This window comes from Hyperolius riggenbachi, chromosome 4 (assembly GCF_040937935.1).
Source record: "Hyperolius riggenbachi isolate aHypRig1 chromosome 4, aHypRig1.pri, whole genome shotgun sequence".
NCBI classification, from domain to species: Eukaryota; Metazoa; Chordata; class Amphibia; order Anura; family Hyperoliidae; genus Hyperolius; species Hyperolius riggenbachi.
In genome coordinates, this window is record NC_090649.1 from 332,736,732 (window position 1) to 332,846,059 (window position 109,328).

At 44.3% G+C, this 109,328-nt stretch overlaps 1 protein-coding gene across 1 annotated transcript; it reads left to right on the forward strand.

Annotated features, from left to right (window-relative positions):
* Positions 1 to 19,119: 19,119 nt before the first annotated feature.
* Positions 19,120 to 85,404, forward strand: TBCE (tubulin folding cofactor E). Its single transcript, XM_068231833.1, is given in 18 exon segments — positions 19,120 to 19,364; positions 27,051 to 27,165; positions 28,285 to 28,369; positions 31,687 to 31,857; positions 40,147 to 40,235; positions 47,218 to 47,317; positions 51,191 to 51,293; positions 53,372 to 53,448; positions 58,591 to 58,686; positions 62,913 to 62,977; positions 63,071 to 63,135; positions 66,183 to 66,335; positions 68,350 to 68,455; positions 68,458 to 68,496; positions 72,877 to 72,945; positions 73,925 to 73,984; positions 75,453 to 75,544; positions 83,810 to 85,404. Coding segments are annotated over 17 exon segments (1,563 nt in total). The 5' UTR covers positions 19,120 to 19,364; positions 27,051 to 27,065; the 3' UTR covers positions 83,903 to 85,404.
* The last annotated feature ends 23,924 nt before the right edge of the window (positions 85,405 to 109,328 follow it).

Here is a 109,328-nt window from a genome sequence, read left to right on the forward strand (position 1 = left end):
GTAGTTGAGACCCAAAGTTATATGGCTCAATGTCCGTATGGTACCTTCAAGGGCAGCCACTGCGTATCCTCCCTCCGCTGCATACTGGTGAACTTTAACCTTAAATGCATATTTGCTCCCATAATTTAAAACTATAAGACAAGTTTTATTAAAATTTGATAGAACACAATTTTATAAGTTTTTGGATCGCATAGAGTAATTTTTAACTGACTTTCCTACGTATTACTGGTAGTTCTTTGTGCACTGAAGAATCTACCTTGCTGCCAGGAACCCCCATCACTTTCCATACATTCCACTATGCTTCCATGTAAAGCTCCACCCAACATGCTCTGTCACCAGAATGACTCATCAGGGGTGTGGTGACCATGTGCACCTCAGTGCATAGAGTGCCACCAGCAAAAAGAATAAGGGGGGGGGGGGAGCCTGCCCTTAATATCATGAGCGGTAATCCCGAGTCAGGCTCAGGACAGAAATCCACAGCTTAGAGTGGTAATCCCGAGCCTGAGTGAGTTATATGCAGGAGCTGATGCAGATCTCTCTGTGGTATGTTAATGTTTTAAGGGTCTAAAAGCTTGCAAAAAAAATTGTACGGCTTTTGAGCCTGAATCTGAAAATAATCATAACGCCAGGGAGGTTAAAACGCACGCACGTACACACACACACACACACACACACACACACACAACGCCCCCCCCCCCCCCCCCCCCCCCGGGTAAATGATTGATTGGGTGTGGTAAAGTTTTACACTGTCTTTGGTTTGTTTCTGGCTAAACAGTGGCTAACTTCTTTTGTCATGAATCTCTACCCAAACCATTTAGCCATGTGGAACAAACCTTTTATTCAGCCACTGGGAGATTTGGGCACAGGGTAAAGCTGATAAATGGCTTACCCTGCTTCTGCACAAGTCCTGGTGGCGTTTATTACTATTCCCCCTCCAGGCCACCATGGATAGTGGGGAAAGATATAATTCGGCTGCCAGCTGTAGTTTAAGTCACATCACCCATGATTACAGTCATCTGTGTGCAGGGATGGAGCATGGCTGGAGGACAGGAGAAAAATGATTTACTTGCACAGAATTGCTTCCTGCACTGATCTCTGCATGGGAGGAATGGATGGGGGGGGGGGGGGGGGGCAGGGATCACTAGGACACCAGGGAAAGATACATGGGTATGGGGGAAACCACTAGACTATGGGAAGGAGATCACTAGACTACCAAGGAAAGCTGCATGCAGATGGGGGATCACTAGACCACCAAGAAAAGCCATATGGGTATGAAGGGGAACAACTAGACTAACAGGGACTACTGTGAGTGGATGGAGGGGACCATTAAAGCAACTGGGAATGCTAGATGGGGAATGCCACTAGACCTCCAGGGAATACTGCAAAGGGGAGGGGCACTACGAGAACACCTGGAAAAACTGTAAGAAGCGCAGCATAGGGATCGCTATGTTTTTATGTTTTTGGATTAAAGTGGGTTCTCTGGCTAATTATCTTTGGGGACTCCCATTTATTGATGTGACATGCTGCCTGATTTATGTTTTAGGTGTGCGTGTCTAGCTATGTTGATTGGAGGTAACACTCAACCTATTAGCAGCATTTCTAAAAAAAAAAAAAAAAAAAACATAATTGGGTAGTTTGGTGCACACGCTGCACAATATATTTTTGGGGGGAATGTGCTGCATAATTGTGTGAGGGATATTTCTGCTTAAAGTGCATCTGAAGCAAAAATAAACTTACGACTTTGTATGTGTAGTACAGCTAAGAAACAGAACAATAGCTTAGAAACAAGTTATAGATGGTTTCCAGTAAAAGAAGAGTTAAGAAACTTTGGAGCACTTGTACATCAAAGAAACAGTGACAGAAAGCAATATGGTGATTACTGCAGAGAAGTTCAAAGGGTCATTAGCTCTGCAAACCACACTCTGTATTTTAAACTATAAAACAGAGCAAACTGCAAATATGACAATATGATGCAATGCAATAAATAAAGCTATATAGCTGAAAATAAAAAAAATGATACTCTTTTCTTTGCTACTAATGTTCTGTTCTTTATCTGTACTTACACATACAATTCATTATATTATAAGGGTTTTTTTTCGCTTCAGTGTCACTTTAAGTCTTAGAAGTGGTTACTGCAGAAAATATCTTGTCTCATATTGTATGTCTGTGTGGTATGTCGGGCATTTTTTTTTCTGCAAGAAGAGGTGGAACACTGCTAATAGGTTCATGTATATTTGATTACTACTGCAGTATCTCCTGGCCATGTCCACTTTGTGGTATGGCTGGGGCTAGCTTCAAATGTTGAAAGGTAGGCATTACCCAGTAAAATGTATAGAACACATGTTTAAAACCATATACTAAAAACTGCTTGTTATAGCACAAACTAGAGAAGAGGTGTGTCAGTTAGATATGGTACTTCAAGTGAACCAGAGATGAGGGGTATGGTGGCTGCCATATATATTTCCTTTTAAACAATACTAGTTGCCTGGCAGCCCTACTGATCTATTTGGCTGCAATAACAACAACAACAACAACAACAAATAACATTTGTAAAGCGCTTTTCTCCCGTGGGACTCAAAGCGCATAAGCATGGCTCCGACCATCGTGGTACAGAGGAAGAATTTTATAAATCTGGAAATGCCAGGCTAAACAGGTGGCTTTTCAGTCTGGATTTGAATAGCTCCAGGGATGGTGCTGTCTTTACTGGGTGTGGTAGGGAGTTCCAAAGAGTAGGGGCAGCATGACAGAAGGCTCTGTCTCCAGATTTTTTGAGGTGCACTCTGGGAGTGACCAAGTTTATAGAACTTGCTGATCTGAGGTTGTGAGAGGTGTGGTGCAGCTTCAGCAAGTCCTTCATGTATCCAGGGCCCAGATTGTGCAGGGATTTGAATGTCAGCAGTCCAATCTTGAAGAGTATTCTCCATTCTACTGGTAGCCAGTGCAGTGAGCGAAGGATCGGTGTAATGTGACAGTGGCGAGGCTGGTTTGTTAGCAATCTGGCAGCAGCATTCTGCACTAATTGCAGGCGACGCAGGTCCTTTTTGGGGAGGCCAGCATAAAGGGCATTGCAGTAGTCCAGCCGTGATGTGATGAAGGCGTGGACTAGGGTTTGAAGATCCTCTGGGGGAATCAGATGTTTAATCTTTGCAATGTTCTTCAGATGAAAGAAGGAAGATTTAACTACAGATGAAATTTGGTTTCTGAAACTCAATTCCCCATCGATTAGTGTCTGAAAACACCAGAAACAAGCATGCAGGTAATCTTGTCAGTTCTGACAATATTGTCAAACACCTGATCTGCATATGATTATTCAGTCTATGGCTAAAAATATTATAGACACAGGATCAGCAGGACAGCCAAGCAACTGGTATTGCTTAAAATGAAATAAATATGGCGGCCTCCATATCACTCTTACCTCGTGTTCACTTACAGATCCCTCACTGTCCTCCCCATCTGCTGTGCCCCTCTGAAAGCAGGCTACATGTGTGGTAGCACTCCTGTCGACAGGAGCATCCTGCACATGAACAGTTGCAAGTTTTCTGAACTGTGCATGTGCAGTACGCTCCTGGCCATGGCCACGCATGCAGGGCCGGCCCTAGACTTTTTGCCGCCTGAGGCAAATTTTTAAAAAATTGTCACCGCCGCCCCTCCCCCCCCCCCTCGGGGGGGGGGGGGGGGCGCTCTGGGGGGCCACCGAGCTGGAGGGGTAGCTGGCAGGAAGGGGGTATTGGGCCAGCGGCGGGGAGGGGGGTCGGACCCCCCCCTCCCTCGCCTGGGTCCCCCGTCCTCCGCTCCCCTCCAGCCTAAATAGAAGCAGCCGTATGTGTAAGAGGCACGGGCGGGGAGGACACTCACCTCTTCCCAGCGTGCGCTCCACTGACGTCACTTCCTGCAGCGTCCTGCAGGAAGTGATGTCAGTGGAGCGCACGCTGGAGCGAGGAGGAGGTGAGTGTCTCCCCGCCCGTGCCTCTTACACATACGGCTGCTTCTATTTAGGCTGGAGGGGAGCGGAGGACGGGGGACCCAGGCGAGGGAGGGGGGGTCCGACCCCCCTCCCCGCCGCTGGCCCAATACCCCCGTCCTGCCAGCTACCCCTCCAGCTCGGCGGGCCGGCTCCCCGCACCCACGGACGGGCGGGTGCCGCCCCTGGAAATTTGCCGCCTGAGGCAAAAGTTTCACCCCGCCTCATGAGCGGGCCGGCCCTGCACGCATGTGCAGTATCCTGCGACAGGGTCAGTCAGCCAGCCTGTGACAGGGTCAGTCAGCCAACATTTTTGTTGAAAATGTTGTCAGTTTTAAACCGCTTTAATTGCATATGGGCTGATGGGTCAAAGCCATATATTCCCTAACCAATCTATCAGAGGACCAGTGCACACCAAAAAATGCTAGCATATCCGCAAACGCTAGCCGGTTTTGAAGCGGTTTTTCAGAGCGATTCTAGACATGTTTTGAGCAATTTTCTAAACACGCCTAGCATTTTTTGGAGTGTTTTGGTGTAGCTTTTTTTTATATCTTGTTACAGTAAAGCTGTAACTGAACTGCTTCTGTAACAAAAACGCTTGGAAAATTGTTCTGATCTAGCGTTTTCAGAGCGATTTTCCACTTTCCTATACTTTACATTGAGGAAGAAATGCCTCAGAAATGCTGCAGGACCTGAGTTTGCATTTAGGAAAAAAACAAACTGCTTTGGTGTGCACCATCCCATTGCAATACATTAACTAAGCGGTTTTCAACCCACAAGCATTTTTAAAAACGCTCAGAACCGCTCTTGGTGTGCACCAGCCCACAGTGTGAGTCAAGAACTACTATTTAGGTGGTACTTTACCCCTAAAAATTGTTTTTTTTTACCCATGCAATCAAGATAGATGCTGGAGAGACTGCACCCAAAATGGCACCATACTGCATATATGGTGGAGTTGCCCTTTCATCAAAAGAGTATGGCAACAGAGCTGTAAAGGGAATCTGTAACAAATGTTTCTGCCTTATTTCTTGTATCCTATACAGGATCTTCTCAAAAAATTAGCATATTGTGATAAAGTTCATTATTTTCTGTAATGTACTGATAAACTTTAGACTTTCATATATATTTAGATTCATTACACACAACTGAAGTAGTTCAAAGCCTTTTATTGGTTTAATATTGATGATTTTGGCATACAGCTCATGAAAACCCCAAATTCCGATCTCAAAAAATTAGCCTATCATGAAAAGGTTCTCTAAATGAGCTATTAACCTAATCATCTGAATCAACTTATTAACTCTAAACACCTGAAAAAGATTCCTGAGGCTTTTAAAAACTCCCAGCCTGGTTCATTACACAAAACCGCAATCATGGGTAAGACTGCCGACCTGACTGCTGTCCAGAAGGCCATCATTGACACCCTCAAGCAAGAGGGTAAGACACAGAAAGACATTTCTGAACGGATAGGCTGTTCCCAGAGTGCTGTATCAAGGCACATCAGTGGGAAGTCTGTGGGAAGGAAAAAGTGTGGCAGAAAACGCTGCATAACGAGAAGAGGTGACTGGACCCTGAGGGAGATTGTGGAGAAGGACAGATTCCAGACCTTGGGGGACCTGCGAAAGCAGTGGACTGAGTCTGGAGTAGAAACATCCAGAGCCACCGTGTACAGGTGTGTGCAGGAAATGGGCTGCAGGTGCCACATTCCCCAGGTCAAGCCACTTTTGAACCAGAAACAGCGGCAGAAGCGCCTGACCTGGACTACAGAGAAGCAGCACTGGACTGTTGCTCAGTGGTCCAAAGTACTTTTTTCCAATGAAAGCAACATTTGCACGTCAATTCGGAAATCAAGGTGCCAGAGTCTGGAGGAAGACTGGGGAGAGGAAAATGCCTGAAGTCCAGTGTCAAGTACAGGTCAGGCACTTCTGCCGCTGTTTCTGGTTCAAAAGTGGCTTTACCTGGGGAATGCGGCACCTGTAGCCCATTTCCTGTACATGCCTGTACACGGTGGCTCTGGATGTTTCTACTCCAGACTCAGTCCACAGGTCCCCCAAGGTCTAGAATCGGTCCTTCTCCACAATCTTCCTCATGGTCCGGTCACCTCTTCTCGTTGTGCAGCGTTTTCTGCCACACTTTTTCCTTCCCACTGAGGTGCCTTGATACAGCACTCTGGGAACAGCCTATTCGTTCAGAAATGTCTTTCTGTGTCTTACCCTCTTGCTTGAGGGTGTCAATGATGGCCTTCTGGACAGCAGTCAGGTCGGCAGTCTTACCCATGATTGCGGTTTTGTGTAATGAACCAGGCTGGGAGTTTTTAAAAGCCTCAGGAATCTTTTGCAGGTGTTTAGAGTTAATTAGTTGATTCAGATGATTAGGTTAATAGCTCGTTTAGAGAACCTTTTCATGATATGCTAATTTTTTGAGATAGGAATTTGGGGTTTTCATGAGCTGTATGCCGAAATCATCACTATTAAAACAATAAAAGGCTTTGAACTACTTCAGTTGTGTGTAATGAATCTAAAATATATGAAAGTCTAAAGTCTATCAGTACAGTACAGAAAATAATGAACTTTATCACAATATGATATTTTTTTTTTTTAGAAGATCCTGTAAGTTCCTATACCTGTTCTAATGTGGTCTGGCTTACTGCAGTCTTTTCTAATTGCACTGTCTCTGTTCTATATCTAATCTTCTTTTCTTTGTCAAGCCTTGTTGAGCCAGGGAGGAATGTGTTGCCTCTTCTGTAATAGGGAGAAGTTACACACACCCCCTGCAGGCTCTGTGTGATTTGTTTACTACTCACGGATAGAGCTCTCTGAGGGGGATGGAAGCTGCCTGTCTCATGCGGAGAACTGTGAGAATCCCAGACTGGAGTGCAGATAATTCTCTATATAATAAAAACTTGTTGTATACTTTAAAGGGAACCTAAACTGAGAGGGATATGGATGTTTCCTTCTAAACAATACCAGTTGCCTGGCAGTCCTGCTGATCCCTTTGGCTGTGGTAGTGGCTGAATCACAGACCTGAAACAAGCATGTAGCTAATCCAGTCTGACTTCAGTCAGAGAATCTGATCTGTATGCTTGTTCAGGGGCTGTGGCTGAAATGATTAGAAATACAGGATCAGCAGGAGAGTCAGGCAACTGGTATTATTTTCAAAGGAAAAATCCATATCCTTCTCAGTTTAGGTTCCCTTCAACATGAGATATATACAAACATCACTTCCTGGTTAGCAGCCATGATTTTTGTTTGTAAACCCTGCCTAAAACCAGGATCGCGGCGGGGAGCTGTGGAAACGGCAAAGAGGGGCCCAGGAGAACATAATACAATGGTATGCTTTTTATTGTAAGAATTTGAGAGTACAGATGCTCTTTAATCTGATTAGTAAAATTATGGGCTCAAGGGTCAAATTAGATTCGGGATTAGCGGTTTTCAATATAAATCTGGATTTATTAACTCCACCTAATAGACACACAATCTGGTATTTTTGAACTTTAACTCTGCAACCTTGCCTCCTACAAACCCCAGAATTGAACGGTAGGGTGGGGACCCAAGTGGTTCCTGCAATATATATTTTACGACCAGAACTCAAAGTCTGGCCACTTTGCTTTCTGCCCAGACAATATGCGAAGTGGCCGGGCCACTGAGGCCAATTTGTGTAATGAGTGCATTCGACACAAGTTTCAAACACACTCACAAAGGAATTCTGGAATATCTTATCTCAGGGTGTCCAAACTTTTAGGCCAAGAGCCATATCGCTGTTCTTGAGTGGTAGGGTGCCGTAAAAGCCTAATTAAATACAAGTTTTGCTGTTTGCCATGAGCTACACTATGTCTGTGACATTTTGTCAAATAAAACATTTCCATGGGAAATAACGCATATACACAAGGTAGCAGTTAGCACAGTGGCAGCTGCTAATCAGTGGCTGTTGCTGGTAGTAGCTGCTAATCTAAAGGGCAAACAAAGGGGTAAGCAGAGTGATGACAAAAGGTTGCTCCTGCATGCGGCACCACAGCTACAGCCTGCATGCCGCATGGAATTAACAATTGTAGAGTGCTTTGGGGGCCAAAAGAAAAGGCTTGGCAGGCTGCATTTGGCCCTCAGGTCGGACTTTGGACATGTGGGCCTTACGTGGCACATGCACATGCATCACTTGCATATCCCCATCAGACAGAATGCCCCTCCCCCTCAAAACATGCACATTTTGGAAAGTATTACCTGTAAAGAAACCACCTCTGCAGAGGTTTTAGTATGTTCAGTACATGTACTGTAGGTTCCTGTATCCAGCAAGTACTCAAAGTCGTAGGGCATATAAGAAAGGTAAACTATTAATACTACTAATGAAGTATAATCAACTAACAATTGAAAAAAGAAATGTTTCATACTACACATACTTACCATGCTTTCCTCAGGAAACAAATATGCTTACAGAAGTAGTTTCCTCAGGAAACAAATAAATGGGAAACAGTTGGGGACATCAAACTTGGAGAAGGACTTAGAAGTACTCATCGACAAAAAGTTAAATAATAGTATTCAAGCCGCTGCAGCTAAAGCTAATAAAAAGCTAATACAATTTTGGGATGCATTAAAAGGGAAATAAAAACTCGAGATGCTAGCATAATATTGCCCCTGTTTAACTCTCTCGTAAGGCCACATCCGGAATATGGAATTCAGTTCTTGGCACCACATTACAGGAAAGATATTGCAGTTTTAGAGCAGGTGCAGAGACGAGCAACAAAATTGATACGTGGGATGGAAGGTCTCACTTACCAAGAAAGGTTAGATAAACTGGGTTTATTTAGTCTAGAGAAAAGACGCCTTAGAGGGGATCTAATTAACATGTATAAATACATCAGAGGGCAATATAAAAGCTTGTCGGATGAGCTTTTTGTCCCTAGGCCTTCTCAAAGGACTAGAGGACATGATCTGCGCATGGAGGAAAAACGTTTTAGCCATTTATTTAGGAAAGGGTTCTTTACAGTAAGAGTGATTAACATGTGGATTGCATTGTCACAGGAAGTAGTTATGGCAAGTTCTATACCTGCAGGGGGCTTAGATGCTTTCCTTGCGTTGAAAGACATCCATGGCTACAATTACTAGGTAATGCCCAGTGATGTTGATCCAGGGATTTTATTTGATTGCCATCTGGAGTCGGGAAGGAATTTTTTCCCTTTTGGGGATAATTGGACCATGCCTTGTACAGGTTTGTTGCCTTCCTCTGGATCAACAAGGATATGCGAGAGTGCATGCTGGTGTTGTACTTTGTTCTCTGGTTGAACTCGATGGAAGTATGTCTTTTTTCAACCCAAGTAACTATGTAACAAAGTCCTTTCCTCAGGAAACACCTGGTTTTTAGATGCCATTATTCCTATTAAAATACAGCAAAGGAACAATTGTATCAAATGTGAATTTACAAGGTAAAACCTATACTTCAGTAGGTAGGGGGAAGCCTGTGACTTCTCACTTCCTCCTTTAGACCACCACAGGACCCCATTGCCTTTGTCTATGAATGAGCGTTGCCACACTGCAGGTGCTGAACACTTTGCCACCTATGCAGTAGCATCAATTGTGTTCAGTGGAAAAAGTCTAGCCACATTGGCTTGTGGTACTGAGCTGCAAAGCATCTCAACAGTGTGGCCAGGTTTGTTCGGTCAGACAGGACTATGGCCGCATGCAACTACTGTATATCTTGGTTAAAAGGTTTGGGGAGTATAAACTCTTGGCACATCAAGATGGGGGATCCAGAGGCTTCCTTCTACTACGGTAAGTACCCATTTGGTCTAATTTTTTTAGATTCAAGTAAAATGTTGGGCCAGTTAAATTGAATCTGTAAGATAAAAAGGTACACCTATGGGGTACTTGCCTGGACCCTATCGAGGCTTCCTGTAACTATTGGTGCTAGCAAGATCAGAGTTCTGATTATCAGGTGATCTGCAGTATCACCTATAATGCAGATATATACCTGATTATATGTTGATCTGCAGAATCACCAATAATACAGATATACGATACAGATGCTAAGTGTACAAGTAAGTAGCACTATTTTATTGCACTGCGTGTAGTGATTGGTGCAACAGTATGTACTGACAGTTTTGGCAATACCTCACCAGAGGAGCTGGTGGGCACTGTAGTACAGCACCTCTCACCAGAGACGAGGGCTCCCTGGTGAGAGTAGAGTGGTCAGACAGACCGGTTTGGCGACAGACAGATTACAGTACAGAATCGACAGGCAAGAGCAGAACGGTATCCAGGCAGAGTTTGGCAGTTAGATCAGATGGGCAAATGTACAGAATCAGGAGACAGAGACAGCAGGTGTTTAACAGGCTGAGTTTGCAACAGGATCAGATAGGCTAAAGTACAGAATCACTAAGAGTAAGGTTGGTCAGAGCTAGCCAGAGTCATACACAGATTACGGAAAATTGAATACTTACCTAACGGTAATTTTCCTTTCCATGTGTGTCCATGGCAGCACGGTCGGGTTAAGTCCCGCCCACTTGACCCCCATAGGACCCTCCCTATAAATCTCTCCCTTCAGCTCCCCCCCTTTGTAATCTTGGACTCGGAATCACCGAATCTAGGGAGGGAGCCCCGTGCTGCCATGGACACACATGGAAAGGAAAATTACCGTTAGGTAAGTATTCAATTTTCCATATTCCATATGTGTCAATGGCAGCACGGTCGGGAGATAACTAGCAATAAATGACAGGGAGGGATAAGGTGCAATGCTGAACATAATTTTTTAATTAAACTTAGATAGCAGTTAATACAGTTGATCCAAACTGTAAAGTAGAATTGATCGCAGGGTCTACTCTATAGTGTTTCATAAATGTATTTAGGGATGTCCAGTTCGCAGCTTGACATATTTTCTCAGGGGATACTTTACAGAAAGCAGCCCAAGAAGCTGCCATACCCCTGGTTGAATGAGCAGTTACTTGTTGAGGGGGTGTTAAACCACTAAGTTTGTATGCCTCCTGAATAATTTTCATTAGCCAATTGGCTATAGTCCTTGATGAAGCTGGTTGACCGGACCTATAACCTGACGGTATGATAAACAGTCTGTCTGTCTTGCGTAAGTCCTTGGTTTTTTCTATGTAGATCTTCAGTGTGTTCCCAACATCTAATGGATGTGGTATAGGATTAGATTCATCGTATAGAGTTGGCAGAGTCCACTCCTGGTTGAAGTGGTAGACCGACGCCACCTTTGGTACGAAGTGCTGTACTGGTCTTAAGATTACTCTATCGGTATAAAATGTTAATGCAGGCTCTTGATAGCCCAATGCTTGTAGCTCTGAAATTCTCCTGGCAGATGCCATAGCTACTAGAAATATTGCTTTATGGGTTAATTGAATGAGTGAACAGTCCTTCAAGTTATTATAAGGCGGCTTTGATAGTGCTTCCAAAACCAAAGGAAGGTCCCATTTTGGAAAGAAGGTCTTAATAGGTGGTTTCTGTTTCATTACTCCTTTAAGAAATTGGATGACGAGTGGATGGAATGCCCATCTGTGGTCTGTCAAGGCCGATAAAGCTGTAATTTGGACTTTGAGTGTATGATATCCCAGTCCCTTGTCCAATCCAGTTTGAAGAAATTGTAATATGTCAGTGACAACTGGTTTGAGAGGATTAATGTTAAGTTGAGTAGAGAAGTCCTGGAACCTAGACTAAATTCTCTGGTATGATGCGTTTGTTGTTGGTTTTCTAGCTTTTAAGATGGTTTGAATCACTTCAGTTGAGCAACCTAGTACTTCCAATTTCCTCCTCTCAATCTCCATGCTGCCAAGTTTAGTTTGGCTGGGTTGGAGTGACAGACTGGACCCTGAGTTAGTAGGTCTGGTAGTGCTGGTAGAAGCAGAGGCTCTTGTTCCTTTAGTTGCCATAGAAGGGGAAACCACGGCCTCCTTGGCCAAAATGGTATCACCGCAATCAATACTACTGTTTCCTGAGAAAGTCTCTGGAGTAGCCGTTGAATTAATGGAAGTGGGGGAAACACATATGCTGTGTTGAAATCCCAGGGAGCGGTTAGCGCATCCACAGTTTCTGCAGTGGGCGTCTGCCATCTTGAGATGAATCTCTCGCATTTGTTGTTGAATCTCGTTGCCATTAAGTCTAGTTCCGGATTTCCCAATTTCCTGCAGATCCAGTGGAAGGTGCTGATGTTTAATGACCATTCGTTGTTGTCCAACCTTGACCTGCTTAGGTAGTCTGCCGTCACATTCTGCACTCCTGGTATGTGTATTGCAGATAGGCTCCTGAAATAATTCTCTGCTAAGTTGAATATTGGTGCCACCTCTTCCAGTAGTTTTTTCAATCTCGTGCCACCCTGTCTCTTTACATAGGCTACTGCTGTTAGATTGTCCATGCGTAGTATTACATCTTGACCCTGGAGCTGTTGTTTGAAGTGGTCGAGAGCTAGAAAGGCTGCCCTGATCTCCAGTATATTTGCTGGTATTCGTAGTGGGCCCTTTGACCATGTTCCTTGGATTGTCTGAGATTGTAGATGTGCCCCCCAGCCAATCTGGCTGGCGTCGGTGGTCAGTATGGTCTTCACCGGGGTCTGAATTTGTAACGGTCTTGTTAGATTTCTGTCGTCTAACCACCACAGTAAACTGTTTATCATTTGTTGGGTTATCAGTATTGGCTGGTTCCAATGATTTGTTTGCCATTGGTGGAGAAATCCGAACTGCCACTGCCTGGTGTGCCACTGTGCCCAGCGTACCATTGGGATGGTGGATGTTAGTGATCCCAATAGACTGAGACATTGTCTTGCTGATATCACGGGTTTCTTCAATATGTTCTGTATGAGTTCCCGGATCTGTACCTGTTTGTGTCGCGGCAGAGTGATGATATTGTATTCGGTCTGGAGACGTGCCCCTAGAAACACAATGTCTCTTGTTGGCTGCAACTGACTCTTGGAGAAATTTATTCTCCAGCCGAACCTCTCCAGCTCTGATAAAAGTATTTGTTTGTGTTGACATATTAATTGTTGATCTTGGTGTAGCAGTAACAGGTCGTCCAAATAATGGTGTAGTCTGAGACCCTTTATTCTGAGTGTTTCTATCATTGCAAGAAGGATCTTTGAAAACGTCCTGGGGGCCATGGATATCCCAAACGGCAAACATCGGAACTGAAGGTGTAGGTTGCCGATTGCAAAGCGGAGATATTTCTGGTAATTCGGATGGATCAGAATGTGCAGATATGCATCCTCCAGGTCGATGGAGATTGCCCAGTCTTTGATCAGTAGTACCTTCACTATGATTTGGAGTGTTTCCATCTTGAAATGCTCCGTCACAATGTACGAGTTGAGATTTCTGAGGTCCATAACTGGCCTTAGATCTCCAGTCTTTTTCTTTACAAAGAAGAGGGGTGAGTAGACACCTAACCCCCTCTCGTTGAGTGGTACTTCTGTTACTGCTTGTTTTGTAATCAGCTCCTTTACATATTTGTTCAGGATGTCTCTCTTTTCCATATTTACTGGTATGCTGGTTGGTATGAACATATCGGGTGGTAATTTCTTGAATGTCCACTGATGACCCAGGGATATTGTCTGCGTTACCCATCTGTCGCCGATCTCCCCCGTCCAGACATTGCCGAGGCCTGAAGTCTGCCACCTACCGGCAACATCTGGACGGACAGGCCATCAAAACGACTTCTGGGAGGCAGACGTCTGGCCTGTCTTCTTCTGCCTATTCAATTTTAGTAAAGAAGATTGTGAGCTCTGCCAGTTCTTTTTGAAATCTCGGGTAGGCCTGTAGGATACATTATTTCTATATCTTGATTGGTAGGAATTTCTTTGGAATGTAGGTCTTCTTGTCTTTCGATCCTGAGGGATTAGTCCCGATTTTCCACCGGTGACTCTGCGGATTGCAGTATCCATTTCTTCCCCAAACAGATTCGTTCCGTCATACGGAATCCTGCACCAGTCTTGTTTGGATGTGGCATCTGCAGACCAACTCTTAAGCCATAACGCTCTCTTTGCTATGACTGCGTGCAGCATCGATCGGGTCGAACATCTTAACACATCTACCGCTGCTTCGCCCACGAAGTCTGCCGTTAATTTCACGTCGTCCAATGCCGCTATTATTGCTTCTCTATCTGTGTCTGATCTCAGCGCATCTTCGATGTTCTGTATCCATGTTCTTAAGGCCTCAGAGACGGAAGTCAGAGCTATCGCTGGCTTACATGCACTACCAGAAGCTAAATACGATCTTTTGAACTCTGCATCTATCTTCCTTTCAAGTGGATCCTTGAAGGATACTGCGTCATTTCGAGGTAAAGTTATGTGCTTGGCTAGACCTACCACCGAGGCATCTACTTTAGGTGGTTCGTCTAATATCTTCAACTTTTTCTCCTCCATGGGATAAAGTTTATTAAACCTATTAGTGAGAAGTGTCTTTTTCTCTGTCTTCTTCCACTCCTCTTGCATCAATTCATGAATTGTGTCCATCAGAGGAAAAGGCTTCGTAGATTTTTTGAGATGTGCATAATATTCTCTCTGAGAACTGGTTGATGGCTCCTGAGGCGAGTCCTCCTGCCACTCTATGGCTTCCCTAACTGCCGCGATAAAGGGCTGAACCAAGTTAAAGTTGAATCCTACATCTGGTATTTCCGTTTCAGTATCTGAGGCAGTTCCCTCCTGAGATTGGCCTGGTAAGACGTTAGACGGTATGGTGTGAGATGGCTGATTTGCAGGAAGAGATGCAATATAGGTATTCATCGATTCCTGGACTGCCTCTTTAATCATAGTTGATATATCCTTTGATTGTTCCTGGTCTCTTGCCATTGTCTGAAAACAAGACTGGCAGACCAATTTTCCAGGGATTGCATAATCACCACATGCCCAACATTTCTTCCTAGATGAGCGATGTCTGGTAGGAGATCTAGTGTAGTGACGTCGTCTTGAAGATGAACGTCTCCTAGAGCGTGACCTGCTACGTGACCTTGAATGCGTCTTCCTAGTCTCCTTGCGTTGACGAGAACGAGATCTTGATTGTCTGCGTTCAGGTCCGCTTGATCTGCGCTCTGTCTCTTTAACTGGGCTGTAGAGACATAAACATAAGCGTCAGTTTCAGCACTCTTCCTGAAAGAAAAATACTTACAGGCTTCCCCCCTTCCCTTCCTACCTAATAGCTCTAGGCTGGTCATTTATATGTGGCAGGTCCTGCTCCATAGTTACAGCTTCTGCTGTAAGAGGAAAAGATAAGTGTCAGACTTAATTACTGTAGTGTGACTAGGTGAGGGAAGGCAAAAGATACAGAACCTAACCTGGTAAAGAAAATAGGGAAACCTGGCCTCCCAGAAGAAAGTCGGCTGGATAGTCTGGCAGCGTGTCCTCCATTGTACAGGAACACGCCAGACTGCCGACCGCTGGTTTAAATAAGCCTCCCCCAGCTGATTCTCCAATCGCGCATCACCGCCCCCCGCCGCCTACGTCATTACGCCAGGCATGCGAACCAAGCTACGCATAGGCTTAGAGAGAGAGGCGGAGGCGGAAGTGATGTATGCGGAACTCAGATGGGGCGCATCTGGAACGCACGCCACGCCGCTCCGAGCAGACAGAGGCAGGAGAGGGAGCAGGATGCCGACAACGTTTAGCTGTTTACAGGTACGGGGATACAAGAAGGGTTTACCTTAAAGGGGAACTTCAGCCTAAACAAACATTCTGTCATCAAGTTACATTAGTTATGTTAATTAGAATAGATAGGTAATATAATCTCTTACCCACCCTGTTTTAAAAGAACAGGCAAATGTTTGTGATTCATGGGGGCTGCCATCTTTGTCATGGGGGCAGCCATCTTTTTGGTTGAAAGGAGGTGACAAGGAGCAGGAGACACAGTTCCAACTGTCCTGTGTCCTGATTACCCCTCCCAGCTGCACACGCTAGGCTTCAAATGTCAAATTCAAAATGTCAAAAAAAAAAAAATTGCACCAAAACAGCAGAACGAGATCAACAACATCAGAAATCCCATCATGCTTTGCACAGCATCAGGGGAAAAAAGCCCGGGCAGTTTTCTTCTGTGCAGCTAAAAATGAGGCTTGTATAAGAGAAACAAAGTTCTGATGCTGTGAAACTGTTAAAGAAACACCAAGCCTTTTCAGTGCTGCTGAGTCGATTTTTAGTCCGGAGGTTCACTTTAATGCTGCTTCCCCAATCCGCGGCCAGAAGCGTATCTCCCCGTGCGATGAGTTATTTAAACTCTGTGCAGGGAACTTCATACAGGCGGGCCAGACCTGGATGGTAAGGTAGGAAGGTGAAAGTATTGATAGTAGTTCAGCATGCAGTCTGGTCCATGGAGTCAGGTGATGAACGAGGACAAAAAGATTACAAAGGGGGGGAGCTGAAGGGAGAGATTTATAGGGAGGGTCCTATGGGGGTCAAGTGGGCGGGACTTAACCCGACCGTGCTGCCATTGACACATATGGAAAATACACAATTAGTACAATTTAAGCTATCAAGCAGATCCTAAGCTTAGTGTGAATTCCCAGCTCCTGCCGGTTCTAACACACTAGGGAACTGACTAAGGTCTGAGCGCTAACACGAAGTATTCACAACAGCAGACAAATTGCAAGTGAAGCCGAGAGGCTTAAGAAGCGGAGGAGACCCTCCAACCACGCCCATCAGCATCAGCCAATCAGGAGAGGCTAACGTGCTCCCTGACGTCAGCCGACCAGCTGGTCAGCTGACGCGCCTCCTCCTGGCATAAAGGCCCTGATGGTGAGCGCACGCACGCGCTAATGTGCTCCTGAGAACAGTAGAGACACGCGTCCCCGGCGTACTAGACGCCTGAGACGCGGCAAACCTGGCAGGCAGGGACCCAGCAATGCCCGCGGTGGCCCCATCATCCCCCGCAGCCGACAAGCGGCGACCACCCACGCCCGTCCTCGGCGTGCTAGACGCCTGAGTCACAGGGAGACTGGCAGGCAGGGTACCAGAAGCAGCTGCGGTGGTACTGTTATCCACCGCAGCTGATAATTCACTATTCAATACACTTCCCCCGTCCTCTTCACCATCCGCGGTCCAGTGCTGGCAGCCCCCAAACACCACGTGCAAAAAATATTTAAAATCTGCGCTCCTGTGCAGCATCAGCTATTCAATTGGCTCAGGCCGGAAATAGCCAAGCCTGATCGGGTCCTCTACTGCTCAGGTGCAAGTCACTTGCACAGTAGAGCAAACCCGACCAGGCTTGGCTATTTCTGCCTTAGCCCGAATGGAAAGCTGCTACTGCACCTGCACTGGATCACAGTAGGTAATTATTTGCCTCACTGGGGTTCGGGGGCTGTCAGCGCTGGACCCTGGAAGGTGAAGAGGACGGGGGAAGCCTGATTAGATTCCAGAGGCTTTCCCCTCCTGTGGTAAGTACCCCCCAGTGCCAGATTTTTATTACAGATTTACTTTAAATGTGATGTTAGAAACCCCAAAAACGTGACATTTCCCCCTTCTATATACTAGAAATATTATCACACCCCACCCCACTTAGGTAGCCAGATTTCTTCAGACATGGTATAGTAGGTACATTAGTAACGTTTTTAACGTTAGCTGTATTATAACCCTAGTATAGGTATCCTCTGCCTGATGTCCCCCCAGCTAAGAGCAGAGCAGCATCACTTACCTTTAAATGTTTGGGCATGACATCTCCAGCACCAACTATAGTACTCGCCGACAAGCCAGCAGAGGAGAGATGCCAGTTGGAGGCATGGATAGAGTTTGGCAACAACGGTGCCTAGAAAGGTGAGTGATGGCGGAAAGAGGGATGTAAGGAATGTACCGACAGGCCAGCACACATAGGTTGGAGCATCACCATCTTTAACAATACAAGTTCAGTCATCCATCTTTTTCTTCTAGTGCCCATACATCTAGCAGTCTATGGGCAGATTGACAATGGACAGATTTCTATCTGATCGCAGGCCAATTCCTATCCTGATTAATTTAAGAATGAAATCTGTCTATGTATGTAGGGATTAGATTGTGAGCCCCTCTGAGGGACAGTTAGTGACAAGACAATATACTTTGTACAGCGCTGCGTAATATGTCGGTGCTATATAAATACTTAAATGGCATTTATTTTCATTTAATTTTTTTGTGTGTGACATCTAATGATGTCTATGTATGTATTGTGTAGCTGTGTATATATCATCATCTAGGGCCAATTTAGGAGTACATTTGAAATTGGCGCCGGTAGACTTGGGCGCAGGATACAGCGGTATATAGCTGATCCTGCTTCTGCACAAGTCCGGCCCGATTTAATTACTATTCCCCCTCCAGGCCGTCATGGATAGTGGGGGAATGAAATAATTCGGCTTCCAGCGATTGCTGGAGGCCGAATTATTATGTTTTTAAGCAACCTCGGCTCCGTCTTCTGACGGAGCCGACGTTACTCACTGAGCGCTTCAATAGGAGTGATTACTATTGTAGTCTATGGAGGCGCCGGCTGCGCCCAAATCTAGCAGCGCTGAAAAGCACTGCTCCGCAATTTAGAGGGAAGCCAATTAACTTATCTGTATTTTTTTTTAGAGGGGGGGGGGGGGGGGAACCGGAGCAGTGTTGCCAACTCATCCCTTTAATTACTGACACATCTAAGTTATACAGGTTCTGGGGCTATTTGCACATAATCAGTGCCTTAACTGCATCTACCTAGCCACAAAACCTGTATAATTCATATGTGTCAGTAATTAAAGGGATGAGTTGGCAACACTGAACCGGAGTGCCCAGAGAAAACCCACGCAGACACAGGAAGAACATACAAACTCCTTGCAGATGTTGACCTGGCTGGGATTCAAACCGGGGACCCAACATTGCAAGGCACGAGCGCTAACCACTACGCCACCACTAAAATATAACTGAGAAATAGGAGCTGCGAAATTCACTACCTTGCTGTATCTCTTCATCTTACTCCTCTCTTGCTCTAGTCTGTAACTGCACATGCTTTCACACAGCTCTAGGGGTCGACACTCCACAGCCTGCACAGAAAAAGACAGGGAAATGAAAAGAATATGAAATGCAGTCAGTTCACTCTGCCACTGCTGCAAATACTCTACAAGAGACTGGATGGACATACGGACAGAAGGAGGCAGAAGAAACTGAAAATGCTTTCCCCCTTTGCAGCAGCTACTGAAAAACGATCACTGCTGACCAGCTCTCCTCTGAAAGCAAAGCATGTCTGTTTCCACAACAAACCAGAGTCGCACACTGATGACATTTCACAGTGCATTTCCTAGTCAGACCTCAGTGGGAGTGTCTGAAGACTCTGGGAGGATGGGAGGTATACACAGTTAGAGGAGAAAAAAAAGCAAGGAAATTATGTCGAGACTGGTTTCATTCTGAGATAACCAAGATTGAAACTGCCTAGGATAGTTTTCTCTTTATTCCTTTATAAAATTCACAGAAATCATAACGTGGACAGTGCAGTACATATGTAAGTACAAGTATTTATCTACTCATATATGTGTTATTTATTTTTCTAGGGTAGTGTGGCTGACACTTGTTCTTTATCGTGCCCTATTCTGTTAAATCTACGGTACAGTACTGTGCTTCTGGAATACCTTTCTTCTCCCTCATTACAACAGAGCCTACATGACTGATGGCAGTTCAGTAGCAGACTATTGTATATTTGTTAGCTTGATATGCAAATCTTTGCTGAACAGGAACGTGGCCACAGACTGCTGATCAGTTAAAGCTGGCCATACACTTAGGTCACATATGCACCCTTTTTACTAGGCAACCACGTAGGGCGCGTGTTTGGACAGCGGAGGGAGCCCGGAGGCAGCTGCTGCTGCGGACAGGTAATGTATAGAGTGCCCTGGGTGCCAGGGGTCACATTAAACATTGGGAGGGACAGCGTTGGGGGTTTTGTTGCGTTCATCGCTAATCCCGATATCGTTCACTGTTACCGCCGCACGCCCGATCGAGCAAGTCACCCCTACATCTTGCAGCATGTCTGACCAATTAATGCAAACAATTTTGGCCCGAAATTGGTTGCATTGTCGGTCTGGCATAGCGGCACTCGATTTTCATGGTTGATCGGCCGCCAAGTCGCTTGATGTATGGCCACCTTTATAGATTTCCACCCAATGTTCCAAAACTATTGATTTCTTTCTTAAAAGAATCAATTTAGAAGGAATCGATTCCTACCATACGCTGCAAATAAATTCCAATAGATTTCAGAAGGGAATGTATTGAAAATCCTGCCGAGTTGCACTGTTCGATGCAGGGCAAAGCTATAGTCCATCAATCCGCCAATGCTCTTTCCTTGCCCCCAATTGTTTAAATCTTCCATTCTGTCCGAACCATACTTTTCAACGATTTTAGTCAAAATCAACTAAAATTCAATCGATCTAACATTTTTAGTAATCGATTCCCTAGCAGATTCATCGAATCTGCAAGGAATTGAATGAGAAAATCGAGTGTATAGGCAACTTAACTGGCAGCTGTTAAATTCTAAGCTGCCTGACAATCTTATGCCCGGTATACTCGATGCAATTTTCCGTCAGATGGGCGGTCGAATCAATTATTTCAGAAAGGTCCGATCTGATTTCCAATAATTTTTCTGATCGGTTTTCTGATCACTATACAAAATTGATGAAAAACGATTGGCATTCAGATCGGATCTGTCGGAAATAATCAATTCGACCATCAATTTGACAGAAAATTGCATTGTGTGTAGGGTTTTTGCGGTATACCGGTTTGGCGGTATACCAAGGTTTGAATGTGCATGGTAATCATACCATGCACATTCACATTTTGCTGGGTTTTCTTTTGCCGCTTTGGGCTGTTGTCTGCATCTTTGGGCATCACCCTCACCACCGCTCTGCTGTTGTCCAGCTCTCTGTCCCCCTCCGTTAAAAAAAAAAAAACATAGGTCCCCAAGCTAGATCCTGGTCGTGGGAGGTTTGGCGAATAGACTGCGCAGGCGCTGGCTGGTGATGTGTGTCCTCATAAGGAAATTTTGCAAACATGATTGGGTGGACTGCACCCTCTCAAACTGCTAGGTTTCACACAGGTTGTAGTAAACTATGCCCCCACACTATTTGGCCAATCACAACGCTACATGCTGTAGAGAGTGCTGTGATTGGAGAACTGTTCCCTTTGAGGTTTCCCTCTGGGTTCCCAAACTAGACTAGTGCCAATTCCGCATGCTGGATTGCTAAATGACAGTGGGAGCCCTGAAAATAAGCCCAAGCTGCAATCTTGAGCATTCTCAAAATATAAGCCCTAGCAGAGGAAGAGCCGAGCAAGCATTGACAGAGCAGTGCAGTACCGGTGCTGTCATACCTGCATACAGCAAAGTTATCAGCTGTGTGCAGGGATGACAGGGCAGGGAGCCTGATCAGTACATTACTGCAATCCACAGAGGAAGAGCCGGTGTGGTATCCATATATGCCTCACTAAACCCTATATATGCATGCTAAAACTCCATCACCGGCAAGAGGTCCACATGCACACTACATTCACCATCGCTTTGACATGCGACCAATTAGGCTGGTGTACTGGCCAATCTGGTCTTGCGGGCAGGACCACGGCATTGTCATTGGCCAAATCCTGCACTTGATCAGTAGTAGTGACATATAGTAGCTGACTGTTAGCAAAAGGAGCAGGAGGAGTCTATGGTTGGCCGGTCTGGTGCCAGCACCACCGCCTAATTGGTTGCGTGACAAAGCTTCCCCTTTATGACACTGTCTTATTTTTGGGGAAACACAGTAGCTTTTCTGCCTTAATGAACATATTGTTGCAATGTCCATGTACTTCCTGGGTCGCGGCTTGGCTTCCGATTGGAGGAAGCTAACAGAGGCGGGGAGTGGCGGGGGAGCCTGTAATGGAGGCAGCAATGTCAGTACTTCTTGGGTCGTGGCTTGGCTTCCGATTGGAGGAAGCTATCAGGCGGTGGGCGAAGCCTGTAATGGAGGAGGCAATGCGGAGGAGGCTGATTGACAAGCCTCAGGTAAACAGACAGCTAGCGTGGCAATATTTTTCAGGGGGGGACAGCAGAGCAGGGGGGACTAGCAGCGGCGATAGAACGACACAGATGCATGTCATTGTGCACATGACATGCTTCTGGGTCCTATTAAGATTTACAAATTCCGCCTCAGGTTCTCTTTAATGACATCATAACTATAAAAGGCCACACCTTCCTTCTTCCCTCAGTTTAAAGAGAGAATATACTCCATGTTCACCCCCTTATAATAACCTAGCATATAAATACATAAATGCTTCAATTCACTAAGCCCTGCTCGGTAATTCTCACTTACCAGCTATATATCTTTATAAGAGTATACAGATTTTCACATCTAAAGGGATGCAGAAAAGCCATATAAAATGTCTCCTTCCCCTGCTCTTCCAGAGCGAAGTCCCACCTTCCAGGGTGTGGGACCAAATCAGGAGAGAAGCAGGGCTGTGTGTCTCTACCTATTGGCTGTCATCCGTCAATATGTTACCACATGAAGAGAGTGAGTTATTGGCTGATCAGAGCTGGAGAAATATACCGAACATTTTTGCTTCATTTACCGAATGCGTTAATCTTTGTGAGTTTACATTTCTTGTATTTACCACACAAGTTGATAAGTTACCTCACTAGTCTGTAATTTTAATTTTCTGTGCGGTAATAGTTTTAGTGAATTGGAATTTGGGAAGGTGATTGGTAAAATCAGCTGTTTTCTGCATTACCGAATGCGGTAATGTTTAGTGAATTGAGGCCAAAATATGGTTGGGATCTAAGGTAGCTGACCCGTCCTGGAGGACTCGCCAAAACACGGCTACAGGTAAGCAGCTGTGACTTTCTTCCACTGTCTTCCAGGATGGCTCCTGCTGAGACCAGTGAGAAATTTACCTTAGGGGAGGGATGACGGCTTAACTGAAACTCGACTGGAACTCTGATCCTGGCTTGATAACAATACAACACGGTAATGCCTTATGAATATAGTTGTCAGGAGCCTGAACGGAGAAACAGGGTTTGACCACAGTTTGCAGTATACAGACACTGGAACCAGGGAATAAGGTGCAAAAATAATGATTTATTGCAAATGCAATAATGCAAGCATACATACAAGCGTAAATGCAAATATCATACAAACATATGCACAGCACACAATATATAAAAATAACCCAGGAAGCAGTGACAAATATATACAAATATATACAACACCTGACTATCTATCTAATTAAGTGCACAATAATATTAAGTGCACAATAATATATACAGAAAATATATACACAATCACAGTACAAAAGGGATTAGGCAAAATATCAGAGTCAGCAGGAGAGCAAGGTCAGCAACAGGTTATCAAAAAAGCACGGTACGTGGGATAAGGCAAAAGGAAGGTCTCAGAAGTAACAGGGTTCGGCAACAGGAAGGCATAAACAGAGATCAGGGCAAGGATCAGACACCAGGAAGTCCAGAAACTCAGACCTGGGAGTTCAAAGTTCTGGCAATTAGCAGGGGGAAGAGGCAGTGGTTAAATAGTCCAAGTGATAACAGGATGCATATGATGAATTGTAGAAAATTAGAGCTGCTCACAGTCCACAGAGTCCTCTGCTGGTGGCACAATGAAAGTCCCGGCAGTCCATGCAAATGCTGCCACCAGCGGGCAGGAAAAGGTTATGCATGAGTCGTAACAGTAGTATGGGAAGACCATGTTGCTGCTTTGCAAATTTGCTTTCGAGATGCTCCAGACCTTTCTGCCCATGAGGCTGCCAATGACCTGGTGGAGTAGGCTGTGACTCTTGTAGGAACTGCCCTCTCTGAATCCCTGTAGGCCCATGTTATAAGTTCTTTAACCCATCTAGCTATTGAACCCCTTGATGACTGTAATCCCCTAGATGCCCGCACATAAAACACAAATAGATGACTGGATCTTCCCCATTGTTGCGTACATACTAGATAACCTACTATCACCCTTCTCACATCTAGCGTGTTCCATCTTACTTCTTTTTCATTTTGGGGATTAGCTGAAAAGGATAGCAAAACTATTTCCTGTGTCCAATGGAATGCTGTTGATACCTTGGGGAGATGAGCAGGATCTGGCTTGAAGGCTACCCTGTCAGGATGAATTCATGGCTCCTTGATAGATAATGACTGGATGTCGCCTACTCTTCTGGCCGAGGTTATCGCTGCCAAGAAGCCTATTTTAAAGGAAACCTAAACTGAGAGGGATATGGATGTTTCCTTTTAAACAATACCATTTCTTTGGCAGTCCTGCTTATCTCTTTAGCTGCAGTAGTGGCTGAATCACACACCTGAAACAAGCATGCAGAAAATCCAGTCTGACTTCAGTCAGAGCACCTGATCTGCATGCTTTTTGCGGAGCCGTGTCTAAAAGTATTAGAGACACAGGATCAGCAGGAGAGTAAGGCCCCATACACACATCAGACCATAGTCTTTTGAAAATGAAAGATCACAGACCAATCTTATCACCCTTCATGTAGTATGAGAGCCATACCTACACAGTCTATTCTATGGAGCTGAACTCCCCATCAGATAGAAATCTTTGCAAGATGCTGCACACACAGATGCTGTACAGAAACAAAAGATCAGTATCTGCAAAAGATCTGTTATTGCCAATAGATCCGTTCCTGCAAATTGCAATGATAGTCTATGAGATCTGCAGATCATTATACACACATGATTTAACTGACATTCATCTGCAGATCAGATCCACCAGGATGGATTTTCAGATCTGCGGATGATTACTTGATCTGCAGATGAATGTCAGTTAAATCATGTGTGTATGATGATGTGCAGATGTCATAGACTATCATTGCAATTTGCAGGAATGGATTTTTGGCAGGAACAGATCTTTTGCAGATACTGATCTTTTGTGTCTGTACAGCATCTGTGTGTGCAGCATCTTGCAAAGATTTTTTTCTGATGTGGAGTTCAGCTCCATAGAAAAGACTGTGTAGAGTATGGCTCTCATACTACATGGAAGGGGGTAAGATTGGTCTGTGATCTTTCATTTTCCAAAGACTATAGTCTGATGTGTGTATGAGCCTTTAGGCAACTGGTATTATTTTAAAAGGAAAAATCCATATCCTTCTCAGTTTAGGGTTCCTTTAATGGTTAAGTTCCTTAATAGGGTCTCTGCTGTGGATCTATTTCCTAGTCGTTTAGAAATCTAATACTAGAGAGCGGTTCTGTTCTAGCACTGGCTGGTACCTTGAAACTGAAATAAGAAAATTCTTAACAAAAAGTTCTCTAGACAACTGTCTATTTAAATAAACTGATAATGCAGGGACATGAACTCTAAGTGCTAACTGCCAGACCCATATAAACTCCACTTTGTAAAAATTCCAAAATATGTTTTAGGTTGTTCAACCTGATACTATTTCTTTATTTCCAGGAAGAAAAAGCCTCCTAAACCTTAGTATATTTCCTTCTAGTAGTAATTTTCCTACAATTAATTAAGGTAGCAGCTACTTTACGTCAAACACCCTGTTCTATTAGAATTTCCTCTCCAGGATCCAGGCAGTTAGGTTCAACATTTGCAGGTTCGGGTGATATACATTCCCCTGTACTAATAAGTACGGTCTGCTGTCTAGATGCCAAGGCCCCTTCAGTACCAGTGCTTGGAAGTAAGGGAACAGGCTCTCCTGGGCCACCAGGACCCTAGGAAAATAACCTCCGCTTGTGAGCCCTCTATTTTCCTCAGGACCCTCGGGGTCAGGTTGAAAGGTGGAAATGCATAAAGTAGAGCTTGCAGCTTTTCTATTGTTAAGACATCTAGTCAGTTTATGGGGGAGGTCGGATGAAGGGAGCAGAAGTTCTCCACCTTCGCATTGTTGGGTGTTGCAAATAGGTCTAGTATTCAAGTATTGGATCAGCCCCATCTGTCCAACCCCATTTGTCCATGATCTGTTGGAATACCTCTTGATTGAGCTGTCATTCCGCTTCTATTATAGGGCCCCTGCTCAGAGAGTCCACCCATCTGTTCTTGACCCCCTGTATGTGAACAGCCATCGGGGACTTTAGATTTTTTTTTCTGCCCAAAAGATTATCTCTAGTGTCAAATCCCAGCTGGTGGCTGTGCCTCTCGCGACCGTGCTCATGTAGCCTGGAGTGTTCTGAGCAGGCGCAGAAGTACTATGCCATCTATGCCAGAAGTACTATGTCATCCTCTTCCTTAAAGGTGAAACCTTCTTTTAAATGATCTAGGCATATAAAGACGTCTTTCAGGGTTCTTCCGTTGGGACATAATGATGTTTTTAATCCTATATAATAAAATCCCTGTGTCTCTGCGTCCTGTCCCTGTGTGTGTGTGTCCCTGCGTTTGCGCAACTGCACATGTGCCGCAGGGACAAGAGCAGGACGGGCCAGGGGGGCGGGCGGGTGTGCGCGCGTGTGCCGGCGGCGGATTTTTAAACGGGCTAAGGTCACTAGTATATTTTTAAATGGGATTTATTTTTCATCTTGAACCTTTAAACCTCAATATATATCAGCTGGGAGCTCTTGTATCTGCTTAGGCAGCTTTCAGGAGCCCGAGTGCTTCCAAAGATGGGCCGCTCCGTACTGTGCATTTGCCAGAATGCACATGTGCAGTACAGAGCGGCGCGTCTTTAGGAGCACTCGGCAAGACTACCGAAGCCTCCCGCAGCGGAACAGAGAGCAGTCTCCGATCCATTGGTGAAGCATGAGGAACTGGAAGGCTCTAGGACTCCTTAGATGAGTGTCTGGGTTTTTTTCTGTGTGTGGTTTTTTTTTTTTTTTTTTTTTTTTTTTACTTCACACTCATTTTAAAGGTGGCACTGAAATTATGTTTACTCAGTGTATGGCAACCACTCCATAGTCTGTTGTGCAGTTTTACAAGCTAAAATTAGAGAACAGCGATTATAGCCGTTCTGATGTAGAGATTTACCTGAAGCTAAATATGTACATTCTCCTGGCCACAGTTGGTCATATTAGATAGGCTAAGCACAATTATTATTAATTAATTGATGGTTAATTTGCATATATTCAGCAGTGTTGCTCTGGGAGACATCTCAAGCTCACTCCAACCTGAATTATCGCAAAATTCTTTCTGTTTTAGGAAAGCAAACTTTTGTTTTTCACAATTATTATCAGAGGGGTTTATAAACATCTATGGATCACAAATGAAGGTTTGTTATTTTTTAGGTGCATACAGGCGTAATGGTTGACATGGTCTGCAGTGAACCTGTTGGTAAACGGATCATTTGCGATGGGGAATATGGAACAGTGCGTTATGTTGGAACAGTACCACCCACTTCAGGTATCCAAAGATTAGTAGAATCATTCTAAAACTGCATCTATCCTGCATGCTTCTATTCTTATGTGCTTTTAAGGTACCCATAGACTTATAGATTTCTAGCAGATTCGAACATCAGATGCCTGTCAGGTAGAATCCGACAGGAATCTATCTGATGTGTGCCACACACTAGGAACAGATTTCCAATAGATTTCAGTATGAACTTTACTGAAAATCCATTGAAATGCAGCCTTGCACTATTCAATCCAATGCAACACTATGGGCCATCAATCTGCTGCCAACAGCCGATCAACCTAGATTTTCCATCCGGACCGATTGAGTAAATCGATCGAATTTGGCCAGAAATCAATTGGTGAATCGATTATGCTACCTGCTGCATCGATTTCTAGCCGATTTGATCAGAGCAGTCGAATCCGCCGTATGATAATGTCACAAAGCGATGAGTGGATGGGTACCATTACAACAAAGCTGGCCATACTGTTATAGATTTCCACCCAATGTCCCAAAATGAGTGACTCCCTTTTTGAAAATAACCAATTCAGAAGAAATCAGTCTGGAGCTAAGAAAGAAGGTAGTAGGGGCTCATGATAAGGGGGTGGGCTACACTGCCATTTCCAAGAGATTCACAATGTCCAGAACTGAAGTACAAGGAGACAAATTCTGTAAGAAACAAACCTGAACCTGGCCATAAGCGCAAGATTTCTAGAACTCTGAAAATAGATATCAGCAAGGAGCCCCAGACATCCGCCAAGATGATTGTTGCTGACTTGGCCTCCCACACGCGATCCAGCGCTGCGCAGCGGGATCCAGACTTCTCCCCAATGCTGTCCTCATTGTCTTCAGCCGCCGGGATCTCCATGTCCCAGCTATTCTTCGGGGATCCAGCAGCCAATCAGTGCAGCGGTGGCAGCATGACGTTGTGACATTATGGGGGCGGGACAAATTTTTATAGGACGTGCACAGGGGAGAAGAAAAACATAGAGAAACTAGTAAACCTAAGCTTGTGGCATAGGCATTATTTAGAGCAGTTTGGTTTTGCATGTGTGGTTTTTTTTTTGTTTTTTTTTTAAGATATAATTAGTTGCAACCTTCCTATACTTAATGAAATTGTATATCTTTTAGGAAGTTGGTTAGGAATAGAATGGGACGATCCTTTGAGAGGAAAACATGATGGTTCCCATGAAGGAACAAGATATTTTACATGCAGGTAATTTTTCAGCTCTTGTATAGTTTACATAAAAAATATGAATGGCACTATTTACATTTTGATATGTTCCTTTCTTGAATTAAATGTATCATTTGTATTGAGCAATGTGTACAGTTTAAAAAAAAAAAATAGGCCAGATCAGCTTTAAGCCCACTCTTGGCTCTAATAGCTGGTACTGCCTCGTTTGTAGAAACCTTTTCAAGCATATGTTTCTTATAACTGCCAGTTAATGGCATCAGCTGGGAGAAACATTTTTCTATTTCTCCTTGCAGAATGATTTTAGCTATGCAAAGTTTGGGGGGAAATTCTTGTTTGCTTCCACCAGAGACAGAAAGAACAAAGAGTTCATGCTTGGCTGAAAATTGATGAGAATGGAGAAAGTACTTGGCATCCAGGAAAGTTAGGTTGGGTTCAAGACAGAATTCAGAGCAGGCAACAAACAAACATGGGAGAGAAAAGAGGTGAGCAGCATGTCAGCATAGGCAGCAGTCACGACCAAGTGTTATTCAGATAAGGGTCTAGGCAGGCAGCAATTGTTCAGATAAAGGTCTACGCAAGCAGCAGTCATTCAGATAAGGGTCTAGGCAGGCAGCAATCATTCAGATAAGGGTCAAGGCAGTCAGCAATCATTCAGATAAGGGTCAAAGCAGGCAGTAATCCAAGAACAGAGTCGGATACGGGTCATCATCATCAAATGCACTAACACTAGGCAATCGCTGGAGCTGATTAACACTGATACCACTGGCTACTTCCAGGGAGGGCTTTTATAGGCATTGGCTGTGTGTTCTGACATGCAGTTTGTCCTTTGTGTGCACCAACAAAAGCAGGGTCAGATGTGTATCCACCGCAACTGTGGCAACTAAACTACAGACTGCAGAATCACCTATAAGAACTCTCCAATGCCCAACAATATTGTTACACCACAGTACAGGTAGCTTACGGATGCCCACAAGAAAAGAGTCTACCAGGATGTGTGCAGTAAAAGGTGCTCACCAGCATTAGGGCATGCACAATACAAACAAGTTCCCATGAGTTATCTTTATAACTGAAACCCTTCCACTGGAAAGATGCTGTAGTATTAGTGTTCCGAATAGCTCTGATCTTGTATTACGCCATTTTACGAATAGCTCTGATCGTGTATTACGCCATTTAATTTAGATTAGTTTAGTTTAGATTGTTCCATATAATAAATAAATGTACCGTAATGAATAATTTGGTCTGAGACTTAGACTATGGTTTAAAATTTTAACTTTTACATGATTAAGTTTGACACCCTTGCAGTATACAGTGAATATTATTGGTCCAGTTCCAATGTGCATATATTTGCATAAAATTAACATAAAATTTGCATCAACTCAAAATTATTTGTATCTCATTGACCACCCCTGGTACTCAGTTTATCCATGTGTGAAATGTGCTTTAATGTTTATTTCCAAATGAACTACAAATTATCAATAGTGCATGATATTCAATATAACATCTGTCACATACAGTGGCTTGCAAAAGTATTCGGGCCCCCTTGAAGTTTTCCACATTTTGTCACATTACTGCCACAAACATAAAACAATTTTATTGGAATTCCACGTGAAAGACAAATACAAAGTGGTGTACACGTGAGAAGTGGAACGAAAATCATACAGGATTCCAAACATTTTTTTACAAATCAATAACTGCAAAGTGGGGTGTGCATAATTATTCAGCCCCCTTTGGTCTGAGTGCAGTGAGTTGCCCATAGACATTACCTGATGAGTGCTAATGACTAAATAGAGTGCTTCCTGTGTGTAATCTAATGTCAGTACAAATACAGCTGCTCTGTGACTGCCTCGGGGGTTGTCTAAGAGAATAATGGAAGCAACAACACCATGAAGTCCAAAGAACACACCAGACAGGTCAGGGATAAAGTTATTGAGAAATTTAAAGCAGGCTTAGGCTGCAAAAAGATTTCCAAAGCCTTGAACATCCCACGGAACGCTGTTCAAGCGATCATTCAGAAATGGAAGGAGTATGGCACAACTGTAAACCTACCAAGACAAGGCTGTCCACCTAAACTCAAAGGCCAAACAAGGAGAGTGCTGATCAGAAATGCAGTCAAGAGGCCCATGGTGACTCTGGACGAGCTGCAGAGATCTACAGCTCAGGTGGGGAAATCTGTCGATAGGACAACTATTAGCCGTGCACTGCACAAAGTTGGCCTTTATGGAAGAGTGGCAAGAAGAAAGCCATTGTTAACAGAAAAGCATAAGAAGTCCTGTTTGCAGTTTGCCACAAGCCATGTGGGGGACACAGCAAACATGTGGAAGAAGGTGCTCTGGTCAGATGAGACCAAAATGGAACTTTTTGGCCAAAATGCAAAGCGCTATGTGTGGCGGAAAACTAACACTGCACATCACTCTGAACAGACCATCCCCACTGTCAAATATGGTGGTGGCAGCATCATGCTCTGGGGGTGCTTCTCTTCAGCAGGGACAGGGAAGCTGGTCAGAGGTGATGGGAAGATGGATGGAGCCAAATACAGGGCAATCTTGGAAGAAAACTTCTTGGAGTCTGCAAAAGACTTGAGACTGGGGCGGAGGTTCACCTTCCAGCAGGACAACGACACTAAGCATAAAGCCAGGGCAACAATGGAATGGTTTAAAACAAAACATATCCATGTGTTAGAATGGCCCAGTCAAAGTCCAGATCTAAATCCAATCGAGAATCTGTGGCAAGATCTGAAAACTGCTGTTCAAAAAACGCTGTCCATCTAATCTGACTGAGCTGGAGCTGTTTTGCAAAAAAGAATGGGCACGGGTTTTAGTCTCTAGATGTGCAAAGCTGGTAGAGACATGCCCTAAAAGACTGGCAGCTGTAATTGTAGCAAAAGGTGGTTCTACAAAGAATTGATTCAGGGGGCTGAATAATTACGCACACCCCACTTTGCAGTTATTGATTTGTTAAAAATGTTTGGAATCATGTATGATTTTCGTTCCACTTCTCACGTGTACACCACTTTGTATTGATCTTTCACGGGGAATTCCAATAAAATTGATTCATGTTTGTGGCAGTAATGTGACAAAATGTGGAAAACTTCAAGGGGGCCGAATACTTTTGCAAGCCACTGTAAATATTTATCTGTCTATCATTTCCAAAAGATTTCTCCATTTTAGTATAACTGCTAGTGAGTGACCAACTTTAACACTATAATGCATATATTGCTAATTGTTGCATATCCCAAGTATATTAGTTACATTTTTGTATTCTTTTTTTTTTTTTTTTTACTTCGCCTTCAACTAACGCTTTTGCTTTCGACAGTTTATTTGTATTTTTATTTTTTTTAGACATCCTACTGGGGGTTCTTTTATCAGACCAAAAAAAGCAAATTTTGGCGTGAGTTTTCTAAGTGCACTAACCAAACGTTATAGCACAAACGATGAATGGAAAGAAAAATTTGTATTTGGAAAAAAAACTGTGGAACTTGTTGGGTTTGAAGAAATTGAAGAGACACAAAGGTAAAATGCTTCAAAGATATTTCAGCTTCAATTCATTCCCTCTACTAGAATTGCCTAAAATGATTCTGCCATAATAAGAATGATGTAGGAATGACAGGTACTGACCAAAAGCACATTCACATTGGCCTCAGTTCTGGTAGCTATGTGCAGTAAATATTGTTTTGTCAGTAAAATACCTCATGCCTTATTTTCCTCTTTTTTTGTAGCAATTCTGAAAGATGTTTCTGCATTTCCGAACATGCAGAAAATGCATAAAGTGCAGTATTTCAGCTGTAAGCATGCGCTAAATAAATAATAGTAGTCTTTAATTATCTTCCATAAGTTAGGATAATCTTTGAAAGATTTTTTTTTTGAGGGGGGAGGTATATTTGATTATGCGGCAACCAATGAAAAGTATATTTATAGGCATCCCCTATAAAAAAATCCAGTAAATATTTGTAGTTTTATTCCTACTATTATTTTCTATTACACAGCCTGAATAGGAACTCCAATAAAATGGCAATAGGAGCTCCACTAAAAACTGCAAAATGCATACAAACTGACTTTACAGACAGGTACAGGCGGGTCTTAACCACCTCCCGACCGCCTAACGCACAGAGGCGGCCGGGAAGTGGACCCCACAAGGACCAGCTCATGCCCAAAGGCGGCAGTCCTTGTAGGGGCATGGGCGGAGCGATCGTGTCATCCGTGACGCGATCCTCCGCCTCCGCCTGACGCCGCTCACCCGCCGCAACATCCCGCCGGCCATACGGAAGCGCCGGCGGGATGTTAACATAACGATCGCCGCATACAAAGTGTATAATACACTTTGTAATGTTTACAAAGTGTATTATACAGGCTGCCACCTGCCCTGGTGGTCCCAGTGTCCGAGGGACCACCAGGGCAGGCTGCAGCCACCCTAGTCTGCACCAAGCACACTGATTTCTCCCCCCCCCTGCCCCCTGATCGCCCACAGCACCCCTCAGACCCCCCCCTGCCCACCCCCCCAGACCCATGTTTACACCCAATCACCCCCCTAATCACCCATCAATCACTCCCTGTCACTATCTGTCAACGCTATTTTTTTTTATCTGCCCCCTGCCCCCTCCTGATCACCCCCCCACCCCTCAGATTCTCCCCAGACCCCCCCCCCCCCATGTACTGTATGCATCTATCCCCCCTGATCACCTGTCAATCACCCATCAATTACCCCCTGTCACTGCCACCCATCAATCAGCCCCAAACCTGCCCCTTGCGGGCAATCTGATCACCCACCCACACCAATAGATCGCCCGCAGATCCGACATCAGATCACCACCCAAGCGCAGTGTTTACATCTATTCTCTCCTCTAAACACCCACTAATTACCCATCAATCACCCATCAATCACCCCCTATCACCACCTGTCACTGTTACCCATCAGATCAGACCCTAATCTGCCCCTTGCGGGCATCCAATCACCCGCCTACACGCTCAGATTGCCCTCAGACCCCCCCCCTTATCAATTCGCCAGGGCATTATTTACATCTGTCCTTCGCTGTAATAACCCACTGATCACCTGTCAATCACCCATCAATTACCCCCTGTCACTGCCACCCATCAATTACCCCCTGTCACTGCCACCCATCAATCAGCCCCTAACCTGCCCCTTGCGGGCAATCTGATCACACACCCACACCAATAGATCGCCCGCAGATCCGACATCAGATCACCACCCAAGCGCAGTGTTTACATCTATTCTCTCCTCTAAACACCCACTAATTACCCATCAATCACCCCCTATCACCACCTGTCACTGTTACCCATCAGATCAGACCCTAATCTGCCCCTTGCGGGCACCCAATCACCCGCCTACACGCTCAGATTGCCCTCAGACCCCCCCTTATCAATTCGCCAGTGCAATATTTACATCTCTTCTTCCCTGTAATAACCCACTGATTACCTGTCAATCACCTGTCAATCAACTATCACCCATCAATCACCCCCTGTCACTGCCACCCATCAATCACCCCCTGTCACTGCCACCCTTCAATCAGCCCCTAACCTGCCTCTAGCGGGCAATCTGATCACCCACCCACACCAATAGATCGCCCGCAGATCCGACGTCCGATCACCTCCCAAGAGCAGTGTTTACATCTGTTCTCTACCCTAAACACCCACTAATTACCCATCAATCACCCCCTGTCACTGCTACCTATCAGATTAGACCCCTATCTGCCCCTAGGGCACTCAATCACCCGCCCACACCCTCAGAACGCCCTCAGACCCCAGCCCTGATCACCTCGCCAGTGCATTGCTTGCATCTATTCCCCCCTCTAATCACACCTTGAGACACCCATCAATCACCTCCTGTCACCCCCTAGCACACCTACCCATCAGATCAGGCCCTAATTTGCCCCGTGTGGGCTCCTGATCACTCGGCCAAACCCTCAGATCCCCCTCAGACCCCCTTCCGATCACCTCCCCAGTGCATTGATTGCATCTATTTTCCCCTCTAACCACCCCCTGAGACACCCTCAATCACCTCCTTTCACCCCCCCTAGCACTCCTATCCATCAGATCAGGCCCAATACAACCGGTCATCTAAAAGGCCACCCTGCTTATGACCGGTTCCACAAAATTCGCCCCCTCATAGACCACCTGTCATCAAAATTTGCAGATGCTTATACCCCTGAACAGTCATTTTGAGACATTTGGTTTCCAGACTACTCACGGTTTTAGGCCCGTAAAATGCCAGGGCGGTATAGGAACCCCACAAGTGACCCCATTTTAGAAAAAAGACACCCCAAGGTATTCTGTTAGGTGTATGACGAGTTCATAGAATTTATTTGTTGTCAAAAGTTAGCGGAAATTGATTTTTATTTTTTTTTCACAAAGTGTCATTTTTCACTAACTTGTGACAAAAAATAAAATCTTCTATGAACTCACCATACTCCTAACGGAATACCTTGGGGTGTCTTCTTTCTAAAATGGGGTCACTTGTGGGGTTCCTATACTGCCCTGGCATTTTAGGGGCCCTAAACCGTGAGGAGTAGCCTAGAAAACAAATGCCTCAAAATGACCTGTGAATAGGACGTTGGGCCCCTTAGCGCACCTAGGCTGCAAAAAAGTGTCACACATGTGGTACCGCCGTACTCAGGAAAAGTAGTATAATGTGTTTTGGGGTGTATTTTTACACATACCCATGCTGGGTGGGAGAAATCTCTCTGTAAATGGACAATTGTGTGTAAAAAAATCAAACAATTGTCATTTACAGAGATATTTCTCCCACCCATCATGGGTATGTGTAAAAATACACCCCAAAACACATTATACTACTTCTCCCGAGTACGGCGATACCACATGTGTGGTACTTTTTTGCACCCTAACTGCGCTAAGGGGCCCAAAGTCCAATGAGTACCTTTAGGATTTCACAGGTCATTTTGAGAAATTTCGTTTCAAGACTACTCCTCACGGTTTAGGGCCCCTAAAATGCCAGGACAGTATAGGAACCCCACAAATGACTCCATTTTAGAAAGAAGACACCCCAAGGTATTCTGTTAGTAGTACGGTGAGTTCATAGAAGATTTTATTTTTTGTCTCAAGTTAGCGGAAATTGATTTTTATTGTTTTTTTTCACAAAGTGTCATTTTCCGCTAACTTGTGACAAAAAATAAAATCTTCTATGAACTCACCATACTCCTAACGGAATACCTTGGGGTGTCTTCCTTCTAAAATGGGGTCATTTGTGGGGTTCCTATACTGTCCTGGCATTTTAGGGGCCCTAAACCGTGAGGAGTAGTCTTGAAACGAAATTTCTCAAAATGACCTGTGAAATCCTAAAGGTACTCATTGGACTTTGGGCCCCTTAGCGCAGTTAGGGTGCAAAAAAGTGCCACACATGTGGTATCGCCGTACTCAGGAGAAGTAGTATAATGTGTTTTGGGGTGTATTTTTACACTTACCCATGCTGGGTGGGAGAAATCTCTCTGTAAATGGACAATTGTGTGTAAAAAAAATCAAACAATTGTCATTTACAGAGATATTTCTCCCACCCAGCATGGGTATGTGTAAAAATACACCCCAAAACACATTATACTACTTCTCCTGAGTACGGCAATACCACATGTGTGGCACTTTTTTGCAGCCTAACTGCGCTAAGGGGCCCAAAGTCCAATGAGCAACTTTAGGCTTTACAGGGGTGCTTACAATTTAGCACCCCCCAAAATGTCAGGACAGTAAACACACCCCACAAATGACCCCATTTTGGAAAGTAGACACTTCAAGGTATTCAGAGAGGAGCATAGTGAGTCCGTGGCAGGTTTCATTTTTTTTTTTTTGTCGCAAGTTAGAAGAAATGGAAACTTTTTTTTTTTTTTTTTGTCACAAAGTGTCATTTTCCGCTTACTTGTGACAAAAAATAATATCTTCTATGAACTCGCTATGCCTCTCAGTGAATACTTTGGGATGTCTTCTTTCCAAAATGGGGTCATTTGGGGGGTATTTATAATATCCTGGAATTCTAGCCCCTCATGAAACATGACAGGTGGTCAGAAAAGGCAGAAATGCTGAAAAATGGGAAAATTCACTTTTTGCACCATAGTTTGTAAACGCTATAACTTTTACCCAAACCAATAAATATAGGCTGAATGGGTTTTTTTTATCAAAAACATGTTTGTCCACATTTTTCGCGCTGCATGTATACAGAAATTTTACTTTATTTGAAAAATGTCAGCACAGAAAGTTAAAAAAAATCATTTTTTTTGCCAAAATTCATGTCTTTTTTGATGAATATAATAAAAAATAAAAATCGCATCAGCAATCAAATAGCACCAAAAGAAAGCTTTATTAGTGAGAAGAAAAGGAGCCAAAATTCATTTGGGTGGTAGGTTGTATGAGCGAGCAATAAACCGTGAAAGCTGCAGTGGTCTGAATGGAAAAAAAGTGGCCGGTCCTTAAGGGGGGTAAAGCCCTAGGTCCTCAAGTGGTTAAACTGATCGGCATTGTGATTACTATTCATTGCATTCAAGTGGGGAAGGGGCCCAATTGTTGTGGAATACAAACAATACCAGTGACTGGTTACAAAGCTTCTGAACGTATCCTGTGCAGCTGCTGTTATCTGTGGCAGGTTACCTGCACCTGACTTATTGCCTAGACAAGTCTATGCTACGATCTTTTTACACTATTTCAGTTGCTCTCAGTTATAACTTAAAGGACAACTGTATTTTTTTTTTTTTTTTTAAACAATCAAATTATTTTTGAAAAAGCTGCACAATACAGTGACAAGATATACGGTACATCTTATCTCAGTGTTTTACAGAATCTTGAGAAATGTGCCTTGATGGTTTCACAGGTAGCGTCCAACAGAAAAGCAGGTTATCAGATGTAATCACAAAGATTAGTGTATACATTAAATCCATTGCAGCAATGTAAATAGGTATGAGTAAGGGGTGGTAGGTATGGTTTATAGGGGGGTACTGGGGGGAGGGTAACAAGAATGGACTGAAGATGGGGTAGAAGGGGGTAACCAGTAATACACCTAAAGTCAACCATATATATAAATTGCAGAGCATAAAACAGAAAACGAATTCAGTGTTGTCATCCCTTTAATTCAGGAGCGATGTGCAGTTGGTAACCTAATTGTAATAAGTCTATGATTGTGTTGGGCTTTAATCAGTATAGAGTAGGCATGCATCAATTAGTACAAATGTGGTGATAGTTGATAAAAGCCTGTTAATAGTAGGAGGGCTTGGAGCTAAAGGAGAGGTCCAAGCTAAAAGAAAAATCAAAATCCACTTACCTGGGGCTTCATCCAGCCCCTGGCAGCCGTCATTTGCCCTTGCCGCAGCTCCGGTGGCTCCCGGTCTCCTCTACTGCAGAAGCCATCCTCGCCAGGTCGGCTTCCGGGTTGGCTTCTTGTGTGCTCCACGGCGCAGGTCACGTGGTCTAGCTGACGTCATCAGGTCTGTGCAGCACAGTTGCAGAACTACTGCGCCTGTGCAGTACAGACCTGATGACGTCAGCTAGACCACGTGACCCGCGCCGTGGAGCACACAAGAAGCCAACCCGGAAGCCGACCTGGCCAGGTCGGCTTCTGCAGCGGAGGACACCGGGAGCCACCGGAGCTGCGGCGAGAGCACAGGTTGGCTGCTAGGGGCTGGAGGAAGCCCCAGGTATGTGGATCTTGATTTTCTTTTAGCCTGGATGTATCCTTTAAAGGAGTTCTGTGGAGCAGAAAAAAAAACAAGAACTGACACTTATCTGGGGCTTCTATCAGCCCCCTGTAGCTGTCATGTCCTGCGCCGTCGTCCTCCGATCAGCCATTCCCTGTTGCCGGTACAATTGATCCAGATGATTAACTGCGGCTGCATGGCCGTGCACATGCTCGCTCCTGCTGCGTCATTGGGAGCTTACTGCACAGGCACAGTACAAGAAAACTTTGTACTGCGCCTGCGCAGTAAGCTTCCGGAGAAGCGATCGGATGCGAGCATTAATCGTCTTGTTAGACGAATAATAGAACAGTGCCGGCGGCGGGAAACCGTGGATCGTAGGACGACGGCGAAGGACATTACAGCTGCAGGGAGCCGATAGAAGCCCCAGGTAAGTGTCAGTTCTTGTTTTTCTTTTTTTTGTTCCACAGAACCCCTTTAAAACAAATCTGAACCAAAAATAAAGAGTCTTAATAACCATACACAGGTCATACTTACCTCCCGGGTAGTCTACTCCTCGATCTCTTTCTCCTCTCTGGTGGTCTCTTTGTCCACTGTGATCATTTTAAAAATGGCAATGACCCTGAAACAGCTTCTGGGTCAGCACACTGTTAAACTGTAATATAACCCACTTGAGCCATAGGGAAACATTGACATTGCCAGTTGTTCTTTCAGCTGTTTCAGTTCTGACAAAATCTTGTCAGAACTGGAAAGGATCATTGTTAGAAGAAAATGGTGAGCTTCTGAGAGGAACTGAGGGTAAAGTATGTAATATTTATTTGCAGGTACATAATGTGTTTATTTTAAATCATTTTACTCAGTTCAGGTCCCTTTTAAGGAGGCTGGGCTTACCTCTGGTGAAGCAGTTGTGCATTTCCTATTGTATCATGTCTTGTAACCGTTGTAAATCCCTAAAGTCTTTCCAAACTGCCCAATTTGAGACAAACGTATGTTCATTCCATGCTGAAAGATTGAGGTCATCATCCTCATGTATACAGTATGTTACCTTATTTAACCAAGTAAGGATTGGATGGAATATTTCGTGATTTCCATGATTTGGCTATTAAAAGTCTAGCTGCTATCAGGATGAACCTGAATATGGATTTTTTTTTATTTTTTGATTGAGCCGGGCAGCATGGATAGTAGGGCAATTTCGTTGGTAGGACAACTGTATTTTCAAAGTAATGTCCATGTTTTCCTATGGCTCAGTTCACTTTATATACATTTTAAAGGACTACTATCGCGAAAAAAGTAGGCAGTTAAAAAATGTGACAGATGACAGGTTTTGGGCCAGTCCATCTTTTTAAGGGGGATTCTCAGGGCTTTCTTTGTTTTCAACAGCATTTCCTGAACAGCAGTTTTTAACTGCCAAAATAGCAAGATACCAGCTGGCCTCCCTAATCACTTGCACACTATTATGTCAGTTAGATTTTGCAACTGTTGTTCAGGAAATGCTGTTGAAAACAAAGAAAGCCCTGAGAATCCCCCTTAAAAAGATGGACTGGCCCAAAACCTGTCATCTGTCACATTTTTTAACTGCCTACTTTTTTCGCAATAGTGGTCCTTTAACTGAAAGCTTTTTCACAATGCACTGTTATGGAAGGTTAAAACACATCAGCTTCTCAGCGTTTAGTGTAAAAGAGGCCTTACTGTCACTCCAGCTTACATCTTTCTTCCTTTTGGCTTTTAGTGTCGGTGCTCAATCCACCATGTTTTCACTGATAATCTTCAGTGCTCAATCCACTGCAGCAATGTGCTATCAGATGGTGTAGCCAAGCGCTATAGCCTAACTGCCAGCACTGCGACCAGAAGTTATGATACACGGGTGTTTGTGTATGTCATTGTGTGCAGATGTATGATAAGTCTGCTGGTTTACTTTGGCAGACAGAAAATTATATATCGCCTTGCTACAGTATAACAGCAGCTCTTCCAGCAGGGGATAGGAAATCATCAATCACAAATAAAATAATAATAAATAATAATAATTCTTAAAAATGTATTTTTTGTTAGGATAATGTTTGTGCTGTTCAATTGTTATTGGTATTTTTTTCATCTCAGTAAAGTTTAAAATTAATTGTATATAAAATAATATATCATAACTGATTTTATGTATTTAATTCAGCCAGCTGAACACATTGTCTGATATTTCATTGAGGGAAAGTGAAGTCAGTAGTGCTGGTCAAAAAGGAGAGATTCATCAATCATGTCCAAGTATCCTTTTACATGAAAAACAAAAGGAGGAAACCGAGAGCCCAACATAGTGTAGTAGTTTGGTTACAAATGGATATATTAAACCAATAACAGATATACTCACAAGTGTGGGTTACCAGCCAGGTAACCACTTGAAATGCAGGTGGGGAGAATTATAACCTGACCCCACTCACCTGAGTACCTATAAGAAGTCGCTCTCTGTAGACAGGAAATATTGGGGATATCGCCCCTCCACCAGGGGTGGACTAGACTAGATACAAATTTATGAACAGAGGCGCCAATGTAGAATAAAAACATCTAAAAGCAGTTTAAAAGGGAGAAGTTTGTGGTCCACCAACTTCCCCCTTTTTAAACTGCTTTTAGATGTTTTTATTCTACATTGGCGCCTTTGTTCATAAATTTGTATCAAGTATCCTTTTATGATTGTCTTGGAGATCTGCAATACATGGTTCTTCGTTCATTACAGTACACCTAACTGAGAACATGTATTAACATGTACACGTATTCTGCACATTTACTGTAAGTTAAAAGTATTTGTCTTCTAAAATCAGATTATACACTTTTGCTTTTTGCCTTGGTTGTCACTCCTGGGATAGCCTCACTTCCTCTATAGTCAGGAACATCTAACAGATCCCTGCCCCACCTCCCTTCCCTTGTAAATAGAATTATCTCTATTGCTGGGAATACACGGGTCGATTCTGCACCCGATCATTTTGCCTGCTCAATTCTCTTATCTTCCGCTCATTTTTATTTATTTTTTTCAATTCACTTCAATGACAAATCGAGCGGCAAAACGATCGAACGGTAATCGGACATGTCGGAAATTAGCTATCTAACCATCTTATCAGCTCAGAATTGACCCATGTATTCCCAGCATAAGATACTTAAGGTCTGAACTTAAGGACCGCAGTGTTAAACCCACTAAAGACCAGGCCATTTTTCTCTAAATGGGCCACTGCAGCTTTAAAGGGAACCTAAACTGAGAATAATATGAATTTTTCATTTTAAAATAATACCAGTTGCCTGACTATCCTGCTGATCCTGTGTCTCTAATACTTTTAGCCACAGCCCCTGAACAAGCATGCAGATCAGTTGCTCTGACTGAAGTCAGACTGAATTAGCTGCATGCTTGTTTCAGGTGTGTGGTTCAGCCACTACTGCAGCTAAAGTGATCAGCAGGATAGTCAGGCAACTGGTATTATTTTAAAATGAAAAATCCATATCCCTCTCAGTTTAGGTTCCCTTTAAGGCCTCACTGCAGGGCCGCACAACTCAGCACACAAGTGATTTCCCCCCCTCCCCTTCCCTATTTTATCCCCACCAACAGAGACTTTCTGTTGGTGGGGTCTGATTGCTCCCAGGTTGTTTGTTTATTTATTTATTTTATAAAAAAAAAATTTTTGATTAAATTTTACTTCCCCCCCCCCCCCCCCCAGGTCCCTCCCTCCCAGCGGCAGCCTATGACAGAGATCCGGTGTGATAGGCTTCAGCCTATGACAGCGGATCGCTCCTGTCGTCCCCAGGGGGATAGCCGTGTCACATGGCTGTTCCCAGTGCAGCGCTGCCTTAGATCGCAGCACTGTACAGACTTATTAGACCGCGGTTCCGCCATCTAACAGTCTCCGAGTGGCGATCACCGCTGGGAGACTGAAGGCAGAGCGGAGATCTGCCTTCCAATCGGAAATGTGCGCGCATTGGCGCCCGCAATCTCCTGCTAGCCCCATTGAAGGCCATTCACACCAATTGGCGTGGAGTGGTCCTGGGGCTGCCGCCGCGTTCACGCCAACTGGCATGGAGCCATAGTGGCCATACATCAAGCGATTTTGCCATTAGATCAAGAGAAAAAAAATCCCTTTCTGATGGAATCTGATCAGAGAGAGATCTGTTGGACACCCATACACAGCAGGACGAATTCCGATCAATTTCAGCATTAAGTCTTTTTGGAATCGGCCGCATCCCCCCAAATGTATGATGTACCCCTGCATAAAGATACTTCACCTGTGTGCCGTACTTCTGCTGGCATTATAGCATGTGGAGCGAATGTTTGGCGTCACACATGCTCCTCACGTGCTACTGTGTATGCCGGTAGTTAAGCAGTCACCTGTTTACAGTTAGTGTCAGATGCAGTAATGTTCTATTCAAAATTTGCAGCCACTGTGCCACATAGACAATACATTCTGCTGCTCTCATCAGTTAGGTTGTATGCAGGGCCGTGCAGAGGGTCCTTAAGTGGGGGGTGCTCAAATTTAAAAAAGGGGCCTGGCAATGCCTCCCCTCGCATCCCCCCCCCCTCCTTGTTTCTGGCTAGGGGGGTATTGATTGTCATACTGCTGAATGCAGATGATGGGTGCCATGTGGGTTCTGGGTGTCAGTACTGAGTGTCATGTGGGTTCTGGCTATGGTTGGGTATCGAGTGTCATGCAGGTTGTTGATTGCAAATACTTAGTGCCATGTGAGATCTGGGTGCATGTACTGGATGTCATGTGGGTGCTGGGTGCAGGTACTGGATGTGACATGGGTGTGAAGGCTTGGCACCATGCCTGTACTGGGTGCTGGCTATGGATGGGCTTTGGGCATCACATGGGTTTTGAATGCAGGTACTTTGGGTGCGGGTACGGGTTAAGTGGGTGCTTGGTGCAGATAGTGGGGGCCAAGTGGAAGCTGTGTGCAGGTGTGAGTACTGGGTGCAATTTTAGGCCTGGGTGCAGATACTTGGTGTCATGTGAGTGTGAATACTGGGTGCCAGCCAGGGCCGGCGCTACCATTAAGGCAAAGGAGGCAGCTGCCCCAGGGCCCCAGAGCTTGTAGGGGCCCCCAGTGGCTACAAGAGGAAAAAAATTTCAAATCGGCCTTATAGTTTTTGAGAAAATCGATTTTAAAGTTTCAAAGGGAAAAAAACACATTTAAAAACCTGCCGACTTTAATGTTTAATAGCAAATCCACCTTAAATGCTAGAAACCCTAAATTTGCAGGATGTGTTAAAGGAAACCTAAACGGAGAAGGATATGGATTTTTCCTTTTAAAATAATACCAGTTGCCTGAATCGCCTGCTGATCCTGTGTCTCTAATACTTTTAGCCACAGCCCCTGAACAAGCATGCAGATCAGGTGCTCTGACTGAAGTCAGACTGGATTAGCTGCATGCTTGTTTCAGGGTGTCATTCAGCCACTATTGCAGTCACAAAGATCAGCTGGACTGCCAGGCAAACTGGTATTGTTTACAGGAAACATCCATATCACTCTCAGTTAAGGTTCCCTTTAAGGAGATCATTAGGAATAAGAGGAAAAAACAATTTTTCAAAAAGACCTTATAGTTTTTGAGAAAATCGATTTTAAAGTTTAAAGGAAAAAGTACAGTTTTAAATGCGGTAAATGTCACTTTTAGTAACAAACCTAACGGTAGTGTAATTTTACATGCATCAAACGAAAGCGCAATAAATTTCCTGACGGGGTTTCCAGAGGGTCTATATGCAGCCACAGCGCTTTGGCCAGGGATCGCTATATAGCCGCAATATGGCTGTATGAAGATCCCTGGCATTTTTTCCTATTTTCCCAAATTTTTTTATGTTTAGAGTGTGGGAATTTAAAAAAAAAAAATTATGTAGGGTCCCCCCTCCTGAAACTTTTTAACCCCTTGTCCCCCATGCAGGCTGGGATAGCCAGAATGTGGAGCTCTGACCGATTGGGACTTCACACCCTGACTATACCAGCTGCAAAAAAGGTCCCCTAATGCCGATTTTTGTTCCGGGGTATATGTTGAGGGGGCCCCCCAGGTTTATTTTGCCCTGGGGCCCCACTGTTGCTTAAACCGGCCCTGGTGCCAGCTATGAGGGGAAGGGGTGGCTTCTGGGAAAAGTAGAGGTCAGTGTGGGTGCTGCAGGAAGGTGCAGGGCCGTGCAGAGGATCCTCAAGGGGGTGGTGCTCAAATTTGAAATCGATAAATCGTGCTAAATTGTGTATGTAATACCCCCTTTCCAGAAAGCATAAGCCAGTCTTAACACCCACCCACACACACACACACAGTCACACACACGTACACCTTTATAGCAGTATTAGGCAGACTTTGTGTCTCCTTCCAACCAACTCTTTTGGTGCTACCACCCTCAATTCAGCAGTGATAGGTGCCCACTGTTAGTGGATTGGAGTGGGCACAGTGGAGCCCACAGTTGAGGCACAGACTCACTCTGTCCCTCTTGATCAGCACCCAAGCCTCTTTTCAGGCAAATAAGTGGTTACCAATATGCAGTGGTTGCTAAGCATTAATAGATGCAAAACTGCAGTAAGTGCCAAGGTGCAGTGGGTGCCCAGATGCAGTAGATGGTAAGACGCAAAGGTTCACTTTGTGCTAAGTTGCAGTGGGTAAAGTAAAGTCTGTGTCAAGCTGCTTTGGGTACCAAGGTCCAATGTTTGGGTGTTCATTTGCAGTGGGTGCTTTGCAGTATTGGGTGCTGAATGAGTAGCAGATGGGGATAAACAATAGTGGGTGCCATGTGAGTGCTAATTGGTACAGGGAGCCATGTGAGTGTTGGACATGAGTGAGTAGGGAGTGCCATGTGTGGTCTGGATGTGTGCAATGGGAGAGTACTGAGTCTCATATGGGATCGGACCAAGGATATGTACTGGGTGCTATCTGGGTGCTGGCCATGGACGGGTACTAGGTGCATATAATGGCTTTGGAACTTGATGACATGAGTACTGTGCCATGTGGGTGTTGATTATGGGGGTTATAGTGTCTTAGGTGCAAATACTGAGTGCCAACTGGGTACTGGGAGTGAGTATATGGTGGGTGATGAGTGCTGGCTAGTGGGGTATTTATTGTCATGTGGGTGCTAAAGGCAGATGCTAGGTGCAATGTGGGTTCTGGGTGCTGGCACAGTGTGTCATGTGGGTTCTGGCTGTATGGGTGTGTATCAACCATCATGTAGGTGTTAATTACAGGTACTCTGTCCCTTGTGAGTTCTGGGTGCATGTATTGGATGTCAGATGTGAGTGCTTGGTGTTTGTACTGGGCACTAAGTGGAGGCTTAGTGCAACTGGAACTACTGCAGATGAAGCATGTGGGTGTTGGGTGCAGGTACTGGGCATCACATAGGTGTGAATACTTGGTGCCATGCCTGCACTGGGTGCTAGCTATGGGTGGGCATTGTGTGTTATGTGGTTTCTAAGTGTAGGTACTTTGGGTGCTAGTACTAGTTATGTGAGTGCAGACAGTGGGTGCCATGTGGAGGCGGTGTGAGTAGTGAGTGCCATGTTGGGGCTGGGTACAAGTACTGGGCCATGTAGATGTGAGTACTGGGTGTCAGCTATAGGGTGAAGGGGTGCAGGTACTGGGTGTCATGTGGCTGTTTGATGCAAATACTAAGTGCCATATGGAGGCCGGATGCGAGTATTGGGTGCAGGGTGCTTGGTGCAAGTACTGGGTGCTTGCTATAGTGGGGGTTACTGGTTGAGTGTAATGTGGGTGCTGAATATTGGTGGGATTGCTGTGGGTGCAGGGGGTGGAAGATCACTGTGGGTACTGCTATGAATGGCATAGTTGCTGCTAGGGAAGGTAGAGGTAAGTGTGGTTGATGGGGAAGGGTAGGTCACTGTGGGTGCTGGGGGGAGAAGTAACTGTGGGTGCTGTGGAAGGTAGAGGTCAGTATGGGTGCGAGAGGAAAGGGAGGTCGCTGTGGGTCCCTTGGGGGAGATCACTGTGGGTCTCGGGAGGTAGAGGTCATTGTGGGTGCAGGAGGTGGGAGGTCACTATGGGTGCTGCTATGAATGGCATAGTTGCTGCTAAGGGAGATAGGAGTCAGTGTGGGTGCTGGGGGAAGGGAAGGCCACTGTGCTGTGGAAGGAAGAGATCAGTATGGGTGCTGGAGGAAGGGGAGGTCACTGTGGGTGCTGGGAGAAGTCAGTGTGGTTACTAGAGGAGGGAGTGGATGCTGGATGTTGGGAGAGGCCACTGTGGGCGCTGGCAATGGAAAAGGTCACTGTAGGTGCTGCTTTTGGGATGGGAGGTCCCTGTGGGTGCTGCAGGGGACAGGAGGGTAGCCACTGGGGGAGGGAAATATCACTGTGGGTGCTGGGGGAGGGAAATATCACTGTGGCTGCTGGGGGAGGCAGGATCACTGCTAGAGCTGGGGAGGAAGAGGTCACTGTGGGTGCTGGGGGAGGGAGAGGTCACTGTGGGTGCTAAATGGAGGGAAAGGTCACTGTGGGTACTAGGTGAAGGGAGATGTAATTGTGGGTACTAGGTGAAGGGAGATGTCACTGTGGGTACTGGGTATTGAGAGGTCCGTATGGGTCCTAGATGGAGGGAGAGATCACTGTGGGTACTAGGTGAAGGGAGATGTCACTGTGGGTACTGGGTAGGGAGAGGTCAGTATGGGTCCTAGGTGGAGGGAGAGGTCACTGTGAGTGCTAGGGGAGGGAGTGGTCACTGGGTACTAGGTGGAGGGAGAGGTCACTATGGGTGCTGGGTGAGGTAGAGGTCAGTATGGGTCCTAGGGGGAGGGAAAGGTCAGTATGCTACACAAGGATACCTGTCTGGGCCTCTTCACTTGACAGTGTCCCAGGCGGGGGCCGGAGCTTCCCACGGATGGGCGGGGCTTATCACGATCGGAGCTTATTTTCCACGGCGAGAGGGGCCTTTTTTGAAGAATTAAAAAGGGGGTGCTTGGGCACCCAGAGCACCCCCCTGTGCACGTGCCTGGTTGTATGGCAATATGCATTGCTGAAAACATGCCATTTTTAGATAAGCGTAATATAGCAGTAAGAGATCTAAAGGAATTCATCAAATGATCTAAAGGAAATATTAAGTTTGTGCTAATAAAATTGCTACTATATGTATTTAAAATGCTTTATTATTTTTCTTCATAAGTTTGATTGGAAAATATCACTCTTTAAACTTTTATGAACTGTGTTTTTCTAACCTGTTTTCAATTTCCTGTAACATATTTCTGTAGTTCACTATGCATTTCCTTAACGTGAATAATTAGATATTTCTGTCTTAAATTTATCAAAAAATCTTTTGCCTTCGTGGAAAAGTGTAGCAGATATTGCTTGTCAGCTGGATAATTTGAAAACCCTTGATCTAAGGTATGGCAATAACCCTACATGCAGTCACAACACACAGTTTGCTCCTGTAAGAAGCAGGGAAACCATTACAGAAGTCTGTGACTCTCCATAGTCTGCCCAGGACCAGAGAAATTATGCTTCATGTGTTTAGTCTATTAGTTGTTATGATGGGGCGAAAAGCTGAAAACATAGTACAGTATATATATATATATATATATATATATATATATATATATAGTACAGTGTATATGTATATATATATATATATATATATATATATATATATATATATATATATATATATATATATATATAATGCTGGAGTTAAGCTGCCTGCAAATGTCTTTGCCCCATCAGACTTCAGATGGCTCTAGTAAAAAAAAAATTCAAAAAATAAATAAATTATTTATATATATATATATATATATATATTTTAACTTTGCAGTTATTTATTTGTAAAAAATGTTTGGAATCCTGTATGATGTTCGCAAAAGTATTCAGCCCCCTTGAATTTGTCCACATTTTGTCACATTACTGCCACAAACATGAATCAATTTTATTGGAATTCCACGTGAAAAACCAATACAAAATGGTGTACACGTGAGAAGTAAAACGAAAATCATACAGGATTCCAAACATTTTTTACAAATAAATAACTGCAAAGTGGGATGTGCGTAATTATTCAGCCCCCTTTGGTCTGAGTGCAGTCAGTTGCCCATAGACATTGCCTGATGAGTGCTAATGACTAAATAGAGTGCCCCTGTGTGTAATCTAATGTCAGTACAAATACAGCTGCTCTGTGACTGCCTCAGAGGTTGTCTAAGAGAATATTGGGAGCAACAATACCATGAAGTCCAAAGAACACACCAGACAGGTCAGGGATAAAGTTATTATGAAATTTAAAGCAGGCTTAGGCTACAAAAAGATTTCCAAAGCCTTGAACATCCCATGGAGCACTGTTCAAGCGATCATTCAGAAATGGAAGGAGTATGGCACAACTGTAAACCTACCAAGGCAAGGCCGTCCAACTAAACTCACAGACCGAACAAGGAGAACGCTGATCAAAAATGCAGTCAAGAGGCCCATGGTGGCTCTGGACGAGCTGCAGAGATCTACAGCTCAGGTGGGGTAATCTGTCCATAGGACAACTATTAGTCATGCACTGCACAAAGTTGGCCTTTATGGAAGAGTGGCAAGAAGAAAGCCATTGTTAACAGAAAAGCATAAGAAGTCCCGTTTGCCACAAGCCATGTGGGGGACACAGCAACATGTGGAAGAAGGTGCTCTGACAAAAATGGAACTTTTTGGCCAAAATGTAAAACGCTATGTGTGGCGGAAAACTAACACTGCACTTCACTCTGAACACACCATCCCCACTGTCAAATATGGTGGTGGCAGCATCATGCTCTGGGGGTGCTTCTCTTCAGCAGGGACAGGGAAGCTGGTCAGAGTTGATGGGAAGATGGATGGAGCCAAATACAGGGCAATCTTGGAAGAAAACCTCTTGGAGACTGCAAAAGACTTGAGACTGGGGCGGAGGTTCACCTTCCAGCATGACAACGACCCTAAACATAAAGCCAGGGCAACAATGGAATGGTTTAAAACAAAACATATCCATGTGTTACAATGGCCCCATCAAAGTCCAGATCTAAATCCAATTGAGAATCCATGGCAAGATCTGAAAACTGCTGTTCACAAACGCTGTCCATCTAATCTGACTGAGCTGGAGCTGTTTTACAAAGAAAAATGGGCAAGGATTTCAGTCTCTAGATGTGCAAAGCTGGTAGAGTCATACCCTAAAAGACTGGCAGCTGTAATTGCAGCAAAAGGTTGTTCTACAAAGTATTGACTCAGGGGACTGAATAATTATGCACACCCCACTTTGCAGTTATTTCTTTTTAAAAAATGTTTGGAATCATGTATGATTTTCGTTCCCCTTCTCACGTGTACACCACTTTGTATTGGTCTTTCACGTGGAATTCCAATAAAATTGATTCATGTTTGTGGCAGTAATATGACAAAATGTGGAAAACTTCAAGGGGGCCCGAATACTTTTGCAAGCCACTGTATGTGACAGATGTTATATTGAATATCATGCACTATTGATAATTTGTAGTTAATTTGGAAATAAACATTAAAGCACATTTCACACATGGAAAAACTGAGTACCAGGGGTGGTCAACGAGATACAAATAATTTTGAGTTGATGCAAAATTTATGTTAATTTTATGCAAATATATGCACATTGGAACTGGACCAATAATATTCACTGTGTACTGCAAGGGTGTCAAACTCAATCATGTAAAAGTTAAAATTTTAAACCATAGTCTAAGTCGCAGGCCAAATTATTCATTACGGTACATTTATTTATTATATTGAACAGTCTAAACTAAACTAATCTAAATTAAATGGCGTAATACAAGATCAGAGCTATTCGGAACACTAATACTACAGCATCTTTCCAGTGGAAGGGTTTCAGTTATAAAGATAACTCATGGGAACTTGTTTGTATTGTGCATGCCCTAATGCTGGTGAGCACCTTTTACCTACCTGGTAGACTCTTTTCTTGTGGGCATCCGTAAGCTACCTGTACTGTGGTGGAACAATATTGTTGGGCGAATACTTTTGCAAGCCACTGTGTGTGTGTGTGTGTGCGTGTGTGTGTGTGTGTGTGTGTATATATATATATATATATATATATATATATATATATATATATATATATATAATCTATCCTTCCTTGCACCAAGCTAAACCAAGGACTTGAGCACTAGAATATAAGGGTACAGGTCAGAGATGTACCAAAGCTTTACTTATTTATGTTCTCCTGATTGAAATCCTGAGCAGTTTGAGGGATTATCTTTTCAACCAAGCTATGTAACTGTATCTGCTGCACTACATAGAATGCACAGTGCTTTTTGCATACTGTATATTTTCTTAATATCTGTTCACTATTCAAGCAAGTCTGTAGTTTCTGAGATAGGTTCCTACTTTTTTCTCAGTTGTCTCCGGTTGCTTTCCATATTATCATATGTCTCTCTTCAGAGTGCCCCTTCAAAATTTGGCCTCAAACGCTGGTGAGGATATTAGGCTGTAACTATAATAGGGTTTACATTATGAGCTTCTTTGAAAAGGACAGTGACATGATTATGTACCCTGTAAACTGCAGCGGAAGTTGTCAGTGCTATATAGCACTAGCTGGAAAGTGTACTGGTTAAGGGCTCTGCTTCTGACTCAGTAGACCTGGGTTTGAATCTCAGATCTTCCTGTTCAGTAAGCCAGCACCTATTCAGTAGGAGACCTTGGGCAAGTTATAGTGGCTCTGGCACTTTGAGCCCGCCAGGAGAAAATTGCAATATAAATGTTATTTTGTTTTTTGTCTATATAATACTGGAATCTAGAAGCTAAATAATTGCTGCTATGTGTATTTAAAATGCTTTAAGCATATCCTGGTATTTCAGCAGCAGCAGAGTGAGCCATCATTTGTCTCACCCTGTGCCAAAGTGATCGGGGGGCAAAATGCCATTTACGCACCATGGCGGCCCCTTGAAGTGCAAGTGGGTGGGCAGGAGGTGGGAAGCAAGAGATGCCAAATAGAACCCTTACTACTAATCAGTGAGATAGGTTCCTATTCAAAAGTACATCTTGTACTCCTTTTTACTAGCATTCATTTTGATTTTGCAACGAATGAGATTTTCTTCTAACAGCTTTTCAGTTCTTTGCAGAATGATGTTGCCATCACTGCTCCATATGAAAGGTTCTGAAATGTATTACTGTGCCATTGTAACTTCTGAAAGTGCCGTTCTGGACCAAATTTCATCTGCCATAAATCAAAGTGCACGTTATGGTAAAACTGTCCAGCGCACACAGTATGTTTGTGCTCTTCTCTTACAGTGAAAACAGACTTTCCCTTCCTTCTGATCCACCCTTGTTGGCAAATGCATTTTGTAATTTGACGGTGCTCTCTCTTAGCCGGACTGGGATAACATGGAATGAGGTAAGCTTATATTCTTCTTGGGGCTGGATTACGTGCCCAAAATGGCAGTATGCAAGAAGACCCCACAGTAGTACTAAAAAGCTGGGATGGAGTCATCAACAGGTGAATAAAATGAATGCAAATAAGAGGTTAAGATCCCATCTTGCATTCCCCCAAAGGCAGCCCAGTTGTGGCAGGTATTTGATTTTTGGGGGAGAGGTTGGGTGACTGGGTGGACTCACATCTGCAATCTCTGCTGCTTTGGATACGTTTCAAGATTCTGTGCCTGGCCCTGGCCTATAAATCTGTGCACAAAACCATCCCTCGGAGCTTGTTCACAGGTATACACCAGCTCCCTCCAGGCAGACCTTCACCTAATGGTCCCATGCATTTTCCACTCCCGTGTGTGCATGCAGGATTTCTCAAGTGCCACAACTACCCTCTAGAACTCCCTCCCACCGCCCATCAGACTTGCCCCCGATCAGGGTGCGTGCAGCTCTGGACCGGGCATGCGCAGTAGTCGGCGACTGGCGGCAATGGGTCAGCTTTGTGGGGGTAGCTGCTGCTGGCTGGAGGGAATCAGGAGGACATAATGGGCACAGGACAACTCCAGGAGGCGGCAAGAAGCCCCATTTTTTCTTTTACTTTAGAATCCCTTTAAGTTGAATTACTGAAATAAAATGGACTTTTGCACGATATTCAAATTTTTCAGGTTTCACCTGTATTCTACAGCCCTACCTAGTGTGTCCATCTCCCTTTTTACTTAGATTGTAAGCCTTTGGTAGGTTCCTCCCTCCCCTAGTGTATTCTACATAGTTGTGTGTGCTCCTTTCCTATTATTGCCTCGTACTTGTATTACTGGGCCTACCTAACCAGCCCAAAATCACCTGATCATGTATTTTGTACCCTGTTTGCCTTATATAGTTCTGTCCTATGTTGTATAACCTTGTTATGTTACGTCTGTCATCCTTTGTATCATGGTATGTATTTATTGTCCAGCGCTGTGTAATATGTTGGTGCTTTTATAAATACAATAAATAATAAATCGTGTCCCATTATTTATCCAAGACAGGAAGCATGTTCTGTCAACAGTCAAGTAGAATTTCACTTGGTCGGGCGAGTTTGTGTGTGGGTGATGCTTGATGTTGGAGCATTGTATTCCTTGATCCCATATTGACTCACAGTGATGTCTATAAAACGTCACCTTCAAAGATACTCTAGATATTCTCCTGCTGTCCTAGCTTTCATTTAGGTTTATGTACAGTTTCTTTTATCACATTGTTTTGGTTGGTAGGAAGAGGGGGCTGCTTATTCTGGGGCACACCGGCTTGTTAAACTAGGGAGGAGGCTGCTCATACCGGGGGGCACACCTTGGCTACCTATACTGGGTGGGAATCTCATTACCTACCTGAGCAGGTGGCAGAACTAAGACCACATTTGGCTTCCAGGACTGGGGCGGAAGAGTTGCCCATCGGCTACGTATACTGGTCACACTGTCAGATTTAGGATCTCTTTAGTGGCCCGTGACTCACAGTTTGCCCACCCGTGATGTAAGATGTACTATAAGACCACTTTGTCTGCGGATCCCAGAATATTATCATGGTCCTCTGTACTTCTGTCAACATATCCAATATTGCAAAACATTTTGCTAATGCACATGATGGTGGTAACATAGCAAGATTATTTACATTGATTATCCATGTATTGATGATTCCATGCCGCTTTGTTATTTTACTTTGGTGTCTGTATATCGCCCCTCTTGGGCATGTAATGCGGCCCTAAGAAGGAGGTGTGTGTGTGTGTGCGTGCGTGCATGCGTGCGTGCATGTGTGTTTAATATGTATATACTGTGTATATATACATGTGTTATTTCTGTCTTTATATGGTGAGCTGTGACTGAAGACCCTGAGTGTGGACCACGTCAGTGCTTCTGCGATGTGCCAAGTTTACTGGATTTTACCCACTTCAATGTGTGCTGTGGGCTGTTGTGCATAGTCTGCATTGTTGCCTGGTGGGGGGATGGCCTTGTCCTCCCTGTTTGTGAAAGTGTGAACTGTCTCTTCATCTGTATCTCCTATTAACTGCAATGTTTCTGGCAGGTCTTGCAATGTGCCATTATGTTCCCCAGCCTCGAGGAGCTCCATCTAGTGTCAAATGATATTGCAACATTAGAAAGGTAAAGATTTTAGTCTTTGTTATTTGTGGGAGTTTAGTTATGTAAACAAAAATGGTGCCATGATGTTAGCTATAGACGCTAGAAGTAAGGACATTGCATCAGGCGATCCTATTTTCAGCTAATAAGCACAGTATATTTACAGATCCAACAATAAAGGTTAAATACCTTGTTCAGCTGAAGTTAATGAAACATCACAGAATTATATACACACAGAATAATATTATACATAAAGGTGATGTATAAATAAGGTTGGAGGGGTCAAGTAATCAGTGCTATATTTACAGGGAAAGACGGGCTGTAACCACCCCCCCTTCTTCCCGACATGGGTGATGATGGAATAAGAGAGACGTTTGGAAAGCTCACTGGTTGTCCTTCCATCTCGCTAAATGCAGAGACCGACCACAGACCAACAAACACCTATAAGTTACTACACACTTTAACATTTATTAGTGTCAAAATTGTATATAGATAAATCCTTGACATAAAATTCCCACTCTCAAATCACAAATGACGATCTGTTTGGCACACCAAGTGCTTGTAGAGTCCAATTTACATATTAGTACCTAGTGGCCATCTAACTTTCACACTCAAGGGTAACATCTACCCAGAGTTTGTATGTTCTCCCTGTTTCTGAGTGAGTTTCTTCTGGGCACTCCACTGTTTCCTCCCACATCCCAAAAACAAATGAGTTAATTGGCCTGCTCTAAATTGTCCCTAGACGACAATGGACATATGACTAGGAATTGGATTGCAAGCTCTTCTGAGGGACAGTTAATAACATACTCCGTTAAAGCACTGAGGAAGATGGCCGCTATATACAGTAAATACTAAATAATAGTAATGACGAAGCCAAAGCTGATACATAATGGTTCACTTCCTTATGACAAGAATAAGACAAGGTGACCGACACAACGGTTCATCTGGTCCCGCTGACCAGTCGCATCACCTCAGTGGACTGTACTGTACTGAATGAGGTAAGGACCTGACACTGTGCAGCAGCTAGATTCAAGCTCTGTGGAAACCCGATTGCATGACCAATCGCATCACTGGACACTTTTAGTAACCAACCAGCACAGTCACTTGTCACAAGATTAGCTAAAGTGATAAGAACCACCTATAGTCGCTAGATCTCACCACAACTTCAAGAGGGCCCCTCCGCTGTATATTGTTGCAGTCATCAGTCCTGCTGCACCCCACTGCCATTACCTCTTTCACTGTCCAGACTGTGTAAGAGTCTGATAGATACACTATTCAATATGGAGAGTCTTTGATGTTTACCAACCACCTAGTCATATCACTATAGGTGGGTTCATATCACAAAGTAACAATTTTCCCTGCAAGAGAGAAAATATTAAAAATAAGTTTATTACTGTCTTTTATTCTATTTTGAAGAAAAATTATTTCCGGAATAAGGCCATAGTGTCTGTTGTAATGCTAGCATTTTTGAAAAAAGCAGTTCTGCATCTACTTTTCCTGCAATACACCTGACTAACATTTCACAGGACACATGTCTGGATGCTGTGGAAAAATGTCCTTTAAACAACATTGTACAAGCCAGCTGCACTATATCTACTCAATAGTTGTCAGAATTGATCCACTAGTTGATCCGGCCAGAATACGCAATAGCAGTTACTGTTCTTTGTCATTTGGCTACATTTTTCATCAAGATGTCTGTTGCTCGTCGAACATTTCAAGTGACTTTTTTACAACGTGTGTACAGGGCTTGAGGTTTAGTGCACTAGCATGCACATTTTTTTGATGAAATAGGTATTCGGTTAAAGACTTTGCTTTTTTTCTAGTTTATATTCACATACCATCCTGGTTGCTATTAGAATTTGCCCTGTTTAGTTTCAAAGAGACTTCTGTGTGTGCGTTTTTAAAAGTCAACATTGTGTTTGATGAAATTACCATATGAATCCATGCACATGCTGACCAATTTTTCATCTTCTATGCATGGCATGGCATAGTAAAGATGTACCACTCCTGCCTAGGTTCTTCATTCTTTTTTTTTTCTCCACAGAGCCCCTATGTTTTCCTACCCCTCCCCACCCCCGGTGCTGCATGTATATCAAAGTATGCTAGGAAATAGGGCATAGTACCACACCTTGATCGCTGTCCATTGTCTGCCTGCCCACTGCTATGTCCCAGAGTCCATCTGCTCATGCTGTGTTGTTCAGCCTCAATCTGGGTCCGCTCACTATTGCCAACATGAAAAGGAAAACTGTCTCAGAATAGGGCTGGACAATGTAGCAGCAGAGGGACCATAAAGACACAACCAGAGGAGGCCTCAGTTTCAGTGGATTCAGTAGTGGCATCTATTGCCATACTTTCCAGCGTGTTCCCTGCTCTAAGCTCTGCTTGAAGGTATGGAAGTGGAAAGAAAGGGGCTCAGGGTAGCTCAGAGTAAAAGGTGTCCCTAGGCTGAAAGAGATGTGAATTAATAATAATAATTCCAACATTTGTACAGCACTTTTCTTCTGTCAGACTCAAAGCACTTTTGAGCTGCAGCCACTAAGGACACAATCAAGGAGCCATCCTGCAGTGGAAGTCTTGCTCAAGGATTCCATATCTTGAGTTATGCTCAAGGGCTCCATACTGAATAATTACTGGCTTACTGAATAGAAAGAGCCAAGACTTGAACCCTGGTCTCCTATGTCAAACGACGTGCCCTTAACTAGTACACTATCCAGCCAGTAGCTGAAGAGAGAAAAGCCATCAGTGAAACCAGGAGTGATACCTATGCCCTTCCTCTTTAGCATTCCCCCACATCACCCCCCTTTCTTACCATATTAGGAAAATGGTAGTAAGACACAGAGGCCTAGAGAAGCTATATTCTGCATAGCAGTAGGAATGTAGGTGACAAGGGGCTTGGTAGACCTTCCTTGTCTGCATTGAAGGGGGTAAGACACAGTGGCTGCAGGGCCGAGACAAGGTCCACCACCAACAGAGGCTGAGCTTCCCAAGTGCGCCTCCCCATTTAAATGTAACAATAAATTGCACAAACATAAAAGTATTTTTCCACAGGAAAACTAATTTTATGCTGAGTTAATCTAATTTTTTTTAAATCAAACTTTACATTTCCTTTAAGGCAGGGAACATAATCTGCCACAAATGTGTTTATAGGTGCACAGTGTTCTCCCCCCAAAAAATTTTCAGCCGGGTGGCAAAGAAAAAGAAGCCGGGTGGAGAAGTAAGGGCCCTTTTCCACTAGGAAGCATGATCGCAATTGTGCTGCGATCACGCAACCTATAATTTCCACTACCCGTGATTGCGCCGTATAGCTACTGGGAACGGAGCACGATCGCCCACCAACTGCGATTCGGAAAAAATGACACATGCTAGTGGGAAGTGAGCACTGCGATTCACATGTTATCGTAGTGCTTATTGTAATCAGCAAAACTGCTGCAATCTGCTTTCTGAAGCGGATCGCAGCTAGTGGAAAAGGGCCCTAAAGTCATGCTGGGTGTAAAGGGAAAGTTACACCCAAGTGGGGTGTGTGGGTAAGTAGGTCAGGCTGGGGGCTGGTGGGGTGGGTGGGTAGGTGGTCAGGTTGGGGGCTAGTGGGGTGGGTGGGTAGGTGGTCAGGCTAGTGGGTGGGTGAGTAGGTGGGTCAGGCTGGTGGCTAGAGGGGTAGGTGATCAGGCTGGTGGCTAGTGAGGTGCGTGGGTAGGTGGTCAGCCTGTTTGCTAGTGGAGTAGGTAGGTTAGTGGGGTGGGTAGGTGGTCAGACTAGTGGAGTGGGTCAGGCCAGAAGCTGGTGGCTAATTGGGAGGGTGGCTCAGATTGGAGTCTGTCTGCTGGTGGGCTAGTGGGGAGGGTTTGCAACTCACCTTGGGGATGCCCGCACAGTAGATACAGAGGGGGAGGGGGCTCGGCGTTGCGAGCAATGAAGCTTCTATCCAGCTCCTCGGGTGGTAGATACACTCTCTGACACTAGAGCACCAACCAGCCACCTGGTCTACGCTGTCGCCTCTGTGCAATGTCGCACACACCAAAATAGTAAGTAGTATGTGCGGCATTGTAGAGAGGAGACCGTGTGGATCAGGCGGTTGGCTGGCGCTCTAATGTCTGAAAGCGCCCAGAGCTGGTGACTCTGTATCTACCGCCCAAGGAGCTGGCTAGAAGCTTCATTGCTTGCAATGCCGAGCCGCCGAGGCCCCTTCCCACCTTTAGCACCACCTACAACCCGCCCAGCCAGGGAATCACTACAGACAGGGAAGCATTCCTGCAGTGTTCAGCGACGGTTTTCGCTATTGAGCGAGAGCTGTGCGCTTATTGACAGCAATGGAGCGCTCCTGCCTGCATTTTGAATTACAGCACCGAGGGTTTGGCAGCCAGGCGGGGTTTCAAATCACCCGGGCGGCCTGCCCACCTAATTAGGCCTGGGGAGAACACTGGTGCAGAATGCATGATATACTTTATCCACCAAAAACATACTCATTCTGCACCTATATACACACGTGACAAGCTATGCTGCTGGCTTGCAGGCAGAAGCAGATCTTTCTCAGACAAACAACTAACCAGGCAGTCAGATTGGCATCAGGATCTAAATAGTAAGTCTTTAGTAGTATTACTCAATGTAAACTTTGAAAATATGGCCGCAGGTGCCAGTCTCAACTAGGCAGCCAGCCCGCGAGAAGACGCTGCGAGGGACGTGAATAAGAAGGAAGGCGGAATCGGACTAGCACATGCACCAGCCAGCGTCAAGAGAAGGGGGCGGGGCAGGACCCATGCGAGAGCCACCAGTAAGCATAGGCTTATGTCAGACCCACCACATGCTTGCAACATGCCTGGCTGGAGAGAGCAGGGGGTGATGCCGGCGGCATTAACAACGCCGTGGCAACTACTGTACACTCTCTTGGAGAAAGTAGTACAGAGAAAATCCACGCCACAGCAATAATAGATGCAAATAGCGGGGCAGGCGCCGGGCAGTGCAGGTACCTAGAAGAGACTGATCCTGCGCATCAATGACCTCACTGACCAGAGGGTGTAGCCTTGCCAGCCTATGTGTCAGCCCGGCCCTGAGTGGCTGTATTTTGTTTTTATTATTGTCAATGATATAACTGAGACTACTTTTCAAATAACTTTTGGAGTAATATCTAAAGCCAAAGGACTAAAGTTGTATATTTTGTCTCATTTACAGGCCAGTTAACTGTTTCCAGTGTTTAATGCTTCTTGATATGTCAAACAATAAACTTACAGATGGAAACCAGCTTCAAGCAATATCAGCATTGCCAAGGTATAACAGCGTTTCTTCTTTGTTTTGAGTTTTTTTTTAAATATGTATGTCAGGCTTGTCTGGCTAATTGCTATAGGTCAGACTGTATGCTCATATGACTGACCTATAACCCAGCCCTAACACCTGCGTACACTCCTGCCTAACAACTAAAACCACATAACCCTCAGTGCTCTCCCCAGAATTTTTTTCCAGCCGTGTGGGGTGCAACAGGGGAATGCTGGGCCAGCACAGCTCTGCTTACAGCATAGGAGAAGGCAAGCTGATGACAGCCGGGTGCTAACCAAATTTAGCTGGGTGGAGTACCCGGCTAAAAGAGCCTGGGAAGAACGCTGACCCTGCAGGCAGATGTAGCATACAAACTAACATACAGCATTCTCCAAACACAGCAAGGAAATGCAGATACAGCGTAATTGAATAGTCACCCGGGGCTTATGGACTGAGGCAATCCAGACGAAAGTATTATCACAATACAGATGCAAGGTCAAACAGGCCCGGGATCAGGACAGGCAGCGTTCATGCAAGGTCATTAAACAATCTGAGGTTTGGCAACAGGGAATCCAATAGATTCAAGGTCAGGTACAAGCCGGGTCGAGAAAAGATGATCAGAAGAAGAGTAGTCCGGTTCAATTCGGGTCGGCACCGATGTATCAGATCTGCAAGAAGCTTGGTCAAGAGACAGACAGGATCTGCAGCAAGACAGGGCACTTGGTGTGAGCGCAATTTCCGCTACAAGCCCAGCATAGGTTATCACGGGCACAAGCTAGAGCGCTCACCTGATTCAAATACAAACATCCCACCAATCAGAGAACAACGTGTCAGCAGTCAGCTGAAAAACAGGGAGACATGTGACTACTGTAGCGTAGACGGAGCGCGCACTGAGACGCGTCCTCCGCCTGCTGCCCTGCACGCCTGTGAGTCAGCGGTAGGGACGGCAACAAACTATGAGTCAGTGGCAGGGCCGTCAGCGGCGGCCTGCCGAGACCTTACAATGTATAATATTTAGCTTTTTCCCGCAAGTTCGGATTAATCTGAAGATACCTATGTGTGTGAGAGAGAGAAAGAGACACATATTGATCTTTTCCATGGCTGTCCACATTTAAAGTCAGGCTCCAACCTAGACACTCAGTAACCCTTCTAAGATACTCGTGTATATGAGGAAACAGTGGCAAATAACACTCAATGTCGTTGGCAACCATACACATACAGGGCCACCAAGTCTGAACCATGCTTTTCGGCAGCAAAATAGTTAATCCATAAACTTTAAAAGAGGAAAATTGGGCAACAGTTCCAAAATGCAAAAGACTTCAATGGGCTCCCTAGTAAACAATACAATTATATACACTGGGGGTGATGGAACAGCCTGACACCCGTTTCACGGGTCTCCCCGCTTCTTCAGAGGCCAAAAGAGGTTACCTTTTGGCCTCTGAAGAAGCAGTCAAAGCAGGAAAATGGTCAAATGTAAGGATGAGTGACTGGTCCAAATTTTAATGGCTGGATGATTGGGTAATAGCATCTACAAAACTGCAGGCCTTGCATGGTGTTCCCATTATGCAGTGGTTAGTAACTATCAAAAGTGGAGCAAGGATACACATCTGGTAATAGGGTCATGGGTGTCCAATCCTCACTTATGCGCATGGGGAGTGAAGTCTAGCATCTGTGGTCCCACTCCACAGAAGAACTACTGTGTTGCACATTACTGAAATATTAAATGCTGTCTTAGAAAGAAAGGTGTCATGGTAGCTAAAATAGCCTACTGTGGGTATGTCGACATCCAAACTAGACCATGAAGAAATTAAAGAAGGTGGTATTGCATAATTTCTTTGGCTTAGAAATTCTCCAGATCTCGATTTGATTGTTCATCTGTAGAATGTTCTGGAAAAATAGGTCCAATTCCTGAAAGCCCCACATCTTTACTTACAGGACTCAAAGGATATACTGTTTACATCTTAGCCCCACACATAACAGGACACCCTTAAATGTCTTGAGTCCATGCCTTAATGATGCAGAGCTGTTTTGGTGGCATAAGAGGGTACCGACACAATATAAGGCAGTATGTTTTACTCACATAATTCCACGTAGGCACATTGTTATAGATCTTTATCTGGTATGTTTTGCTTAATGCACATTCCCTAGTCTTTTATAATCAGCCATTATATTTCAAAATATTCTTTCTTGCTGGTAAGTTTAATTTGCCAGTAAGACTTACACCTTATCTTCTACAAAGGCCTTACCTACAAATCTGTGCACAAGACCTGCCCAACCTACATTTCTGAGCTCGTCAACAGATATAAGCCTGCCCGTCCCCTCCGGTTCTCCAATGATCTCCGCCTGACCTCCCCACGCATTTCTCATTCCCATGCACGCTTACAAGATCAACACCTTCAACACCTTCAACACCTTCAAGCAAGCCCTCAAAACACATTTCTTTAAAATAGCCTACCCCACATCTACCACACTCTAACTCTCTGTCAATCACCCTTTCCACAGTGCTACCTTGTGTCCCCCCACCCTTTAGATTGTAAGCCTTGGCACGGCCTCCCCCTTCCCTTAGTGTGTCCTTCTTAATTTTACTACCCCGGCAATTACACCCTTCTCATGGACTAACTCGTACTTGTTTTGCCGGGTCTCTGTAAACCGCATTTTATACCCTGATTGTATGTATAACCTTGTGCTATGTTGTATAACCGTTTGCTACCTCTCTGTCTGTCGCCCCTTGTTGCAATGTATGTATCCCTATTTATTGTCCAGTGCTGCGTAATATGTTGGCGCTTTATAAATACAATAAATAATAATAATAATAATCTTCAGTCAGTGTCGGGAGTGGGTTTTCTTTTCTCTCATGAGGTGTGCATCCATTTCATGTCTGAATGGTTATGCGTCTCTGTCACATCATCCGATCCATGTGTTCCCTGACTACATCGCCCACTTTTGTGTACTTACTTGGACAGGGAACTCATAGGCTGTACCTGCCTGACTTCATTGCCGCCTGTGTCGCCGGTATTTGCTGCTGTATGAAAGCGTTACCAATGCGACAGTGAATACCAAAGACACAGGCAGCAATAAAGCTTGGAGACCCTCCAAATACACAGCCAGGAGGGAGAGGGTACAGGCACAGGTACAAGCTAGCTGGTATCTGCCTCACACACTCATGGCAGTCAGCTGAAGACGGTACAACTAAGCAAGTATAAATATGTAATTATATTTTATGAAAAGTAGTACCAGTAGTATTTTAGGTGTGTGGTGATGTTTTTTTTTGCTTTAAAAAAAAAAATCAACAAATATCTACCGGTAATTACAATAGTTAACTATAGAGATATTATTTGCTACAGTTGCTGACAATGTACCACACAGGACATGTACATGGCTTACTTACTGGTCTGTGAACCACAGTTTGTAGACCAGTGCTTTAAAAAAACCTGTACCTATAGGTGGCAGAGATGTGAAGTGAAATTTGAAAAGGTAGTATTTGAGGTTTTTTTTTTTCGTTTTTTTTTTTCTCCACACTGACAGTGAACTTCCCTAGACTGAACCAGACCTTTGCACAAAAGTAATTGGACACAGAAGGTTAGGGTAGGTTTACAGTGAATGTGTCGCACCAGTGCTGGGCAGATTCTGGGCTATTTTCAGTGTAATGGCATAGGATGCGCTGTGCGCTGAAAATGTTTGCATCAGTGTTTTGTGCACTGCAAAGGATGCGTTGCCTTTACATTGTATTGACGCCACATCTGGGTCGCAACGATTTGCTGCGCAGCACATTTACTGTAAACATAGCCTTAATCAGTGAGGGCTGGTTCGCACTTGGCAATTCTTCAGCTCTTTGCTCATCGCCAGCATTCAGCAAAGCGCTGCTACTAATGTATCTCTATGGATACATTCACACTGCAGCGTTTGCGATTTCGATCAGTCGCAAACACGCTGCATGCAGCATTTTGGGGGCGATTTCACTGTGATTCTCGTTCTACTGAATGTGAATCACAAGCTAAATCATGCTGAGTCTCGAGATTTTGGCTTCAAATTGCGAAGTTGAACACGAACGCGGGCTAGCGTCGCTCCAAGCGCTGAGTGTAAACTAGCCCTGATGCTGGTCAGCTTGGTTGATTAATGATTGATTAATTAATCTCATAAATGCTGTGAAAAGATTCTATTCTGCAAACAGTACTTCCATGTTTAATTTTCACCTTATTTCTAAAAGCTGGTATTCTCTATATCCACTTATTTCTTCACAGATTGAAACAGCTGATAATTTCAAATAATAGAATTTCATCAATTGAATTTCCTGTTGCTCAGTTAGGTCAGTTTTTATTATCCTTCTATATGTATTTATTAATTTAAATAATTAACTAATACATTAATTTACTTGTGGATTTGTTTTTCATTTATTTAGGCTCCAACACTGAAATGTTTTCTTCCCTAAATAGTTTGTCAGTTGATGGAAATAACATATCAAAGGTATGAGTCAAAGTACTGTTTTGTTATGGCTTAGTAAAGTGCATCTATTAGTGGATCTTGTAAAATTTACCTAGCTATACTAACTTATCAGAGTTAAAGGCACATACCAGCCAACTTGAAGTGTCCTGCTCTGCCCTACGTTTTTTAGTTCCTGAAGCTCATCACTACATGATAGATTGACATTACAGTGGAAACCGTTGAGCTGGGATGAGGTCTTGGATGACCGCAGATTGCGGGGATGGGAGGAGAAGTTACACTTCTCCTGGTGACCTCCCCTGCCACCTCTTGCCCCATGGACCCTGTCCCATCTGACATGCTCCACCCACACTTCCCTGTCCTGGCCTCAGTCCTCACCTCTCTGTTTAACTTCTCCCTCATCACTGGCACTCTTCCCTCTGAATTCAAACAGGCCACTGTACAGCCTCCTGCCTAACCTCCTGAGCGTTACACTGCTCAGGAGGTGTTGTTAATTTTTGCCCAATTTAAAAAATTTTGTGGCAAATAGCTATAAATCCTCTAGCTAGCACTAGGCTAGCTGGAAGAACTCCCCGCACCCTTTGATCGCCACCGCTCCCCCGTTTATACATTACCCAGCCTGGATCCAGCGATCAGCGCAGCCTCCAGGGACATCCCGGTCTTCACTATGGGGAGGATCGCACATGACGTCATGATGTCGCCGATGTCATGACGTCATGCGCAAACCCGATCCTCCCCATAGAGAAACCAGTGCTGCGCTGGGAGGCTGCGCGATCACTGGATCCAGAGGGGATAACGTATAAACCGGGGGATCCAGGGGTACCGGAGGCTCTTACTAGCTAGCCTAGTGCTAGCTTAAGGATTTACAGCTATTTGCCACATTTGTTTCATTAAGGGGGACTCCTAGGGCCACAGAGCAGTATGCCCGACACAGTGTCGGGCATACCTCTAAGGAGGTTAAAAAACCCTCACGCGAGCCCTCACTCTCATCCAGCTACTGCCTTATCTCCTTCCTCCCCTTTGCTTCAAAACTACTGGAGCACCTAGTCCACCAGTGCATGACCCAATACCTTGGCTCCAACTCCCTGTTTGGCACCCTACAATCTGTATTTTTGGCCAGCCCACCGAGACCAAGGTCGTCAACGACCTTACAATCGCCAAGATTGAAGTAAAATATTTCATCCTCGACCTCTCATCAGCATTTTACACAGTTGATCCCCCCCCCCCCCCCACTCCTCCCATCCCTGCAATCTGCGGTCATCCAAGACCTCATCCTAGCCTTTTTCTTTCCTCCTACCTCTCAATACCTATAGGACCTCCCTTTAATGGCTCCTCCTTAACCTTCACCCTCTCTCGGTTGAGGTCCTCCTAAGGCTCTGTTCTTGGCCCCTTGCTGTTCTAAATTTACACCACTCCATCAGCAAACTCCTCTCCTCTCTAGGCTTGAACTGCCACCTGTACGCAGACAACACTCAGATCTACCTCCATACCAAGGACCTCTCCACCACCACCATGGATAAGGTATCCTCCTGCCTCTCCACCATCTCATTCTGGATGTCATCCAGGTTCCTGAAGTTAAACCTGGAAAAAACAGATCTCCTAATTTTCCTGTCCCATGGACATCTACAGTATGTCACTGTCAATGGTACAATCATCTTCCTGACTACACAGGCCCGCTACCTGGGTGTCACCCTGGACTCAGCACTCTCCTTCATCCCCCACATTCAAAACCATTACTAGGGCCTGCATTTATGCAACACCTCAAGATCCGTCCCTTCCTGACCCCGGACATGGTCAAACTCCTTGGCCATGCCTTCATCATCTCACGCCTGGTCTACTGCAACACCCTACTGTCAGGACTTCCTCTGAATCGCATTGCTCCCTTACAATCCATCATGAATGCAGCAGCCAGACTTATCTACTCCTTACGATCTACTTCAGAATTAGCTTCATGATCCTAGGTCTGGCCTACAAATCCATAAACAAGTCCTGCCTGACCTACATCTCTGACCTGGTCAGCAGATACATACCTGGCCACCCACGCCACTCCTCCAATAAACTCCTCCTAATCACCCCACACATCTCGCACTCCCATGCACAACTAGAGGAATTCACCACCCGCATCCTGTGGAAATTTTTTGTACTGCCCATCAGGCTTGCCCTCTACCTCAGTACCTTCAAACAGACCCTCAAAATGCACCTCTTCAAGAAGGGCTACCAAACATCGTTGATGCCCTAACGCTCTCTGCCGAGAACCTCTCAATGCAGCCCCCCTCCTATCGTGTCACCATCCCCACCTTTTAGTAAGCCTTCGGCAAGGCGCACCCATATGTATCATACCTGATCGGGCATCCTGCTCACAGAATGAGATGAACTTGATTTACTGTGACTACTACTCCAGTGTAAGATCTGGCATTGTGTCTTAATTGTGTTGTGTTGTCTGTCACCTGTTGTTATTGTCTGTAACCTTATTTATTGTCCAGTGCTGCATAATATTTTGTCACTATATAAATATAATTAATAATAATAATAATAATACAACTATACACCAGGATAGTGAATGCCTTCCACTTTGAGGATAAACTACCTGCTAACTTTGAAGCCAAGATCTCTCCAATAGAGCCCTCATACCTTCCTTGATTACTTCCTGGGGATATGTCATTTTTATGAGTTCTGTCTTGGCTAGACCAGGGCTGTTGACAGCCTTTTTTCAAAAACAAAGCCTAGAAGATACTTTTCCCCAGGCTCTCTGCCACCATTGCCCTTTATAATGGAGGTGGTAACTGTATAGGTGTATAGATATTTCCTGAAGGCACTTTTGTCTTACACAACATAGCTGGTAATTCTCAAAGATCTCTGATGAAGCAATTGATTTCAAATTGTGCAGTGATTACTGGTTACTCTGGGATTCTGCTTTAAGTCAACACAACAAATTCATATTACCAATACGTCATATTAAATAATCCATTTTACAAGGACTGAATGCTGAACCTTAGTATTATTACATGAATGTATTGAGTTATATATATTTTTCTTATTGTGATGGTGAATGTGTATTTTATTCCTTACAGTGGTCCTTTATTAATGAGTTAAATAAACTCAAGAGTTTGCAGTCTCTCAATTGCCAGAACATTCCACTGATGGATACCGAGAAGAACCCTGAAACTGTCCGGCAGATTATAATTGCAAAAATAGCAAAACTGAAGTATTTAAACAAGACAGAGGTATGTTGTTTTATTGTGTTTAAGAGTTCAAACCATTTAAATCCTTCCCAGTAGGTCGGTGTAAGCCTGTAAAACCCAGCGAATGCAAAGTCTACCGATGTGGAGTTGTCTTCTGAACAATGGCTGCCTACATTGTCTATAAGATTGGAAGGGAAACTGCAAAAGAAGGGCAACAAAGCCTCCCCATCTTTGCATTTTTCCCTTGTGCAATGTTAAGTACAAGGGTATCATCCCCTCGTCATGGAAGGGGAGACAGAGAATGGATGCATTGTTGGACATGCATATTGGTATGACTCAAACACACATTATTTTGATAATGTAAACAAAGATTAAGATTTATTAAGAGATCAGCATTAACCACTTCACCACTGAGGGGTTTTACCTCTTGAGCACCAGAGCAATTTTCACCTTTCAGCGCTCCTTCCATTCATTCGTCTATAACTTTATCATTAGTTATCACAATTAAATGAACTATATCTTGTTTTTTCCGCCACCAATTAGGCTTTCTTTAGGTGGGACATTATGCCAAGAATTATTTTATTCTAAATGTGTTTTAATGGGAAAATAGGAAAAAATGTGGGAAAAAATTATTTTTCAGTTTTCGGCCATTATAGTTTTTAAATAATGCATGCTACTGTAATTAAAACCCATGAAATGTATTTGCCTATTTGTCCCGGTTATAAAACCGTTTAAATTATGTCCCTATCACAATGTTTGACGCCAATATTTTATTTGGAAATAAAGGTGCATTTTTTTCAGTTTTGCGTCCATCCCTAATTACAAGCCCATCATTTATAAAGTAACAGCGTTGTACCCTCCGGACATAAATATTTAAAAAGTTCAGTCCCTAAGGTAACTATTTATGTATTGTTTTAATTGTAAATTTTTTAATTTTTTTTTAATTACAAAAAAAAAAAATAAGAAATGTGGGAGGTAATGAGTTAATTTTTTGTGTATAAGTAATGTATTTGTATGTAAAAAATGCTTTAGGGTGTAGTTTTACTATTTGGCCACAAGATGACAACAGTAACTTTTTGTTTAATGCAACCGCCAAGCGTCCTTCCAGATGCTTGTAAGGAAGTACTAGGAGACTGGGAAAGTTTTTTTTTTTTCACAATGATCGCGCTGCTTATCGGAAAAGCAGAGGATCATTGCGGGGCTTAGATCAACGAACGGGAATGGATTTTCCCGTTCATTGATCTCTAGGCGAGCGACGTGTTTACGAGCGGGAGTGCGCGCTAGAGCGAGCGGGAGCGCGGAAAGTACGGATTTCTCCGTCCCTGGGGGTGAAAGGATGGAAAAAGGGACGGAGAAATTCGTACGGGCGGGGGTAAAGTGGTTAATATATGTATCGTAGAGAGAGGAAGGTCTGCCTAACTGGATGGTTAAGTCAGATTTTTATTAAAAAAAATCAGTACTGGACAAGGCATATCAGCTCAACGCGTATCTGAGCATACACTCGCTCCTTGTTCATAGCTAAAAATGCTCTCCAAGGAGCGACAATTTATAACCGCATAGTAACGCCCTTGGGGCAGTCCATACAATGAAAAATGTCAAGTCTTGAAGATACAGAATACAAAAATAGTAAAAATGCATAAGAAACACGCTAAATAACCTATGAATAAGTTACCTAGTGTAGCACCTATAAAGGAGGCAGATACAGAGAAACTAAAGTATGTTTATAAATCATAGAAGAGGCTAATGTCCCATTTCTGTAATTTTTAGGCCATTCGGAATACAAGTTCTGAGTGGCCAAATCCAATACGTCTCCAGTTTTAAAAGGTTTCTCTGATTGTTCCCTCCACAATATATGTGTATGTTTCAAAGCCTACATTTAAAAAAAAAAAAACATTTGACAGTTTTAAAAAGGAGACGTTGTTTAATATGTCCATATTGTTTGTAGCATGCAATAATTTATATGATCTGTCTAATTTTTTAAGCAAACTGTATTTTATAATATGCAGTGCTGAATAAGATGTACATTATCCTATACAAATGCTTTTATTTTTAACAGATTTTACCACAAGAAAGGAAGGGAGCTGAACTTGACTACAGAAAAATGTTTGGGATTGATTGGCTAAAAGCAGGTGGAAATCAGAACAGTGAATTAAGTAATCCCTCCTTCTAATAGAACATCCAAGATACAATAATCTTGTGGAAAGTAAGAAACACTGAGCTCTTTGGTTGAAACAAAACTAAGGTTTTCTATGTAACAAGCCTATCAGATAAGTCATACTTTCATTTCATACAACGCCCACATAGTGCATATTTGGATTTTTTCATTGTACAATGGTCATCCGGAAAGTAACAGCCTTTCAATTAAGGAAACTTTTTTTTAGACACACTCCACATAATCTTTATTTAAAAAGTGTACCTCACTCCTTTGCTGTGTCCCGGGTGGCTCCTGTCACCCGCAATAGTGCCCAAAAGGCTGGCCGAGTGGCACTTCATCATGCATGTGCGGCCCGGCCAGGCACACTACCTAATCGCGCTCCAGTGGTTGGGAGCGTTCTGCGCAGGTGCATAACGCTCTCAGGGACAGGAGCATGATGGGGAATGTGCCTGGCCGGGCCGTGCATGCGCAATGAGGTGCCACTCAGCCAGCCTTTCAGAGACTATTGCGGGTGACAGGAGCCACCTGGGGACACAGTGAGGATCTGAGCGGCCTCAAGGTGGCTTAAAGGGAACTGAGCACATTCTCTTTCAATGCAATATCTCCTGGCATAGAAGCTGCCATGTTACCCCCCTCCCCTTCTCACATTCCTTATTTACAGAAGTCAGAGATGCTATCTTGACACATTGACACAAACTCGGTCTTTGAAGAAACAGTCCTAATTACTAACCCCCTTTGTTGTCTAATAGCATTGTTTACCTCTTGGTAATTAGCCCAATAAAACAATTAGGGACCTGAAAGCTCTGCGGCCGGGGACGGCCGGGCAGCCCTGCTGAAACAGGGTAATTAATCTACTTTGAATGTAAAATACAAGGTAAAATGAAAGTTTATTTTAATAATGAAACAGATTGTCGGCATGCATTTTTCATGTGCTATAGAAATGTCCTGAATGATAAAAAAGGTGCTCGGTTCACTTTAAGGAAGCCCCAGGTAAGTATGGAACCTGAGATGGCTCACTGCTAAAGTGGATTTATTGTTGTATTCATAAAGTGCAAATAGTTTGTGCATATCAATTGCATTAAGTGCACATTTGTGCATAGGAGGCACATATCATGATGGAGGATTAGAAGGAGGTGGTGGTGGGTGAAGTGCACAGGATGCCACTTTTCACTTATGGTTAGGATAAATTGATGGGGGGGACTTCATGTTAGCCTGACAGATGAAAGTTAAACTACACAGAAACAATACCTTGTGTGGCAGCTGTTACTGTCTGGCTGACCCTCAAATATTGATTAGTGAATTACAGTATGGCATGCAGATCTGTATAGCTCGACGCACAGCTCGACGCACATCTTGCAGCTACGTAAGAAGCTCATTCACACTGCTATGCAAATGCAGCGGATCTGCTTAGGATGCACTTGCATCATGTTGTTTACATTACCTGCTATTTCCGCTGCATTTGCGTTGCTACCCGTCCGCTCGTTCACCGGCAACTTCAGCCACTTTTCCCATTGTTCGTGTCATCCTCCGCCTTCCCAAAAACAAAAAAAAAACAAAGTGAATCCTATGTAGCAACAGGTAGGGTGATGCTGCCCCTTACAGTCTGCTGCCCTGAATCACCTCCTACAGTCTGATTCATGGTAAGGCCCGCCCTGCGTTTGACAGTGTAAACACATCCAATTAAGATTGGATGCATTTACTATCCGTTTTGGGGTTTAATTCCATTCTGGTAAATGCAGTGTTTTTTTGCTGCAGTGTGTACAGGCCCTAAATTAGCTCACTCAGTCTGACCACATCCTTTTCAGAACTATAATTATTAAAGAGGAACTTTACTGTATACAATTTTATAAATAAATACAGGTAGTCCCCGGTTAACGAACGAGATAGGGACTGTAGGTTCGTTCTTAACCTGAATCTGTTCTTAAGTCGGAACAATGTGCTATCTCTGTCCCCTGTACCTCCTCTGTGCCCCCCTGTGCCTCCAGTGTGCCCCTCTGTGTCACCTCTGTGCCTGCTTATACAAGTTTAAAAGCCATTTTTTCTTTGAATTTTTTAAAATCGATTTTCTCAAAAACTGCAAGACCAATTTCTTTGGGGGCTTGTTCCCATGGAAACACTGAATCCATGCCGTTCGTATCGTTCGTCGTTCGTAAGTCGGGTGTTCGTAAGCCGGGGACTACCTGTATTGTCAAAATATGCAATTTAACCATTTAGTCAATGGTTGCCCCACTGTAGACTCTTGCCAGACACTGATTTACATTACATACGCTGTAGCAATATTCTATGAAATGCTTGTTTACTGTTCAGAATCAGTAATGCATCTAAATCTAACCCTCCCTGTAGTCAGGTCCTGCATTTTTCAATTACAATTGTCCCTTTGAGCCAATGTTTGGTGCTGCCCTCCCCTCTATGAATTGCAGTAGCTCTGTCCATGTTTAAAGTTGGAGGCATGACCCATGTATGTTTAATGACCAGCACCACCCTCTACCTTTTTTTTGGAAATGGTTGATATGATACCAAGGGAGGGGCTGTTCTGTAAAGGCCACAAATGGTTTAACAGACTACTGATGTTATGCCTCGCTAAACATATTGACCAATGTCTTTAGTTAGGATGTGTTTTATGACAATTTTGTCCATTTATGTTCCTGTTGTTTTGGATGGATGATGGCATAGTGCTAGAAGAGAGGGGGTTATTTTTGAAATTCACAGTAGGTGGTCCTTAGAGCTAAATAATCCTGTATATATTTAAGGTTGATAAAGCATTTATGATACAGCGCAAATCGGCACTTATATGAAGGAGGATTGTGAGGTTTACAGCAGGATCTATTACTATGCACGGTCTACATTTTTTTTGTGCTACTTTATCAATGTGGATTCCCACTAGGAATATATGTGGCAGATATGTTGAGGTGAAGAGTCTGTTACACTTAAACTAGTTAACATTCCAGGACATAGGGGGAGATTTATCAACGCATTGCCGACAGTTTTTTCTTCTTAATCTGTTCTAACCAGCAGGGAGAACAGTTCTGCATGATAATAACGTTCTTAAATCCTAGTAATAGTGGCAGTTTAGCATGAATTTCTAGAGCTGCACTAGTTAAGAGAAGTGCAAATTCATCCCTAAACTTGCACAGATTAAGAAGTGCTTGATAGCAATTCTACAGATGTAGAACTGCTGGCTAGACGTGATTGCAGAGTGCAGGCTAGACATGATTTGTGATGTGCTCCTCCCCCCTGCTGAATACCTCCTCAGAGCCTGTTGCTATCAATACAGCAGGTATGTTGGTTACCTCAGCAACAGAAATTACCCTCACACACTGCACTGAGAGACCTTCCTAGCTCCTCCTATTATACAACAGTTTTAGAAGGAATCTGCACTATCTAATGATTTCTTAAGATGCCTGAGACAGTTCTGCATGGATTTCTAAAAAACTACCAATATTTTGTCTCAGATACTCTTGATAAATCTGGTCCATAGATTCTTCGTCCTAATTAGTGCTGCTTTATGTTTCAGGACGTAGAATCTACATTCTGCATAAAGACTGCCTCCCACTGCCGCACGTGTGCATGTGCGTACACATTATCGTGCACATGTGCGGGCATGGTCATGCACGAGCCTGTGTTAAATGTGAATAGCAACAATCATTCATATAGTTAAGCAAAAAAAAAGTTTCAAAAAGAAAAAAAATTAAAGTGTCCTGGTCCTAATAAAATAAAAATTGTTTTGTTTTTGTTTTAACCCCAGCCTAGCCTATTAACCCATTGTTAACTCCTGCAATACCTATACCAGTTAAACTTTTAATGACTGCTGCCCGTAGCAATCGGATGCAATCGCTAGGACAAAAGTTTGGGGCCCCAATGCCTCTACAGATGTATCACTCTGCCATTGCTTAGCGGTGCAGCAGTATGCCCCCCCCCCCCCCCCCCCCAAACAGTCACCCTAGGAAAAGCATTTCATCGCTACAGAGCTGCAGGCAGGGAATAATGGTCCGCCACATGCTGAGCTATTAATAAAATATGGCATATGGGGTATCATTTTAACCGGAAAGGGCCGCATAATTCATTTATGTGTTTTATAACTGTGGGATGTGTCATGTTAAAATTAGGAAGGGTGAGATTTGAAAAAAGTGTTTTTTCTGCATTTATGCCCAATTTTACCCAAAGAAAGCCCTAGAAAAAAACAATATGTATATGACTAAGATGGTATAAGTAATTAAAAAGTTACTGCTGTATCAAAGTGACACCGCTAAAGTGTCAACAATGTCAGGAACCTTAAAGGGTAAAAACCGTGGAATGCGAACTGGTTAATGTGGAAGTATCACAAAAAAAGTCTAGTCTGTTTACTGACAATGTTACCTTTTAATGTGGGTACTACCTTTAATTTAAGAGGATTGAGTAAGTTTTTTTTTCTTCAAATATTTCTTACAGGATACGGTGCTCCTGATGAAGGGGAAATCAAGCCACAACAACCAGTAACCCTGAAAAATCAGCTGCTTTGTGAGTTTTATATAATTGTGTTGCATCATCCTACTCCATTTACCAGAAGTCCAATGTAGAATTGATGAGACCGGTAGTGTTTTATTGCTGTAAGCAGTACAGTGCTATGCAGCCATCATTCCCCCTACCACTTCTCCCTCTTGCTCGCTTTAGATGTTCCTTCCATCAGACATGGTGGAGGCAATTGAATCGATTTTGGCTGGTAAACTTACTACGTTTATGGCCGGCCTCAGACTGTGGTAGGGACATTAGACTATGACTAATTTAGGAACATTGCATTTTGAGTCCTCTGACAGTTAAGCCTCATATAAATGTACCCGGCCAAGGTGGCTGACAACGAGCGCCTCTGCCAAGAAACTAGCGTGTCTATGGTGGCTTTCGATGCCTTGGCCAGACATTAGCCTAGTGGATCGATTCTGCTAATCGCTGGATGAAATCTTTCTCTCCAACACATAGCAAAAGAACACATTGCACTAGCGACGCTTCTGTACAGCCTCAGCCTGCAATGTCGTCCAAGGGATCGTATTCCGATCCCCGCCAGGCACAATGTGTCATAAGTGTGTATGAGGCTTTAGTGACATCAACAATTCAATTTATAAGTTTTTCAAGTTTTGCAAAAAATGTTCACATATATGGTATTCCTTCATCTAATTTGAACTGATCATCTAACTAGTAGTAATTTTTTTAAATGGACTCCAGAAAAAAAGGTCCAGTTAAAACAGCCTTATTTTCTTTCTGGATGTTTAAAATTGCGCAACCACATGGATGTGTTATTCATCCAATAGAATGGTACATACCTGCTCGACAGTGCAGCAGAAACAGGGTCACAGCTTATTTGTAATAGTTGCACTGTGAACAGTGCCTTTTTTTTTTGTGAACTCCAGAAAAGCATTTTTTCTGACACCCTCCTTTTCTAATTACAGCAGCCGTTCAGTCTTCTTGTACTAGCAATCATATATTCCTATTTTTTGTTTTATAGCTTTAACTATTAAGTGTCCTGACAAGCCAGAGAAAAAGCCTATAAAAAAGAATCTTCCTGGTATGTATGTACGTTTTGTAATTATTATAGTATGTAGTATTAGTATACTTTGCTTGTGTACTGCAGACATAGGGTGCTGACCCAGTGATATTCCTATATGTAATACCGGTACTTATTTCAGCCTTTTATGTCTTTCTTTTTCTTTCTGGACTTTGACCTTTAACTCCGTGGTCCTGATGCTGACTGTCTATTTCCAATCCCTGACTGACCTCTGCCTGTTCTTTGACGCTGCTTGCTCACTGCCTGCCTGACTTTGGACTGTTACAGAATTGCATTTAAACTCTGGCTTGGTATTTTTCATGGATTTATTTTGTATATTAACTTCTCATTGTTCCCGACAACCATCTTTCCCAATATGATTCCAGTAGCCAACCTTTAACCTTTTTGTGAAATTACGGTTGCCCTGCAATGGTTCCCTTTTTGGCTGTTCTTGTTTGTGAACTTAATTTAGTTGGTAAAGTTTCAATTGTGAGACTCAGCACATTTAGGAGTTACCGCTACCCTGGATTCTAGATGCCAGATAGCAGCATATATTAGTGAAAGTGCAGGATTTATAAAACAGGAAGGAAGTTTGAAGACAGTGGACTGCTGGGAAAGATGAGGGGTAGTTATATCATGGTGGAGTTGTTGAACAGGGGCTGGAGGAGGGGGTGTGAAGCACTCCCCAGTTTATATCCCTTAATTCACCTCATGGATGTGTTTCCCCATATTTCCTATTTTGGGGCTCTACTTTTTGTTTTCCATCAGATTTTTAATGTGGTGAATGTATGCACCTTTTGATTAATGATGAGTTAGTGTCTGATCCACACATTATTATTATTCTTTAGTATTTGTAATTCAATTAGCACACAGAGGCTGGGTCTGCGTATAATACCCAGCCTCTGTTGCTATACTGTTTCCCCTAGTCTCCCCCCTGTGCTCTGCTATGCCCCCATAAATCAAACGCTGTGCTGGCGACACGCAGCGTGTCACCAGCTGGCTGTTTACCTCTGAAGTGTCACTCTCGCCGCTCCCCCATAGCGCCGCTCCCCGCCTGCGTCCCTTACCTCCAGGAAGGGACGCAGGCGGGGAACGGCGCTATGGAGGAGGCAGGGGAGCTGCAAGAGTGACACTTCAGAGGTAAACAGCCAGCTGGTGACACGCTGCGTGTCGCCAGCATGGCATTTTATTTATGGGGGCACATCAGAGCGCAGGGGGGAGACTGGGGGAAACAGTATAGCAACAGAGGCTGGGTATTATATGCAGACCCAGCCTCTGTGTGCTAATTGGATTCTTAGAATCCACCTCAGGTTCTCTGTAACTGTCCCTCAAAGGGGCTCACAATCTAATCCCTACCCACGTTAACATGTACGCATTTGTATATTGTTTTTGTTACACACTGTCTGTGTTACAACCTGTACAGCAATATGCTCTATGAATAGATATAATAATGATAATAGTTACATAAATGTGTGCTTTGTCATTTTAGATTCTATGTCTGTTCAGAAGGTAAAGGGCTTATTGTATCGTTTACTGCAAGTGCCGGGTTCTGAGTTAAGACTCTCTTATGAAAGCTCCAAGGTAAAGAGCATTTCACACGTGTATTAAAAGTATTCAAAATAAATTGAGTATTAATAAAAAAAGCACTGCAATTTCACATTGCCTTAGGCAGTGGACACACTTGTCTATTCTCATGTGTATTTTCTGCACAGAAAAACTGATTTTAACTGAGAAATTAAAGGGGCACAATGGCAAAAAATTAGTCTAGTGGGAAAACCTTGTTATTATGTACCTAATATTAGGAGCATCAAATACTTAATATTTTTAAATGTCTGCTTGAGAGGTTTTAGCCAGCATATGTAGTAATCCTGCCTGACGTCCCCCTCTGCTGACTCTGCTGCATTGTAATAGCGGATTTCTCCTCTCATGTCTCTCAGCTGAACACAATGGAATGCGGGGGGTGGGGGGGAGTGCGGGGGGGGGGGGGGAGTGCTGTGGAAGATCGTAGATAAACAAATAAGCAAGATAAATTACTTGGTTTCTTCTGCATCCAGTGCTATGATGTTCCCCAACCCGCCATGACATGATTAGTTTACATATCCCATACAGCTTGAGCACAGAGAAAGCAGAGTATAAATCAACTGTAATAGCACTGAGAGGGGAGAGTATGTCACATAGTTAGAGAAAACGACGGGCTGTATCTCTGCATATGCTGTTAAAGTTTTCAAGCCCACATTTAAAAAAAAAAAAAAGCCTAAGTAACTGAAGCTTCTAATATTAGCTAAATTTTACAAGGTTACCCTAATAGCCTAATTTTCGTCATAGTGCCCCTTTAATCAGTAGGCTAGTTTACACTTGAATGCCTTTTTCTCGCACAGAAAAAAAAACTGACATCCTGCACACTGTGTGTGGTTTCTCTGTCGGTTATGTTAACTGCTATAATAAAAATGCATGCCTTTTTCTGCATACAAACACACATAGTGTGCAGAAAATGCATGCAGAAAAACAGAATTGCTGTAAAAACAGCGCAGGAGATTTGGGCGCAGCCGGCACCATCAAGGCCGTAATAGGAATTACAGCTATAGCAGCGCTCAGTGAGTGATTTGGGCACCGTCAGAAGATGAAGCACAGATCCCTGCAAAAACACTGTAATTCGCCTGCCACCAATAGCTGGAAGCCGAATTACGTCTTTCCCCCATTATACATGGCGACCTGGAGGGGGAATAGTAATTAACGCCACTGGGATTTGTACAGGACCACGGTAAGCCATTTATTGGCTTTCCTCTGTGCCAAAATCTCCCAGCGGCCATGTAATGGCTATGCAAAAAACGCACACAGAAAACAAAGACAACATTGTCCCTTGCCTTAACCTCCTTAGCGGTATGCCCGACACATACCCGGCGTAGAACATTTTTTTTTTTTTTTTTATGCTTGAAGATTAGGAAAAAAGTCACGTAAATGAGTAGGAAACACTGTACTCGTTTGTTTATATAGGTGTACATGTATAACCCCTTGGGCCATATGCAATTCACTTTTTTTTCCTAAGCTTTCTCCTAGGTGATATTTTCATACCTTATCAATAAAATGCCTTTTAAGCCACCAGCCAGCAAGAAAATACATAATTTTGGCAGTACTTTTTCACCTACTTTTTGGTACTTTTCCAGTTGCAGAGTGCGAAAAGGTTATTTTAAACAGAAGATGCAAAATTATCTCCTAGGAGAAAACATGTATAAAAAAGGGAATTGCGTATGAGACCATCTTAATTAAAGTGAACCTTTAACTGATGAAAAAAAAGAATTTAACTTACCTGGGGCTTCTACCAGCCTCCTGCAGATGTCCTGTGCCCACGTCGGGACAAACCAATCCTCCAGTCCCCTGCAACGAGCCAGTTTAGTTTCTCAAAACTGGCCAGTTAGTGGCCACTGTGCCTGCGTGGCCCTGGCTGCGTGCCACCTCAATCATGCTCCCATCGCCGCTCCTGCCACTGCCATTTACAGTGCATCTCTTATTTCTGTAAACTGCAAAAATTGACAACACACACATACTGCAGCATATCTATAATATCTGTGTATAACTGGAGTGAAATACAAAATTCAGCAATCTATTCTTCTGTGAGTACCTTAAGTTGGGCATGCAGGGGTCAATAACAGCCTAATCCAGAGAGCTTTAAGTCACTTCTTCATTAGAAAATGATAGTCAGAGCCCCTGTGAGTTTTAACTATGTTTTTAAATGTGGAAATGTCCATTTTTATCTTGCAAAAATTCTTAAAATATCTTTAATTATACGATTACAGTAGCAATAAAAAGTATGTGAACCCTTTGGAAATATATAGATTTCTGCACAAATTGGTCATAAACTGTGATCTGATCTTCATCTAAGTCACAACAATAGACATTCACAGTCTGCTTAAACTAATACCACACAAATAATTAAATGTTTCCATGTTTTTATTGAACACACCATGTAAACATTCACAGTGCAGACGGAAAAGCTATGTGATCCCTTGGATTTAACAACTGGTTGAACCTCCTTTGGCAGCAATAACTTCAACCAAACCTTTCCTGTAGTTGCAGATCAGATGTGCACAACGGTCAGGAGTAATTTTTGACCATTCTTCTTTACAGAACTGTTTCAGTTCAGCAATATTCTTTGGATGTCAGGTGTAAATCGCTTTCTTGAGGTCATGCCACAACATCTCATTCGGGTTGAGGTCTGGACTGACTGGGCCACTCCATGATAGGGTTGCCGCGATTTACCGGTATTACGGTATATCACGGTTTTACAATGCATGATAACCGTACCGTGCACTTTTAGGAAATACCGGTTTAGGCTGCATTTCCGCATCCACCGCTCCGGCATTGTCCTGCTCTCCGTCTCCCTCGGCAAGCTCCCAAAGCTAGTTTACATTGCGGGAGGCTTGCCGACATGTGTGCAGCAGACTCTGGGTGGTGAAGCGTGTCCTGTGATGACGCGGCTGGAGCGCACACAGAGATCTTTTTCCCCCTGCAATGTATCTGCTTGTGTTTTTTTTTTTTTATTGTGGACTGTACCACAAGAGCAGAGGGGGAGACACCAGGCGATTCAAAAAATAACTACACTAAATGAGAAAAGGCTACAGCCTGTTCTCCCTCCTGCTCGATGCACGCAGTCTCCTTCCTCCCCCGACTGCAGAGTTGAGCTTAACACTGATAAAGATCAGTGTTCAAAGGAATGGCCAGCGCTCCTCCCCCATGAAAATGAACACTGCCGCCCGCCCCGGAGAAGGAGAGAGAGAAAGACACACTGACTGCACGTGTAGGAGTTGAAGCTATGACGGCAGATAAGCAGCGCTGCTGTGGGAGAGGTGCAGTGTTTGAATGCAGCCAGTGTGTATATTTATGGCATGTGTGTGATGTGTCTGCCTGATATGTGTGTCTGCCTGATGTATATGTGTGTGTGATGTCTGAGTGATGTCTGCCTGATGCATGTATCTGTGTGATGTATCTGTGTGTGTGTGTTTGTTGTCTGCCTGATGTCTGTGTGATGTGTCATGATGAGTCCTCATGCCCACTGCTCCCCCCTGTTCTCCTCTGTCCCCCTACTTTGTAAAGAAATCCTCTGCTGCGGCTCAGCCCAGGACTGCACTTAATACATGTCCGCTCCCCCCATTTGCATTCTATTTTTCAGCTCTGGTATCCTTTAAAGGAAACCAGAGATGCAGCATAGTGAAAGTTTTTTTATACATACCTGGGGCTTCCTCCAGCCCCATCATGCGCACAGATCCCTCCCTCGCCGCCATCCTCAGCCTTTTCTATCGCTGGTACTGAGTCCCAGAACTTCAGCCAGTCGCGTCCAGAAATAGTACTACGCCTGCATATATTATTCTCCGCCGGAGCGCAGTGCGCATGCTCAGACTGAAGTTATGGGACTCCGTACCAGCGATAGAAAAGGCTGAGGATGGCGGCATGGCAGGGATCTGTGCTCATGATGGGGCTGGAGGAAGCCCCAGGTATGTATAAAACTTTCACTATGCTTCGTCTCTGGTACACTTTAAGATGTATAGTGAAACGCACCACCAGCATTTTTAAAGTAAAACTGAACTCAAAACGTCCTCCTCTCTGCTCAAAAAGATATGCAACAGCAATTTCTCTTTGTTACAGCTGATACAAATCCTAAAATAAATCTGCACAGTTTCTACTTCCTGATTCATGGAAGCAGACATATTAACCTACTGTGCTTTCAAATGGCCTTATTATCTGCCTGCTCTGCCATGGGCAGTCATGTGACACGGGGAGAATGACAGCCAACAAAATATCAAATTGCTCTATTGGCAATTTTGGATTGAGATTTACTTTTGGTATTGTTGGTTTTTTTGACATTTAGAAGAGTAAATATTTCAAGCATGACAAGAGATTAAGGGTTTAACAAAGAGTTTGTTCAACTTTGACCTGTTCTCATTTTATAAGGGTAATTGTAATAAGAATAATTGCGTTATACCGTAATACCGTCATACCGTGGTATTTTTTTTGACGGTTATCATACCGTGGATTTTCATACCGTTGCAACCCTACTCCATGAGGCATATTTTCTTCCGTTTAAGCCTCAGCTGGTGGACAAGTGGCCTTAAGTTCTCCTGCAAAATGTCTTAATAAACTTGGGAATTCATTTTTGCATCCTAGCAATCGGTTCAGGCCCTGACGCAGCAAAGCAGCCCCAAACCATGATGCCCCCACCACCATACTTCACAGTTGGGATGAGGTTTTCATGTTGGGGTGCTGTGCCTGTTTTTCTCCACACATAGGCCTCAATTCACTAAGCTTTAGCAAACACTTTATCAAACGTTTGATAATTTACCTCATGAGTAAAATCTAATTTTGAATTCACTAAGGTGTTGTAGATTTATCAAATGTTTTATCGATAAAATGTTCAATAAATCTATAACACCTTAGTGAATTCAAAATTAGATATTACTCATGAGGTAAATTATCAAATGCTCGATAAAGTGTTCAATAAAGCTTAGTGAATTGAGGCCATAGTGTTGTGTGTTTCTTCCAAACAATTCAACTTTGGTTTCATCTGTCCACAGAATATTTTACCAGTACTGCTGTGGAACATCCAGGTGCTCTTTTGCAAACTTTAAACATGCAGCAATGTTTTTTTGGACAGCAGGGATGTTAGAATATGCCAGAGCCTTTGTAAGTCTTTAGCTGTCGCTCTAGGATTCTTCTTCACCTCATTGAGCATTCTGCGCTGTGCTCTTGCAGTCATCTTTGCAGGATGGCCACTCCTAGGGAGAGTAGTGGCTATGCTGAACTTTCTCCATTTATAGACAATTGTCTTACCATGGGACTGATTAACAGCAAAGCTTTTGGAGATACTTTTATAACCCTTTCCAGCTTCATGCAAGTCATAAATACTTAATCGTAGGTCTTCACATCAGGCAATGCTTCTTGGGAAAAACAAACCCAAAACTGGTGTGTCTTTTTTTTTTTTTCAGGACAGGGCAGCTGTAACCAGCACCTCCAATCTCATCTCATTGATTGGACTCCAGCCGGCTAACACCTCACTCCAATTAGCTCTTGGGGATGTCATTAGTCTAGGGGTTCACATACCTTTTCCACCTGCACTGTGAATGTTTTCATGGTGTGTTCAATAAAAACATTAAATTATTTGTGTGGTATTCATTAAGGCTAGGTCCACACTTGTCCCCTGCAGAACAGATCTGTTTAAAAACTTTAAAAATCAATATAATGTAGCAGGCCGCAAGCGGGGAACTTACTTCCTTGCGCTCCACCACTCGCCGCATCACTTCCTGTAATGCTGTCCAATGAACATCAGAGGACAGCACTACAGGAAGTGACGCGGCAGCTTTGGGATGCAAGGAAGCAAGTTTCCCGCTCGCCGCCTGCTACATTATATTGATTTTAAATTATATTTAAATGTGAAACTAGCTTGAGGGGTAGTGGGGACAGGGGGGGGGGGCGACCCCCCCTCCCCGCTGCCACCCCCGTCCTGCCTGCTATACCCCTCCAGCATGGTGGCCCCCTCTCACCCACAGGCTGTGACACAGAAATGGATCCGTTCCTGTGTCCAAAACTGCCTGTGTAGAGGGGGATCAGTTTTTCCATTGCTTTTCACTACCCCTCCGTGTATCCTTGAAAATGTTGCAAATCCGGGCCATCCGTTCAGGTTTTGAAAACGGGTCCCCGCAAACGGATACGCTTTTTTTTTTGGGTGAAGACTGCTATTTTTAACATTGCTATCCGTGGCTCCGGTTTTGATCCATCCTGAAAAACGGAGCCATAGAGACGTTTCCGGACCTAGTGTGGACTAGGCCCTAAGAAGACTGCGATTGTCTATTGTTGTGACTTAGTCAGATCACATTTTATGACCAATTTGTGGAGAAATCTATAGACTATGGCCTCAATTCACTAAGCTTATCTCCTGTTTTTAATAACATTTCTAGAGTTATCACCATGGTGATAAGGCATGCAGTATTCAGGAAACATTTTACCTCAGGCAAACCTAAAGTTAACTCTTCTGTTTTTAAGTTAACTCTTCAATCTTTAACTCCAGAGTTAGACAGGTTGTTAATTTACCTCCTCTGTAGTTATTTTCACATGCAGATAATTAACTACAGAGGAGGTAACTTAAGGAATGAAGAGATAAAATAACTCTCTTACTGTGTGGAGGTACGTTTTCTCTTGCCTTATTATCTCCAGCATGATCTTAGTGAATTGAGGCCTATATCTATGATATATAGACTTCAGCAGAAATCTGATCAATAACCTGTCACAGTGTTAGCATTGCACCATCCAGGAATCGAATGTTTGGGACCAGTGGACAAAAATGTGTGTGTATGGCTAGTTTAAAGCAAGTCTGAAGTGAATTTCAAAATAAATGATTTTTTTTATAATAAAAAAAACAGATACTCCCCTAAGGAGAGGGAAGGCTCTGCCGGCCTCCTTGTTCCCTCACAGGCTGCTCCTTATGAATCTCCCTCTGTGGGAGACTTCTGCAATCTTCGTAAGCACTCGGGCTCCCGAAGACTAGAGGCTCTGGACTGCGCACACGCGAGTATGTCAGAGAGGGTGCTTGTGCATGCGCAGTATGGAGAAGCCCACCTTCAGAAGCCTGAGTTCTTCCGAAGACTGCCCAAGTCTCCCCAACCCAGTAGAGAGCAGTCCACAACAAATTGATCGTGGACAGCTAACAGGGGAGCCTGCAGGGGAACACTGAGACCGGCAGGAGAACAGTAAGGCTCTATAGGACCTAAAAGCCTTCCGTCTCCTTAGGTAAGTATATGAGTTTTTATTTAAAAATTTGCTTCAGACTCTCAATTAATATGATTTATAGCACTGCAAGCAGATACTGTATGCGGAACAAGGGTAGGGGTGAACAAAAGTTAGAAGCCACATAATTGTTGCTGAGGTGTGATTAAAAACTGTCATTATATGATTGCTAAATGCTACTCCCAAAAGGTTTAAGTGCAGCAAACTACCACTGCTGAGGTGCAACATTGCTAAAAAGTAAAGGTGCCCATACATCTACCAACTTGGTAGCCAATCGACCATCCGATTTGACTATTCTCGAATTGGATGAAAATCTGTGCTGCCAAGTGCATGCCCGATCGATCATGAGACCAATTTCGATCAGACATGCTGCAAGATGTTGGCCCCCTAATGTCCAATGTGCAACCCACCCTCACCGACCGATCTCTCTCTAAGATTTGATTAGAGATAGTTGTCTCTTGGTTGAAACTACCCAGCATCGCTAGATGTATGGCTACCTTAACCACTTCAGTACCAGCACCCTCTGCCCCCTTAAGGACCAGAGGGTGCTGGTACAGTAAACCGCCGCTTCCCAACGTATCGCCGCTAAAGTCCGCCGGTCACGTCGCTCTGTCCCCGCCGCAGACTGCTCTCTCTGCCGTCTCTATGAAGGCAGAGCGCTGTGCGCCGGTCAGGAGCCGCTTTCATTGGCTCCTGACCCTGTCACTCAATGTAAGCCAATGGGAACGGCTTACATGAATGGCAGGGCCAGGAGCCAATGAAAACGGCTCCTGCCCGGGTCACAGTGCTCTGCCGTCATAGAGGCGGCAGGGCAGCACATTGCGGCGAGGACGCGCGTTGAATGGGACGTAGAGTTTACGTCCGGTCAGAACCGCAGCGCCACACGCCTGCCGTAGATTTAAACTGCGTCGCTCCGCAAGTAGTTAAGGAGTTTATCTGACTGTTTCAAACAAACATAATAAGCAGAGCTGTCAAGACACATTGCCACTTCATCATGTTAGTGTGTTTTTATATTTTGCTAATGTAAAAGTGCAGTTTGCTAGGTTTTATTTTAATATACTTTTTATCTTTCAGATGGAAGGCAAAGAAATTGATTTAGAAAATGACTTGAAGCCTTTGCAGTTTTACTCAATAGAAAATGGAGACTGTGTGCTGGTTAGATGGTGATAATAAACATGCAGATTTACAATAGAAATATGAAATAGCGTATCGCTTCAATAAATACTACAATTATGCACTTATAAAGCCAGGAACTGAGTTGGCACTGTTGTATTTATACCACTTGTGCCCATGCTATAGTATAGTCACATCCGCTCTGCCACCAGTTGTAATAGAAAAATGTGATGGTTAGTCTGCAGCAGTTGATGAGCACAGCATCCGTGCTAGCATGCAAGTGAGGAACTAGCCAGGTTGTACTACCGTGGAGTCCAATCTCCCCTGTGGGAAAGAGGGGGTCACTAGATTAACAGGTAATGCCTTAAAGGGGAAGGGGGGGCACTAGAACATGCCTGAAAAATATATGAAGGGGAGAGGCTCCACTAAGTCTGCAGGGAAAGCAATAAATATGATAGGGGGACCTCTAGATCACCAGAGTAAGCTTTAACAAAAAAAAGGGGGCTTTTACTATGGAAATACTGTTTTGCCACCTTTCATAACCTTGTCTGCTTTTGAATCCACATCCTTTGCATAATTAAGCAAATAGTTAAATTTTCTATTAAAAAAACAAAGAAAAAAAACTTTTAATTCGCACCTTTAGACTTCTTTATTATCATTACAGTACTAGCAAGGAAAAAAACATCATTCAGCAAGATAAACCTTTATTTCAAAATGTGGTATCACCATACATTGTACCAGCAACAATATAATTAATGGGATAAATAGCCACATTTAATCAAGATCACTAAGGTGTCGAGTAGAGATAAAGTTATTGCTGATTAAATAGAGGCAAATATATAATGTCAAAACTGCTATAGCCCATAAGGGGAAATCCAGTCTAGGTGCGAAGTGCAGCCTATATTGTATACTTACCTCGGAAGGGGGAAGTCTCCGGATCATGGAGAGGCTGCCCCCATAATCCTCAGCTATGCCGATCCAGCAATGAGACCCCAATGCACAGTCACACTGCACCTGTGCAGTAGCATGGATCTGCTCATGCTTTGGAAGAAAAATCCCGCCCAATAGGGTCCATGCTATTGCACAGACAGCTTGAACAGTAGCACAGACCCGATCAGGCTCGGCTTTTTCTGCCAGAGCCCGAGCAGATCCGTGCTACTGTGCATGCACAAGCTGTCTACAAGCTATTTTTTAGGAGTTTCAGCGCTGCATTGGGTCAGTAAATGAGGGCAGGGAAGCCTCACTAGGATCCAGAGACTTCCCTCACCCAAGATGAGTACCCCATAGGGCACACTTTTCCCTACACATACACTTTCAGGAAAAACATGGTCACAGAGAGCGGTACTATGGTTCCCTGACAGATTTGAATCACTTGCAAGGAACAGCGAGTAAATATTGCAAAGGCAAGAAGTGCCATACTGATATACTCCTACCCTAGAAGACTGCCGTAATTAAATCAAAAGATGATTCAACAAGGTATTATTGTAACAATGTATACAAAGTATTATTGTAACGATATATACTCATGCAAGATTTTTATTAAATTATTTAGTTTACCCTCCAAATTTGTTTTTTAGTTGGACTGAACAGGTTATGTCACTTTAACTCTGGTACAGGTTTTAAAATGTATTGTGGTCTCATTTTCTAACATTACAAAAGCCTGGCATTTTGGCAGGAGTGTGTGCCATTTATATCCACTGTATCTCATTTAAGAGTGCAGAATACCGATGGCCAACTTGATAGAATAAAGGCAGGCAGACCTTGTATTAAGGGAGGAAAGTCTACATTTGCTTTTGATGTAACTACTCAGATCCTTAAAGTAAACCTGTGACAAGAGGAACCGCAGGTTTTTACTTACCTGGGGCTTCTTCCAGCCCCCTGTAGGCTGTCTGCTCCCTCAGCATCCTCCTGTTCCAATCTGATGACATGCTGCAGTCAAATTAAAGTCCACAATCTCAGGGCAACAGCATGTGTGGCCCCGGCTGCTCACCAGCCTAATCACGCTCCTGGTGGTGGGAGCCGCCTGCGCAGTTGGTTAAGGCTCGTAACTGCGCAGACGCAGAACACTCCCAGCCACAGTAACATGATCCAGAGGCGCACATCCATGGGCATACATACACAGTAATATGCGACTGAGCCAAGGGCTGGCAACGGAATAATAGGACTAGGAGGGAGCTGACAGACTACAGGGGGCTGGAAGAAGCACAAGGCAAGTACAAATCCTTTGGTTCCTCTCCTCTGAGGTACATGTTAAAGGGAAGATTAACAGAGAGGGATGTGGCCATTTCCTTTTAACCCTCCTGGCGGTCTATTAAAAACCGCCAGGGGGCAGCGCAGCCATTTGATTTATTTTTTTAACCACTTGATGACCCACCCTTTACCCCCCCTTAAGGACCAGCGCTGTTTTTACTGATCTGTGCTGGGTGGGCTCTGCAGCCCCCAGCACACATCAGGTAGCAGGCAGAGAGATCAGATTGCCCCCCTTTTTTCCCCCCTATGGGGATGATGTGCTGGGGGGGTCTGATCTCTTCTGCCTGCTGGGTGATGCGGGGGGGGGGGGGGGGCACCTCAAAGCCCCCCTCCGCGGCGAAATTCCCCCCTCCCTCTCCTACCTGCTGCCCCCCCGGCGATCGAGGCTGCACAGGACGCTATCCGTCCTGTGCAGCCAGTGACAGGACGTCCCCTGTCACATGGAGGCGATCCCCGGCCGCTGATTGGCCGGGGATCGCCGATCTGCCTTACGGCGCTGCTGCGCAGCAGCGCCGTACAAATGTAAACAAAGCGGATTATTTCCGCTTGTGTTTACATTTAGCCTGCGAGCCGCCATCGGCGGCCCGCAGGCTATTCACGGAGCCCCCCGCCGTGATTTGACAGGAAGCAGCCGCTCGCGCGAGCGGCTGCTTCCTGATTAATTAGCCTGCAGCTGGCGACGCAGTACTGCGTCGCTGGTCCTGCAGCTGCCACTTTGCCGACGCACGGTATAAGCGTGCGGTCGGCAAGTGGTTAAATCATGTAGCGAGCCTAGGGCTCGCCACATGATAGCCACTGTGCAGCGGCATCCCCCTACCCTCTTCGATCAGGAAAGAACGGGATTTCCTGGAGGGCTTCCCCCGTCGCCATGGCGACGGGGCGGGATGACGTCACCAACATCATGGACGTCGTGCCGTCTAAGGGCGTCCCGATCCACCCCTCAGCGCTGCCTGGCGCTGATAGGCCAGGCAGCGCAGGGGTCTGGGGGGGGGGGGGGCTCTGCAGCGACGCAGATAGCGGCGAATTGGCGCGGGGGGGCGGCAGCGATCGGTGTGCTCACGCAGCTAGCAAAGTGCTAGCTGCGTGCAGCAAAAAAAAAAAAAATTGTGCAAATCGGCCCAGCAGGGCCTGAGAAAACCTCCTGCACGGTTTACCGCCAGGAAGGTTAAACAATACCAGTTGCTTGGCAGTCCTGCTGATCTCTTTGGCTGCCTTGTAAGGGTTTTTCGCCTTCCTGTGAATCAACAGGGATATGTGAGGGAGCAGGCTGGTGTTGTAATTGTTTTCTGGTTGAACTCAAACGTATGTCTTTTTTTCAACCCAAATAATTATGTAACTATTCAGTAGTGGCTGAATCACACACCTGAAACAGGCATGCAGCTCGTACATGTAAAACAAAAGAAAAAACAGGGCACCGAGAGCCCAATAGTGCAATATAGTTTTAACAGAGAAAATCTGTCTAGATAGTTCGTGCAGAATTATACTCACAAAAAAGGGTCACCAGCAGGCAACCACTTGAAAGGCAGGTGGGGAGAATTGGTACCCGACCCCACTCGGGTATAAAAGTCGCTCTCTGTAGACAGGAGAAAAAAGGGGGCGTACCCCTCCACCAAGGGCGGATAAGTAATATGTATCAAACGCAGATAGAACAGAGGCGCCAAAAAGAGTAAAAACACTATTATTTAAAAACAGTAAAAAGAGGGAAGGTAAGGTGGACTTACCTCCCTCTAGCAGTGGACAACAAAACTCTGAGGTAGAGTAGAATGCATTTATTAAACAGTGTAACTCCTAAAGATGCAACGCGTTTCGCGGGCCACAGCACCGCTTCCTCAGGCTATACAGGAGTTCAAAAAAGCTGTAAATGGGACATATACATAAATCAACAAAAAAGCATCAAACACTGACAGAGGCATACAGCTGTAACACTGGAACATAAATTTCATTATAACCAGCATCTGCTGGTCTGTGAAGGTCAGATAAGTCTATCTTATCTAAGCAAAAAATACACACACAAAAAAACACACAAAAGTTGTGTGACAGTGGGGAGAGTGCATGCTCTCTAAACTGTTTTTACACTTGCATAGTCTTGGCGGTTATATCATTGTGACTGTTTCAGTCCGAATATACATGTGTAAAGAGTCTTGCATTAACTAGAATAAAGTAACCCTCTCAGCCCGATTAGCTGCATTGAAAGCAGGCTTAGGCAGAGTAGGATCACCTAGGATATGTGCTATATAACACTAAATGCTTATAAGTAACAACAAGACATTTACCAAGTGCTTGCTCTAAAATTAATGGCAGTGAAAGAACGATGTGTAATAAGGTGGTAATGTCTACTACCAGTGGAACAAAAAAGCGAGGAGCTGGCTGTTAGCCAGTGGGTGACATACCTGTATCCAATCCAAGTATTGAATGAGCGCCTCTGTGCGGGCGTGCTCCATAAAGCCTCTATTTGTACTTAGCTAGGAGAGGTGGGGGCCAATCAGTGTGCGCCACGCGCCGGGAGAAGTACGCCCACCATCGGCCTGGCCAATGGGGAGATCCGGTGGAATTCCAACAAAATGACGCCTATGTGGCGGTCGCCATCTTGTGGGTTGGAATAGGAATGTCTCCTGTATGGCAGTAGCCATTTTGTTGGTTTGTATGTGGGGCAGACATAATAATGTCGCATGGGAGGGCGGCCGCCATCTTGTGGGTTAGAAAGGTACTTTTGTGTATTGATGCTTCGATGGTGGCTGCCATTTTTTTGGTGGGGAACCAGGAACAACTTTATGAAGCAGAGTGCTGATTGTGATAGACAATTCGGGAAGATATTTGCAGAGACAATAATTATAAACAGCATATGATCAATAATCAAATATAAATAAACGTGCAACGGGAAAAAAATAAACGTGCAACGGGAAGAAAAAAAAAAAAAAAGTGTTGTTAATAGGTATCAATCTGGTGTTATGCTGAAACTTAGACATGATATATAAAAGACTCCATAAGATATCAGATTAAATGAGATGTATAAAAAAGGATGTATAAAAAGAATGTATGAAAAACATTCTACAAGGTCTCTAAAAAGACCATACAATATCGAATTGATAATATAAAAATAAATATAAATATAGATGTAATAGACAATATGGGTATAAATGCATGTTATTAAATAAACCTTAAAAAGGACTAAAAATTCTAAGACATCTTAAAAAGAGAGCGACTAGAAAAGTACATAAAACATTCAGTCAGGTTGCTGCAGCCGGCACCATAACAGATTTCCAGTTTATGAGTAGTATAATTAAAAATTAGTATATTTTTTCCAGAATTTCATTTAATCCATCCGGTACTAGACTTTTTAGTATCTGGATCCAGTACATCTCCTGTTTTTTTAGGGTATCAAAGGAATGGGGCAGTGAGGGCGGTAGTGCTTCAATGAAGGTGAACTTAAGGAAGTGAGGGTCGTTGTTGTGGTGAGTGCCGAAGTGACGTGAGACGCTGTGGAGGGGATAGTTATTCAGGATGTTCCTTTTGTGTTGGCCGACCCTGCTCCGGGCCGTTTGTGTGGTCCGACCGACATACTGCAGTCCGCAGGGGCATGATATCAGATAAACAATATTAGAGGTGTGGCAGGTGATGTTTTGTTTGATTGGATACACAATGGTGGTGGCTTTAGATTGAAAGGAGTTTGATTGGATGATGAAAGGACAGGCGAGGCAGCGTGCGCTGTTGCAGGGGTAGGATCCTGCACCTCTAGGGTCCTCTTGTATTTGAGTGTTCTGTGTTTTTAGTCTACTGGGTGCAAGAATGCTGCGGAGATTGGGAGACCGTCTGAAGGTCAAACGGGGGGTGTTAGGGATGCAATGTTTAAGGAATGGATCCGCCAGGAGGAGCTCCCATCTAGATGTTAGGATATCCCTGATGGTTCTATTTTGAGCACTATATTTTGTAATAAATCTTAGGCTGTTTGTATGATTATCAGTGTTTAGTTGACGGTCTTGTGTAGGTTGTGTATTGGATACCGGGGGAGGTCGGGAGGCTTTATATTTGGCATTTTTTATGAGTTTCTTGGGGTATCGTCGTTCTAGGAACTTTTGTGTTAAAGTAAGAGATTGTGTCTGAAAATCCGATTGGTCCGTGCAGTTGCGATGTATTCGCTTAAGCTGGCAGTAAGGAGTATTGATGGTCCATGGCCGGTAATGAAAGCTGTCAAAGTGTATATAGTTATTCGCATCGACCTTTTTAAAAAATGTTTTGGTTTTTATGTGATTGTTGTCTATGAATAGTGTCAAATCTAGAAAGTCTATGGTCAAGGGGTGGTGTGTAGAGGTAAATTGGAGACCGGCCGGATTATTGTTAAGGTAGTTAGTGAACAAGGGTATATGTGATCGGTCTCCTCGCCAGATAAAAATTAGATCATCAATGTATCTTTTGTAAAGTACTATATTATGTGAAAACGGATGATCGGTGGTGAATAGAATATGTTCAAGTAGTCCCATGGACAGATTAGCATAGGAAGGTGCAAAGGAACTGCCCATGGCAGTTCCAGTGCGCTGATGATAAAAATGGCCAAGAAACGAGAAAGTGTTATGGGAAAGGATGAATTCTGCACATTGTATCAAAAACTGTTTTTGTGGGGTGGGCATGAGAGGGTTCTGGTTTAAAAAATGGTTAAGAGCAGTAAGTCCGAATGAGTGTGGTATGTTTGTGTAGAGTGCTCAAAATAGAACCATCAGGGATATCCTAACATCTAGATGGGAGCTCCTCCTGGCGGATCCATTCCTTAAACATTGCATCCCTAACACCCCCCGTTTGACCTTCAGACGGTCTCCCAATCTCCGCAGCATTCTTGCACCCAGTAGACTAAAAACACAGAACACTCAAATACAAGAGGACCCTAGAGGTGCAGGATCCTACCCCTGCAACAGCGCACGCTGCCTCGCCTGTCCTTTCATCATCCAATCAAACTCCTTTCAATCTAAAGCCACCACCATTGTGTATCCAATCAAACAAAACATCACCTGCCACACCTCTAATATCGTTTATCTGATATCATGCCCCTGCGGACTGCAGTATGTCGGTCGGACCACACAAACGGCCCGGAGCAGGGTCGGCCAACACAAAAGGAACATCCTGAATAACTATCCCCTCCACAGCGTCTCACGTCACTTCGGCACTCACCACAACAACGACCCTCACTTCCTTAAGTTCACCTTCATTGAAGCACTACCGCCCTCACTGCCCCATTCCTTTGATACCCTAAAAAAACAGGAGATGTACTGGATCCAGATACTAAAAAGTCTAGTACCGGATGGATTAAATGAAATTCTGGAAAAAATATACTAATTTTTAATTATACTACTCATAAACTGGAAATCTGTTATGGTGCCGGCTGCAGCAACCTGACTGAATGTTTTATGTACTTTTCTAGTCGCTCTCTTTTTAAGATGTCTTAGAATTTTTAGTCCTTTTTAAGGTTTATTTAATAACATGCATTTATACCCATATTGTCTATTACATCTATATTTATATTTATTTTTATATTATCAATTTGATATTGTATGGTCTTTTTAGAGACCTTGTAGAATGTTTTTCATACATTCTTTTTATACATCCTTTTTTATACATCTCATTTAATCTGATATCTTATGGAGTCTTTTATATATCATGTCTAAGTTTCAGCATAACACCAGATTGATACCTATTAACAACACGTTGTTTTTTTTTTTTTTCTTCCCGTTGCACGTTTATTTTTTTTCCCGTTGCACGTTTATTTATATTTGATTATTGATCATATGCTGTTTATAATTATTGTCTCTGCAAATATCTTCCCGAATTGTCTATCACAATCAGCACTCTGCTTCATAAAGTTGTTCCTGGTTCCCCACCAAAAAAATGGCAGCCACCATCGAAGCATCAATACACAAAAGTACCTTTCTAACCCACAAGATGGCGGCCGCCCTCCCATGCGACATTATTATGTCTGCCCCACATACAAACCAACAAAATGGCTACTGCCATACAGGAGACATTCCTATTCCAACCCACAAGATGGCGACCGCCACATAGGCGTCATTTTGTTGGAATTCCACCGGATCTCCCCATTGGCCAGGCCGATGGTGGGCGTACTTCTCCCGGCGCGTGGTGCACACTGATTGGCCCCCACCTCTCCTAGCTAAGTACAAATAGAGGCTTTATGGAGCACGCCCGCACAGAGGCGCTCATTCAATACTTGGATTGGATACAGGTATGTCACCCACTGGCTAACAGCCAGCTCCTCGCTTTTTTGTTCCACTGGTAGTAGACATTACCACCTTATTACACATCGTTCTTTCACTGCCATTAATTTTAGAGCAAGCACTTGGTAAATGTCTTGTTGTTACTTATAAGCATTTAGTGTTATATAGCACATATCCTAGGTGATCCTACTCTGCCTAAGCCTGCTTTCAATGCAGCTAATCGGGCTGAGAGGGTTACTTTATTCTAGTTAATGCAAGACTCTTTACACATGTATATTCGGACTGAAACAGTCACAATGATATAACCGCCAAGACTATGCAAGTGTAAAAACAGTTTAGAGAGCATGCACTCTCCCCACTGTCACACAACTTTTGTGTGTTTTTTTGTGTGTGTGTTTTTTGCTTAGATAAGATAGACTTATCTGACCTTCACAGACCAGCAGATGCTGGTTATAATGAAATTTATGTTCCAGTGTTACAGCTGTATGCCTCTGTCAGTGTTTGATGCTTTTTTGTTGATTTATGTATATGTCCCATTTACAGCTTTTTTGAACTCCTGTATAGCCTGAGGAAGCGGTGCTGTGGCCCGCGAAACGCGTTGCATCTTTAGGAGTTACACTGTTTAATAAATGCATTCTACTCTACCTCAGAGTTTTGTTGTCCACTGCTAGAGGGAGGTAAGTCCACCTTACCTTCCCTCTTTTTACTGTTTTTAAATAATAGTGTTTTTACTCTTTTTGGCGCCTCTGTTCTATCTGCGTTTGATACATGCAGCTCGTACAGTCTGACGTCAGTCATAGCACCTGATCTGCATGCTTATTAAGGGGCTGTGGATAAAAGTAATAGAGACACAGGATCAGCAGGAGAGTCAGGCAACTGGGATTATTTTAAAAGGAAAAATCCATATCCTTCTCAGTTTAGGTTCCCTTTAAAGCACACCTTAAGTGTGAAAAAAGTAGGAGCAAGTACACTTACCCTATCCTCCAACTGTTCATGGTCTTCGGGGATCAAACCCTCCCACTCTGCAGGGCACCAAACCCACCAATACTAACCTGCTCACCTGGACTGGTATGTGCACCTTGTACTACAGATCATGGATATGATGCGACAAGTTACGATTGACATGTGTGCACAGGTTTTGCAATTAAAGCCACAACAGCAGTGCTGACCTTTCTCCTGCATTGTACAAAACTTTAGCCTCAATTCACTAAGATCATGCTGGAGATTATAAGGCAAGAGAAAATTTACCTCCATACAGTTAGAGTTATTTTATCTCTTCATTCCTTACGTTACCTCCTCTAGTTAATTTACCTCCTCTGTAGTTATTTTCACACGGTTAATTAACAGCCTGTCTAACTCTGGAGTTATTTTAAGGATTGGAGAGTTAACTTAAAGACAGGAGAGTTAACGTTAGGTTTGCCTGAGGTAAAATGTTTCCTGAATACTACATGCCTTATCACCATGGTAACAACTCTAGAAACATTATTAAAGACAGGAGATAAGCTTAGTGAATTGAGGCCCTTGTATCAGCTTGAAAAATCAACCTAATTTGTAGGTCCTGAAAATAAGTTGCTTTCACTGACGAGGCCTGTAATGCAAAGATTCTTCTTGCTGTGGTGATAGCCACCAAGAACGAGACAGCTGTGTTTGGTGCAGAGCTGTGCTAATGATTTGAGCGCCGCCATAGTCCATAATGTGAATTAGCTACTTTAGGACAGAGCCAATTGAAATCTACACCCTGTCAGCAGGTCAGGAGCCGATTTCATTGGCTCTTGGCCCTGTCTTTCGTTGTAAGCAACTCCCATTGGCTTACATTGAAAGACAGGGTCAGGAGCCAATGAAAATGACCCCTGACTGGCTCACAGGAACTCTGCCATCATAGAAACGGCAGAGTGGGTGGCCCAAGTTCCTGACGTGCGGCGGTGACCGATTGCGGCAGGTATGTGCAGTGATTTGTCGTTATCTGTTGGAATTCCGCCGTTTTTGTACCAGCGGTGTGTCTGGTGGTTAAGGGGGCAGAGATCGTGGATACCTAAAGGCTCTGAGGAGTAAAAATAAACGAAATTGGTACTTACCTGGGGCTTTCTTCAGCCCACCGTAGGTCGGGAGGTACCCAGGCATCCTCCTGGCTTTTCTCCCAGTCCCACTGCCGATTACAGCCCCGGCGACACCCGGAACGGGTGTCGGGATTCCACTTCCTTATTGGCGACGCTGCACGTCATCACGGCGGCCAGCGTGACAGTAATGCGCATGCGCAATTAAACCGTGCATGCGCAGTACTGCCACGCCGGCCAGTGCGATGACACACAACATCACCGATAAGGAAGTGGGAGCTCAACACTCAGGCCGGGGCTTTATTCGGTCGCGGGACTGGGAGAAGAGCCAAGAGGACGCCGGGGGACCTCCCGACGTACGGTGGGCTTGAGGAAGCCCCAGGTAAGTACCAATTTTGTTTATTTTTACTCCTCAGGGTCCCTTTAAGTGGTTAAGGCTGTAGTGGTGCTTAGCGACTAATTTTGGTGCCGGGAATGGAAGCTCAAAGAAAACAAAAAATTGCCCAAATTACGTGTCCCCTGCGACAACTTGTGCCACCGAGGACTTTTAGCAAGCACAGCATGAGCTCTTTCGGCTTCACCTTGCACCGAAATTTGGCTGCTGTGAATTTAAATGTACCAAGAAGACTGTTTTCAAAGTTAAAGATCATGATTCAAGGGGTTCAAAAGGGGGTCTGGATCATCACCACAATACTACCAAGAGATCCCAGCGTGAAAAGCTTGGCTTTACCAATGCAGATTTTCTTTGAAGAGCCTTCAAGAATGTATCAAGCCCTTAACCACTACACTAGCCACCTTTTGTATTGTTTGAAAAGCAAACTTGCTATCAGAATAACTATGCATGATCTTTGCATACAATTATTTGAAAAGCAGCATTGCAATGAGAATATTTATGTGCGTAATCCTTGCACATACTGTATTTATCTGAAAATCAGAATATCTGTGCCTAATCCTTGCATATAATTCTTATCTGAAAAGCAGCATTGCAATCAGAATATCTATGCATATGCTCATTATCTGAACCAAAAAGTAATTTTCCTTCAACAGAAGGCCGCAACTTTATTTTGGCTAGATAATCCCTGTCCCAATATTTCAGCCACAGGAACCTTTTAGCAGGGTTAATTAATCCTGAACGGTGAGCAGCAATTCTGACTACTTCACAAGATGTGTCAGCAGGAAATTATGCAGCAAATCTTAAAATTGAAACAGATTGAGCAATCATTTTAATTAGAGATCCATTTAATAAATGGGTCTGCATCTCCTGCAACCTGATAATTAAGCACCTGGCTGTGCAAGTGAATGCTAAAAAAAACTGCCTCCCTCCCAAGCTCTTTCAAGGAGATTCTCCATTTACTTGTCTGACATATCTATAAAGGTTCCTGTATCCTGTATCCTCAAAGGTATACTTCGTTTATGAAGAACTAAAAACAACAATTTCTTGTCAGGTTCTTTCCATTCATTTCCAATGAAATGAATCATGGTTTTATGGACCGAAAACAACAATCCCATTATTGACTGACTGTTCTGAATGAATTACACGCAGGTCCTTTAGCAGAGCTACAGGGAGAGTGTCCTGCTCCAGCCTCTGCTTCCTCAGGAGAGGAATTTGAAACCATTGGATGATGAAACACCTGAGGTATTTTATTAGCCTGATTAGACTGGATTACCTCTAATGCAGATGGTAAGAAGAAAGATTTTTAGGCCTCTTTTCCACAGACTGTTGATAGGCAGTGAAATGTCTCAAACTCTCACAACTGCTTGCTACTGCTTCTTTTTCTGTTTTTTTTTCCATTTCGCTTTACCAGCTGACACTTTTTTCTTGCAGATCCATCACATAAAACAAGATTAACCACTTAACAACCAGCTAACGCCAATAGGCGTCAGCAGGTCTTAAGTGGTATAGCATGGAAAACGGCCGCTCGTTCAAGCGGCCTTTCCATGCCAGTTCACGGAGGGTGCCTCCGTGAACAATGTGCAAACCGCCGATCGCAACTCGCATGTGTAATGTAAACACGCGGGTAAGAAATCCCCGCTGTTTACATTAATACGGCACTGCGGTGCAGCAGCGCCGTAAGGCAGATCGGCAATCTGATTGTCTCTGATTTTCCGGGGATTGCCGGCATCTGATAGGCTAAAGCCTATCCCATCCGGCGCAGGATGGATATCCGTCCTGCGCCGCACACAGGTAGAGGTCGCTGCGGGGGGGTGTTTTGAAGAGCCCCCCCCCGCAAGGCCACACGGAGCGGCGGCGATCAGACCCCCCCAGCAGGTCATCCCCCTAGTGGGGAAAAAAGGTGGGGGAAGTCTGATCGCCCTGCCATTAACACGATCGGTGCTGCGGGCTGTAGAGCCCGTGCACCACCGATCCTCCACAAATCCCCTGGTCCTTAAGTGGTGGTCAATTTCGTGCAGCCGCATGTGCTCCATTAAGGAAATAATACCTTCTTGAGATAGGTTGATTTGGGCATTTAGCCTTGGTGGACATGCTGTATGCATGATTAGCTAGATTTAATTTGGCATTTTGCCTTTATTCAGAGTTGTGCTGTGCGGCGATGCTGCAGTGGGATGACCTGGTGTCGCAGGTCGAGAGTGATTACTCGCAGACGCAGGGGGCGAGAGATTCTGAACAACTAATTTACTGTGCTTTTTGCAGACTGACCAGATTGTATGAGAAAAAATCCCGCCTCTGGTGGAATGTAAAATATAACAAAACCTATTTAGAGGAGCATTGTAGTCCTATGTGGCTCCGTTTTCAAATTTTTCCTCATAGAAAGAATATTTCTGAGGTTTTTAAAAAACGGTGGGAGACCAATTTTGAGAGCTGTGCGAGGGTTTGTTTGGGTCTAATGAATGAATTGGACGAAGCTGACCTTACCGGCACAGAAGCCGAGATAGTTAAGACAACCTCATCAATTGAATCTTTTAAAACCAATCCTTTATATAAAAAGCGTAATCAAGAGCTAGAAGTCCATATCAAAAAAATTTAACAAAGATCTTGTGATCCAACGTCATCAGAAGTTGTTGAGGAATCGTGTAGCCTACAAGACAGGATCAGCCTATAGGTGGGGTTACCGTCCACCTAAACCATTTAAACCAAAGGGTGGCAAACCGAATCCTGCTCGGATGCCGCCTATACAACCGGCACCTGTTGAATCTGACTCATCAGCTGTGAGTGGAAGTTCTGCTCCGGCTGGTGATACTGTTCCCCCTCCCCGGAGAAGCCCCAAAAAATATAATCTAAGACAAAACAACAGCAAGCGGGGCCAACGTCCTAAGCAAGGTAAAAACCCACCTGTGGGAGCCACTGGTGGGATATGCGGCGAAGGTTCGGACCTCACCCCGGGGGAGGACGAGGGCGACTGCCCTTCCTCTGGGCCCTCGTCTTCGTCTTTTTTGGGGTGAATGGGCTGACGGACGAGGGCGATCGGGTTGTCGATGCCGCTGTAGGGGGCGGTACTGAGTTACAGGTAATTAATCTTACGTGTTAGTAGACATTTCCTGAGTCTGCGCGCTCACTTCTGGCCAGGGGCCTGGGGTTCTGCTCGACATATGATTACGATATTTTTGAAGTTATAACAGATATACACATCTTTGGACGTAAGATTCTTATGAGATTACTCCATGATGGTTCTATAAGAGATGCTTTACCATCTCTACCTAGGATCGAGTTGTCGGGTCAGGACCGGCGGGCACTGGCCGATTTTGATCGATTTGCAGATTGGTGAGGACTCCCAATTTTTGGGGGATGGTATGTTAAGTTCTATACCCGATACATTGCCTGTGACTTATCAGCCCACTTTAAACGAGCTTGAGCTCAGGAATAGATCGCACCGTTTTCCACCAGCCCTAGTCTGAGGACTTTCGTCTCGGTTGTGGAACGGGATATTAAACGCCTTTCTGGGAGGATCTCAAGCTCCCACAATCTCTGTGCAGAGGAGCTTACGGCGCTGGAGGAGTTGAGGCAGCACAGCAGACTAAGTTGGAAATTAAGCCCTCCGATAAGGGGGGCAACGTTGTCATTATGGGGGGCAGGCCTACAGGGATATGTGCCTCGACATACTAACTCGGCGGGAGTGCTATGTGCGCGTCTCCGCGTCCAGAGTTGCAAGATGCCAAAAGCAATTTTTTACCATCATTGATGATGCCCTTAGGCGCAGTGTTATAGGGGAAGACATTGTACAGTTTCTGAAGGTTTTACACCCTATAACGCCTACTTTTTATGCGTTACCAAAGATCCACAAGTCCAGGACGTGCCCCCCTGGCCGCCCAATTGTCTCGGGCCGTGGCTCCCTGACTGAGCGGGCGAGTGTGTACATTGACCGGCACCTGCAGCCTCATGTGCAGGCCTTGCCCTCTTATGTCAGGGACACCATGCATCTCCTGAGGATTTTAGAGGGGGTCTTTGTCCCTCCTGGCGCATATCTTGTTGCTCTGAACGTGGAGGCGCTGTACTCAAGTATCCCGCATGAACTTGGCATTGCTGCTGTTGAAACTTTCCTGTGCGAGCTTGATATTAGACGAAAACAAAGATATTATTCAAAAGTAAAAATCTCAATAGATCTAATAAAAAGATATTATAGACCGTTCGACGTTCCACCTCCAGGTGCAGGGGGCGGCTATGGGGACCACGTGTGCCCCCTCCTATGCCAACTTGTACCTGGGAGAGTGGGAGCGTGCCACCTTTTCGGACGAGGGTCTCTCGATGTACCTGTGCCACGTTTTGATGTGGCACAGGTACATCGATGACCTCTTCATCGTCTGGGCGGGGACCTCCTGCGAACTTAGACAATTTGTCGATATTTTGAATAAAAATACAAGGAACCTACGTTTCACGATGACGTTTGATTGTCAAAGGATCTCATTTTTGGATATTTGGATCATCATTGATGACCAGGGCTGTTTGTCTACGGGCTTGTACAGGAAAGAGACAGCTACGAATGCCCTTCTTAGGGCCTATAGCTTCCACCCTGGACATACTGTCAGGGGCATCCCTGTGGGCCAATACCTCCGCGTTAGGAGGAATTGCTCTTCCACCGTTACCTTTGAGGAGGAAGCAGCGATCTTGAGATCGTGCTTTAGGGATCGGGGTTACCCAGATCGGGTTTTACGACAGGCATACCAATGAGCCCGGGTGGCCGACCGAAGTGCCTTATTGGTTTCTGGCGGGTCTCGGAGAGACGTGGCGGATTGTCATTCAGCTCAGTTTAAAGAAATCACGCGTGTTTTGCAGCGTCATTGGTATATTCTTACCAATGACCCTAAAATTGAACCATTGGTGACACCTGAACCTAAAATTACGTGCAGGCGCGCGCCGTCTCTCCGCGACCTGATTGTCAGGAGCCATTTCCGGGGCATTGAGACCGTGCGCCCCCATTGTATCGTAACCGGGACATATAGCTGTGGTGGATGCACTGTTTGCCGGTTTTTATTCATTGGGAGGGAAGTTGTCCTTCCCAATGGTCACCATTGGCGTTTGCAACATTTCGTCAATTGTAATACCCAATTTGTGGTCTACCTTCTACTGTGTCCTTGTGGCGCCTTTTATATAGGGAAGACTGGACGTGATTTTAAATCTAGAATCGGCGAGCATATTGCCAATATTAAAAGCATTGCATCCACCACACCGGTTGCAAGGCATTTCAGAGCTGAGCATGGTGGCAATGCTTCGGGCATACGATTTGTCGGCCTTGACCGTATACATACCACCATAATTTTGATCGTTTATTGCTACAAAAAGAGTCTCGGTGGATTTATGAGCTGGAGGCCACAGAATATCCTGGCCTCAATGAAACGGTCGGATTTGCGGCCTTTTTACCTAATTGACCTTGTTTGGTTTCCCCCATTCGCCCTGCTGTCCTCTGCCACCCTCCTTGTTGCCTTACTCCTCTGATGCCCCCTGCGTCTGCGAGCCTTTTTATACTCCGATCGCTGTTACATAGTTATTTTGGTTGAAAAAAGACATACGTCTATCGAGTTCAACCAGTATAAAGTACAACACCAGCCTGCTCCCTCACATATCCCTGTTGATCCAGAGGAAGGCGAAAAAACCCTTACAAGGCATGGTCCAATTAGCCCCTAAAGGGAAAAATTCCTTCCCGACTCCAGATGGCAATCAGATAAAATCCCTGGATCAACATCATTAGGCATTACCTAGTAATTGTAGCCATGGATGTCTTTCAACGCAAGGAAAGCATCTAAGCCCCCTTTAAATGCAGGTATAGAGTTTGCCATAACGACTTCCTGTGGCAATGCATTCCACATCTTAATCACTCTTACTGTAAAGAACCCTTTCCTAAATAAATGGTTAAAACGTTTTTCCTCCATGCGCAGATCATGTCCTCTAGTCCTTTGAGAAGGCCTAGGGACAAAAAGCTCATCCGCCAAGGTATTATATTGCCCTCTGATGTATTTATACATGTTAATTAGATCCCCTCTAAGGCGTCTTTTCTCTAGACTAAATAAACCCAGTTTATCTAACCTTTCTCGATAAGTGAGACCTTCCATCCCACGCATCAATTTTGTTGCTCGTCTCTGCACCTGCTCTAAAACTGCAATATCTTTTTTGTAATGTGGTGCCCAGAACTGAATTCCATATTCCAGATGTGGCCTTACTAGAGAGTTAAACAGGGGCAATATTATGCTAGCATCTCGAGTTTTTATTTCCCTTTTAATGCATCCCAAAATTTTGTTAGCTTTAGCTGCAGCTGCTGTGCATTGAGTACGATTATTTAACTTGTTGTCAATGAGTACTCCTAAGTCCTTCTCCAAGTTTGATGTCCCCAACTGTATCCCATTTATTTTGTATGGTGCTAGACCATTAGTACGTCCAAAATGCATGACCTTACATTTGTCAACATTGAATTTCATCTGCCATGTATGTGCCCATATAGCCATCCTATCCAGATCCTGTTGCAATATGACACTATCTTCCTGAGAGTTGATGATTCTGCACAATTTTGTATCATCTGCAAAAATAGCAACATTGCTCACTACTGCATCTACTAGGTCATTAATAAATAAATTGAAGAGCACTGGACCCAGAACAGACCCCTGTGGGACCCCACTGCTAACAGTCTCCCATTTTGAGTACGATCCATTGACCACAACTCTTTGTTTTCTGTCCATTAGCCAGTTCCCTATCCATGAACACAGACTCTTCCCCAGTCCTTGCATCCTCAACTTTTGCACTAGACTTTTGTGGGGAACAGTGTCGAAGGCCTTTGCAAAGTCCAAGTATATCACATCTACAGCATTCCCAATATCCATATTAGCATTCACTACCTCATAAAAGCTGAGCATGTTTGTCAAACAGGACCTGTCTTTAGTAAACCCATGTTGATGCTGAGAAATAAGATTATTTTCTACTATGAAGTCATGTATAGTATCTCTTAGTAACCCCTCAAATAGTTTGCATACAACTGATGTTAAACTTACAGGTCTATAATTTCCTGGATCAGATTTTTTGCCCTTCTTAAATAATGGGAAAACGTGGGCTGTACGCCAATCCACTGGGACTCTGCCAGTTGCAAGAGAGTCACAAAAGATAAGATAAAGGGGTTTATCTATAACTGAACTTAATTCCCTTAGGACCCGAGGATGCATGCCATCCGGGCCAGGTGCCTTGTCTATTTTTAATTTATTTAGTCTTGCCTTCACTTCTTCCTGCGTTAAGTATTTAATATTACAGTTAGAAGATTGAGACTCTTCTGCCTCTGTAGTTTGCAACAGTGCTGTTTCTTTTGTGAAGACAGAAGCAAAGAAAGCATTTAATAACTCTGCCTTACCTTGGTCATCCACCATTGAGTTCCCATCCTCATCCTTTAGGAGTCCTATACAGTCAACCTTTCTTTTTTTAGAGTTAATGTACTTGTAAAACTTTTTTTGGGTTAAATGCGTCCTCCTCTGCGGCATCTTCCGTTACAGCTGGCATATATTTTTGCTGCTTTTTTGTTTTTTGAGTGCGCCGAGTTAGCGTACCGGTTGGACTTTGGTTCTGCGTCATCGCAGTTCTTCTTGGTCCAAGTTTTGTACTAAATTTGATATTACAACAGGTTTTGCCAACTCTGAGTTGTTAATATAGATTCTTTTTGATTGTCTGTGTGTGTTTGTGTTTGCATGTTTATTGGATTTATGCTATCTGCATATATGTTTTTGTTAATATATATATATATATATATATATATATTTTTTTTTTTGTATTTCGTGCTCTGCCCTACAGCTCCCTCCTTCCCGTCCCCGATGTGCCCTCCCACCTGTGATCGGCCACCATCACGTTTGATGCTGGCCTTTTCCGTCCGGCTCGGTGATTGGGCTACTGTTGGGGGCGAGGCTGAGCTGCGTGCCCGTCGCGGACGCCAGTACGCGTGTGCGGTGGTTGACGCGTACGTAATTACGCATGCGTGCGCACACGTGACTGGTGACGCCGCTCCATAAGAGGCTGTGGGCAGTGCATGAATTGTAGCCACGCCTCTCTTCGAAAAAGCCGTTAGACCCGGCGAAACATGTCAGGGCTGCCGGCGTGGTGACAGCACCTCTCTGCCTTGTGGCCTGCCGCCTCTTCACTCCCCACATCCACCCCTTGCTGACCTGAGGCACCCCTATGGTCTCCTTTTGCTGAACGGTCATCATGGCTTCCTGTTTGTTTGGGACTCTGCCATCACAGCACATTGGATCGGATTTCCTTGCCTGACTGAAGGTTACTCCCCCAGCCTTGGGCTCCAGCACATGGGGTTGAGAGACCAGGCAGCCTCCAGGAGCTAACTGGACTCCGTACTGCTGTATCAGGATTGGGTATAGTATGGCTTATGCTTTGTGCCACTTGCTTGAACTGTGCCTGCTACAATCTGCATCTGATCCGCTCATGCTGGCTATGCTGTTTCATTGAACTGTTTGCTTGCAGATGCCATTTCAGCCCTTTGGCTTTTGTTGGTCACATAGATCTACCCTGATTCAGCTATTTAGTGCCGGCTTATTTATTGTGACAATTTCACTGCCATTTTTTTGTGATAGACTACTCGCTTAGGCCTTATTTTTGCATGACGTTTTTGGAATCCCTGATCACATTAGGTGGTCTGTTGAGCAAGGCCCCCTGGCAGTTTACACTGGTGCTTTTTAATATGTTTAATTATAATAATAAATTTTGTAACTTTTCACTTTATTTTTGTGATTTGTGACATATGCCCCCCAGACCCCCTTTTTCCTTTACTTTTATGTTGTGTGGTTAAGAAATATTAAAATTATGGGTTGGAAGATTACAAGGCCTGGGGTGAAAAATTTTGCAATGCATTGTATATTCATACACACTGGTCATCCTGAAAGACAGCTGTTTGCTTTTATCAGTCACACAAGGTATTTCAGTGTAAAGCAACTTGCATCTGTCAGGTTAAACTTCTCTCCTGGCACCACCCATCACGTGACTGCACAACACTAAAGGTGGCCATAGACCTGACGATTACGGGCAGATTTGACACAGACAAATTTATCTCTTATCTTATTCTATTAGAGAAAATTTGTCGCTTGGTGGAAGCTGCCCATTTACAAGCCGATTCCAGCATGAAATCTTCAGGGACATCGTCTGAGCCTGCCGCTGCTCCCTACTGTATAAACACTGTGGGTGTCCTGAAACCAATGCATGGCAATGGCACAGTTTGTGTGCATAGCTGTGCAGAGCAATCAGAGAATCTATAGCATGCTGCAAATTCTCACACAACTGCATCCGCCCGCTCTCCTCTCCATACCCTTCCACATTTCCCGATGCAAAAGTGACGAGAATGGCAGCGATGCGGTGAGTTAGCCACATTCACATCACTTCAGCAATGGAAAATTGCCCCAATAAAGAGCCCGTTTCCACTACATGCAGTGCAATGCAGCCGAACTGAACCCAAAGCACATCAATGGAAGTTTCCATTGCGCGCTGGTAATCAGAGTGGTGTGGAGCAATCAGAGAATTTGCACCATGCCGCAGATTCTCACATGGCCGCTTCACCCATCTCCTCCATTCACTTTCACATCGGGGTATGCGAAAGTGATGTGTAGCCATTCGCAAATGAAAATGGGCCCTTAGCTTGCATCTGTCAGGTTAACCGCTTCTCTCCCTGCACTGCTTATGACTGCAGAATGCAAAGCGTTTGTTCAGCAACATGAACCCCCCCCCCCTTCCCTCCCCTCATTTCCACCATTTGGAGAGAAGAGTGGTGATGGTACTACAACAAAGTGATTAAAAACATTGTAGAAATAAAATAATTGCTTAAATAAAAGATTATGGATGGCTGTGGAGTCAGTAATTTTGGATACCTAGAGTTGTAAAAAAAAAAAAGTGTACTCCCAATACATTTAAAGTAACCCTGTAATTTGTTTAAAAAAAAAAATAGATACTTACCTCAAGAGGGAGACGCCTCTGGGTCCTAAAGAGGCTTTCCCCATCTCCCTCCACCAACCCGATCTAGTGCTGGCACAATGACATTTACCTGCATCAGCACAGTAGTAGCTTTCCACTCAGGCTCTGTCACAAATAACCAAGCCCAATACGCTCTACTAAGCAGATAGCTCACACTTGTGCAGTACAGTGGACCCGGTCTGGCTCTGCTACTTCCACCGTAGTCCAAGGGAAAGCTGCGAAAGTGCCGACAAGCAGACTTTTGGAGGAGCCAGTGCTGGATACCCTCTGCTGAGGAGAACCAAAGATGCATCCCCCACCCGAGGTAAAAGGAACACAGCATAGTTATTTGTGTGCTAGGCACTGTACATACACGTCTATCATGTCACTTCAGGTAGCCTTTAAAGCCAATGGGTACCGCTGTAAAAATAAAAAAGTCAGATACTCACCTAAGGAGAGGGAAGGCTCGGTCCTAATGAGCCTCTCCTCTCCCAGTGCTGCGCTGGCTCCCCCGTTCGCATCCGCCGCCGCAGGGACTTCGGAAACGCCCGAGTGCTCCCGAAGACGGGCCACTCCATACTACGCACGCGGGATTGTGTAAGAGGGCGCTCACGCATGCGTAGTATGGAGCGGCCCGTCTTTGGGAGCCCGAGTGCTCCCGAAGGCTTCCGAAACATCGCTGCGGAAGTGGCAGTATTTGACCGAACTGGTCGAATACTGCTACTCGGGATCCTGCGCGGGACCGGGCGAGGAGAGAGAGAGAAGGCTCATTAGGACCAAACCTTCCTTCTCCTTAGGTGAGTATCTGACTTTTATTTTTAAAGCGGTACACATTCACTTTAAAATCAGATATACATATAGGATTGTGACTGTATATTTGATGTGTACCCGGAGAATCTTATATACAGTATAATACTGCATATGATGAGCAGTTCTCACTAGTAGGGATGGTCAATGAGATGTAAATAATTCTGAGTTGATGCAGGATTATGCAAATTTATTTATACAAATTTATACAGCTTGAAAATGGACCACCTTTGCATGATTTGAGTCTATTTTTAAGCTGCATACAGTTGCATAGCATTATACTTCCCTAGTTACTATTGCAACATACAGTTGAGCCATTATGCAAACTGACATTCATATAGAATTTTAATATGTATATTAGTACATTACAAAAGTGGTATAATTTTATATGAGTAGTCATTTGCTTAAAGGAACTCCAAGCAGTGCAGAAACTATGGAAAGATGCATATCATTTTAACCTGCCTAGCGTTCTGGACGAGCTGAGGTCATCCAAAGAAAACTTGCTGGAAATGTTCTGGACGAGCTCAGCTCGTCCTGCACTTTCCCCTCACGCTGTGATCAGCAGCGCTGCAGCAGCCTCTGAAGGCTGCTGCATGCTTCTCCCTAGGGAGAGAATGTGCTAGGGCGAGCGGGGGGATCCCCCTTCTGTGCGGGGTATTTTGGGATGGGGCATCCCCCTCTGCCGGTGGGGGGATCCCCCTTCTGTGCGGGGTATTTTGGGATGGGGCATCCCCCTCTGCCGGTGGGGGATCCCCTTTCTGTGCGGGGTATTTTGAGCTGGGGGATCCCCCTCTGCGGGTGGGGGGATCCCCCTTCTGTGCAGGGTATTTTGGGCTGGGGGATCCCCCTCTGCGGGTGGGAGAATCCCCCTTCTGTGCGGGGTATTTTGAGCTGGGGGATCCCCCTCTGCAGGTGGGGGGATCCCCCTTCTGTGCGGCTTGCGGGTGGCCTCTACCCCCCCCCCATCCTTGCTCCACCCCCCCCTTCCCTGTCTAAGCTCTTTGAGCAAATAAAACTACTCACCCAGGGGCCCTCTCCAGCGCAGCACTTCTTCCTCCATCGCAAAGTCCCGTCTGTTTACAGTTACATTACGAGACTTGGTGACGTCACCAAGAGAGGATGGGGGGGAGGGGTAGAGGCCACCCGCAAGCCGCACAGAAGGGGGATCCCCCCACCCGCAGAGGGGGATCCCCCAGCTCAAAATACCCCGCACAGAAGGGGGATCCCCCACCCGCAGAGGGGGATCCCCCACCCCCAAAATACCCCGCACAGAAGGGGGATCCCCCCACCCGCAGAGGGGGATCCCCCAGCTCAAAATACCCCACACAGAAGGGGGATCCCCCACCCGCAGAGGGGGATCCTCCAGCCCAAAATACCCCGCACAGAAGGGGGATCCCTCCACTTGCAGAGGGGGATCCCCCAGCCCAAAAGTGAGGATCGAGGGGGGGAGATCAGGAGGGAGGGGACATCTGGCACCTTATACTCCTGGCTACACCTGGCACCCTATAGACCTGGCTACACCTGGCACCCTATACCTGGCTACACCTACCTCCCTATAACTGGCTAAACCTGGCACCCTATATACCTGGCTACACACTTGGCTACCCATAACTGGCTACACTCCTGGCTACCCTGACTGTCCTGACATCTGGCTACCCTGACATCTGGCTACACTCCTGACTATCCTGACATCTGGGTACCCTGACATCTGGCTACACTCCTGGCTACCCTGACATCTGACTACCGACATCTGGCTACACTCCTGGCTACCCTGACATCTGACTACCGACATCTGGCTACAATCCTGGCTACCCTGACATCTGGCTACACTCCTGACTATCCTGACATCTGGCTACCCTGACACCTGGCTACATGTGGCTCCCTATACACCTGCCTTCACATCTGGGTCTTATACTCACCATTGGCGTGCTGATCCCTCGTCACGTACCTCTGATAGCTTCCCCAGTGCCATCTTCCATGTCCGTGTACAGATTTTGCTTCTCCCTCAGCGATGACATGTCCCCCGCCGATCGGCGTTGATGACACCTTGGTCACACAGCGTCAACATCTCACTGCAAACATTTTTTTTTTTAAGTTGAATTCAATACAATAACCTGTATTGAATTAAATATTTTTAAAAAATTGATTGGAAAAAAAAAAAAAAAGGTTGAAAATTATTGGAAATTAATTAAACCACTTTTTGCGCGGAAATCGTGGGGAATCAGAACGCCAGGGAGGTTAAAGCTCTCTTTCTCCTCTTTCCAATGATATATAAACCACCACCCTACGCCTTTTAGTTTGCTATTTTCGCAATTGAAATTGCCGCGGCCGCAAAAATAGAGAAAACTAAAAGGCGTAGGGCGACGATTTAGGGGTCATCAGAAAGAGAGCTTTAAAATGATATCCATCTTTCCATAGTTACATTGTATTACACAGGGCGACCTTTTCCTAAAGTCAGCAGCTGCATTCATCAGTTTATTAGTTTTCTCTATTTTCGCGATCGAAATCGCGGCCATTTCAATAGCGAAAATGGCAAAAACTAAAAGGCGTAGGGTGGCGGTTTATATATCATTGGAAAGAGGAGAAAGAGCGCTTTAAAATGATATGCATTTGATTTTAAAATGATATGCATCTTTCCATAGTTTCTGCACTTTAAACAAGTGCATTTGAGTATTCTTAGCACATAACTATTGTCAATTCCTGTACCAATTCTATATGCTTTTCAATCTCCCTTTACTCATAAAATTAATTGACATTAAAGAGACTCTGTAACAAAAATTGCATCCTGTTTATCATCCTACAAGTTCCAAAAGCTATTCTAATGTGTTCTGGCTTACTGCAGCACTTTGTACTATCACAGTCTCTGTAATAAATCAATGTATCTTTCCCCTGTCAGACTTGTCGGCCTGTGTCTGGAAGGCTGCCAAGTTCTTCAGTGTTGTGGTTCTGTGATGCATCTCCCCCCTCCAGGCCCCTCTCTGCACACTGCCTGTGTATTAGATTAGGGCAGCTTCTCTCTTATCTTTTAAAAGCTGGATAAATCTTCCTCTGAGCTGGCTGGGCTTTCACATACTGAGAAATTACATACAGGCAGAGCTGTCTACACTCTGCAGGAAGAAACAGCCTGACACTTCAGTGGAAGATAGCTGCAGGGGGAAAGAAACACACAAATGATCTCTTGAGATTCAAAAGGAAGGGTGTATACAGCCTGCTTGTATATGAATGTATTTTCTATGTGTGGACATACTGTACATCAACCTACTTCCTGTTTTGGTGGCCATTTTGTTTGTTTATAAACAAACTTTTTAAAACTGTTTGTAACCACTTTTAATGCGGCGAGGTGTGGCGAAATTGTGTCAGAGGGCAATAGGAGATGTCCCCTAACGCACTGGTATGTTTACTTTTGTGCGATTTTAACAATACAGATTCTCTTTAAATTTGGAGTTGGTGACTATAAATTAAGTTATACAATAGAACTATACTCAACATGCAGAGCTGCTGTATATCTGAGACTGTTGTGCACATTGAACGCAGAGGTGTTGTCCATCACCCATAAACCTGGTTCAGAGCATACATGAAGAATGTGTGAGATGTGACATCACCTAATTTCCCTAAGGGCTAGTATATCAGATATAGAAAAAGTAGATGCCCCATGTCATGCCGGAACCCGGCTGACATGGGGCTCCAGTGAATAATATACAGCACATTCACATTGCAATGACTATCTGGGATGGCTGATGGGGTAGAGTGTCAGCCTTCTGGCCAGGAGCTTTGTT